This window comes from Carcharhinus amblyrhynchos, chromosome 14 (assembly GCF_965287045.1).
Source record: "Carcharhinus amblyrhynchos chromosome 14, sCarAmb.v2.hapA, whole genome shotgun sequence".
Lineage (NCBI taxonomy): Eukaryota > Metazoa > Chordata > Chondrichthyes > Carcharhiniformes > Carcharhinidae > Carcharhinus > Carcharhinus amblyrhynchos.
Genome location: NC_137337.1, coordinates 65,778,558 through 65,914,455, shown reverse-complemented (window position 1 = coordinate 65,914,455; position 135,898 = coordinate 65,778,558). Strand labels below are relative to the sequence as shown.

The 135,898-nt window shown below is 45.7% G+C and overlaps 1 protein-coding gene and 1 pseudogene across 1 annotated transcript; both read left to right on the top strand.

The window, feature by feature from the left end:
• The first annotated feature begins 45,970 nt into the window (after positions 1-45,970).
• On the top strand, positions 45,971-60,480 carry LOC145352188 (large ribosomal subunit protein eL19-like; annotated as a pseudogene).
• An 11,147-nt stretch (positions 60,481-71,627) lies between these two features.
• On the top strand, positions 71,628-133,217 carry LOC145352291 (inositol-trisphosphate 3-kinase B-like). Its single transcript, XM_080202041.1, has 7 exons — positions 71,628-72,169; positions 110,481-110,580; positions 113,894-114,107; positions 121,618-121,822; positions 128,084-128,185; positions 128,637-128,708; positions 132,503-133,217. The coding sequence occupies exons 1-7, from the start codon at positions 71,693-71,695 to the stop codon at positions 132,710-132,712; spliced, it is 1,380 nt and encodes a 459-aa protein (XP_080058167.1). The 5' UTR covers positions 71,628-71,692; the 3' UTR covers positions 132,713-133,217.
• Positions 133,218-135,898: the final 2,681 nt, after the last annotated feature.

Here is a 135,898-nt window from a genome sequence, read left to right as displayed (position 1 = left end):
TTCCATGCAACCAACTGTTCAATGGCTCACACCTCCATCACTTACCCACCAGTGCTCCCTGATAGTCAGGATTCCTGACGAATGTTCAGATACTCCTACTCAGCCTTACATATTAAGGTGCTGGCAATTATACCAGTTTATTGTCTTTTATTCTTTATTCTGAGTATTTGGCTGCCTGCATTCTCAAATTCCTTGACTCTAAAAATTAGCAAGTGTATCCTTCCACTGATCTCTCACTCATCTAGTAAGCTCTTTTCCACTATTAGGATGACTTATACCCAATGCTGTCTGGATACCTACTAATCTCATTACTGGGAAAATTGCTTCCATTGAATGCTGGCTATTGTTGTTGCTGGGCAGATTTCTACTTGTTGCTGGGTCATGTTAAATTTTTGTTACTGCTGCTACCAGGCAGATCCATAACAATGGTGGGCATAACCTCAGTGCCACTGCTAGCATCACAGCCCATAGAATTTCAGGACCAAAATATTTACCAATGTCAATTGGAACTTTACTGTTACCATGTTATAAAATGTGCTGGGGACACAAAAGGTGTTTCAATAGATTATGGGATAACTTAATGGAAATATTTCCTTTATAACATGCAACAGACTGAAAACTAAAACTTCAACCAACAAAACAACATTCCCAATGATAATCTATTGCATTTCATATTGCCATGTTTTCACAACCTAACCAGTAATGACAGTATATCAGACAGACTGTATGAATTAAGATCACACAGAACAGCTTCATCTATTGGAATTCAAAGCCTGGAGGTCAGTGCAACCTGCAGAGTTTTTCCATAGCATCATAAAGTCATGCAATCTACCCAGACATTGCTATGATTTCTGATTGTCTTTCTGAGGACTCACTAAAAAGAAATCAATATAAAAATCACAATTTCAGACAATTATATGGCCCACTGTCACTAACTAGCCCAGCACTTGGCATAATTTGCAATAATTTGAGGCAAAGGACATCACAATTAAATTTATGAGCACATGAAATCAAAATGCCAGTGCAATTACTAGAAATAATCTCAAATTTTTTCCCCTCTCTGCAATCCTAACTTTGTTGGAGGGTTGACTGCAATGTGGTTAGAAACAAGTGGGACAAAATTATGGAAGTGGGAGAAGTCCCAAGGAAATTTTGTGGTAAACGTTTTTTTTTAAATTAAAGTTTTGGCCACTTGGAAGATAAGAAGTGAGGTTTGTGATCAACCCTTGAGGAGAGCTTGGCAGCTAGTTCCACAAAGAATACAGAACAATCAGCAGAATACTCAAAAAGCAGGAGATTATTTATTAGTGTCACAAGTAGGCTTACATTAACGCTGCAATGAAGTTACTATGAAAATCCACCAGTTGCCGCTCTCCAGTGCCTGTTCGGGTACATTGAGGAAGAATTTAGCATGGCCAATGCACCTAACCAGTGCGTCTTTCGGACTGTGGGAAGAAATTGGAGCACTCAAAGGAAGCCCACTCAGACACAGGAAGAATGTGCAACTCCGCACAGATAGTGACCCAATCCGGAAATCAAACCCAGATCCCTGGCACTATGAGGCAGCAGTGCAAACCACTGTGTCACTATGCTGCTCCAGAGGGCTGGAATTGTCCAGTCTCCCATGCCCAGATACCGCATCCAGCGAGAATGGAGAATTAGACATTCAATCTAATCTCCATTCACAGCAGCGGGACTGGAGAAACCCAGCAGCGGGCGAGATCGAAGAATTCCATCCTAGACATCTGAAAGAGAAGTTTACATTGGACTAATATTTCTGTGCTGTGAGAACTTCTATTTATAGGAGCGAAATTAACCTTGTGTTGGGCTGAAGAAGATGAATAAATCAATGTCAGCAATAATAAATCAACTCCAGTATGATATTAACACTTGCGAAAAACTGAGAGAGCTGTTTGCCAGTGTAAATGACAGGTTTATCACTGGAAGACAATGTTTAGGAAAAACAATCTACTCAGAACAGTTTTATTTGCACTCGGCTGAATACATTAGGAATTGTAGCAGAATAAGTTGGTCTGTTCAGGTTTTAAAAGGCACCATTCATTGACATATTGAATTGAAGCATTTGAGATTGCAGTCAAAATAAATTGATAGTGAAAGAACAAACTGCCACTTTTGGAAAATAGACCATTACAAGGAAGCAAAGGAAGTATAAACTAAATTGAGCAAAAATCTGCTTGCAGAGTCTGAGACCCCAGAGATAATGGTGGGGGCAATTTGAGTAGTACTTGTTTCAGGGTGTGAAATAGTGCCAATGTGCGTCTGAGGCTGTTGAACAAAGTCAGGTTGACATTTGACCTTGGGACTCATTTGCACAAAACTGGCGAGCTATGCATGTCAACTGGGCATCCTGATAATGTACAGATTAGGTGGATTGGCCATGATAAATTGCCTGTTAGTGCCCCAAGATATGTCAGTTAGATGGATGAGCCATGGTAAATGTGTAGGGTTATGGAGTTGGGGCGCATATCTTAACACAGAGGGCCTGCTTAAGATACATTGTCAGAAAGTTGGTACAGACTTAATGAGCCAAATACTGTACCATAGGAATTCTAAGATTCTATAGGCAGAATTTTCAAGCTGCGCTCACCCCAAGACTACAAAATCCTGCATGAGGCCAATGGACCTGCGGATCGTCCATGTCCCACCACTATGATTCCCGTGCCGGGCAAAGAACAAAGAACAAAAACAGCCTGGGAAACAGGCCCTTTGGCCCAACAAGCCCGCGCCGCCATTTTAATATTACCAGTCCCCCCCTCCACTCATGACCCCTATCTATTTTTTTTATGGCAATCCACATTGAGGGAAACTAATTTAGGGACAATTTATCACTTCCAATCAGCCTAATAGCACATCTTTGGGGTGTGGGAGGAAACCGGAGCACCTGGAGGAAACCCACGCAAGCACGGGGAGAATGCGCAAACTCCCACAGACACTGGCCCAAATCCATGTGTCTGCACAGCAAACAGTGATAGTCACTGAGCTGTCGTGTTGCCTAGCATCTGGTTCAGTTTAAGCACACACTAATGACATGAAGCACTAGGCCAATCTTGAACATTCAAGAGCAGCCCCAAGTACGACCCATCGCGTGTATGCCCCTCACTGGGCAGGACAGGAAAATTCCATCCTATGACTCCAATAACTAGCTAACTCATGAGTCATATCTGTGTGGGAGGAGGGGATGGAGAGGTAATCTGGTGGGCTGGGGGGATGCTGATGGTGAGCATGCAGTATTTTCATGAAGGCAAGTATTATGCACTAATTTTGCAATTGACACAGCTCCCAGTAGAGATCCCAACATGATGCTGGCTTCCCCAATGATAATGCTGCACCTCCCAAACCAGTTGCAATGTAGTCCAATTTCTCTTCAAGTGTGTAAAATTGAGAATAAACACAATGAAAAGAAGCTGATCCGTTCAAATAAATTAGGATTTTGACAGCAGGAAGTAAATCAATAATTCTATGGATAGGATATTGCAGCCGTTCCCACTGGTGGGATCTTCCAGTCCATCCGCAAACAACCTCCTACATGGTGGGTTTCCCGGCAATGGGACAGGCGAGTCACACAAAATGCCGTAGACATCAGTATGACTGGAAGACCTTGCTGGCTGTCAATTGTGAGTTGCCCCTGCCACGAAAACGCACAGTGGGATGGTCTGGAAAATCCTGCCCTATGTTTAAAAATATAAAATAACAACTTAGATTCAATACAAATGTATTGGTCCACAGCCTTCATGGTCACAGAAAGTAAACAAAGGGAAAACTAGCATTTTTTCACTGGATAATTCTGCCCATTTCAAATAGCCTAGAAACACTTGCATTTCACTACAGGCTATAAAACACCTGATAACTCCATCATTCCTTGTCACAAAAAGATTACACACCTTTTTGCCTTTGGCCACTATCACTTGTATGTCTTTTTTTGAACATTACCATGGGAAATTTTAGATCCACCCCGAGAGGACAAATGCAGCATTGGTTTAACAGTGCACCCAAAAGATTAATAATAAATAATAAAATCCTGCATTGAGGAACCACTGGACCCCATGAAGTTTCATGGTAGCAAATATGAGTAAGGAAACCACCTGCTGATTATCACCTTTAGCCTTCGCTCAGTTGATGAATCAGTGCTCCTCCAATTTGAATACCACTGGGAAGAAACACTAAAGATAACACGGGCACAGAGTGTACTTTAGGTCAGGATCATCATTACCAAGAGTGGCTCAGAAGCAACACTACTGACTGAGTTGGCTGAGTCCCGAAGGATATATCTGCCAGATTGGGTCTACATCAAGTGGCGAAGAAACCAACAAGAAGAAAAGCCTACTTGATCTCACCTTCACCAATATACCTGTCACAGACGTTTTTCTTCATGACAGTATTTCTAGGAGTGACCACTGAAGTCCTTTTGGGAAAAAATTCTTGTTTTTACACTGAAGACACCATCACCCACCAGCTGTGTTATGTGGGGTTACTTTACACTAAGTGGAATTTTCTTTATTTTTTTCACAGAGTGTCACTGACTAGGCCAGCATTTATTGCCCAGCCTTAATTGCCCTTAATCAATTGATAGCGAGCCGCTTTCTTGAAACTTCACAACCATGTAGTGTAGTTACACACACAGTGCTGTTAGGAAGGGAATTCTAGGATATTGACCCAACGACAATGAATGACAATATAGACCCAAGTCAGAGTGGTGTGTGGTTTGGAGGGGAACTTACAGGTGACGGTTTCCCATGCAGCTGCTGTACTTGTCCTTCTGCATGGTAGATGTTGTAGGTTTGAAAGGTGCTGTAGAAGGAACCTTGGTGAATTACTTTAAGAGGTGATTGCTCATGGAATAGGGTGTAGAACAAGCAGGCTGCTTTGTTGTGAATGCTGTTCTGCTTCAGGTGTTGGAGCAGTGAAGAGTATTCCATCTCACCCCTGATTTATGCCTTGTAGATGGTGGACAAGCTTTGGAGAGTCAGTAGGTTGAGTTACTTGCCACTGAATTCCAGTCTTTGACCTGTTCTGAAAGCCATAGTATTTATATGGCTGGACCAGTTCAGATTCTGGTCAATGGTAACCCCAGGGTGTTGATAATGGGGGATTCAGCAATGACAATGCCATTGGATATGAAGGGCAGATGTTTAGATTCTCCCTTGTTGGAGATAGTTATTGTCTGGCACTTGTGTGGTGTGAATGTTACTTGCCACTTATAAGCTCAAAGCGCAATGTTGTCCAGGTCTTATTGCGTATGGACTGCTTTGGTGTCTGAGAATTGGCAAATGGTGCTGAATATAGATCAATCATCAGTGAACATCTCCATTTCTGACTTTATGGTGGAAGAAAGGACATTGATGAAGTAGCTAAAGATGGTTAGGCTTAGGACATTATTCTAAGGAACTCCTGCAGTGATGGCCAGGTTGGATTTGTCCAGTGTTTTGTATATATTTGAAATAAATCTAGCAGCTTAAAACTGAGCATCCATGAGGGACAGTGGGCCATTGGCAGAAGTACAGTTGTATTCAGTCACAATCTGCAACCCCAAGGCCCAGCATAAACTATCAACTCAGGAATCTGCATGGTTCAATGAGGAGTGTAGGAGAGCATGCCAAGAACAGTACTAGGTATATCTAAAAATGAGGTGCAAACTTAATGAAGAGACAACATAGGACAACGTGCATGCCAAACAGTGGAAGCAACATGTGACAGACTTGGCTAACTGGTGCCACAATCAATGTATCCGATCAAACCTCTGCAGTCCTATCACATCTACTCATGAATGAGAATGGAAAATTAAACAATTAATTGGATAAGGAGGCTCCACATATATCCCTATTGCCAAGGTATGGGAACCCAACACATCAATGTAAAAGGTAAAGCTGAAATATTTGTACACAACTACAGTTCAAACTATCGAGTGGATGATTCATCTCAGCTTCCTCCTGAGGCCTCCAGCATAGTAAGAAGTCTTGCAACACCAGGTTAAAATCCAACAGGTTTATTTGGTAGCACAAGCTTTTGGAGCATCGCTCCTTCTTCAGTGAGTGAGGAGTTGTGTTCACAAACAGGGCATATATAGATACAAACTCAATCTACAAGATAATGGTTGGAATGCGAGTCTTTACAGGTAATCAAGTTTTAAAGGTACAGACAATGTGAGTGGAGAGAGAGTTAAGCATAGGTTAAAGAAGTGTGTATTGTCTCCTGCCAGGATAGTTAGTGAGATTTTGCAAGCCCAGGCAAGTTGTGGGAATTACAGATAGTGTGACATGAACCCAAGGTCCCTGTTGAAGCTGTCCTCATGTGTGCTCATTGCTGAGCAGAAACTTGGCTATCAGTTTCTGCTCAGTGATTCTGCATTGTCATGTGCCTCCAGCATCACAGACACCAATCTCCAGCCAATTCGATTCACTCCGTGTGATATTAAGAAACAACTGAAGGCACTGGATCCTGCAAAAACAATTGTCCCTGACAACATTTTGACAATAGTGCTGAACACTTGTGCCCCAGAATTGACCTTGTCCTTAGCCAAGATGCTCAACACCAACATCTACCCAGCAATGTGGAAAATTGACCAACTATGTTCTGTCTACAAAAAAGCAGAATAAATCTAGTCTGGCCAACTACCATCCATCAGTCTCCTTCAATGATCAGCAAAATGATGGAAGCTGTCATCAATAGCACGATCAAGCAGTATTTACATATCAATAACCTGATCAATGATGCTCCGTTTGAGTTCTGCCAGAGTCACTCAGCTCCACCTTATTCCAGCTTTGGTCTAACCATGGACAAAAGAGTTGAATTCCATGGGTAAGGTGAAAGTGACTATCCATTTTATCAAGGCAAAATATGACTGAGTGTGGCATCACAGTAAAATTGAAGTAATAGGAATCAAAGGAGAAATTCTCAACTAGGTGGAGACATGCCTAGCTCAGAGGAAGATGGTTGTTGTTGTTGGAGGCCACCCATCCCAATCCCAGGATATCCCTATAGGATTTTCTCAGCCTAGTAGTGTAGTATCCTAGGCCCTTTAGCTACTTCATCAATGACATTTCTTACATAATAAGGTCAGAAGTGGGGACGTTCGCTGATAATTGTACTGTTCAGTATAATTTGCAACCTCTCAGATACTGAAGCTGTTTATGTCCATAAAGACAAACTATTATCACATTTTGTTTTTTTCATGGGATGTGGGCATCACTGGCAAGGCCAACATTTGTTGGCTATCATCTTGAGAAGGCGATGGTGAACTATCTTCCTGAACCACTGCAATTTATCCGATATAGGTACACCCAGGGTGCTCTTAGGAAGGGAGTTTCAGAATTCTGGCACAGTGATGGTGAAGGAACAGTGTTAATTCTAAATCAAGATTGTGCGTGACTTGGAAGGCAACTTGCAAGTGGTAATTTTCCCATGGATTTGCTGCTCCTGTCCTTTTAGGTAGTGACATTGTCAAAACATGTACATAGAACATAGGACAGTACAGCACAGTACAGGCCCTTCGGCCCTCGATGTTGTACCGAGCTTTGTCCAAAACCAAGATCAAGCTATCCCACTCCCTTTCATTCTGGTGTGCTCCATGTGTCAAAGAAGACTTGTTGATTGCTGCAGCACATCTTGGATATATTACATACTGCTGCAACTGTGCATCAATGGTGGAAAGCATTCAGACTTAGACTTACAACTGTCAAGTAACATTTTCAGGAAATGGTACCTCCAATAACAAAGAATTCTGAAAATCTCAAACTCGCCATTATCAACATCTTGGGTGGTATCATTGATCAGAAACTGAACTGAACTAGCCATATAAATACTCTGGCTGCAACAGCTGGTCAGAGGTTGGGAATTCAATGGCAAGTAATTCACCTCCTGATTCCCCAAAGCCTGGAGGCAAGTGGAGAGTATTGCATCACCTACAAGTCAGGAGTGTGATGGAATACTCTCCACTTCCCTCCAACAACACTCCAGAAACTTTACAACATCTAAATCAATATACCTTACTTTATCCACCTCCCCATTCACCAATTTAAAAATTTACGCCCTCCACCATTGATGCACAGTTGCAGCAGTATGTAGTATGTCCAAGATGTGCTGCAGCAATCAACAAGTCTTCTTTGACACATGGAGCACACCAGAATGATAGGGAGTGGGATAGTTTGTCTTTCAATGTTGAGGAACATCTAAGTTTGGCAAGTTTCAATTGAGAAATGGTAAAAAAGTTCTGTCACTGCTATATCTTCAGAAATTATTTATAATGGTTTTTCTTTACTTTCCTTCTGAACATTTTCAGGAAATGACCATCTCCAACAACAAGAATTTCTGAAAATCACTAAACCTACCATTATCAACATCTTGGGTGTTACTATTGATCAGAAACCGAACTGAACTAGCTATATGAATACTATGGCTGCAAAAGCTGGTCAGAGGTTGGGAACTCAATGGCAAGTAATTCACTTCCTGACTCTCCAAAGCCTGTCACCACCTAGAGCGTAGACAGGAGCAGAAGTTCACCTCGGGACAGTTCCTTTACAGTGAGACAGTGACATCATCTCTCCAGGATCTTTTTGAAGCAATTCTTTCTATTGGCACTGGCAAACATGATGTAACTCACTGGAGACTATGAATGAGATAAATCAATGGAGATGACTTTTTAGCTATAGATGTTATATCTGGAAAACTGTGTTACTGACAAAAGAATTATATCCCAAAGCTTGGAGGTCACTATTTGATGTCTGCTACTTTAGTGCTCAGAACAAACACTTGTTTTAAGGGAGGTAGGCATTGAAAGAGTGCTCATACATTAAGTCCAGTCATTGCTTTGAAGGGTTTCCTGTGATCTAAAAAAGGGAGAAATGTTTCATCTGAATGCTATTGAAGTTGACTTGGATCACTTCAACTGTCAAGATCTGTTTTAACATTCAATGATACTGACAACATTTTGCCGAACTGCATGAGTCATTGCATGTTACTTACAAAGACTTTTTGATACATAATTCAACAGAGGCTGGATATCTTCTATTGCTCTGCACATCCTCATGTGTAGCTAGTCTTGCCGGTATTCCTGGAATAATCAAAATAATATATAATTGATGAGTTTTGGCTGATGTGTTCAGGGGCATTCTGACTTCATAGAATGTACCAGTAATTTTATCATAGAAAGAATCATAGAAGCCTTACAGTGCAGAAGGAAGCCATTCGGCCCATCGAGTCTGCACCGACCACAATCCCACCTGTATCCCCATCTATTTACCCTGCTAATCTTCCTGACAATAAGGGGCAACTTGCATGCCAATCAACCTAACCTGCACATCTTTGGACTGTGGTAGGAATCCGGAGGAAACCCACACAGACTCAAGGAGAATGTACAAACTCCACACAGGCAGTTACCTGAGGCAGGAATAGAACCTGAATCCCAAGTGCTGTGAGACAGCAGAGCTAATCACTGTGCTGCCCAATTGATTTCATCTTTTCAGAATACTGACCCTCCTGTCAACATCCGTATTGCTCCTTCTACCCAAATGTTTAAAAGGACTTGGTTAAACTGCCCATTTCCATTGCATAATCTTAACTCCAGGGCAAGAATTAATCACTCTGTCTATGTACTCTGCACTCTTGTGGAAGAGCTCAGTAATATGCCCGTGGCTATCCAACATCCCCATTCCATTTGAGAAATACATGAGTGATATTTATGGAAATCACTAAAATATCCTCAATAAATTACTTGTTGGATCACATGAAGTTTCTGTTTGGAGAAGTATTCTGCATCAAAGATACTACAAATTCATCAACTAAAAGATATATGTAACCCACAGTCAAAAACAGTGAATAACATTCCACGTGCCAAATTATTCAGCACATGTCCCATCCTAATTCTTATCTGCTCCAGTGTCCCCAGTTCCCATAGGATTTTCTTAAAATCCTAAAGGACAGGAAAACTGCCGGCCAACATCAGTTAGTTTATGCTGAAATAGAATAAATATTTGAGCAACTTCTACCAAGCACAATAAGAAAATTTGTCCAACAAAATTATCTTCTACGTTAACACAAGCTGTGTTGCCTTCTTCAGCAATGTTCAAACTGAGATGAAGGAAAATGCATTCATATCCTGAACCTCCAGGTCATTTCTAATTACCCTCTGCCAAATAAGATTTGTGAAGGGATTAATGCTTTGCACAGATCATGCTGAAAGCAGCCATGGCAAATAAAAGTATTTGCTGGTATTCATATCTAACACAAGGAGAGTGCAAAACATTTATGAGGCAGTTAAGTTTCTTTATTGCAACAGTACATCTTTAAATCCTCATTTCCATGTCACCCTTCTCGTGTCTTACTCATTCCATTCTTTTCATTTCTCTCATATCACTCCAGCACCATCTCCCAGCCCATCTTCCTGTGCCATTCCTACTCCCCAATCCAATCCTCGCATGCCATTTAATCCCCACCCCCTTTCTATCAGAAGGATTTAGTGCCCTTCCCACATCAGCAGTGGGTTTGGAGATGGGTGCGGACCTGTGAATATGTGGGAGACAATGAGGTAGAGATCACACTGCCTTCCCACATCTGTCTGATTAAGAATGACAGGAAGGCTTGCAGAAGGCCTTCCCATTCGGATGCCAATCTTGTCCCACCTCTATAGAGCAGTAGCAGGCAGAGAGCTCACCATCCAGAGGCAGGCAGGGTGTTTACTATTCAATCTAGTCTGCTGCATTTGGTGCTGCCAATGCGGTCTCCTCTACATTGGGGAGACTACACGCCGACTGAGTGACCACTTTGTGGAACACCTTGACCTGACCCCAATCTTCCTGTTGCGTGCCATTTTCACTCATTTTCACCTTGTTCTCATGCCCACATGTCTGTCATTGGCCTGCTGTAATGCTCCAGTAAAGTCTGGCTCAAGCTAGAAGAACAGCTCTCACCTTCCAGTTGGGCACATTGCAGCTCTTGGGATGCAGCATTGAGTTCAGCAACTTAGGCTTTGGTCTTTCTCCCCCATCTTAAACCCCCTTTTTTAATATCCCATAAGTTTTCTTTTTATTCATTTGTGGGACATGGGTGTTGCTGGCTGGCCAGCATTTATTGCCCATCACTAGTTTCCCTTGGAGGGCTGTTGTGACTCAACCACATTGCTGTTGTTCTGGAGGCACATGTAGGCCAGACCAAATAAGGACAGCAGGTTTCCTCCCCATAGGACATTAATGAGCCATACGGATTTTTCCGACAATCAACAATGGTTTCATGGTCATCAGTAAATTCTTAATTGTGGACATATTTTATTGAATTCATCTCCACCATCTTCTGGCACAGGATTCGAACCCGGGTCCTTAGAACATTAGCTGAGTTTCTGGATTAATAGTCTAGTTATGATACCACTAGGATGACATGGTAGCACAGTGGTTAGCGCTGCTGCTTCATAGCTTCAGGGACCTGGGTTCACTTCCCAGCTTGGGTTACTGTCTGTGTGGGGTTTGCACATTCGCCTCGTGTCTGCATGGGTTTCATCCGTGTGCTCCGGTTTCCTTCCACAGTCCAAAGACAAGTGGGTTAGATTGATTGGCCATGCTAAAAAATTGCCCCTTAGTGTTCTGAGATGTGTAGGTTAGAGGGATTGAGGGTAAATATGTAGGGATATGGGGGTAGGGAATGGATGGGATTGTGGTCAATGCAGACTCGATGGGCCCAATGGCCTCTTTCTGCACTGTAGGGTTTCTATGATTTTAGGTCATCACCAGCCCCCACCCCACTCTTGTAATGGCATGTAATGCCTAAATGCAACAACCCCCACCCACTGTCATGCTATCTGTCTTTTGTTCTTAAAGTTGCGTCTTTCCCTTGCCACATCTAAAGCTCTAACACATTCTCCCTCCTTTCAGTTCTGATGAAAAGTCGAAGGGCTCAAAATGTTAACTCTGTTTCTCTCCTGACAGATGCTGACAGGCTTGTTGAGTTTTTCTGGCATCCTCTGTTCTTGTTTCAGATTCCAGAGTCCTTATTAATATATAATACCGCATTCTTTCAGCCAGTAGGCCCTTTTAATATGCAAATCATAAAAGGTAAAGTTGTCATCGTCCCAGATGACCCTAGGTTTCTCTCACCTTTGAAGGGGAGAGCTGACTGGTAGTGATTTAACCCAAATATCACCGCATCTCAAGCAAGGGGTAAGATTGAGATGGCGGGGCCTTCACGAATAACCTCTGCCAGTATGGGAAATAAACCCACGCTGTTGGCGTTGCTCTGCATCATGAACCAGTCATCCAGCCGACTGAACTAACCAACTCCCCACAAATGCAAATCATGAACTATAGAGACTCTTTGAATTGCTGAGTGTTGGCAGAGGTGAGGGATGAGCGCACGTTTTGTGTCAGCAAGATCAGTGACAGAATCCAACACCAGACTTTTGCAAAGACTGCAGCCTGCCAGCTAAGATGTAGCCTTTCATTGTATGGAGGGTTACATCATTTATCCGAGCTGTCTAATTTCTACCCTGCCCCTCAGCCCATTCTGTTCATACTCCAGGGTAATAATCACTCAGCTCTGTAAATACATGAATGTGGGCTCCCTTTGGATATATAACAATGACAAGTGTACAGAATTTAGACTGCTTTAGAATTGAATAGCATCAATCTGGATATGCTTGGGTGAATATGCTTAGAGCTGACGCCATTTATGTGAAAGAGTTAGAAGTGTCTGTCACAGAGCAATTTGAGGAAATTTGAATTGACTGTTGTATTTGTGTTCCAATGCTGTCTTTGAAGATATTGTCTTGATATAACATACATTTTTTAAGCTTTGCAGATGTGTACAGACTTCCCCACCCACCCATTGACCGGAATTTTACTGTCCTGCCCACCATGGGAATCGAAGTACGTGAGGAGCAGACAATGGAAAGATCTGTTGATTTCAGATGGGATTTTGGGACGAATGAGACCGTAAAATCCAAACCATAGTATCTGGAAACAAGGTTGCATTGGGGCAGCACTGTAGCACAGTGGTTAGCACTGCTGCTTCACAGCTGCAGGGATCTGGGTTCGATTCCCGGCTTGGGTCACTGTCTGTGTGGAGTTTGCACATTCTCCTTGTGTCTGCGTGGGTTTCCTCCGGATGCTCCGGTTTCCTCCCATAGTCCAAAGGTGTGCAGGTTAGGTTGATTGGTCATGCTAAAATTCCCCTTAGTGTCCTGAGATGCATAAGTTAGAAGGATTGGTGGGTAGGTGTGTGGGGACGTGGGGGGTGGGGCCTGGGTGGGATTGTGGTCGGTGCGGGCTTGATGGGCCAAAGGGCCTCTTTCTGAACTGTAAGGTTCTATGATTCTATGATTTCCATGGGAGTATCTTGTGAATGCTTGTGCTGCGAACAATGTTTTTAAACCCAGCCTACAAGGGAAACCAACTGAATAACAATTCACCTTGTTGCCCTTGAGAAGGTGGTGCTGAGCTACCTTTTTAAAGTTCTGCAGTACACAGTACTGTTAGAAAAGGAGTTCTCGGGCACAGAAGAAGCGGCAAATTGTTTCGAAGTCGGTGTGGTGCATGACTTAGAAGGGAACTTTCAAGTGGTTGTGTTCCCATGCATCTGCTGTCCATGTTCTTAAGACATAGACCATAGAACCCTACAATGCAGAAGGGGGTCATTCAACCCATCGAGCCTGAACCAACCACCTTTACTGACTACAGCTCAGCCTTCAACACTATTATTTCCATGAAACTCATCTCCAAATTCCATGACCTGGGTCTCGGCACATTCCTCTGCGACTGGATCCTGAACTTCCCAACTCACACACCACAATCAGTAAGGATAGGCAACAACACCTTCTCCATGATCATCCTCAACACCAGTGCCCCACAAGGCTGTGTTCAAAACCCCCTACTATACTCCTTATATACCTACGGCAGTGTGGCCAAATTCCCCTCCGATTTGATTTTCAAGTTTGCTGATGACACCACTATAGTGGGAGAGATCTCAAATAATGACAAGACAGCGTACAGGAATGAGATAGAGAATCTGGTGAACTGGTGCAGCAACAATAATCTCTCCCTCAATGTCAGCAAAACGAAGGAGATTGTCGTTGACTTCAGGAAACATAGAGAACATGCCCCTGTCTACATCAATGGAGACAAAGTAAAAAGGGTTGAGAGCTTCAAGTTTTTATGTGTCCAGATCACCAACGACCTGGCCTGGTCCCCCCTATGCTGACACTACAGTTAAGAAAGCTCACCAATGCCTCTGTTTTCTCAGAGAACTAAGGAAATTTGGCATCTCAGCTGTGAGTCTCATCAACTTTTACAGATGCACCACAGAAAGCATTAATTCTGGTTCCATCAAAGCTTGGTATGGTTCCTGCTCTGCCCAAGACCACAAGGATCTACAAAAGGTCATGAATGTAGTCCAATCCATCATGCAAACCAGCCTTCCATCCATTGACTCTGTCTACACTTCTCTTTGCCTCAGCAAAACAGCCAGCATAATTAAGGACCCCATGCGCTCTGGACATTCTGTCTTCCACCTTCTTCCTTCAGGAAAAAGATACAAGTCTAAGGTCACGTACCAACCGAGTCAAGAACAGCTTCTTCCCTGCTGCCATCAGATTTTTCAATGGACCTCCTTGCATTAAGTTGGTCTTTCTCTACACTCTGGGTATGACTATTGTGTACTCTCTCATTTTCTTCTCTATGAACAGTATGCTTTGTCTGTATAGCGCGCAAGAAACAATACTGTATGTTAATACATTTGACAATAATAAATCAAGTCAAACCCAGGCCCGATCCCCATAACATCACAATTGTACCATGTTAATCCCCTGACACTAAGGACTGACAATTTAGCATGGCCAATCAATCTAACTCACACTTCTTTTGAACTGTGAGAGGAAACCAGAGCACCCAGAGGAAACCCACATAGACACGGAGAGAATGTGCAAACCCCACACAGTGACCTGAGGCTGGAATAGAACCTGGGTCCCTGGCCCTGTGAGGCAGCAGTGCTAACCACTGCTCTACCATGCTGTCATTTTGAAGCCATGGGTTTGAAAGGTGTTGTTGAGAAAGCCTGGGTGAGTGCATCTTATAGTTGATGCACATTGCTGCCACTGTGTTGGTGGTGGAGGGAGTGATTGTTTAATTCGCTGGATGGAGTGCCAAACAAACAGGCAGCTTTGGCCTGGATGATGTCATGTTTCTGGAGTGTTGTTGGGGCTGTATTCATCCAGACAAGTGGATAATATTCTTACTTGTGCCTTGTAAACGGCTTTGGGAAATCAGGAGGAAACTGTTATTGATTCCCTCAATACTTGCCACAGATCGGGTCTGCCAGACATATCCTCCAGGATTTGGCTAGCTCAATCAGTAGTGGTGCTATTGAGCCCAGAGCTGTAAACTTCTTGTACTTAAATTTCTCTTATCAATAAATATCTTTTGCTGCTAACAGAGCCTGAGAGCTATTGATGACCCCATAACAGCCACAACATAACATCTTCAATATGGAAAATTGCTGATTATCAACTGAGGGAGGGCTGTAGGTGGTAATCAGCTGGAGCATTCCTTGTCCATATTTGATCTAATGCCGTCAAACCTCATGGGGTGTGGAGCTGATGTTAGCATGAGTTTGTCAGAATGGGATCATAACTGATCTCTCCGGCTGAGCACAACTTGTTAACAAATGCTGAATGTCTTGCAGTGAAAGGAAAAGCTCTTGGGAATGGTTTTCGCCTGACAGACTTCGGTAGAAAATGCACTGAACCATAAATAGTTAGGTTCCTGAACTCTTTGATTATATTTGCACCACAACAGACAGGGAAGACAACACAATGCGATAAATTATTCAGACAATGACTTTACTCTCTAGATGTTAAATAGCAGCTTGAATAAGGCTCTTTGCACTTTGTACCAAAGGTCAGGCATATTAACTTTTGGATATCACTGCATCTTGCTGGTTTCAGACAGCGGTTTACAGTGCACTTGGGTGACATGATTAAGGCATCACACACAATGCTGGCACACCCAAGGGATGCTGGCAGTTTGATTTTATTCCTGCTGCCACAAGGTCTCTGCTGTTATTCCTTGGCACAGTGGTATTAGACTCGCATGATGGGAGGCGAGCAGCAGATTGACTGGGAAGGGCCCCTATGTAGCAGTAAGCTAGGGTTGATGTATACCTTCTCCAGGAGCTTTCTTGTTGCAGTCTCCTTCCTCATTTCAGTGGGGCAGGATGTTGCTGAGGATTGGGAGCCAGAGGGGTTGGGTTGAGGCCTTTGTGCAGCCAATGTTACAAGTGAAGCCTTGCAGGGAATCTAGGCTGCAGCTATGGTGCACCCCAATCAAAGACTCACATCATTTGTTATGGTGAATGAGCAAGTAAATAGAGCTGAGTTCACAAAAAGATCAGCCATGATCTTTTTGAATGGTGAAGTAGTCTCAAGGGGCGAGATAGCTTACTCCTGCTCCTAGTTCTTATGTTCTAATGTTCTTATAGAAGACTGCCCCCTGACAGCGAAGGGCTCAGAAATCTCCATTTAGACACTGCGGGAAATGTTGGCTGGCTTGTGTTTACTATGTGAAAATGCTGGTGTGGACTGGGGTAAACACAGTAAGAAGTCACACAACACCAGACTGATAGCCAAGTTCCATACACATGAGGACAGCCTCAACCAGGATCTTGGGTTCATGTCACACTATCCGTAACCCCCATGACTTGTCTGGGTTTGCAAAATCTCACTAACTGTCCTGGCTGGAGACAATACACATCTCTTTAACCTGTGCTTAACCCTCTCTCCACTCATATCGCCTGTACCTTTCAGACTTGATTACCTGTAAAGATTTGCATTCCAACCATTACTTTGTAAATTGAGTTTGTGTCTTTATATGCCCTATTTGTGAACAGAACTCCCACTTACCTGACAAAGGAGCAGCGCTCCGAAAGCCAGTGGCTTTTGCTACCAAATAAACCTGTTGGACTTTAACCTGGTGTTATGGGACTTCTTATTGTGTTTACTACACATGTTAAAAAATAAACCCAAAGGATCTGTAAAACTGACAGGAAAATGGGGAAGACATTTTCTGACATTACTTAGCTATATTGGGCTAAATTGACCTCAATCAGTTTTGGGCTTGATCTCACCTGAGTTCATAAGGTTGTCGGTTCAACTCCAATTCCAGCAACTTGAGTGTGTAATTGAGGCCGACACTTCAGTGTGTTGTGACAACATGCTTCATATCAAATAATGACATTAAATTCACCAGCTGGGAACCTGAATAAAATTTCATTAACAGAGACTAAAGTGTGGCTTGACCTTGAGCTCAAAGATGTCTACACAATTTGCATCCTTCCACATTCCAATCCATTGAGATGGAGACCCCCCAGTGTCTACAAAAATCCAATAAAGGCAATGACCTCAGGGGAGCACGAGTGAACCACGTATTCTGTCCCTATGAGCAAAGCATCAAGATAATCACCAGGGAAGATCAACTGGGTGGAGATGAGCCATTAACTTGTTCATTTTTGTTGGGGTGCTGGACCCAACCCAAAGTTATATCATGAACTCAGATTCGACCCCAACAATTCTTTTATTTTTGGCATAAATGTAAGGAAAGGATGCCTCACCTCAACAGTAGCTCCACTGATAAACTAGGGATTTTTTTAAATCAAAGCAAGCTTTATTCATAACACTGTTAAGTATAATGAACAAAATAAAACAAATTAAGTCTTAACCATTAACAATCTTTAAACATGAAAAGAAACAACTCTTAACTTCTAATTTATCACAATTCCATTTCCAATTAAGTAATATTTCTCTTAAAGACTAAAACCCCACTTTAAATGTTGTTAGCAACCACAGATATGTTTGCTCGAATTTGGGTAACAGCTTTGGAGTTTTCAGAGAGAATGAGACAGTCTTCAATTTGTCTTATGTCAAGGGCTGGCTTGAGTTTTGTTACTGCCTCAAGCAAAGCGAATTTTAATGCCTGAAGCATTTTTGCCATTTTCTTAATTATTTCATAATGACAACAAGACAAGAAATATAGCAATAACCAATTTATTAGAGACAAATTTAAAAAATTAAATTCAAAAGACATTCAAATTATTAAATTATCCTAACAGAAACTTTAAGACCTTTACATTTTTTTCATGTTAATATGAGAGGAAAGTTATTACTCTATACAAATAAATAAAAACAAACCTAAATCAAACATAACACTAGACGTGCAAATCCTTACAATTTGTTTTCTTCAACTTTTGATATCAAATTTTTCTGCTGCCCTTTCTATATTTTATATTTCTGACAAGATCATTTTCTACTGACATTGCTAGAGAGATTAGGTTTGCTTGTGTCATGGAAGACTTTAAGTCTCTACCAGTTTCAGATTACTAAAGCTTCTTTCTCCCATGGCCACAGTTATTGGAAGCATCATCCTTACGGCAATCCACAGAACATCCTGCATCTTGTTAGTGTGATAAATCTAACTGCTTGTGCTAGGGACTCCACACCTTCAGCGAATATTGCATTTGCAATTTCTAATTCACTCAATAAGTCGCAACCATTAATATTTCTGCTTTCTTGGAACCGTATGTTATTCTCCAGTCTTTGGCATCCACCCATCAGTTCATTTTTACCTGCCAAATCTTTTTATCTTATTTTAAAATCATCCCTATTCTCCTGCATCAAATGAGGTTTTGTAACCATTTGAATCTTTTCTATAGAGATATTATGGCTGTGTCTACTATAACATTTGAACAGGCTTTCAGGATTTTCTGCATTCAAAAATTTGCCAACACTTTCATACGCAAATTGTCTTTTCTTGCACCATATTCTCGTACTTTCAAAAAGACGCTATGTTTAGTTCTGCAGTTAATATTTTTCCCAATTTTAATGCCCTTTCATAGCCATTTGCACAACAATCAGTTAAGTAATGAATGACACTACTCATTAATGAAACTGCAGTAGACAGTTCCATTCTACATAGTTTTTTTTATTGACAACATTTAGCAATCGTACCAGAAATTCATTACAACTAAAAATTTGAAATTTTCTACATGTGATATAAGAGTTCCAGCTTCCTGTCTCATGCAGGATCGGAAACTGGTGTTTTTGAAAGCTTATAAAGAGCATCTCAGATTCCAATAATTCTGTATCTGGAATGTTCAAAGCCGCAGATAGGTCCAGCTGTATTAATGTGGAGGTGGCTCGGGAATTACCAAAGTTAATTACCCTTTCCCATGAAACATATTGGTGTATCACAAAATAATTATGACATCAGAGCATATAAACCCTTTTATCCAGATTATGATATAATGTGACTCAGCATCAGGCTGACCCAGTATAGTCACTTGCAAGCACCAAAGCAAATTAGATTAGTTTTGATTGCTATCTCTATAGCCTGCAACCCGTGTGCAAAATCTGATTTTGAACTCAGTTGAGCGAATTGTTTTAAAATATCAAGTATCCAATCGTACAATAACAGGAATTGATCTATAAAACATCTAAGACGTTCAGCAAGTTTTCTTCAGCCTCAATAGCAAGAACAAGGAAGACAAAAGAGTTCAAGAAGATTTGTGCATGGTGAAGAGGGATTCCAAATGTGTCCAAATACAACAGACTCACACCATCGTCTCCATCTAAAAGTCTACTGACAATGAAGTTTGAGTTATAGGTGACAACAAAGAGGATATTTTGAACATGAACACGAAAAGATTTGTACAGTACCCTAACTCAGAGAAAATCATATATTCTCCTGAAATGATTCTTCAGGAATCCTCACACAAGAGAGCGTCTTCAATCCTGTCTCCCAATGACACATACAATATTATCCAGTCCATAGGCGAGGGAGCCTATGGAGAGGTGACTTGCTGTCAGAAGAAAAGCAATGGTCAGTTTGTTGCTATTAAGGCCCTAAAAGACGATAGCTGCAGCACTACAGAAGTAAGGATATTGAGGATCTTGCAAAATGTGGATGGGGACAAGTTTCACATTGTAAAGCTTCTTGAATGCTTCCACACAGATGCAAAATCCTACCTCGTTTTTGAACTAATGGAGCAGAACTTGCAAGACTTCCAGAATGCTAACAACTTTGCCCCTCTCCCTATCAAGCATATTCGGACAATCGCCATCCAGCTGCTGAGGGCTCTGGAGAAGCTTAAGGAGCTGTGCATTATCCACACAGATATCAAGCCAGATAATATCATGTTAGTTGAACACATGCGATTTCCGTTCAGGGTCAAAGTGATTGACTTTGGCTCGGCCAGTATATTGCCCGAAGTTCAACATATTCAAGGTAGATATTTTGATTATCCATTTCCTAATAACTTTGTTGTTGAATGTTTGGACTTGTCTCAGTTCGATTTGCTGAAGAAAGGGCTTCACTATCTCAAATTATTTTACTCACCTTATTTAATCCCCACTCCCTTGTAAAACTAAGATATGATACCCCTCTGATATCTTAGCAAAATAACCACTCTCCGTGGTTTGACTTGGAGGTGGTGCTTGTGGACTTTGGCCACTCCCAAACTGTTTTCAGTCACACATTTGTGATTTCAAGATAGGGGGTGAGATATTGGACTACATTCATACTGGGAAACTTAGACATTCTGCCCTTTAACTAGCCAGTGGACGGTGGTGATGGTTATAGTACCAGTATTATGACCTTATAGAACTCATAGGATCCTTACAGTACAGAAGGAGGCCATTCAGCCCATTGAGTCTGTACCGATCACAATCCCACTCAGGCCCTATTCCCGTAACCCTACGCATTTACCCTGCTAATCTCCCTGACACTAAGGTCAGGGGACTGGCATGGCCAATCAACCTGAACTGCACATCTTTAGACTGTGGAAGGAAACTGGAGTTCTCGGAGGAAACCCATGCAGACACGAAGAGAATGTGCAGACTCCGCACAGACAATGACTCAAGGCTGGAATTGAACCTGGGATGCTGATACAATGAGGTGGCAGCGTTAACCACTGTGCCACCATGCCACCCATAACCTAACCTAACCCAACCCAACACTGACTGAAGATCAAAAGAATGGCCTCTTCTGGTTGTATGACTTGCTGCTATACATTGCAGTACCTTCATCCAGGCAAATATTATGCACTGCCTCGCAAAGTAAGATAATTGTTTGATGATAATTAAAGGTGAAATGTGTTCATCAGAATCGGCATAGACTTGCAGTTTGTGCGCCCAATGTTCTTATCAGTGGGTAGGATCATAGCCTCATTCATTGTTTGTGGGAATGGGAGCATGGACTCAAAACACAGAGAGCTCAGGAAGGCATGATTCTCGCCGACAAGATTGCGTTTTCTGATTTTGAGCTGATCTCGCCAGCCGGATGATGTGGAACACACCGGAGAAGGGCGTGAACCTAACTTGGATGCATCAGTATTTAATCAGCGAGTTCTCATTTCAGATATTGAAGCCACACTGGATATTCCCCTGGCATGATGTCATGCCAGCATCATTTACAATAGCTCTATGTAAGCATGAACCTGGTGCCGCCACCTCTGAGGGAAAATCAGAGGTGAGCGCTCAGACAGCCATTAGTTTTCAGGCAGGCGGGGAGGACGGGGGGGTGTATTGGAGATGTGTGTGGGTCGCTCAGAGGTTCCTTCATATCACCCCTTACTCCAAGGAGAAGTGCTGACTGCCATCATCAGTGTGTGGGACTGGAGGTGTGTCACTCACAGGAAGGGGGCTCAGATAGGCTGAGCCCCTAAGGGTCCCTTGGATGGAAAGCCCTGGGCTGTGCACCAGATGATCCTCATCCCTTTGGCTGCTTGTTGGAACCAGTGAGCCTCCATGGGATTGAAGAGCAGCTGGAGTGAGGTCCAGAAGCCCCACTGTACTCTGGCACAGACCCTCGTGGATTCTCCCCAGCACCTGCACCATGCAGTTGAAGCCCTCAGACATGGAGGTCATGAGCTGAACAATGATGCAGATATCCCCTGCCATGGAGTGCATGTCCTGTGTCAACGTCTCCACTGCGGACACCAACCTCGCCGTGTTAGTCTTGGTGCGCTGAAATTACAGTACCATTTACTTGGACAGAAGGTGATGAGTCTCCTCTAATCAGTCTCGCAGTCCGAGGGTGGATGCTTTCATCGTCTCCTGATACTCACGATTCTGCCTTTGTAGCTGCAGCAGCTCTGAGCACAGGGGCATGTCATCGGGCAGAATCCTGGCCACTGGTGTCCCTCCAAGTGCCAATTCTCTGTGATATCCATTGGTGGCACGGTGGCACAATGATCAGCACTGCTACATCACAACACTAAGGACCCAGGATCGATTCCTGCCTCGGGTCACTGTCTGTGTGCAGCTTGCACATTCTCCCTGTGTCTGTGTGGGTTTCCTTCGGGTGCTCCAGTTTCCTCCCACAGTCCGAAAATGTGCAGGTTAGATGGATTGGCCATTCTAAATTGCCCCTTTGTGTCCAAAGATGTGTAGGTTAGATGGATTAGCTGTGATAAATGTGTAGGATTTAGGGATAGGACAGAGGAGGGTGCATGGGTAAGATACTCTGTCAGAGAGTTGGTGCAGACTTGATGGGCTGATTGGCCTCTTCTTCACTGTAGGGATTCTATGATTCCTGCCTCCATTTGCTTTGGACCTTCAGCTGTGAGGTGCTCACCACTGAGTGTCCCTAAAGCCTGTCTACTTAGTGAACCCACCGAGATGTTAATATCTGTACTGGTGCCGGGTGCGGGTAACAGCTGTGACGCATCTTCACAGTGGGATCCCAGAAGTCTCAGCGCTGTTCATCTCTAGTGGGTTCAGGGGGCACAAGGATGGTCTGGCCTGCTCAGCTGATTTGCCTGCAAGAGAAAGGAGATGGCATTACTGTATCATAAGGGATAACATTTAAGTTATGAAGAGAGGTTGGATAGGCTTGCGTTGTTTTCTCTGGAGCAGAAAAGACTAAGGGGCAACCTGACTGAGGTGTTTAAGATTATGAGAGGCATGGACAGGGTGGATAGGAAGCAGCTTTTCCCCTTAGTTGAAGAGTCAGTTACGAGAGGACACAAGTTAAAAGTAAGGGGTGGGAGGTTTCGGGAGAACTTGAAGAAAACTATTTCACCCAGAGGGTGGTGATGGTCTGAACTGCACTGCCTGGGAGGGTGGTGGGGATGAGATGCCTCACATCCTTTAAAAAGTACTTGGATGAGTACTTGGCAAGTCATTACATTCAAGGCTATGGATCAAGTGACGGCATGTGGGATGAGCTGGGCAGGTCAGGGCCTTTCATGTGTCGGTGCAGATTCGATGAGTCGAAGGGCCTCTTCTGCACTGCAGTATTCTATTAATCTGTGATTCTATAAAGGAGAGGACACTGGTTACTCAGTTGAGACTTGAAGAATGATTGCAAGTCTTGAGCATTTTTGTGTCTGTCTGCTACCCCCTCTTCACTATTAGCACGGGCATATTCTTCCTCTTCCTCGGCCAGCTCAAGTGCTCTCTCCTCAAATGGCATGAGGGTTCTGAGCTCTGGCACTACTGTGGTTAGGCGTGCTTGCTCACGTTTGTTGTGGTTGAGTTTCTTCTGCAATGACACAGATAGGAGGAGTGCAGGTGGCAGATGGTGATGAGGTGTGGCAGGCTTGGGTCTTGGTGGGAGCTGGAGCATGAGGAGCAGGGCACAAATGGGGGGGGGGGAGTGGCGGCTGGGGGAGGAGGAAGGACGGCCTCTCTGCAGGTGTTGACAAAGCCCGATATGACAGGGTGACAGTTGAAGTTGCTGCTGGCAGGTGTGTGCAAGAGGGTCCAGAACAAGATTGAATGGGTCTCACTTACCCTGGCTGAGCGCAGAAGATCATTCATCTTATTGTGATGCTTCTGCCCCGTCCTATTCTGCAGCGAGCTTGCACTCAGTAGAGCTGTCTCTGCATCCCAGGTGGTGATGGTGACATTGGTGGGAGGCTTTCCCCTGGAGTGGGGGGTAAGATGCATCCCGATTCTCCATCCAGCAGTGTGGCCAGGGCTGCCTCTGAGAAACTCAGGCAAGGCTTTTCCTGGCTGCTGTCTCCTGCAGTCGCTATGAAACAAGTGTGAGGAGCCGTTTATATGCAGCGATTAAGTTGAGCTGGGACGAGTGAATCAGAGTGAGGCCGCCATGGGTGTGGGGTGATCCCCATGGCCATAAAGAGTTTTGTTAACGAGCCTTAAGATTCGATTAGAAATTATATCAGAGATGTCAGCGCAATTCACTCCATTTTTCTCGCCAGAACCAACACTGCCAAATTCTGGTAAGATCGCCCTCTTCATGTCTGAGCAATCTAATTATTTTGGTATTTCTGCTCACTCTAACTGATTAAATGGTTCTATTTCCAAATGGCTTAGAAATTCTAATTTTCTCTGATTTAAACAGTTCTATTAAGGGCTGTTTCCCTTGTCACTGACTATCTCGGGGATTGTAATGTTCCTAATTCGCGGTTTGCTCTGTGCCGAAGTCATGTCAATATTGGCTCAGTGTTCGATTGTTTCTGATTGGCTCAGTGCTACCAATGATTCCTATTGGCTCATTGTCTCTCATGTCTCCCATCTGCTTGGATTGGATTGGTTCAGACTGACTCAGTGGATGTCTCAACTTCCTGATGCTCAGTGGTGTAGAGAAAGCCAATCCTCTGCCTATATACTGTGTGTTGGGAGGTCTTGCCTTCTGCAAGGAAGAAATCACTGCTCAGATACTCACAGATCAGTGGATTCACTAAGTAGACAAGCTTTTGGGTCACGCGCCTGTGGAGTTGCGGTTGGTCAAAGTGAAAGTTGCTCTTCCTTTTGTTCCCCAACAGAAGTTTAAGTTTATTTATTCGTGTCACAAGCAGGCTTACATTAACACTGCAATGAAGTTACTGTGAAAATCCCCTAGTTGCCACACTCCGGCGCCTGTTCGGGTACACTGAGGGAGAATTTCGCATGGCCAGTGCACCTGCATGTCTTTCAGACTGTGGGAGGAAGCCGGGGCAACTGGAGGAAACCCCACAGACACAGGGAGAATGTGCAGCCTCAGTGACCCAAGTTGGGAACAGGGTCCCTGGTGCTGTGAGGCAGCATGCAAACCATCGTGCCACACTAGCCCAAGGCCTCCATAGTTCATTGTCACATCTCAGAATATAAAGGCTGCCCAGCCTATTACTGCTCAACCCCATTAAGTCTCACAGTGCTATCACCCTGTCCAACTTGATGATTTGATTTGATTTATTATTGTCAAATGTATTAGTAAATAGTGAAAAGTATTGTTTCTTGCAAGCTATACAGACAAAGCATACTGTTCATAGAGAAGGAAATGAGAGAGTGCAGAATGTAGTGTTACAGGCATAGCTAGGGTGTAGAGAAAGATCAACTTAAAGCAAGGTAGGTCCATTCAAAAGTCTGATGGCAGCAAGGAAGAAGCTGTTCTTGAGTTGGTTGGTGCATGTCCTCAGACTTTTGTTCTTTTTCTCAATGGAAGAAGGTGGAAGAGAGAATATCCAGAGTGTGTGATGTCCTTAATTATGCTGGCTGCTTTTCTGAGGCAGTGGCAAACATAGACAGAGTCAGTGGATGGGAGGCTGGTTTGCGTGATGGACTGGGCTTCATTCATGACCCTTTGTAGTTTCTTGCAGCCTTGGACAGAGCAGGAGCTGTACTAAGCTGTGATTCAACCAGAAAGAATGCTTCCTATGGTGCATCTGAAAAAGTTGGTGAGAGTCATAGTGGACATGCCAAATTTCCTTAGTCTTCTGAGAGTTTGATTTGATTTGATTTATTATTGTCACATGTATTAACATTCAGCGAAAAGTATTGTTTCTTGCATGCCACACAGACAAAGCATACCATTCATAGAGAAGGAAACGAGACCCTGCAGAATGTAGTTTTACATTCATAGGTAGGGTGTAGAGAAAGATAAACTTAATGCAAGGTAGGTCCATTCAAACGTCTGATGGCCGCAAGGAAGAAGCTGTTCTTGAGTTGTTTGGTATGTGACCTCAGACTTTTGTATCTTTCTCCGATGGAAGAAGGTGGAAGAATGTCCAGGTTGCGTGAGGTCCTTAATTATGCTGGCTGCTTTGTCAAGGCAGTGGGAAGTGTAGACAGAGTCAATCGATGGGAGATTGGTTTGTGTGATGGATTGGGCTACATTCACAATCTTTTATAGTTTATTGCGGTTTTGGGCACAGCAGGAGCCATACCAAGCTGTGATACAAGAAAGAATGCTTTCTATGGCGCATCTGTAAAAGTTGAAGAGAGTCATAGCTGATATACCAAATTTCCTTAGTCTTGTGAGAAAGTAGAGGCATTGGTGGACTTTCTTAATTATAGTGTCGGCAATGGGGGGTGGAATCAGGACAGGTTGATGGTCTGGACACTTAAAAACTTGAAGCTCTCGAACCTTTCTGCTTCGTTCCTATTGATGTAGACAGAGGCAAATTCTCCTCTACGTTTCCTGAAGTCGATGACTACCCCCTTCATTTTGTTGACATTGAGGGAGAGATTATTGTCATCGCACCAGTTCACCAGATTCTCTATCTCTTTCCTGTACTCTGTCTCATCATTATTTTGAGATCTGTTGCACTATGGTGGTGTGTCAGCAAATTTGAAAATTGAATCGGGGGAGAATTTGGCCACACAGTCACAGGTGTATAAGGAGTACAGTAGGGGCCAGAGAACAGAGTCTTGTGGGGCACCGGTGTTGAGGATGATCGTGGAGGAGGTGTTACTGATCCTTACTGATTGTGGTCTATGAGTTTGGAAGTTCAGGATCCAGTCGCAGAGGGAGGAGCCGAGGTCCGGGCCACGGAGTTTGGAGATGAATTTTGTGGTAATAATGTTGTTGAATACTGAGCTGTAGTCAATAAATAGAAGTGTGATACAGGTGCCTCATTTTCCAGGCAGTCCAGGAGGCTAGAATTGACTCGTGCCATGACTAGCCTTTCAAAGCACTTCATAATGATGGATATAAGAGCCACAGGCCAATAGTCATTTAAGCATGGTGCTTGGTTTCTCTTAGGTACTGGGATATGGTCATCTTCTTAAAGCAGATAGGGACCTTAGATTGTTGTAAAGAGAGGTTGAAGATGTCTGCGAATACCCCCGTCAGCTGATCCGCGCAGGATCCGAGTGCTTATCTGGGGACCCCATCCAGGCCAGTCGCTTTCCATGGGTTCACCTTCAAGAAAGCTGTTCTGGCATCTGCAATGGTGAACCCAGATACAGGCTCATCCAGGACTTCCAGGATGGAGGGTATGTTCCCGCTGACCTCTCAAAATAGATGTAGAATGCATTGAGCTCATCAGGGAGGGTGTGTTGGAGCCAGTGATTTTACATGCCTTCATCTTGTTATGTCTTGCAAACCTTGCCATCGTCGGCAGGGGTCTGTGTGGTTGGCCTGGGGCTCTAGCTTGGTCTGATACTGTCTTTTGGCATTTTTGATGGATCTCCTTAGATCGAAAGTCTGAGAAAACAGATGCATTCAATTTCTTTTAAACATTTATTAATCGCAGACCTTCCTGTGCCACGGGGGTTTCCCAAGCCGACAGAACACAGTCAAGTTAAATGTGGAAGTCGGCAGCTTTGTGCCAGTTCCTGACATGCCAGAATTGTTTGCTCTTTCAATCTGGCACACGCACCAACCCAAGTCAACACTTGCGGTTAAAATTCCCCTTAGTCATTCCCATGTACGTAACTAGCTCTAACCGCCTCTGTGGTTCTGATGTTGCCCAGCAGCTCTGCGATTCCGCAATTTCTAATCCAAGACATAGGGCAGCATTTGGAAATTGTGTGTGGGGGGGCGGGGTGGCGTTTAATTGGGAAAGGAACTGACCAAGGGACCACCATCAGGAAGGGAGAGGGGGGGGTGTATACTCAAGAGGCACTCCAGATCTGTGACCTCCACCCTGCAACTCCCATCCTTTCCTCACTCACCTTCTCATCTTTGTCCTCGAGACTCCTGGGCCTTTGGTGGGTGCATTACCAGCAGCTACCATCAGATGGCACTGATGGGCGTGGCGAGCTGCCAGCTTCTGGTAGCAGCAACCAAGCCTCCCCCGGTACCACAGTAGAAAACCGTACCACTGCAGGGAAGTTCATTGTCAACTTGTCAGACTACACACTTCAACCGGACGAAATTGAAGTTCTCAGCCGAGGGCTCAATTTCTGCCCCACCACTAAAATGGACCCATCAGCCTACACCGAACATGTGTTCCTAACTAGACCATCCATTTGTATCCCTCTACTCCCAGTCTGTTCATGTGGCTATCTAGATAAGTCTTAAACGATCCCAGCATGTCCGCCTCAACCACCTTGCTTGACAGTGCATTCCAGGCCTCCACCACCCTCTGCGTAAAATACATCCCCCGCATATCTGTACTGAAGCTTGCCCCCTTTACCTTGAACTTGTGACCCCTTGCATTTGTCATTTTTGACCTAGGAAAAAGCTTCCAACTGTTCACCCTATCTATGACCTTCATAATCTTATAAACCTGTATTAGGTCTCCCCTCAACCTCCATCTTTCCAGGGAGAACAACCCTAGCTTACTCAATCTCACCTCATAGTTAATACCTTCCATACCAGGCAACATCCTGGTAAACCTTTTCTGCACTCTCCCCAAAGCCTCCACGTCCCTCGGTAGTGTGGTGACCCGAACTGGATGCAGTATTCCAAATGTGGCCTAACCAACGTTCTATATAACTGCAACATCACATGCCAACTCTTATACTCTATATCCCGTCCAATAAAGGCAAGCATGCTGTCTGCTTTCTTCACCACCTTTTCCACCTGTGCTGCCACCTTTAAGGATCTGTGAACCTGCACGCCCAGATCCCTCTGTGTGTCTACACTCCTGGTGGTTCTGCCATTTATTGTATAGCTCTCCCCTGCATTAGATCTACCAAAATGCATCACTTCACATTTATCTGGATTAAATTCCATCTGCCATTTCTCCCCCCAATTTAATCTCCACACAGATCGTGACCCAAGCCGGAGATTGAACCTGGGTTCTTGGAGCAGTGAGGCAGCAGTGCTAAGCATTGTGCCGCCATGCCAGGTATAATCCCATTGGCTAATTTAGTGTCATTGGCGACTAAATTATGGAAGAACAATGTAATAGTAATCTCACCCTCAGTTCACCAGAAAGTCTCCCAAATATAAGAGTATTTGGAGAAGTGGAAATTGGGCCTGAAATTAACCCAGTGGATGGGATCTTTCTATGCAGGGAACATGACAAACAAATCCTGCTGGAGTTGCTTCCAGATTCCTGGGGTGGGGGAGTAGGTCCTTCATTCTTAAACATTGAGGCCGAATTTAACCACCCCGCGGGAATTGGAGCGGACGAGGGGCGGAACATTGAAAGGTCCGTTGACGTTGGATGGCATTTTATGGTTTTGGGATGAACAAGGCTGTAAAATCCCAATCCCAGTGCATGATAGAGGCACCTGGCTTCAGAAAGGGGTCGGGCAAACTGGGAGCCAGCACCCTGCTCTTGGTGCCAAACCTGAACCTCATGAGCACCCCCCTCAACCCATTCCACCATTACTCACTCACCAGTGGCCTGTGATCCATTGGCAATGCTTGGTCTTGGAAAGGTGTCATACCAGCAGTGGCCATCACCTCCCTGGTGGCACTGCCATTCAATAGAACTTTCAGCTCCGATTGGCCAGCAACTGTTGGCAGACAGCACTTCCATCCCTGGAGTTTTTGATCTCGCTGCTAAGTGCCTGAGTAGCACTTAATTGGTCAGGCCTTCCTTGAAAGAACTGACATGGGGTTCTCGCTGGGTTTCTATCAGCCGGACAAATCCCCTCGTCACCTCCATTAATTACTGTTGGATATGGGAGAAAGCACAAGGAGTACCAAGAAGGCAAATTTCATTATCATCTCTGTTTCCCCATAGATTTTTGTTTCCATTCCAATTCTCTTCCCTCGTGGTGCACTAAGGCAAACTTTCATCTCTTTCTATGGCAAGTTACTCCTGGAAAAGTTTGCAAATCTGTCACCAGAGACTTATAGCTTGAGGGGCGTAACTCCAGTTGAAGCATAGCTGACCAGGAGTCTCTCCTGCTCATACAGTCAGCATTGGCACATTTGTAGGTTTATATTTAACCTGTTTGTCCTCATTATGAACGTACCTTCCTTAGTCATCAAGACCTGGGGCGGGACTTGATCCAGGACTTTCTGGCTCCAAGGCAGGCATGCCACCCACTGTACCACATGACCTCCTGATGTTCTGCTTGCTGTTTTCTAAACCTCATTTCTATGCACACAGTTGTGCCAAGAGATTGAATTTCACCTCAGCTACCTTGCTATTGACCTGACACACCAAATTTAGATGGTTAATCAGTTGAGAATCTTTCACTATGTTTGAGGAGTATTTTGCCTGTCCAGTGCCTGGGAACAGCGGGTGGGATGAGGGGAATAAAATCAGCACTGTAACAAAATTCAATAGGCTTGTCAATCATGATCCCCCTTTGACATTATCACAATGATTCCCCCTTACTTGCGCTTTTTCATGATTTCCTCCTTCAGGATATTTTATAGTGTTTTTATCACAGTAGCTGTCAAAGCATATATAATTTTAATTTCCATGTGACTTCCAACACTTGTACTTTGGGCAGTTTTATACTGTATACCAATGTCTGGTCGCGATCAGACCCTACCAGCCTCATGCCTTGGAAGACTCCCAAAGTAAGCAGGGAGAAGTAACCCTTTAATGCATCAATCTATATTTTTCTCTAATCCAAATCGTATTGTTCTGACTCACTACCAACAATGCAGTTACAACAAGTGATTAGAAAGGCAAATGGAGGGGTGGCACAATGACATAGTGGTTAGCATTGCTGCCCCACAGAGCCAAGAATCCAGGTTCAAGTCTCTCCTTGGGTGATTGTCTGTGTCATGTTTTCCCTGTGTCTGTGTGGATTTCCTCTAGGTTTCCTTCCACAGATTAGATGCCTTCACCATGCCAAATTGCCCCAAAGGTGTGTAGGTTAGGGGGATTGGTCATGCTAAATTGCCTCTTAGTGTCCCCAAGATGTGTAGTTTAGGGGGATTGGCCATGTTAAATTGCCCCTTAATCTCCCAAGTTGTGTAGGTCAGGGGGATTTAGCAAGGCAAATAGATGGGATTACAGGGATAGGACCCAGGTGGGATGCTCTATTGGAAAGTCAGTACAGACTTGATGGGCTGAAAGACCTCTTTCTGCATTGTAGGGAATCTATGATTCTATGATAAAATTAATATAAATTGCAAGGGGAATGTAATATAAAAGTGGGCAAGTTTTTATTGCAGCTGTACAATACCTTGGAGTGTTGTGCTGTTCTCATTTGAAAGGGGACATAAATGTGTTAGAAGCAGTTCAGAAAAGGTTCATTCCTGGGATGAAGAGCTTCTCTTCTGAAGAAAGGTTGACAAGGTTGGGCCTATACTCATTGGAGTTTCATAGACTAAGTGGTGATCTTATTGAAACATATAATGTCCTGAGGAAACTTGATCAAATGGATACCAGGAAGAAGTTCCCTCTTGTGGAAAAGCCCAGAACAAGGGGACATCATTTTAAAATAAGAGGTTTGTCTTTTAGGCTGGAGCTGAGGAGAATTTCTTTCTCTCAGAGGGAGGTTAGTCTCTGGTATTCTCTTCCCTATAAAACAATGGAGTCTGAGTCATTGAATCTATTCAAGGCTGAGATAGATAGATTTTTGATCAACAAGGGAAGGTGGTGAGAAAAGTATTTGACATGCTTGTGTTCATCAGCTGGGGCATTGAGTATAAAAATTGGCAAATTATGTTATTATGTTCTTATGTTCTTAAATTATATAAAAGTTTGGTTCAGCCAATTTGGAATATTGTATCCAATTCTGGCCGCCACTCTACCAGAAGGATGTGGTGGCTTTGGAGGGAGTACAGAAAAGGTTTACCTGGATATTACCTGGTATGGAGGGTATTAGCTATAGGAGAGATTGGATAAACTGGGAGTGTTCTTCCTGGAAAGATGGAGGCTGAAGGGCACCCTGATAAACGTTTATACAATGATAAGGGGTATAAATAAGGTGAACAGTTAGAAGCTTTTTCCCAGAGCAGAAATGACAATCGCAACAGGGCACAAGTTCAAGGTAAGGGAGAGAAGGTTCAGTAGAGATGTACGGGGGGAGTTTTTTACTCAGAGGGTGGTGGGGACTGGAATGCACTGCCAAGTGAGATGGTTGAGGCAGTTAGATACACGACATTTAAGACTCATGTGGATAGGCACATCAACAGGTGGAGAATAGAGGGATATAGGTGGTTGGTGCAGGTAGGACAATGTGATCAGCGCAGGCTTGGTAGGCCGAAGAGCCCATTCTTCTGCTGTTTTTTATTCTTTGAATCAAGTATGATGGGGGACAGACAGGAAAGCAGAGTTGAGATCTTATTGAATGGCATAGCAGGCTTGAAGGGCCAGGTGGCCTCCTCCTGCTCTAAAGTACTATATCCCTCTTCCTATAAAAATCACAGCTCTTGATTTGTTAAATTATTATATGGTTTCTTGTTGAGTTTCTCAAGAAAACAACTTCTATTTCAAAGTAATTTTCTATTAATAGAGAATTTTAATTGTTATTTTGAAGACCCATATATCCAGGCCAGATACTACAGATCTCCGGAGATCCTGCTGGGGTTGCCGTTCTGTGAAAAGCTGGATATGTGGTCCCTCGGCTGTGTACTGGCTGAGCTTCGCCTTGGTAGTCCTTTGTACCCTGGCAGAAATCAATACGATCAGATCAGAATCATCGTGGAAACGCAAGGGCAACCCCACGACCAGCTGCTCGATCAAGCAAGTAAAGCGCATCTGTTCTTCAAAAGGAACCCTTGTCCTCACTCGGGTCACCACTGGCAACTTAAATCATTCTCTGAGTGTCAAACGAAGCTATTTACTGAACCTTGGGAGCCGAGAAGACGCACATTGAAATCGCTTGACGAACTTGAAACGTTCAACATCATCCAAACACTGTTCCCAAATGGTGAGGATATTGCCGAGTTCCACGATCGCAATAGCATGGTGGATCTTGTCAAGAGAATGCTAAGCTTTGATCCAAAAAGCCGCATTTCACCAAGAACTGCTTTGAGGCATCCATTCATCACAATGGAGCCACTGGAGAAGATCTATAAACACACCAAGTATTTTGAGCTGTCTGTTCAAGGCCTTGCTGATGCTCTGAGTTATGGCAGTGCTGAAAGTAACAGAAATAGTTGTCACTGGTTTCGGGGGTCTCACTACGCAAATACTGTGCATCGTGACAATCTGCAGGACCACCCCAATCACTGCGCTGCCTTTGGCAATGACAAAAGGGACAAATTCACCATTGGAAAGTCAGGCAAAATGCACGGGCATATGATGCCCCATGAGGAAACTGTCAGTCCAGTTCACCATCCCTTCTCCCCATGTACACTGGATGCCAGATACCCCCCTTATCCTTATCAAGAAAATTGCCACCAGATATCCTGGCAGGTACACAGGTATGCTGGAAAATCAACATCAAGAGATCAGATCAACCTATATTCATCTCACCTCTCAAACTCAGACCAATCTTGTGGAAGCGCAAGCCCACTTGATCAGACGGCTGATAAGAACAGAAACATGAGTAAGCTCTCGACTGTCTTCCCATCAATTAAAGAAAATCGAGAGGACAAAATATCTGAAAAATATGCTTCAAGATCTTCTGTAATAGAGGTACGATATCTGTAAACTGTAGAAAGACCATTAATAGCATTTACTAATCAAATAAGGATTACTAATAATTACTAATCTCTGTACAAATCAGAAATGTTGGGTTAATTAATGATGGAAGTCAGAAACTATATTTTTAGTTTAAAAAAAGCAAAGTAGCAGATTAATAATCATTTAATAACATTTATTCTAATTTTCTCAGCCTGTAAAGTTAAGTTTATAAGTTTATTTGTTATGGTCACAAGTGGGTTTGCATTAACACTGCAATGAAGTTGCTATGAAAATCCCCTAGTCGCCACACTCTGGCGCCTGTTTGGGTACACTGAGGGAGAATTTAGCACGGCCAATCCACCTAACCAGCACGTCTTTCGGATTGTGGGAGGAAACTGGAGCACCCCGAGGAAGCCCACGCAGACACTGCAGATGATGTGTAGACTCGGCACAGACGGTGACCCAAGCCGGCTTCCTGGCGCTGTGAGACAGCAGTGCTAACCATTGTGCTACCCGTGCTGCCATCGGATAGTACAAATGTCTTCTTAATGATTATATAACTTCCTATTGTTATAACTGCTTTTCAATCATTGCAGCAGAAAGCTTAACGCTAAAAATGAATTAAAATCATTGGGACATTTCTTGTTACACTGGGGCCTTTGTTCTTCAAGGTAAATACAATGTTAGTATTCATTTCAAAAGGACCACAGTACAAAAACACAGCAGATGTACTACTGAGGCTTTATAAGGCTGTGGCCAGACCACATTTGGAATACTGAAAGCAATTTTGGACCCCGTTTCTAAAGAAACATTCACTGGCCCTGCAAAGGTCCAAAGGAGGTTCATGAGAATGATTCCGGGAATGACAACTTGACATATGAAGAGTGTCTGAGGACTCTGTGTCTGTACTCAATGGAGCTTAGAAGGATATATTTTGGCCTTGGAGGGAGTGCAGAGGAGGTTTACTAGGCTGATACCGGAGGGGGTTGAGCTATGAGGAGAGGCTGAATAAACTGGGCTTGTACTCGTTAGAGTTTAGAAGAATGAGGGGAGATCTCATTGAGACGTATAAGATGATGAATGGGATGGATAGGATAGAGGTGGAAAGACTCTTCCCGCTCAAAAAAGACAGTAGGACTAGGGGGCACAGCCTCAAGATAAAAAGGGGGCGGTTTAGAACGGAGTTGAGGAGGAACTTCTTCACTCAAAGGGTGGTGAATCTCTGGAATTCTCTGCCCGTTGAAGTGGTGGAGGCTGCCTCGCTAAATATTTTTAAGACGCGGGTTGATGGGTTTTTGATAGGAGAGGGGATTAAGGGTTATGGGGAAAGGGCGGGAAAGTGGAACTGAGCAGCGACAGATCAGCCATGATCTTATTGAATGGCGGGGCAGGCTCGAAGGGCTGGATGGCCTACTCCTGCTCCTATTTCTTATGTTCTTATATAGGGGGGTCTCATTGAAACTTACAGAATACTGAAAGACCTGGATAGAGTGGACATGGGGAAGATGTTTCCATTAGGAGAGACTAGAATCTGAGGGCACAGGCTCAGCATGAAGAGACGGAACTGAGATGAGGAGGAATTTTTTCAGCCTGAGGGTGGTGAATCTGTGGAATTTATTGCCATAGAGGGCTGTGGAGGCCAGGCTATGGAGTATATTTAAGACAGAAATAGAAAGGTTTTAGATTGACAAGGGGATCGAAGGTTATGGGGAAAAGACAGGAGAATGGGGGGCATTGGATCAAACCGTGAAGTAGACATGGTGGGCCCAATTCTGCTCCTATATCTTATGGTCTTATGGTCTTCCCCAACAGGAGAAACGGTATAAGAAAGTTCAAACAAAGGAAATTGCAGCAGCAGAGCTGAATAATCCCAGTGTGAATGCCAATCATTGCGCAATGGCAAAATCTTCCATGTATCTCAAGAGAAGTGCAGTGAAGGCCTTGATTCGGAAAAATAACGTGAGGGCGATGTTGAGATTCACAAGCCCAACTGATGAGGACAGCTCTAGTGCTGGGACAAAGCAGCACGTGCACACAGAGCAGAATACTACATCAGTACAGCCGTGTATGGCAAGCCTGAGAAATCCTGAAAAGACATCAGTCCTGGTGGTACCTGAGCAGGAACAGTTAAGAAGTGACTACACTGATGAAGTTGTAAAGCGTGGTAAGACTTCTTTCAGGAGTTCAAGCATATTCTTTAGAAAATATAGTGAAACCCCCATTCCTTCCAAACTACCTACTGTAAAAAGTCTGACAACACCAGGTTTAAGTCCAACCGATTTATTTGATAGTAAACTCACTAGCTTTCGAGGTTAAGCTCTTCTTCAGGTGAATGGAGAGTTCTGGTCTCAGGCAGAGCATATAAAGCACAGACAGTTTACAGATTACTGATTAGAATGCAAATCTTTACACCTAACCTGCTGTTCAAGTCCTTGTCGGCCACTTTAGGACTTGAACAGCAGGTTAGTTGTAAAGATTTGCATTCTAATCAGTAATCTGTAAACTGTCTGTGCTTTATATGCTCTGCCTGAGACCAGAACTCTCCATTCACCTGAAGAAGAGCTTAACCTCGAAAGCTTGTGAGTTTACTATCAAATAAATCGGTTGGACTTAAACCTGGTGTTGTCAGACTTTCTACTGTGTTTACCCCAGTCCAACGCCGGCATATCCACATCATTCCAAACTATCTGTCAGATTTTTCAGAAAATACAATGTCAGGCCCAATTTTAACTCACTCGAAATCCATTCACTTATGCAGTTAAAATCAGGCCCAACAGGCCAGCGAGAGTCTCCTCCTGCCTGACATAAATAAAACTCTCAATCAAAGATTGAAGCCAAAATTCTGGGGTTTTGGGGAAACTGAAAGGTCTGAATGTGGATAAATCACCTGGACCGGGTGGACTACATGCCTGGGTTCTAAAAGACATCACTGAAGAAATTGTGGAGGCATTGGTGGTGATCTTTCAGGAATCACTGAAGGCAGAGAGGGTCCCAGAGAATTATAGAAACCCTACAGTGCAGCAGGAAGCATTTTGGCCCATCGAGTATGCGCTGACAACAATCCTATCCCATGCCCTATTCCCACATTTACCCCACAAATCCCTCTAACCTGCACATCCCAGGACACTATGGGCAATTCAGCATGACCAATCAACCTAACCCGCACATCCTTGGACTATGGGACAAACCGGAGCACCCAGAGAAAACCCACGCAAACATGGGGAGAATGTCCCCACAGACAGGGATCCAAGCCAGGAATCGAACCCAGGTCCCTGGAGCTGTGAGGCAGCAGTGCTAACCACTGTGCCAACATGCCACCCCATGCCTCAGAGAACTGGAAAGTAGCTAATGTAACACTGCTGTTTAAGAAGGGAGGGAGGCAGCAGTGGGAAATTATAGGCCGGTTAGCCTGACTTCGGTCATTGGCAAAATTTTAGAGTCCATTATTATTTTAGAGTCCAAAGATGTTCGGGTTAGGTTGATTGGCCATGCTAAGAAATTGCCCCTTAGTGTCCCGGGATGCGTAGGTTAGAGGGATTAGTGGGTATAATATATGGGGGTAGGGCCTGGGTGGGATTGTGTTCAGTGCAGACTCGATGGGCCGAAGGGCCTCTTTCTGCACTGTAGGGTTCTATGGTCTATGATTATTAAAGATGAGATCGTGGAGTACTTAGAAGTGCATGATAAAATAGCACTGCGTCAGCACGGTTTCATCAAGGGGAGGTCATGTCTGACAAATCTGTTAAAGTTCTTTGAAGAGGTAACAAGGAAGTTAGATAAAGGAGAACCAGTGGACATAATTTATTTACATTTCTAGAAGGCGTTTGACAAGGTGCCACATAGGACACTGTTAAATAAGTTAAGAGCCCATGGTGTTAAGGATAAGATTCTGGCATAGAAACTCTACAGTGCAGAAAGAGGCCATTTTGCCAATCGAGTCTGCACCAACAACAATCCCAGCCAGGCCCCACCCCCGTATCCTGCTATTTACCCGCTAATCCCTCTAACCTGTGCATCCCGGGACACTAAGGGGCAATTTAGCATGGCCAATCCACCTAACCTGCACATCTTTGAACAGTGGGAAGAAACTGGAGCACCTGGAGGAAACCCACGCAGACACCGGGAGAATGTGCAAACTCCACACAGACAGTGACCCGAGTATAAGGGGGTTAGCAGGGTAAATATGTGGAGTTCTGGGAATGGAGCCTGGGTGGGATTGTGGTTCGGTGCAGACTCAATGGGCTGAATGGCCTCCTTCTGCGCTGTAGGGATTCTATTCAATGATGAAGAAAAATCCAGTCTTGGGCTAAGAATTTCAGCCCCACCTCCGCAAAATGTTGAGTGGGATTCTCCGGCCATTCACACCAGCGGGATTCTCCAGTCCCGCTGCAGTGAGTGGAGATTTGGCTGAGTACCAATTTCTCCATCCTTGCTGGCAGCAATGGCAGGATGCGAATGTCCAGGGAATTCCAGCCCTTGTATTTCCCCGTGGTGGAGGTGGGGGTGGCTCACCAGTGGCCGCTGTGGGATCTTCCAATCTCACCAAAGTTTGCAATGTTTTGTTGTGCCACTGGGGAACCCACCACAAGGGATACCTTTGGCGGGACTGTAAGATCTGCCAGCAGGAAAGGCTGGAAACCCCCCACTATAATGGAGGATTAATGTTTTAGCTTGGTAAGGGCGCTGAGAGAGTGTCAACAACATTGATCAATATTTCTTTTACTGATTTCTCTGATGATTAACTAGGAAATAGAAGGAGCAAAAGTAGATCAGAACATATATCCAGGAGTGAAAATACACTGTGAGTATTAATACAAAAGTCTATTGATCTTTAGAAAAACGTTAAGCATTTTCCCACTAATGATATCCTGAAGGTATGAGAGGGGATTACTCTGATGGTACATTTCAGGAATGCTTGATTATTCTAGCACAGAAAACAGAATAGAAATAAGGACTAGTTGTGTCGAATAGCTAGCGTGAAGTGTTGTCCCAGAATTATGTAACTGGCCCTGTGCTTGCAGTCAAAGAATGGGGCAAAAACGGCTCTTCCAGTGTCTTGTTTTCAGTTCCCTCGTGTTAACTTATGTTACACCCCAAGTCGGGGGCTTTCCAAGAATCCTGGCAGTGAGGCCTACACAGACATCCTCTGTGGGAGCTGAAGATGTTAGCACTACTGCCTCAGATGCCAGGGACCTGGGTTCAATTCCCAGCTTGGGTGACAGTGTGGAGTTTGCATGTTCTCCCCCATGTCTGTGTGGATTTCCTCCAGGTGCTCCAGTTTCCTCCTACAGTCCAAAGATATGCAGGTTAGGTGGATTGGTCATGCTAAATTGCCCCTTAGTGTCAGGAGAAATAGCTAGGGTAAATGCATGAGCTTATGGGGTGGGACTGTGGTCAGTGCAGTCTCCATGAGCTGAATGGCCTCCTACACTGTAAGGATTCTATGATTCTAATGATTCCAATTGTAAGTGTAGTTCTTTTCATTGAGGCAACTTTTGAGCGTTAAGAGCAGCAGCCAAAGTTTCGGATTCCGGTAGTCAGGGATGTAATTGCAATCTTCTCAACTGAATGCCCTTTCAGGGCACTGAGATGAGGGGGCAATGGCCCAGTGGCATTATTGCTAGACAATTAATCCAAAAACTCGGCTAATACTCGAAGGACCAGAGTTCCAATCCCGCCACAGCAGATGGCGGAATTTGAATTCAATGAAAAGAAATCTACAATTAAGAATCTATTGATGACGATGAAACCATTGTCGATTGTCGGAAAAACCCATCTGGTCCACTAATGTCCTTTAGGGAAGGAAATCTGCTGTCCTTACCTGGTCTGGCCGACCTGTATCTCCAGAGCCACAGCAATGTGCTTGACACTCAACTGTCCTATAAAATGGTCCAGCAAGCCACTCAAGAAGGCAGCTCACCACCACCATCTGAAGGGCAACTAGGGATGGGCAATAAATGCTGGCCAGGTAGCGATGCCCATGACTGAATTAAAATAAAAACACATGTGTTGTCAAGCAATGAAAATCATGGGCTTTTCTCCATGAGTAGGGTGCACGTTAAGTTTAACCAATTGATTGGATACATTTGCAAAGGTTCCTCGCATTTGCTGGATTAGGTCGACAAACTACAATTTGAAAAATAAAACTAAATGTAACATTAGAAGCTGAGACCAGTGCTATAGAAGTATATGTGTTCCTTTATAAACATATCCATAGTGTACAAGAGCAAAGAAATGATGCGAACATTTTATAAGCCAGCTGGGTCATTGTGTCCAGTTCTGGACAACTCACTTCAGGAAGAATGTCAAGGCTTTACACAGGGCGCAGAGAAGATTTATCAGAATGATATCAACTATGTGGGACCTGAGTTATGTCCAGCAAAATTGACCTTGTTCTCCTCAACCCAGAGAAAGTTAATGGTAGAATTAATAATGCAGATGATCAAATTCATGAAGGGTTTTGTTAGAGTTATTAAGGGGAAACTATTCCCAGTGGCAGGCAGATGGTAATCAGAGGACACAGATATGTACAATAATTGTCAGAAGATGAGGTGAAATGAAGATAATTGGTTACATAGAGGGTTATTTTGTTTGGGAAGACACAACCTTAAAAGGCTGGGGAATATGCATATTCAATAATAACTTTCAAAAGGAAATTGGATATCTAGTTCCAAAGGAGGAAGTTGCTCAGCTCTGGGAAAGAACTCTGGAATGGGACTCAATGGATTGCCTTTTCCAGGAACTGACACAGACACAATGGGATTATTAATCTCCTCTGTAATTTCATGATTTTATGATTCTATGATTTATGAATTTTACTAGCAAATATATCAAGGAGTTTTGTGAGGATCAAATCATGCTTTTAATCTATTTATTTTCAGTTGTAAAGCAAATAAGCAATTGGTTCTGGAAGATTGTGGAGAACAGGGAAGTGAAGAAATGTATTTGGAAAGCCTCGCTCCAAAACAAACCATCAAGAGGCACAACCTGGTAATATTGTTAACCCTACATCTACACAAAACCCTGTTTAGATCACACTGGGAATGCTGTGAGAATTTCTGGGCACTACCCCTTAGGAAGCCTCTGGAGAGACCGAGGCAAAGATTTACCAGAATGATACAGAGGATGGGATTTTCTGACCACATTTGCCCTGGGAACGGAAAATCCCACCTGAGGTCAACGGACCTTTCCGTGGTCCGCCCCTTGCCCACTGTGATTCTTGTGGCGGGCAGAACTGGAAAATTTGCCCCCTAGATTCCAACAGTTAGACTGCAGGGAGAAGTTCCAGAAAATATCGTTATATTCCCTGGAAGTAAATGTGAAAGGTGATTTGCTTGAAGGTGTCAAGATAATAATGGGAGCTCATAGGATAGAGAGAAACTATTCATGCTAGTTGGGGAGGTTAGGATTGGAAGACGTAATGAAGTGAGCAAACACTCATATATCCAAAGGGTGTCAAATAAAAGACAGTGGATGCTAGGTCATTTGCTAGATTTAAATGTAAGATTGATAGATTTTTGCTTACCAAATATTTTAAGGAGTGTGTGGTCAAGACAGGTATAAGAGTTAGGTCACAGATCAGTCATGATCACACTGATTGATGGAATGGGCTTGATGTGCTAAACATGGGCGGCACAGTGGCACAGTGGTTAGCACTGCTGCCTTACAGCTCCCGGGATCTTGGGTCCCTACCTATGTGGAGTCTGCACATTCTCCCCATATCTGTGTGGGTTATCTTTGCGTGCTCCGGTTTCCTCCCACACACCAAAGATGTGTGGGTTAGGTGTATTTGCCATGCTAAATTGTCCCTTAGTGTCCCGGGATGTGTAGGTTAGAGGGATTAGTGGGATAAATGTGTGAGATTATGGGGATAGGGTCTGGGTGGGATTGTTGTCAGTGCATGCTCGATGGGCCAAATGGCCTCCTTCTGCATTGTTGGGTTTCTATATTGCTTTGACCTGCTGCCGTTCTCAGATTATTGACAGGTTAATGAACATTTCTGCCTACCTAACTCATACATTTAATATTCAAAATTAATACTTCTGTAATAAAGCCAATCATCATAGGATCTCGACAGTGCAGAGGAGGTCATGTGATTCATCGTGCCTGCACTGACAACAATCCCACCCCAGCCCTATCCCTGCAACTCCACATATTTACCCTGTTATTCCTCTTGACACTAAGGGGCAATTTAGCATGGCCAATCAACCTAGCATGGACATCTTTAGGCTGTGGGAGGAAATCCACACAGACACGGCAAGAATGTGCAAAATTCACACAGCCAGTGACCCGAGGCCAGAATTGAACCGGGGTCCCTGGCGCTGTGAGGCAGCAGTGCTAACCACTGTGCCATTGTGCTACTGGAATTAACCTAACCACAAATTGTTAAATAAGTGTTCAACCAGGCTGCCTTACAATTCTTCCCTGTTTTATATTTAATTCAAATTATAATTTTGCTCCATTTCTAACTGTTTTTTGTTCTAACTTCCACAAGTTTTTTACTGTAAAATATCCAAATCTTTAACCTGCCGCCTCGCTCTCACTGTACTTTGGGTGCAGCAGCAATATTACGTAAGTGAATATGAACATACAAATCAGGAGCAGGGGGAGGCCCTTGGCCCCTGTCAATCATGGCTGATCTGAATGTAACTTCACCCCACCTGCCCGCCTACCCCCAATAACCTTTCAGCCCCTTGTTAATCAAGAAACTATCTAGTTTTGCCTTAAAAATATTCAAAGATTCTGCTTCCACTGCCTTTTGAGGACGAGAGTTCCAGAGATTCACAACTCTCTGAGAGAAAAATATTTCCCCTCATCTCCATCTCCGGGTGTTGAACGTAAGATCTAGGAGCAGGAGTAGGCCATCTGGCCCCTTGAGCCTCCTCCACCATTCAGTAAGATCATGGCTGATCTTTTCATGGACTCAGCTCCGCTTACCTGCCCGCTCATCGTAGGCATTAATTCCTTTACTGTTCAAAAATCTATCCTTGTTTTAAAAACATTCAATGAGATAGCCTCAATTACTTCACTGGCAGGAAATTCCATGGATTTACAATCCTTTGGGTGAAAAAGTTCTGCCTCAACTCAGTCCTAAACCTGCTCCCCCCTTACTTAGAGGCCATGCTCCCTAGTTTGTGTTTCACCTGCCATTGGAAACAATTTCCCTGCTTCTATCTTTTCTATTCCCTTCACAACTTTATATGTTTCTATAAGATCTCCGCTCATTCCTCTGAATTCCAATGAGTATAGCCCCAGTATACTCAGTCTCTCCTCATAATTGAATACAGGAGTTGGAATGTCTTGTTGAAGCTGTACAAGACATTGGTAAGGCCACACTTGGAATATTGTGTGCAATTCTGCTCACCCTATTATAGAAAGGATATTATTAAACCAGAAAGAGTGCAGAAAAGATTTACTAGGATGTTATCAGGACTTGATGGATTGAGTTAAAAGGAAAGGCTGGATAGACTGGGACTTTTTTCTCTGGAGCGTGGGAGGCTGAGGGGTGATCTTATAGAGGTCCATAAAATAATGATGGGCATAGATCAGCCAGATAGTCAATATATTTTCCCAAAGGTAGGGGAATCTAAAACTAGAGGGCATAGGTTTAACATGAGAGGGGAAAGATACAAAAGTGTCCAGAGGGGCAATTTTTTCACGCAGAAAGTGGTGAGTGTCTGGAACAAGCTGCCAGAGGTAGTAGTAGAGGCGGGTACAATTTTGTCTTTTAAAAAGCATTTAGATAGTTACATAGGTACGATGGGTATAGAGGGAAGTGGGGCCACATACAGGCTCTGGGGATTAGCTTAGGGATTTAAAAGAAAAGGGCAGCATGAACAAGTTGGGCCAAAGGGCCTGTTTCCATGCTGTAAACCTCTATGAGTCTATGAGCCAACCCTCTCAATTCCGGAATCAATTCAGTGAATCTCCTCTGTACCCTCTCCAGTACCAGTATATCCTTTCTCAATGAAGGAGACCAAAACTGTACACACATTCCTGGTCTCACCAGCACCTTATACAGCTGCAACATAACTTCATTATTTTTAAACTCCATCCCTCTAGCAATGAAGGACAAAACTCTATTTGCCTTCTTAATTACCTGCTGCACCTGCAAACCAACTTTTTGTGATTCATGCACAAGGACACCCAGGTCCCTCTGCACAGCAGCATGCCGCAATTTTTTACCATTTAAATAATAGTCCATTTTGTTGTTACTCCCACCCAAATGGATGACCTCTCATTTACCAACATTGTACTCCATCTGCCAAACCCTTGCCAACTCACTTACATACTATCTATATCCTTTGCAGACTTTCAGCATCCTCTGTACATTTTGCTCGGCCACTCATCTCAGTGGTTCTGACTATGAGGAGATGTTGAATAAACTGGGATTGTTTTCACTGGTAAGATGGAGGCTGAGGAGAGACCTGATAGAGGTCTACAAAATTATGCGAGGCATAGGAAGGGTGGATAGTCAGAGGCTGTTTCCCAGAGCGGAGTGTCAATTACAAGAGGGCACAGGTTCAAGGTGAGAGCGGGAAAGTTTAAGGGAGATGTGTGGGGGAAGTTTTCACACAGGGTATGGTGGGTGTCTGAAATTCGCTGCTGAAGGAGGTGGTGGAAACAGGCACATTAGCAACATTGATGAGGCATTTGGATGGGTACAAGAATAGGGAGGAAGTAGAGGGATATGGACTGAATAAGAATAGAAGGACTTTTTCTTTTAGGTAGAGCATCGTGATCAGCATGGGCTTGGAGGGCCGAAGGGTCTGTTCTTGTTTCTTTTTTTCTCTTTGTTCTTAAATGAGTAACCCCCTTTTCTGACAAGAGGAAACATCCTCTATACATCCACCGATGGACTGAAATCAGACAATGGCTGGAAAGTACATTTATGCAGATGTAACATGAGAACAAGATCAGGCTGATCTTTAATCATTAGCAGCGCATAAGCTCAGCAATTTGTTGTCAGCATCCCTCCTTTATTGACTTACCATGAGAGGTTCAGCATCCAGCATAGCAGCTCAAGCATCTTTCTGTGCCTGAAATGCAGGGTGAACCAGAATCATTGAAGATGAAATAATTAAAATAAAGGCCTATGTTTGTTAGATGATGACCTGTACAAAGTTAGCCAATCTCAGTATGAGAAAATTGAGCTTCAATCACCTCAATGGCAAGGCGAGGGGCTGTAAATATCAACCAGCTACTGCGAGCAACATGTGTGTGGGGATAGAAAGGGGCTCCATTCCTTCGTTGATGAATAGTCCACAAACATTCACTGCCCAAGCGCCTTTGTGAAGAGCAGTCACTTGGTTCTGACACTGCAGAGTTTCTGCCTCTGTTCAGTCCAATGTGAGTCATTTTCTTCACAGAAGAGGAATAACTCGAGGGAGAGCAGTGTTGAAAATAATGTCATTGAAATTCATTCTTTCTGTATCCAGGGCTCAGAAATGGGAATGAGTTCTTCACAAGTGCACGTCAATGAAGTTGAACATTTGGAGGAAGAGAAGAGTCTGGATAAGTAAATATGGATGATTTATAGGATTCTAAATATGATTCATGTGGACATCCCCTATGAATATTTTGGTTTCTCCGGTAAAGAGAAACTGTTTCACTGACAGGCACATCATTGTTAAGCAGAGGACAGAATTAAGTTAATTGGCAAAACAAGAAATTAGTTTTTTAAACCCAGTGATTTGTTATAATCAGAAATGTGGCCAGTATTTTGTTACCTCGCTCGGGTGAGCCTCGTGAAATCCAGCCCGAGGCCAATGGAGAATTCTGTTCTGTGAGCCTCGCCTGCCCCGATTCCAGAGTGTATGAGGCAGTAAAATTCTGGCCACACAGTGTGAATGGGTAGTGAAAGCTAATTCAATATTAACTTGCAAAAGGGAATTGGATCTACACTTGTAAAGAAAAGGTTTGTGGGTATGTAGGAAAAGAACAAAAGAATGGGACTTTTCAGATAGCTCACTCAAAGAGCTTGTCTAAAGGCATGATGAGCTGAATGCTTGCTTCTGAGCTCAATAGTTCTATTTATTCTGTGATTCCATCTCCCGGTTTGGGTCACTGTCTGTGCTGAGTCTGCACATTCTCCCTGTGTCTATGTGGGTTTCCTCCGGGTGCTCCGGTTCCTTTCATACTCCAAAAGACGAGCTGGTTAGGTGGATTGGCCACGCTAAATTCTCCCTCAGTATACCCAAACAGGCACTGGAGTGTGGCGACTAGGAGATTTTCACAGTAACTTCATTGCAGTGCCAACGTGAGCTTATTTGTGACACTAATAAATAAACTTTCAAAATCTTTATGGTCTAACGTGAAGCAGATGGCTTCATCATTCACATTTCGTATGTTCTCTTTTCTGAAGGAGCAGCTGCAGGATTTTCAAGCTAGCAAAGTTCCAGGGGAGAGGCAAGAAAATCAAGAAGAAAGTGAAAGTGAGTCTAATAGAATTACAGATAATTTTCTTTTAAACTGACTCATCATCTGATTGACAGCACAGCTATTGTGGTATGTGGGCTGAGAGCAGATTCTAAGGCTGAATAATAAGCAAGGTACTCAATGCTGTTTGAATCAGAATATAGTCTCTCACTGAACTGGAAGCAGAACAAATTTTAAACGACGCTTGGATTCCATAGTTGCATGTAGGAATTCAGTGAAGACAAATATACCAATGTGTAAAAAAGGAAAATCATTCACCACAGGAGTATTCTTGCTTTTTGAATAATGGTATACTCTACGTGTTCGGGGAGATGGTGGCGTATCGATGATGTCTCTGGGCTATTAATCCCGTCAAGTCCAGCTTAACGCTCTGGGGGCGTTGTGTTCAAATCCACCACGGCAGCTGGTGGAATTTAAATTTGATTAACAAAATCTGGAATATGAAGCTAGTTTCAGTAATGGGTGATCATGACAACTATCATCAATTTGTTATAAAAACCCATCTGGTCCACTACTCTCTTTAGCAAAGGAAATCTGCTGTCCTTAACCTGTCTGGCCTAAATGTGACTCCAGACCCCCAGCAACATGGTTGACTCTTAATTGTCCTCTGAAATGGACTAGTGAGTCACTCACATTAAGGGGCAATGGGCAACAAATGAAAGAACAACGAAGAAAAAGCAAGTACCCAACCCCACAGGGATATCTGTCCACATAAGAGACTTTTTTGATCACTAACTTTCCTTCAATGACATATTAGAGTTTCCATTATCTGCATCTCCCAGAAGAGGGAGCCATAGTCACAAGGATGCTACAAGCTATAACACCTGTCGATGGCTGGTCACACTGAATAGCCTGTAGTATTTGAAAACAGCCATTCTCTATCCTTGTGCCATGGTACTGAATAAGCCTACAGTAAATAGCCAATCTCGGTCACTGTATCACTACACTCAATAACCTACATTACTGTACCTGTCAATGACCAACCTCAGTCCTTGTGCCATTGTACTAAATAGTCTGCAACGTCTCTTGTTTAAAAAAGAATGCATTCTGCTGTTGAAAAAAGAATGTTATTCAAGAAATGTGTTGAGAATTTATGGGCAGCATGGTGGCACAGTGAATGGCACTGCTGCCTCACAGCACAGGAACTGCGTTCAATTTCAGCTTCGGATGACTGTGTGGAGTTTGCACATTTGCTTGGGTTTCCTGTGGGTGCTCCAGTTTCCTCCCACAGTCCAAAGATACATGGCTTAGGTTGATTGGCCATGATAAATTGCCCCTTAGAGTCAGGGAGATTGGCAGGGTAAATATGTAGGGTTATGGGAATAGGGTCTAGGTGGGATTGTTGTCGGTGCAGGCTCGATGGGCTGAGTGGCCTCCTTCTGCACAGTAGGGATTCTATGAATTTATAGCCATTGTTTTAAGTATATTTTTCTTCAAGGGAATTAGTAAAAATAGATTAATCTTGCATATTATCATCAGTAATATTGTACTGAATAGCTCCTGCAATCATGCAAACCAGCCTCCTATCCATTGACTCTGTCTACACTTCCTGCTGCTTGGCAAAGCAGCCAGCATCATTGAGGACCCCACGCATCCTGGACATTCTCTGTTCCACCTTCTTCTGTCAGGAAAAAGCTAACAAAAATCTGAGGCCACGTACCAGCCGACTCTTCTTCCCTGCTGCCATCAGACTTTTGAATGGACCTACCTTGCATTAAGTTAATCTTTCTCTACACCCTAGCAATGACTGTAACACTACATTCTGCACTGGCTCCTTTCCTTCTCTATGAACGGTATGCTTTGTTTGTATAGCGTGCAAGAAACAATACTGTATGTTAGTACATGTGACAACAATAAATCAAATCAAATCAGTGAAATACTTGTCTCAGCTATAATTTCGATTCTCTGTATCCGCTTGCGCCTTTGCCCTGAGTACTTTAACTGTAAACGGTCACCAATTTCTGTCTCATTCCTCCACAGGTAACCTGCTGGGGGTGAAGACCATGTAAGACATTTGCTGGACCCTGTATATAAAGATTTTCTTTGAAGTTATGTTGACCTAGCTGTTAACTAAGCTGCTGAATGCATCAACTGTACATTCAAAAGTACATCTGTTCCAAGGAATATTACATCTATTTGCAAGAAGCATCAATTATACAAAATATATTAGCACTTATATTAAGCAAATTAACAAAAAAAAATGAAAATCCCTCGTACTGCAAAAGTGACATTTTTAAAATGTCTAATGGGTTGAATTTTGTAGTAGTATTGATTGACTCCTTTTATAAAGTTAGAATTTATAGAAATAATCAAAATAAGCTAACTGAATATTGAAGATTGAATATTTTATTGTTCCACACGTCAAAGCTGATTTAAGGAAAATATCCTGGGTTTACTAGTTTTTATAGTTATTTATTATTTTGCTTGAAATTACTGTCAAATTGCACTAGTAACTAATGTGCGCAACATAAATCCTACTCTGCTGTTTTAATGGGAGTGTTCCCATTGAAAGTGTAATCTACCTGACAAAGGAATTATACTACTACAAAATCATAGGAAGTAACACACTGGGTTAGAAGATGAGGTTACATTGCGTAGTGAAAAGTAAAGGAAGCTTTACACTGCATCCAATGTTGCTATTCTTGGCTTGGAAACATTTGATAGGACAGTGCAGAGGGAGTATTAGTCTCCCAACTGCCTTGCGCCATTTCTAATGTAGGAGCAATTGATGAGACAAGTCAAGGAAAATATTTATTTCTACCTGTCTAGGGAGTTCTTGATCATAGAATAGAATCAGAGAATCCCTAAAGTGCAGAAATAACCATTCAGCCCATCGACTCTATACCAACTCTCTGACAGTCTCTTAGCCAGGCCCTCTCCCCCACCCTATCCCTGCAACCACACATATTTCAAATGGCTAATCTCCCTAACTCACACACCTTGGGACATTACAGTGTAATTTAGCATGGCCAATCCTCCAAACCTGCGCATCTTTAGACTGTGGGAGGAAACGCACGCAGACATGGGGAGAATGGGCGAACTCCACACAGACAGTGACCTAGGGCTGGATTGAACTGGGGTCCCTGGAGCTGTGAGGCAACAGTGCTAACCAGCGCATCACCGTGTCAATGTTAACAGTGAACACAATAAGCACAAAATTTTCCTATCTCCTACCTTTGGTATTCCTCCCTCTGGCAAACACAAACACTGAAAGGAAATACAATCATTGATCATGAGTGACCAAATAGCATTCCCCCTTGGTTCCATGGAACCAAAGAACCCCCTACAGGGCAGAAGGAGACCATTCGGCCCATCGAGTCTACACTGATACTCCAAAAGAGAATCTTACCTAGTTCCACCCCCGCCCCCCCCCGCGCCCCCCCCCCCCGCGCGCCCCCCCCCCCGCCCCCCCGCCCCCCCCCCCCCCCGCCCCCCGCCCCCCCCCCCCGCCCCCCCCCCGCCCCCCCCCCCCCCCCCCCCCCCCCGCCCCCCGCCCCCCCCCCCCCCCCCCGCCCCCCGCCCCCCGCCCCCCCCCCCAACACTGACTTCATCACTCCAGTACTGCTATACTCTTCACTAAAGAACTTGGGCAGATATATTGTCTCACAGAGGAAGCCTGAATATAAGGAGATTGAAAATGGATGTAGAATGTTGCAGGTTCCTTTAAATCACCAACATATGTTGGACTTCCAACATATTCCTAAGCTCAACAACTATATAGTACTTGTGTTTAGCCCCAGATCCTGGGGATAACTCCCTCGCTTCTGCCCTTTTATTTAGCCAGGTCATCGCATTCTCACTTGACTACTTGGTCTAGAATGGGTTAATATTCTAAACAGAATGACAAAATCCAGGTGGTGCTTTATTGGCAAAGATTGATCAATAATTATTTTCACCCTCCCTGATAATGCAATATCTTATTTATCTGTGTAACAACCTAAGATATTAGACTGCCAAGAAGACACAATAGTCCCAGCGGAGGTCTTTTGTATTCCCTACAGTCATTCTCCAAATAGTGTTAAAAATTAATCAAATAATGGTGGCACAGTGATTAGCACTGATGGCTCACAGAGCCAGGAACACAGGTTCAATTCCCGGCTTGGGTCATTGTCTGCGTGGAGTTTGCACAATCTCCCCGTGTTTGCGTGGGTTTCCTCCGGGTGTTCCAGTTTTCTGTCACAGTACAAAGATGTGTGGGTTAGGTAGATTGGCCATGAAAAATTGCCCCCTAGTATCAGAGGGACTAGCTAGAGTAACTGCATGGAGTTATGGGGATAGGACCTGGGTGGGATTGTGGTCAGTGTAGGTTTGACAGGCTGAATGGCCTCCTTTTGCACTGTGAGACTTTGTGATACAAAGTTTAAATCATTCATTACAATGTGTGTAGCATAGAACTGAGCTTGCTTCAAATGACAAATAGTGCCACAAGTGGGTTTCAATTCATATAGTTTCAGATCTATCACAATCCTGTTCCCACAGCATAATCTCAGATACTTACAACAGCAATTTAATTTTGCTGAATTTTGGCATTATTTTGGTCAGGAAACGCTGATACCAGCAATGGAAGACTTTTCCGTTTCTGGCATGTTATTCAACATAGTCTGCATTCAGTTTCCAGGCTCACATCTGTATGGGGCGATTCACAGACTGAAGTTATACTGCTGGCAAACAAGGCAGCACACTGGGGAATGAGGTAATATCCTGCAATGACATACTGATGTGCACCAGGTGTGTCACATTAATGACAGAAGGAGTGACATTATGGTCGCACAAAAGCCAACATCAGGGACTCACTGGTTGCATTAGAAGCTTCAGTACAGAATAAAACTACCTCTACATTGTCCCTGTTTGTGGACTTTTCCTAAATGAGATTGTCCATTTTATAATAGTGTAATAAATCCAAGGCGACTCAATGAGGCTTCAGAACACAAAGGCTTTAATTCTAAAGCAATTAAAAATGATATAAGGTGGTCACAGGTGGACAGGTGAGAGGGGAGATGTACAGAAGGGTCCAGGAGAGCAGTTTTTTCATACAGAGAGTGCTGAGTGTCTGGAACAAGCTGCCAGAGGGCGTAGCAGAGGTGGGTACCATTTTGTCTTTTAATAAGTATTTGGACAGTTACATGGATAAGATGTGTATAGAGGGATATGAGCCAAATTAAGGCAATTGGGATTAGATTAGGGGTTTTTAAAAAAAGGCAGCATGGACAAGTTGGGCCAAAGGGCCTGTTTCCAGGGCCTGTAAACCTCTATGACTCTATATACCAATAGGATCTGACAGAATAACTCTGTGACTGTTCACTACTCATGCCTGGCTCCCACTGCCGATTCTTCCCGATCTGGGATGTTGGCCCTTGCACTCCACCAGCTCAGCTTCTCACCACGACATTCCATAGACTCTGGCCAACCATGCAGCTCTCAGAGAACGCCCCCTTAAAAGGGCCATGCTACGATAACCAGTAAGTGCTCAGCTAGAGGAGTTTGTTCATACAGTCATGATAAACAATTCAAGCATGAATTCCATCGCCTGCTCTTTCTGTGACATGCCATCAGCAGGTGAAAGCTTTCTCGGAATGAAAGGGTTTTCTTTTGTTGGAGAGAAGAAATGTGGGGATTCGGGAAGAAGTAATCCACAGCTTGGTGAAGCAACACTCAAAATACAAGAATTTGCTTTGTAATGACAGCTAATGGTGGAAAGGTGTCAAACTGAATTCTCAGACTTATGTTTGTGTTGAGTTAGCTGGTCACAGCTGGGGGATAGATGTGAACGTTATATAATCGGTCCTCATGCCTTTAGTTAAAAACGATGAAAGCTTTCTAAAGTGATGCAATTCCTACTCCAAATTGCAATACAATGGGACCTGTTAGACAGCCTATGATCGCAGATGTCTAGTGAGAAAAGTCTTGGTCATGACCTGGAGTCACATTACTGACCAACTCTCACTGCCAAGGGACAACTAGGATGAAGAGCAATGTCAGTAAGGTATCAGTGTCACCAAAAATCAGTGAAGAAAATTGAATATCTTAAATTGTAGTAACAGTCATTGTCATGATGAGGCCCATGCTTCCGTCTCTGCTGTTTGAGATATCAGATAAATGCATCAAAATGTACAAGTACATTATTCTGAATTGATTAAGTGATGATGTATTAGGTCTTTTTCTAAATTTACCATGCACAGTTGTCAGCCAGTCACCATGTTATTAGGAACTGCCCCATCCTGGGACAAGGATCACTTTAAGTAAACATATTAAAACTAATACCAGCCATCCACTAAGGTCCTCTTTTGCTTTCATGAATGTTTCCTCATTCTCATAATTAAGTTATGGAAGTTGGGAATTGGAAAAAGAATCGATTGAAGTAACAAGCTGGAGTGGAAAGACCCCCCCCTCACCTCCCCCAACCACAAACCACCAAAATGGGAATTAAAAAGTTTCGGGAGGAATCACTCTATTGTCCTTTATTGATTTAATGACTGGATTGGTGAATTTTGAGTAAGCTCCATATCCTGAAATTGTGATACAGCGTTAACTTTGCTCAGTGGAGAGTCTCCTCCCTCTGAGTCAATGTTGAATTTTCACACCAAAACTTGAGGTTTTAATAAAGAACAAAGAACAAAGAACAACCCAGCACGGGAAACAGGCCCTTCGGCCCAACAAGCCCGCGCCGCCGCATCACCCTACACCTATTCTACCCTGCGTGTCTACGAATAGAAACCCTGACTTAGCCAGATTCAGGGGAGGATAGTGTCAATTTGGTAAAACCAATCAGCCTAAGAGCACATCTTTGGGGTGTGGGAGGAAACCGGAGCGCCTGGAGGAAACCCACGCATCCACAGGGAGAATGCACAAACTCCCACAGACACAGGCCCAAATCCATGTATCTGCACAGCCAGCAGTGCTAGTCACCGAGCTGTTGCGGCACCCGTCTACCGGTCCAGGATCAAGCACACACACCGACACGAAGTACTAGGCCACTCCCGGAACCTCCAAGAGTAGCCCACGCACGACCCACCGTGTGCATGCCCCTCGTTTGACAACGAGGTGGACCTCCACCTGCGGAATAAAAGACAAAAACATTAATCACAAGCCTGCCTTTCCGGTGTCTCCTGAGGTTCTAACCCTTATTTAATAACCCCTACCATAACCCTCCATCCTCGTTTCACTCATGTGCCTATCTAACTGAACCTTAAACGAGTCCAACGTTCCCGCCTCCACCACCCTACTCGGTAGCGCGTTCCATACCCCCACAACTCTCTGCGTAAAGAACCTTCCTCTCATATCCAAATTATACCTCTCCCCCCTCACTCTTAAATCATGTCCTCTTGTATTTGTAACCTATCTAGGGAGCAGTCTCTCACTATTGCCTCTGTCTATTCCCTTCAGTATCTTATATACCTCTATCATGTCCCCCCTCAATCTCCATCTTTCCAAGGAGAACAGTCCCAGTTTCTCCAACCTTTCCTCGTAACCCAGCCCCTCCATGCCAGGCAACATCCTGGTAAACCTCCTCTGCACCCTTTCCAGAGCCTCCACGTCCTTCCGGTAGTAAGGTGACCAGAACTGGACGCAGTACTCCAAATGCGGTCTAACCAACGTTCTATACAACTGAAGCATTAGACGGCAGCTTTTAAACTCTATACCCCTTCCTATAAAGGCTAGCATTCCATAAGCCTTCCTGACAACATTCTCCACTTGTGTCGCAACCTTCATGGATTTGTGAACCTGCACTCCCAGGTCCCTCTGTGTTTCTATACTCCTAATTTGTCTACCTTTAATCACATAGCTCCTCTCTACATTATTTCTTCCAAAATGCATCACCTCGCATTTGTCAGGATTAAATTCCATCTGCCACCTATCTGCCCAATGCACCAACCTATCTATATCCTGTTGTATCACCTCACAATCCACTTCGGTACCCGCCAACCCTGCCATCTTGGTGTCATCAGCAAACTTGCTGATCACACCACCTACGCTCTCTTCCAAGTCATTTATGTAGACTACAAAGAGGAGAGGTCCCAGTACTGAGCCCTGCGGCACACCACTGGTCACTGGCCTCCAGCCGGACAAAGTCCCCTCCACAACTACCCTCTGTCTCCTATTACCCAGCCAGTTCTCAATCCACCTAGCTACCTGACCTCGTATCCCATGCGCCTTAACCTTTTCTACCAGCCTACCATGAGGGACTTTGTCAAACGCCTTACTGAAATCCATATAGATGACATCAACGGCTCTCCCATCATCAACCGTTTTTGTCACCTCCTCAAAGATCTTAGCCAATACCTCAGTGCAGAACTGAGGAAATGTTTTATAAAGTACGGGCCACGTCCTGATGTTGAAGGAGGCCACTTGAAGATGGGCATTAATTCCCCAAATATCTTAGACAATATGCATTCCAACCACCACCACCCCCCCGTCACCTCTCCCACCACCCTCCTTTCACCCCACCTCTCCCACCACCTTCCCCCCAGCCACCTCTCCTACCACGCTCCCCCCAGCCCACCTCCCTTTCCCCCACCTCACCCATGACCTCACCCCCTCCCCACTCTTCCCCTCCCTCCTCTCCACCGCTCTCCCTCCTTTCCCCCTCCCCCATTTCCCGTCCCCCGCCTCCCCTCCCCTTCCCACTCCCCCCCTTCCCACTCCCCCCTCCACCCTTCCCCCCTCTCCCCTCTGTCACCACCCCTCACCTCTTCCCCCTCCCCCTATCCCCCCTCCCCCTCTCAAATAAGGCAACATCACCAATCAGGTTAAGTAGTCATTCTCCTCGAGTTTTGTGACGTCCTACAATTAGTCATGCATTTCAAATCAATTCATTACCTGTGAAATGCTTCCTGGTTGGCTTAATCAGACAATAATTCTATCAGCGGCGGTAGGTTTTTGAGTTTTGACAAATGTGGGGTAGGCCTTGACTTTGTACAATAATGCGAACCGAGTGATAGAGCCTGGTTTCCATCATCCACATTGAAGATAAATATTGGGCTGGATTCTCTGATCTTGCTCGCAGCCTGGATTCCCTGGTCCTGCTGCAGTGATCGCTAAATTCTCCCTTCTCACTGGCAATGGCAGCAGGGTGGGGAGGTATGGGGATTCCGCCATCAGGAGGGATATAAAAAATGGACTGCTGAATCTCTGTCACTCATTTAACATCGTTGTGCCATCGAGATCCACCCTCGGATTGTGTAGTCGTAGCCATCCAACAAAAGGCTCTGGAGCAACCAATTTGCCTGAAGACTATCACCAGCAGCTCCATGATGATAACAGTGAATTCAGGAGGGTAAGTATCTCGATTTCGAGATGCAATAAGGTTAAAGATACTTGAGTACAAACTATAACAGGCATATGCATACAAATTGAATAAGGTAAGCTTATCCATTCAATACTTTTGGAAAGGATGGAATGGGCACTGCTAAACCTACACAAGAGTTTGGTTTCCATTGAGTTAGAAACTGATATAAATTTAGACCCAAACATGTCTTAGCATTCCCTATGAGGTGCCATGCTGGGTGTTTGATACTAAGGTTAAGTAAAGTTTAGCTATTTTTGGTGCCTTATGTCATCCATGTTGAAATGGTAAGCTTTCCAGTCTGTCTTGAGGCCAAGATAAATAAGCCTAAATGCCTACGAGATTAGTTTACTTGTAGTCATAATTGCAATGTTATTTTTATGGACATGTGACTTTTTGGCTTGCTGCAACTAATGTATCTGGATGTAATGCATTAAAAATTTTTTGTCACAAAATGTAGCCATTCCTCTTTGAGTGATTGCGCAGATAACATAATTGTTGTCCTTGCAAGAGCATGTCATCTGTTTACATATGAAATCCAGGCTGTTTTTTCTATCAGATATGTGTATGAGGTGCGTGCAAAGCTGAACCACCTCCCTGCCCTTGAATTAAAAATGACTCTCTTCATATCATGACTATTTAAAGGCTCTTTCTGAACTTGATATGGAAGGGGTAAGTGTTATAGTTGGCATCAGATAAAGCTGGGCTGATTAGAGAAGCTGTGGAGGAAGTAGTCAATGCCTGTTGCATGATTAGTTTCATTTATTATTACGTGACGGAATGGAAATTGGAATTTATTTATAGCTTCCTTTTTTCCTTAATCTATACAAAAGCAATTTGGACTTTAATGATGAGGGGAGCATGAAAGGCAAATTTAACATGAATCAGGCATTCAGATCCCATGTCACAACCTCACCTAATCTGAAAGTGAGGAATTCTAGAGCTAGAATCTGGCATACATGGTCACATAAAACCTGCACTCTTTTGAAGTTGAGCATTGCACCACTGCTAGCTTTCAGGTTGGCACATGTATCATAGAATCAGAGAGTCTCCACAGTGGAGAAGAGGCCATTCAGCCCATCGAGTCTGTACTGATTCTCTGACAGGGCTTCTAATCCAGGCCCTCTCCCCCACCCTATCCCCTAACACCACACATTTCCTATGGCTGATCTATCTAATTTATAGAATCATGGAATGCCAGAGTGCAGAAGGAGGCTAACTAATGCATCTTGGGATACTAAGAGGCAACTTAGCATGACCAATCCACCTAGCCTGCATATTTTTGGAGTGTGGGAGGAAACCAGAGCACCCAGAGGAAAGTCACGCAGAACAGGGAGAATGTGCAAACTCCACACAGTCACCCAAGGCTGGAATTGAACCCAGGTCCTTGGTGCTGTGAGGCAGCCGTGCTAACCACTGTGTCACTGCACCACCATTTAGCTCATCTCTTGAAAAGGACAAAGGCATGGGGCTCAGTGCCATCCTGATATTTGCTGGTGTGATTCCAGACTCCCGAATGTGGATCAGGCAGCTCATCGAACAAATGTTGCTGTCACAATGCAAAGAACGATCAGTGAGGTTCAAAATGGGCCCTGCACCAGTGTTGTGTCAATGGCCTAGGCTGTCAACATTCACAAAATGTGATTTTGCAAAACCTCTGCCATTGCAAAGGATCTGGAGATACCGTGAGGGATTTCTGGGGGTCTTTAATGTTGAATTGCTGGAGTTGCTGCAGATATCACTGCACTCTCACAATGATGAAAGCCCACCACGGTCATAAAAGTTACAACAGGTCCGGGGGGCCTCAGTGACTGTGCCCCTGGGTCTGCAACATCACAGGGAGTTGGAGAAGACGTAGCAATGAGAGTGAGCTCTGTGTGATGCATCCTGCTTACTTGGAGCTGGACTCCCCCATGATCTTTAACAGCGATAGGGGGCTCTATGCTTAACCACCCAGCAACTTGCTTCACATCTCCATCAATGTTCTTCTCTATACTATCCTGAAGTCCTCATCCAAATCCCTTGTGGCAGGGCTAGGCTAGACCTCACTCTCCAGTGACCTGACAAATCTTTTACCCCTGCAGCTCACTGACTCAACAGTTACTCATCCCAGCTCCATACTAGCCTGCAGTCTACATGCAGTGCCAATATCTGAGCTGGTGTTTGTGAGTTTCAGATCAATTGACAGAGCCTCTTCAGTAGCTTTTGCTTTCTCTTTTCATCCTTGGGCTATTGCGGTTGGACAGATAACAGTTCTTGGCTGTCAGAAAGCAGGAATTCAGAAGGGGAGCCAAAATAGAAAATGCTGGAAAATCTCAGTAGGTCAGGCCGCATCTGCAAGGAGAGAAAAGAGCTGACGTTTCGAGTTCAGATAACCCTTTGTCAAAGCTAAAAGGTTTTGAAAATGGATGATATTTATATTGTTAGGATGAGGGAATGAAAGATGAGTCATAGACACAAAACCAAGGAGAAAGGCTGCTAGTGGCAGTCCATAGAGAGAATAGAAGGTGTGAATGGCAAATGGCAGAGAAGCTGAAATTAGAGGGTAAACTGTGACAGATGAAGATGTGGGGGATGGGGGGAGATGGGTGAGAGAGAGGTAAAATGGAAAAAATGGGGAAAATGAAGCAAAAGGGGAGAAAAGGCAAGAAAAAGAGATAAAATAGAAGAAAACAGTGGGGGAAAGAAAAATAAAGAAAGACAATAAAGAAATAAAAGGTAGTGAACAGTTAAAAATTAAATAAAATGAAAACAAAGGGGTCGAGATGGGGATAGAGCCAATCATCTGAAGTTGTTGAATTCAATAGTGAGACTGGAAGGCTTTAAAGTGCCGAGCCGGAAGATGAGGTGCTGTTTCTCCAGTTTGCTTTGAGCTTCACTGGAACGTTGCAGCAGACCAAGGACAGACATGTGGGCGTGGGAGCAGGATCATGTGTTAAAATGGCAAGGAACTAGAAGGTCAGGGTGCTGATTACACACAGACTGGAGGTGCTGAGCAAAGCAATCACCCAGTCTACACTTGGTCTGTCTGATATAGAGAGACCACATTGGTAGCAGCGAATGCAGTGCACCAAATTGAAAGAGATGCAAGTGAAACGCTGCTTAACCTGGAATGAGTGTTTTGGACCTTGGATGGTAAGCATGGAAGAGGTAAAGAGACAGGTGTTACACCTTCTGCAACTGCAGAAGGGGAGGTTAGTGTGAGGGAAGGGGGTTCGAGTAGGAAGCAAGTGATCCCATAGTTACACCATCAAAGGCTTGCTGATCATGTTAGATAGAAGGATGTGGAGCTGCCGAGGGTTGTAATAGTAATAATTAAACTTAAACTTAAACTGTAGCAGCCAGCTCCATGATGCTAAGAGCTACGTTCTCTATAAGGCTCAGGAAGTGGAGACATCTTTGCTTTGCTCTGTTCTCTTCCCATTCTGTGTTAGTCCCACAAGAAAGATGGAACAAGTGTCAGTTATTGCGTTGGTTTGAGTGATGTGCCTGCTATAGCTAAACAGCAGGGGATATATGAAGGCAGCAAGAGCTGGGTGTGAGATTGAAATACTAGTAATATTTGTAGGGGTGTGAAGGTGAAGTAGAATATTTGGATTCAGGCGTGAGCCCTGAGTGCCAGCGAGCACTGATGGGTGAATGATAAATGTGTGGCGTTCTGAGCAGTGAAAGAGGCTGGTGGTGTGGTGGGTGGGAGATTTCATCTCATGCTACATTCACTGATCTTGATCACTGATATGACCACTGGGCTCTTGTAACAAGGTACTAAGATCTAAATAGACCTTCTTAGCCACTTGCTCAAACTCGCTTGAGAGTCTCCTCGCCCCCAGTGGAATCAAAACATCTCGCAACCTACCCATCTCCATCACAGTGCCACCACCATTCCCCTGGAATTCTCTCTCATGTAACTGGTGTTTCATTTTCCATGTTTTAAATTGTGGTTACATTATTCAGAGCAACTTTATACTTTTTTCGATGTACCTAAAAATAAGTGACAAAGAATCCTTAAAAACTGGAAAAGGGTAGTGCGTTGTCTGTTCCAAGGAAAGACCACTGAATTGAAAAACTTATTACAATCCAACAAGACCTATGTAAAAGTAGATAGGACTAATGCTGTAGTACATGAGGTTGACACAGGAAATGCTGTTCCGATAAAACATCATCCATATCAGTTTCATCCTCTCAAAGCAGTGCAGGTTCAAAGGGAAGTGGAAGCGATGATACAGGACGATATCACAGATCTGAGTCTAAGTGAATGAAGTTTGTCGATCGTGCTGGTTCCCAAACCTGATGGTACCCGATCGCTCTTAGATGTTGTCGCCGATGTTCTGCTCACAATACTGGAAAGAAGCACGAATGATTCGATCAGTGGAGGCAGATAATGATTCCCATTTACAAATAACAGCCGATGGTATCTGTATTTCAAGTTTGGGAATCCCCAAGCCTCCATTCCTCATCTGTTAGATTAGCAAAAGGTCCACGCAGTAACTAAATCTTTCTCGTTTCCAATTCCAAAGTTGAAGGGTTGTGGGGAAAAAGGAGCACATGATACTTACATCACAAAGATGTACTTACTTCGTGGGTACTAGCAAGTTCCTTTCTGTCAAAAGGCAGCCACGAATAAGCTCAGGCTTCAGGAGAGGCTGCCCTCCAGCGTTTTACACTATCGTAAGTGGAAGGTGCGACTGGAGCCGAATGAAACAAATGAGATTGCCAGTGTCAATTTCCGATAACAGATCAGAAAATTAATGAAAGATGGTCTAATTATCCACAATCCTGTGACTGTACGCATGCACGCAGGAAGAACACCCTTACATGCAGGAAGGGCCAGCACATGAGCATCGATGAGCAAAAGGATATAGCTAATGCTTGCACGCAGGAGAAACAGAAGAATGAGAATTCTGAGGCCTCTGTTTGGAAGATACAGGGAGTCTAAGGAGATCGATCGCCACATGTATCACAATCTGTACCTGAAGGTGACGGGTAATGTCTTTAAGAATAAGCGTGTGGGGAAGCAGCACCTTCACAAATTGAAGGCAGACAGATCTCATAAGAAGCTACTGGCTGACCAGACTGATACTCACAGGGCAAGGAGGCTCATTAATGCGTAAAGAAAGGAGGGACAGACAGCCTCTAGTAACGGAAGCCTGGCGATTATTAGTACAGTGTTGCCCCCGTAGGCGAAGCCAGCAGCACAGCAGGTTCTCGGCCCCCATAACACAATCATGATAGTACGGTAAGCGCCACGTTTCTGTGAAACATTGCCTATTTCCAATGGAACAAGTGCAGACGAGACCACCCTTACCTCACTGTAAAATGGGGGAAGCCAATTTTAATCCCCTGTCTTTATCGAGCACTCATTTATTTCTCCTACTGAGAATCATAGTCATAGAGTCATAGAGATTTACAGCATACAAACAAGCCCTTCGGCCCAACTTGCCCATGCCAACCTTTTTATTTAATCATTAAGCTATTCCCAATTGCCTGCATTTGGCCCATATCCCTCTATGTCCATCCTACACATGTAACTGTCTAAATGCTTTTTAACAGACAAAATTGTACCCACCCCCACTACTACCTCTGGCAATAAACATGTCATCATGTTTGTTGTTTGTCCCATCAAATAATCCAAAATTGATCCCCTCAGTGGCATTTCCATTTCAAGGGCCTCTGAAGCATTGTGTAATTAGTCAAATACTGATCTTCAAATTTTCCATTGATATAGCTTCAAAAGCTTTTTGTTTTGTGGTGGGGGAACTCAGCTCAGGTTTCCACATGAAGAAATATTTCCTGGCATTGCCTCTGAACGGCGTCTCTCTGTGGGACGTGTGTGATTGCACTACAGAGAGTGTAGTGGAGATTCACCAGGATGTAGCCTGGTCTGGAGTGTTTCAGCTATGAAGAGGGGCTGGTTAGGCTGGGGTTGTTTTCTTAAGAGCAGAGAAGGCTGAGGGGAGACCTGATCAAGGTGTACAAAATTATGAGGTGCGTAGATAGGTTAGATAGGTTACCGGGCGGCACGGCACCACAGTGGTTAGCACTGCTGCTTCACAGCTCCAGGGACCTGAGTTCAATTCCTGGCTTGGATCATTGTGTGGAGTTTGCACATTCTCCTCGTGTCTGCGTGGGTTTCCTCCAGGTGTTCCAGTTTCCTCCCACAATCCAAAGATGTGCGGGTTAGATTGATTGGCCATGCTAAAAATTGTCCCTTAGTGTCCTGAGATGCATGGATTAGTGGGTAAATATATGGGAGTAGAGCCTGCGTGGGATTGTGGTTGGTGCAGGCTCGATGGACCCTTCTGCACTGTAGGGATTCTATGAGAGAGGAAGAAACTTTCCCCCTGAGTGGAGGCATCAATAATCAGTCGGCATAGGTTTAAGGTAAGGAGGCAGGAAATTTAGAGGGGATCTGAGGAAAAGCTTTTTCAGCCAGAGAGTGCTGGGATTCTGGAACTTGCTGCCTGAAAGGGTGGTAGGAGTGGGAACTCTCACAAAATTTAAGAAGCATTTAGATGAGCACTTGGACATGGGTCCAGTGTTGGTCAATTGGGTTGGAATAGATAGGTACTTGATGGCCACTAGGGATGGGGGTGGTGATGGGGTGGTGGGGTGGCGGGGGGGATTAGTGGGGTGGGGTTGGTCTGGGCAGTCTGACAAACTTGAGTGCTGATATGCGGCTATGAGAATTTCTGAGTATTTGACGTGTTGTAATTAAACTAATTTGATTGAATCCTTGCCCATGTTCTGCAGTGCTGCTCGGAATTATTTGTGTTCACTTTAGTAACGGTGATAAATCCTGGGGAATACATTGTCCAGCTTCTTCTAAATAATCGCTGAACACATTGATCACAGAAATGGCTGATAATTAAGATCGCTTGTAGGGAGAAGCTGGTGCCAATTCTCCATTACCTGTTGCCATTTTTAGCTGGCCAATCGCCTTTCTCAAGAATGGGCAATTGGACATGCATGAGCTGATTGGTCTGCGGAGGCTAAATGAGAGCCTTTCAATGGCATGGCCGACCCTGATGGCCAGCCCTAACCCCTCCCGACCATCCCCTCCCTGATGTCCAGAGCCGCTCCCCCCTCTCACCTCGTTGGCCAGCCCCCGTGTGCAATTGGTCGCTTGGAGGTCCACGATCCAATCGGGCTGCGGAGGTTGAACGAGAGCCTTTCAATGGCATGGCTGTGAACATTCGATTTTCTAAATTATTAACCAGACTGGTCAATGCTGATAATCTTACCCATGCTTCCAAATGAGTCCATTCCAATCTTTCCCTGTGTGACTGCAATTTAGCCTCATTGACTTTCAGGCCAGGACATTCCTTCAGTCCACACAGAAAGCTAATGCTATTAAAGATCAGCATTAATCTGTAATGTGCTTCTGCTAACGTTCTGAGAGTCACCTGTAATGTGTCATATTTGAGAGAAATATGAAACATTACTGAAACACAAACAGAAAAGAGAAACTGTTTTGAGGAAATTCTCTTGCACAGATGCTCTTGGGTTTTCCTCTCAGACGCAGATTCTCATAACATATACTAAGTGGCCAACATATAGGAAATTGGGAGTATTCCCCATCTGTTTTTTGGGTGTACTTTCCAGAACAAATCTCCGACACTCTGCGCACTAGGGAGTGTTTCGGTGTGATTCCCTCTGGTAAGTAGGGGGCAGGGCCTATTCCTGCCTGAGAGGCTGGCAGCATAACACTGAGTAGGCCACTGTACAAGCGCTGATTTGTCAGTGTGGAGATCAGCGCATGCATAGTGGCCCCGTCATTGCCTCCCAATCACTGGCCTCTGATCGTTGGCCAGCCCCGTAACACCCTCCTGGATCTCCTGCCTTTCAGACCTTCCCACCCCCCATTGCTGGCCTACCAGCCCTCCCCAGGCTAGCCCCAATGTCTTCCCACAGCCAGCCCCGCTCTTCTCCCCCTACCCCGCCAGTCCATCCACCCCACCCTCCAGCCAGCCCCAAACCGTCCGACCCTGATGGCCAGCCCTAACTTCCCCTGACAACCCCCTCCCCGATGACCAGACCCCACTCAACTCGTTGGCCAGCCCCAACCGTCCTCCTCTCCCACCGATTCTGATTGCAGAGTGGCAGTGGATCCGCCCCCACTGATCGCCCCCAGTAGACCACACACCCAATTTGCCCCACCCCTCTGGCCCCTGCCCTTGGTGTTCCCTGTGCCAGAGCATACAGTGCCAAGGTGCCCAGTAGGTAGTGCCAGTTTGCCCCTTGGGCACTGCCTGGGTGCCAGGCTGGCACTCCAAGGGTGGTACTGCTCAAGGGGCACCCCAGTGCTTCCAACCTCCTGGGGAGGGGCCTCACTGGCCTCTGCCCCCACCAGCAGGGTCAGGACGCCTGCCCCATACGTGATGGAGAAGCTAGCGGGCCTGGGGCATACCGTCCTGGGCACACTAATCATACTGAAATTCAAATGTCAACATGATGATCAGCCCTGTGTTGATTTCTGGTGTAAGGCCCTTTGCTGGTGTCTCCCAGCCTGCTCGAGCAACGCGGTGGACCAGGAGAATCCCAGCCTTGGTTTCAGACTCATAGGGTTATACAGCACAGAAAAGGCCCTTCTGCCTATCGAGTTTGCACCTACAGCATCTACCACTAAGTTCGTGCTATCCCATTTTCCAGCACTCGTTCCATGCCCTTAAAATGTTACAATGTTTCAAGCACTCATCCAAATATGTTTTAAAGGTTGTACGGCGTCCAGCCTCCACTACCTCTCCAGGCAGTGCATTCCAGATTCCCACCATCCACCCAGTGAATTTAGTTTCTCGCAAATCCCCTTTGAGTCCCCTCCCCTCACTCTAAAGCTAAGATTGGCCTCTGATGAAAGGTCATCAAGACTCAAAACATAAGCTTTATTCTCTGATGCTGTCAGACTTGCTGAGGTTTTTCAGCATTTTCTGTTTTTGTGTCAATTCACAATGACTAGGTGTTGCTCCAGCTGATATGACACCCAGTGTAACACTTGTTCAATCACCAGCAAACGTAATGAGATGCTGCTTCAGGTCAGAGTCATCAAAAGCATGGTCCGCGAGACATTCAAGAAGATACTCAACTACTGCATCAGCTTTTTCATCTGGACATCCAGTCTGAGTGAAGACGGGATCATCCTTCTTCCCACTTTCGCACTTCAAGTAAATGAGCAGTTTCGTTACTTAGGCTTAAAGATTCAGCAATAAGAATCAAAACTTCATCTACGCTTAATTTGATGTTCTGGCAAATTTTATTTTCTCATCCACTTAGCTATGTGGTCAATAATTTCTGTATTACTGTCACAGGAATGCAGCCCAATCCTTGTACCACTTACACTTTGAAATTCCTGAAAGCCAAAATGTGTGGTTTTTGATCCAGCTAGTACTCAAAGTGATAAACTGCACAAGTTACCTCAGGATGTGACGTGTTGAGGTTGTCACCAATTTTTCCAAGCAAGTCTTCCTCTGCTTTTTCAGTGACTTGTTGCACAGGAATGTGAGCTTTTCACAGTTTATGTTATACAATTTTTATAATGGGACATTTTAAACATGAACTCCTGCTGCCTCCATTGTATGTTTTCAAAAGTTTGCTTATTAGTGTTGCAAGTAGACTGACATTAACAATGCAATGAAGTTACTGTGAAAAATCTCCTAGTCGCCATACTCCAGTTCGGGTACACTGAGGGAGAATTTAGCATAGCCGATTCACCTAACCAGCATGTCTTTCAGACTATGGGAGGAACCCAGAGCACCCAGAGGAAACCCACACAGACATGGGGAGAATGTGCAGACTCCACACACTGACTCAAGCCGGGGATTGAACCTGGGTCCGTGACACTGGGAGGCAGCAGTGCTAACCATTGTGCCACCATGTCACTTGGTATGAATGTCATTCATTCAAAAATCTCAATCCCCTGGATGCAAAAAGTGACAAACTACTGATATTTGCACACGCTTCACACCCAAGACTTTTATCCTTATATAATCTAACCCAGGATATGTCTCTTTTTTCCTCAGAGATGAGTTCTTGGCCCACAATTACTCAGTATTTACGATAATGACCTGGAGGAAGAAAGAATTTCCAAATTTGTCAATGATACGAAGATGGGTGGAAGGACACATTGAGATGAGGATATTGTGATTGTGCAACAGGATATAGATAGATTGGGTGACTGGGCTAGAATCTGGCAAATGGAGTTTAACATGGGGAAGTGTGAGCTCATGCATTTTGATGAGAGAAATCAAAAAGCAGATTATTATCGAGTTGGAAAGAGACTCAAGGTGAGTGAAGTACAGGGGGATCTAGCTGTTCAAGTGCACAAATCACAAAAAGCTAGCAGGCAGGTCCAACAAGTAGTTAAGAAAGCAAATGGCATTTTGGCCTTTATTGCAAAGAGATTAGAGTTTAAAAATAGAGAGATTTTGTTGCAACTGTACAGGGGTTGGTGAGGCCTCACCTGGAATACTGCTCGTATTGGTCCCCTTATCTAAAAAAGGGTAGAGTAACATTGGAGGCAACCCAAAGGAGATTCACCAGGCTAATTCCTGAGATCAGAGGATTGTCCTAGCAAGAGATTCCTTGGAGTTTCGAAGACTGAGGGGTGCCTTATTCAAACATATAAAATCCTGAGGGTAGATGGTGATATGTTTTCACAAGAGGGAGAGTCTTGAATAAGGGGACATAGCTACAAGATAAAGAGCTGGTGTGTAGAACTGAGGTTTGTAGAAATTTCTTCTCACAGAAAGTGGTGAATCTCTGGAATTCTCTGCCCCTAAGGGTGGAGGTTAAATCATTGGAAGTAGTTAAAGTGGAGCTAGATAAATATCTGATCGACCAAGGAACAGAGGGTACGGGGAAATAGCATAGAAGAGACCTGCAAAGATCAGTCATGATCATATTGAATGGCAGGGCAGGCTTGAAGAGCCTGGTGGCCTACTCCTATTCCTTCTTGTGTTGTATTCTTGAATTCCTCTTCCACATTTCCGCCATCTTCATATTGTACAGGGATACAGAGCTGCCGTTGCATTAAGCTTCATTTCAGCTGGACTATGTGTGGCCAGTTTTGGCTCTGATTGTAACTCTTCTATCGATCATCACTCAGTGTCAAAGCACTTAAATGTTCCGTCCTTTCTACAAGGAGGAGATAACTTTTCTTTGTTTGGTGATCATTATGTTATGATCAGAGATTTTGAATGTTTCGTTTCCCCTCTCCCAGTTACACGTATAGCAGGGACATGGGCTTGGAGATTTTAGAAATGGTCTTCTGGGCAGCTGTTAGCAATTCCGACTGAAACCTTTCTCCATTCAGACTGGCATTGGGCCACTGCTGAGTAAGACATTGGATTACAGGCTGTTTTATTTTGTTAGCTGTTAATCTGCCACTTTGACGTGTCAACAGCAAGGCATTAGGAGGGAAAACAAAAGAATGCAGAGACACTAAACAGATAACAACTGGCCTTGCAATGCTGGAAAGTAGGTTTGACAAGTTGTTCAGTCTCACTTTCTGAAATTTACTGCGTATCTGCATGCACACTCCTTCCAGGCACGCTAATAGAACATAAAACAGTACAGCACAGTACAGGCCCTTCGGCCCTCAATGTTGTGCCGAGCTATGTCCAAACCCAAGATCAAGCTATCCCACTCCCTATCATTCTGGTGTGCTCCATGTGCCTATCCAATAACCGCTTGGAAGTTCCTAATGTGTCCGACTCCACTATCACAGCAGGCAGTCCATTCCACACCCCAACCACTCTCTGAGTGAAGAATCTACCTCGGATATCCTTCCTATATGTCCTACCATGAACCTTATAGTTATGCCCCCTAGTAACAGCTACATCCACCCGAGGAAATAGTTTCTGCATGTCCACTCTATCTACCCCTAAACTCTTAGACTTCCCACCATCAGACACAACACAACTGCTCCAATGACTCAAGATAAGGATTCACCAATCTTCAGTTGCCTTCTCAGAACTTCACAGGTTCTTCCAAGACTACTTTGCTTCAGGCCTGCTTCCTTTAACTTCGACTTTACTCGAAGTTCTCGGCCATTTTCCTCTCCACGCCTCCTTGCTGTGTAGGCCACCTCTTGCTGCTGCTAAGCTCGCCTGACCTGTAGTTTTGTGCCATTTGGCTAGAGTTTGGTCCCTTTAAGGCATTTTCCTCTGACCATTCTCCAGCTGAAGGGCTGTTAGAAGTGAGCGAGCAATGGAGATGCTCCAGGGTATTGGAGGGGATAATTGGGTTGTGGGTGTAGCCAGGATGTGGATGTGACTGGGTTAGAGGATAGTTGGTGATTAGCAGGAGGGTCAGAAGAGGTGGGGGGTAGTATGGTTGGGGCCATGTTGGGGGGGTCGCAGTCGAGAGGGAAGGTCAGAAGTCAGTAGTAGTTACCCAAGAGCTGGAGCTAGTTTTATTCCTTCTAACGTTTCCCGCTTGATTATTCTAACAAGTGAGTTGAAACCTTCCGAAGTATCTGATTCTAATGCAGAGTTGGAGACTTTTTTGGAGAGTTCCAGACGCAGAGGAATTGCCAACGACAGTCCAAACTTCCCGAACAATTCCTACATAGTCAGTGAGTCAGCACCTCCGAGGAGACCTCAAGCGTAATTTACAAATATACATATTAGGAGCAGGAGTAGACCATTCAGCCCCTTGAGATTGGTCCACCATTCAATATGGTCATGGCTGATCTAGTCATGGTCTCAATTCCACACTCCGCCAACCCCTGCTAACAACTAACTCTGTTGTTATTCAAGAATCTACCTACCTTTACCTTAAATATACTAATTGACCTTGTCTCCACCACTCTCAGGGAAGAGAGTTCCAAAGATTCACCACCCTCTGGGAGAACCTAAAATCTTCAGCTACAGTAATGCTACCAACTGGGCCTTGGTCAACATAGCAGCCTAGACTGTAGGCTCAATACTGGGCTAAAATCCAGCATGGCATGCTCATCAAATGGAGTGACCACTGGCTCAGTGGGAATATTCCCAGATTTGGGCTAATCTCTGGGCAACTCCAGCCGGTTGAGACACCGGTTTGGAATAATGGGTTGATGTCCTGATAACAAAAAGGAGAAAATGGCAACTGCTAAAAGATGCAGATATAAACAATGATCCAATCAAAGGAGCCATGGACTCTGCAGTCAAGGTTCAGTTGGTAATAATTATTACCCCTGAGTAATGAAAATTGGCCCAGAATATCCGGTCTGGATCAGAATCCTTATTTCGGACACAGATCAGGCAAAACGTGGTCTACTTACCTTCCTACACTTTGTCAAGCCTGTCTTCCAAACTCACCCAGTGTGGCAATCCTCACAGGGACCAATCAAGAGAATCATCGCAGAAGTCCCTCCCTTGTTTTATGGCACTAGCTGCCATATTCCAATAAGTAGAAAGTTTAAATATCTCAAAGCCACGTTGTGAAGCTACGGGGAGAAGATAACTGTGTATGGTGAGTGGGTGAGGCGTGGGAGAGGCAGTAGGAAGGCAGGTGAGTGGGTGAGGGGGTAGAGTGTCAGATGTGTGGGCGAGCAGATAGGGTATCAGATGAGTGGGTGAGGGTTCATCGTGGCAGGTGCGTGCGTGGGCGAGGAGCTAGGCTGGCAAATGTGTGGGTGAGGGGATAGGGTAGTAGATGGTTGGGGGTGTGGGAGTAGGATGGAAGGGAGCAGAGTGAGAGGGATAAGGTATCATCCCCTCGAGCCTGCTCTGCTCTTCAATAAAACCATGGCAGATCTGATTGTGGTTTCAACTCCACATTTGCTTTCCCCAGTAACATTCGACTCTCTTGTTAATCAAGAATCTATCTACCTCTGCCTTAAAATTATTCAGAGAGCCTGTCTCCACCGCTCTCTGGGAAGAGTTCCAAAGATTCGTGCCCATCTGAAAGAAAGGAAAATCTTCTCATCTCTGTCTTAAATGAAAGAGCACACTTTGCTAAACTGTGTCCCCATTTATAATCTCTCCCACAAGGAGAAACACCCTTTCAGAATCTCCCCTGTCAGGTCCTCACAGGATCTTCTATATTTCAATAAGACAAGCTCTCAGTAGATACAGGCCCAGCCTGTCTGACCTTTCCTCATGGGGGGAATCTACATGATAGGCAATCAGAAATTCTGAGCCAATAGGTTCGAATCCCACTGCAGAGACTTGATCAAATAATCTAGCCTGACCTTCCAGTGCAGTGCAGCATTCCTCACAGGGAGCAGCAATGCTGTACTGACTGGATATATTAAAGCAAGTCTTGACCATCTGTCAGCTGTTTGTAAAAGATCCCACACCATTATTTGGGTAATAGTCATTCCTCAGCTAACACTGCAAACAGAGATTATTTGGTCTTAAATCATTACTCCCAAAGTTTTCACTTGGGGCAGTTCTGTTGGTTATTAAAATGGAAAAATATTTTGTTTTAGTCACGCTAATTTCAGGAGAAAAGTACGATTTATCCATAACCTTGTATTGTCCGAACATTGGCTGGAATTCTCCGACCTCGCCCGTGGCTGGGATTCTCCGGTCCTGCTGCAGTGAATAGAGTTTTGGCTGAGCGCTAAATTCTCACTTCTTGCTGGCAGGGCGTATGAGACTGTAGGATTTTGGCCATTGTGTTTCTTTGTAGCTTGTGACAGCGTTTATTTTAGTGACACAAAATATGCTCCACTGAGGAGAAAGTTCTAGAACTTCAGGTGCATGGCAACATATCCAAGTTTCTCTCAAAGTCACTCATCATCCTAACTTAGAAATATATCCCAGTAATTTCAGTGATGCTAGACCTCCCCTGGAGCTGCTTCTTTAACATAATTGTGAGGAATGTATTTACACCACATGGAATGCAGCAGAAACTTCTCAGATATAATGAGGGCAATAAATCGTCCTAAAAGCAATTTAAAAAATAACTGCAGAAGCAAATGAATTTATAGACTGTCTGTACAATGGTCGGTCATGAGGATGACACAGGTTTGTTGGGAGTGTGAGGAGATCTCTCAAAGGGTGAGCAAGGTTGGAGAATTCCAGCCAATATTTTCTTTTTCACGGAAACAGCACGTAAGAGCTGCTCACTTACCGCTAACAAACATATCAGCCAGAACTTCCCGGCCATTCCTGCCAGTGGAATCTTCCAGGTCCACTGAAAACCACCAAAATCTGGGGTGCATAGAATGGGAAACCCCATTGAAAGCAGCGGGACTGGAAGGTCCCACGTTCTGCCAATGATGGACAACCTCTGCCTCCCAAAACACACCACTGGGGGTGTGTGGAAAATCCCGCCTCTATTGCTGTTAATCCCTGGTCATTGAATCACAACAGTGCAGAAGGAGGCCATTTGGCCCGACAAGCATATACTGACTTTCTGACAAAGCCTCTGAACCAGGTCCTCTTCCCTGTCCAATCACCATAATCCCACACACATTTCCTATGGCCAATCCATCTAACCCACATATCCTGGGACACAAAGAGGCAATTTTGCAAGGCCAATCTATCTAACCTGCACATCTTTGGAGTGTGGGAGGAAACTGGAGCACCCAGAGGAAACCCTTGCAGACATGGGGAGAATGTACGAGTTCCATACAGACAGCCACCCGAGGCTGGCGGTGAACCCAGGTTCCTGGTGCTGTGAGGCAGCAGTGCTAACCACTGTGCCATCCAGTGGTCGCCTGTTATTGGAACCCCAATGGGATGGATCTTCCAGTGCGTTTGCCCCAAAACTGGAAAATTCCACTTGAGGTCAATAAGTCTTTGCCTGTTCCGCTCCCCCCCAACACCCCCTCCCCCCGCCGCCACCCATTACGATTCCCGTGCCGTGGCAAGTGGACCGGAAAAATTCCAGCCAATATTCCTACAAGGATCTACAAGAAAAGATATGCAGGTTAGGCGCAATGGCCATGCTAAATTCTCCCTCAGTGTACCCAAACAGGCACTGGAGTGTGGCGACCAGGGATTTTCACAGTAACTTCATTGCAGTGTTAATGTAAGCCTACTTGTGACACTAGTAAATGAACTTTACTTTTACTTTATCTGATATATATGGATGGATCCGAATGCAGATGTAAGCAAATGTTCCACTCAATGGCTCTTGAATAAAATTGGCACATTTCTAAAGGGTATTGCAAAACAAGAAGTCATAAAGAGTATTGCCAAATTTTTCTAAGGTAAGTGACATTTGGTTTCGAAGTGGAGGTATTTAATATGGGAAGAGTGAGTGACTGAGTCAGCCTGTGGACTAGCGCTGTTGACTGTGAGTTGCGAGATGTTTGCTGACATTAAACTTCCGCATTTGACAGCACAGAGACAGAGAGAGAGGGAGTGAAGAGGGTTACAGAGCAACAGCTCCATGCAGAGTTGCTCGGGGCTCCTTCTAGCCTCGCCGGTCACCCATGAGAAGCATCAGCGCACCATGCTCCACCGCAAGTCCTACACAACGAGCGAGGTGTCCCGCATGAAGAGGAACTGCAGCAGCCCCCAGGCTCAGCAGGACAGGTTCAGCATGCTGGAACTCAGCTCCGCCGCTAACACTTCCGCCAGTGCTGCGGGCGAGCCGCTGGGGGAGAGCTCTGTGTGCAGACTGGAGCTGGAGCCTGCCCTCCACCTCCTCCCCAATGTGCCCCAGCTCACCATCACCTCGGACGAGGGGACCACCCAGGACAGCCTGGAGCTGGAGCTGGACTCCAATATGAAAGTGTGCCGCAAGCTCTCCAACTCATCCCTCTCCTCAACCGGCTCCTCTCTCTTTGAGGAATCTGAGGATGATCTCCTTACTGACAGTGAGATTCACGTCAAAAGCAGTGTGGAGCAAGAGGACATGATCGTGGTGAGTACAAGTCTGCCCCCAGCTTGCACTGGAGAGGTTAAAGTTTATTAATTAATGTCACAAGTAGGCTTACTTTAACATTGCAATGAAGTTACTGTGAAAATCCCCTAGGTGCTATACTCCGGCACCTGTTCGGGGGTTACACTGAGGGAGAATTTATGTACCTAACCAGCACATCTTTCCTGGAGGAAACCCATGCAGACACAGGGAGAATGTGCAGACTCCACACACACTGTGACCCAAGACAGGAATTGAACCTGCGTCCTCAGCACTGTGAGGCAACAGAGCTAACCACTGTACCACCATGCTTCCCTAGGAAAGTGATTTCGGGGATGGGAAGCATGATATGATCGGAAAATCTGGGATTGTTCTCCTGGATGAAAGGACCATCCAATTATTCCCACTGGGCTGTTGAGGGATTTTATAGCGACATTCAAAATCATGAAGGTTTTGGAAAAATGTTGGGAGCAGGTAGAATGGTAACCAGGGAATAGAGATTAATTAACAAATGTAACACCAGGATGGCAATTCTCCAATCACCAGGGGCAACGACACACAGGACCCACATAAGTGTTTGCACTCTGCTAGCATCCCCCAATGCCAGATTTCAGCACAGTCCCGTGCTGGGAATTAGCTGGGAGGCGGGACTTGCATTTAAATTATATTCAAATATCATTTAAATGCTATTAGTGGGCCCAGGACTGAATTCTCTGAACCTGCTAGCCTCTCCCACTCCGCCAGACTGGTTCACTCCGGCGAGGTTTAGAATAGCTCCTCACTTTCGTGGGCTGGCGGCCAACCTCACTGGAGGAAACGGGGTCAATTGAGGCCCCTCTGCTGTGGGGAGGATGGTGCCCCTGGGCAAGGGCACCCTGATGTGGAGATGCCAGCGTTGGACTGGGGTAAACACAGTAAGAAGTCTGACAACACCAGGTTTAAGTCCAACCAACTTATTTGGCAGTAAACTCACAAGCTTTCGGGGTTTGTCCCTTCATCAGGTGACTGGAGAGTTCTGGTGTCAGACAGAGCATTTAACAGCACAGACAGTTTACAGATTACTGATTAGAATGCGAGTCTTTATAACTAACCTGCTATTCAAGTCTTAAAGATGCCGACAATGTGAGTGGAAGGAGCATTAAGCACAGGTTAAAGAGATGTGTATTGTCTCCAGACAGGACAGTAAGTGAGGTTTTGCAAACCTGGCAGTGCCCCAAAGGGCACCCTGGCAGTGCCCAAGGGGCAAAGTACCCATGGCCAAAGGGCACTTTTGCACTGCACGTCGGGGATGGGTCAGCGCCAAGGGAGTGGGGCCAGTTGGGGTTGGGGACTAGGGTTGGTGCCTGATGGGGGTGGGGGGCTAGGGGCGATCGTTGGGGTTGGGGGGTGCACTGTGGGAATCGTGGACTGGCAAGCGATCGAGCTGGCCAGCAGACAGGGGGGGAGGAGGTTGACAGTTCCGGGGCCACTGCGCATGCGCAGAGGCCCACAGGTTTCAGCCACTCCAACAGGAATAGACCCTGTTCCTGAAATCTAATGAGATTCACACTGGTGATCTCTACGTTGCAGAGTGTGGGAGATTCTAGTGTGAGTTCCTGCTGAAAAAAACAGCATGAAATTACTCCAGTTTTCCCACGAATTTAACACTTAGAACTTCTTGGCGAGAATTCCGTCCCACAGATGAGGTGAGAAATTTCTTTTACGTTGTAAGTTTTGAAGATCTGGAACTTTCAAAAGGAATTTGCATCAATACTTAATTTGCAAAGTGACGTGGAATGTGCGGAGAGGGCGAGTGAATAGGAGAGCCTGACCCTGACACAATGGGTGGGATTTTATGGTCCTACTCGTACCAAAACCGTAAAATCCCACGCAAGGTTAATGGATCTTTCCAGGGTCCGTCCCTCATCCCTTCCGATTCCTGTGGTGGGCGAGACAGTAATATTCCAGCCGACAGGTTAATTGGCTCCTTCTCTGCTCCATAGTAAGCCCTCACTTGAAGTCACCCCCACTTAGAGTTGTTTCGTTTTTAACGTTGTTTAATCTTTAGGATTCATCTTTTGTTCTGCGTTGCCATTCGCGGTATTATGCCGCCTGCATTCTGGGCCGGCCACCACCATGTTTTGGTGCCTGACTTGTCGGGGCAGTCACCAGAGGCTCAGGCTGCAGGAAGGGAGCGAGGCCCAAGACCCAGAAGCACAGGGCAGGAGTGGGAAACGCTGGCTGCCAACCGGGTGGTGAGCTGTGAGTAACCTGGGGAAGGGGGGGATTGCACCCCAACCTCCTCCTCCAGGCTCCACTGGTGACTCCAACTCAGATCAATTTCATTTCCCACTTCCACCCACCCATCACAGCTCCCACCAGGACAGAGGCTCCACTGCTGCAGTTTGTCAGGGGGAGGTCCAGGCTCTTGAGGGAAAGAGAGTGGGAAAGGAGAGACAGACACGCAAGTGACAAGGGAGGGTGAGACACAAAGTGAGAGACACTGAGTGAGGAAGACAGAGTGGGAGAGTAAGAGGGATGGAGCGAGACGTGAAAGTGAGAAAGGAGAGTGAGAGAGAGAGAGAGAGTGGGAAAGGAGAATGAAAGAGGCACAGAGTGGGAAAGGAAAGCAAGCAAAAAGTTGAGCTAAGTTTCAGCGTTGCTGTGGGTGAGAGACAGAAGCTGTGCTGCTCGGGGCTTGTTTGGATGAATCCGGCCGGGATTCTCCGATGGCGAAAAAGAAAGAAAATTACAGTGCAGGAACAGGCCCTTCGACCCTCCAAGCCTGTGCCAACTGTGCTGCCCGACTGAACTAAAACCCCCTACCCTTCCGGGGACCATATCCCTCTATTCCCATCATATTTGTCCAGACACCCCTTAAAAGTCACTATCATATTTGTTCCACTATCTTCCCCAGCACTGAGTTCCAGGCACCCACCACCCTCTGTGAAAAAACATGCTTCATACATCTCCTTTAAACCTTGCCCCTTGCACCTTAAACCTATACCCCCTAGTAATTGACTCTTCCATCCTGGGGAAAAGCTTCTGACTATCCACTCTGCCCTTGCCTTTCATAATCTTGTAGACTTCTATCAGTCGCCTCTCAGCCTCCATCATTCCAGTGGGAGCAAACCAAGTTTCCCCAACCTCCCCTCATGGCTAATGTCCTCCAAACCAGGCAACATTTTGGTAAATCTTTTCTGCACCCTCTCCAAAGCCTCCACATCCTCCTGGAAGTGTGGCGACCAGAATTGAATACTACATTCCAAGTGCAGCCTAACTCAGGTTCTATAATGCTGCAACATGACTTGGCAATTTTTTAAACTCAGTGCCCTGGCCAATGAAGGCAAGCATGCCGTATGCCTTCTTGACCACCTCCTCCACCTGCATTGCCACTTTCAGTTGTTCACCCCAGCACTGCTGCCAGCAGGAATGGAGAATTTGACGCTCAGCCAAATCTCCCTTCATTGGAGTGGGACTGGAGATTCCCAGCTGCAGGCGAGGCCGGAGAATTCTGGCCTTTGTGTTTTGGGTGATTTAATGTTATCTAATTTGAATATATGCAGTCGTTCTGTTATATTCAATGATGTAGTTTATTTTGCAAGTTATTTTAGCTGCACCTGTGCCGGTACAGTATTTCAACTTGTACTTTGTTTGTTCTTGGAGGAAAAGTGTTTGAAGGAACCTAACTACAGTTTTAATATTGATTCCTGTGGGAACCAATGATTTGCATAAAGCTGTTTCACTTAAAGTTATGATTTTCCATAATAAAAGCACAACTTAGTGCGGGTTTATAGTATTGGAAATCTGAAAACAAAATCAAACATCTACAGATGTTCAGGAAGACTCTGTGCTCGTTCACAGCTTCTGGTCTTAAGAACACAAGGTTTAACTAACTCATGTTTCTCTGCAGAAGTTGTCTGACCCAATGAGTATTTGCAGACATTTCTGTTTTACTTTAGTGAACAGAACAGCAAATGGTGACCTTTTGATTTACTACCGTCACATGTTTTAGTGTACAGTGAAAAGTATTGTTTCTTGCACAATATACAGACAAAGCATTCATAGAAAAGGAAAGGAGAGAGCACAGAATGTACTGTTACAGTCATAGCTAGGATGCCGAGAAAGATCAATTTGATGCAAATTAGGTCCATTCAAAAGGGAAGAAGCTGTTTTTGAGTCATTTGGTACACCACCTCAGACTTTTGTATCTTTTTCCTGATGGAGGAAGGCGGAACAGAGTATGTATGAGGTCCTTGATTATATTGGCTGCTTTTCTGAGGCAGCAGCAAATGTAGACAGTGTCAATGGATGGGAGGCTGGTTGGGTGGTGGACTGGGCTACATTCATGACCCTTTGTAGTTTATTGTGGTCTTGGACAGAGCAAGACCCATACCAAGCTGTGATACAACCAGAAAGAATGCTTTCTATGGTGCATCTATAAAAGTTGGTGATAGTCATAGTGGACATGCCAAATTTCCTTAGTTTCCTGAGAAAGAACTATTTGGTGGGCTTTCTTAACTATAGCGGTGGCATGGGAGGACCAGATAAGGTTGTTGGTGATCTGGACACCTAAAAACTTGATGCTGTCAACTCTTTCTACTTCGTCCGCATTGACAAGGACATGTCCTCCACTACGCTTCCTGAAGTCGATGACTCTCTCCTTCATTTTATTGATATTGAGGGAGAGATTATTGTCATTTCACCAGTTAACCAGATCCCTTATCTCATTTCTGCATCCCGTATTATCATTGTTTGTGATCCGAGCCACTACAGTGGTGTCGTCAGCAAACTTGAAAATCAAGTTGGAGGGGAATTTGGCCAGAGGTGTATAAGGAGGACCTTGTGTTTATGATCCACACAAACACTGTGAGAAGCACTTTTGCCATATCAGGTGCAATATGAATTAAATGAAGGAAATTTCTTCGCAAAATCTGGATTAGGAATGAGTAACAATTATGGACTGTGGTTTCAGAGAGGAATTAGATCTGCTTTGTTCATTGAAGGTGGAGCGACAACTGTTTTATTACATTGCCCACACAGACAAGCATAGGCATACACACGCTGACACATACTCAGACAGATTGACTCATACATAGATATACAAACATACCATGCAGACAACCAACATGCAATCACTGACACAGGTACACTCACATACACACATAACACAGACATACAAATGCAGACACATATACATAGATCCATGTTCACCCAGATACAAGTGCAGACAATTATAAACCCCTACAGTATAGAAAGAGGCCATTTGGCCTATCAAGCCTGCCCCGACAATAATCCCACCTAGGCCTTATCTCCATAACCTCACACATTTACCTTGCTAATCCCCTGACACAAAGGGGAAATTTTTTTTAACCATGGCCAGCCCACCTAACTTTCACACCTTTGGGAGGAAACCGTAGCACCTGGAGGAAACCCCATACAGATACGGGGAGAACGAAAACACACAGACAGTGACCTGAGGCCAGAATTGAACCCAGGTCCCTGGTGCTGTGAGGCAGGAGTGCTAAACACTGTGCCACCATGCACAAGTCGCACATAAAAACCCACAGTCACACACATGTAAATACCTACACATATGAGCACAGACATGTACACACCGACACACAAGCACAGATAAAGTCAAAATTAGAGGAGTGCAGATGTCTTGGAGGGATTCTAGGGCCAGAAGCGAATACATTGACTGGGAAAGGAGAAGCTCTGGAGGGACTTGAAGACACAGTTGAGAATTGACAAATTTAGTCATTGCCGAGCAGGTAGCCAGTGTAGATCAGTAATCTCTGGGGTGACAGGTGAATGAGACTCAATGTAAGTTAAGGTTCAGGAATGGAATTTCAGGTGAAGAATAAATTGAAGTCTTGAAGAGATCTTTGGAAGACTTGATAAAGTATAGAGAAGGCATGGTAGGATTGGTGATCCTGCGAGCAATTTCTTCGTCGCACACTGGTCACATTAGCCTAATTCATTTTTTAACTGTCAATGCTTTCAAGATGTTTCGAGCATCCTGCACATTTTATAAGTTCTTTAGGACCTATTTTGTGGAATCCTGTCCCCTCATTTTTGAACCCCAGCCTCACACTGGCTGCCAGAGACTGTTTCTGAGTCTGTCGTCCTTAGTCCATTGTCAAGTTAGGGATGGCATGCATGTTCCTGAGGCTGCAGGCTCAGTCAGAAGGCCTGAAGTCTGGAAAGGACGGTACTGCTCACTGCCAGAGATGGGCACTGCTGCTGCAGGAAGGAGAGACCCTGAGGCTGCCTCCTTCTCCAGGTGCCTCCTGACAAAGCTAAAAATGAGCTCTGTCCATGGCTGCCGGGCCAGCCCTCCACAGGAAGGCCAGGTGCCCGCAGCCGTGGCCTGCCGATCAATGCTGTCCCAGTCATGGCGGGGTGCTGAGTGTAAGAGGCCTCGCGGCTCCCGTTGGCAAGCTACCATCTGATACCTGCCTCAATGTGGGGGAGGGGCTTGTCAGTCACTGGGAAGATCCCAGCGGTTGGCCCATCAGCTCACAAATGGGCAGTAAATTCCTCAGTCTGGTTGCCCTCTGCCAGTAATAATAACTAGGAGCAGGAGTAGTCCATCTGACTCCTTGAGCCTGCTCCACCATTCAATAAGATCATTGCTGATCTTTTTGTGGACTCAGCTCCACTTAACTGCCCGCTCACCATAACCCTTAATTCCTTTACTGTTCAAAAATGTATCTATCCTTGCCTTAAAAACATTCAACTGCTTCACTGGGCAAGGAATTCCACAGATTCACAACCTTTTGGGTGAAGAAGTTCCTCCTCAACTCAGTCCTAATTCTGCTTCCCCTTATTTTGAGGCCATGCCCACTATTCTTAGTTTCTTATATGTTTCTATAAGATCTCCCCTCACTTTCCTTGCCCAGACGTGGGAACATGCTGTCCCCTGACCCAACACTAACATACGCGAATTTCCTCCTGGTGGGTTTCCTCCGAGTGCTCCGATTTCCTCCCACACTCCAAAGATGTGCGGGTTAGATGGATTGGTCATGCTACGTTGCCCCTTAGGGTCAGAGGGTCTAGATAGATAAATATGTGGAATAGGGCCTGGGTGGGATTGTTGTTGGTGTAAGCTTGAGGGGCCAAAGGGTGTCCTTCTGCACTGTATATTCTATGATTCTGAGTACTGACTGTGTGGAGTCTGCACATTCTCCCTGTGTCTGTGTGAGTTTCCTCGGGGTTCTCCAGTTTCCTCCCACACTCCAAAGATGTGCAGGTTAGGTTGATTGACCATGCTAAATTGACCGTTAGTGTCAAGGGGATTATCAGGTAAATATGCAAATTATGGGGATGGGGCCTGGGTGGGATTGTTGTCGGTGCAGTCTCGATGCGCCAAGTGGCCTCCTTCCGCATAGTAGGAATTCTATGAAGTCTGTGTTGAAGTTTATGCTCCACATTAGCCTCCTCTCGACCTATTTCATCTCAGCAAATTGGGAAATCTTCCATCCCTTCCCCATGTACTTATCTAGTTTCCCCTTCAATGTCACTTATGGTCAAAGGTTCCGTACTCCAAGCATTCTGTCGGTAAAGCGAGTACTGTGCTGTACATTTTATCTTTGGACAGCTGACAGTGTTTGTCAGGAACTGGGAGATGATTGGGAGTGTGGCAGTAATTGTAAAGGTTTCCCTGGTGAATAACTCATGGGCTCATATTTCAGACTCACACCTGCCCACGGGGAAGAACTCCTGTGGAGTTTGCTGCTAGCTGGCCTCATTCAGACACAAAAACCTTTGGACTATTACATACACGGGCGAATATAAGGAGAATGGTTTGGGCTGTGACTTTAGCACCTTTAATGCGGAGAAAGATCTTTTGAAATGTGAGTTCTTTCTTTCTACGTCTGGCTGAAACTACCCCACCCGAGTATTGTTGAATCTTGCTGTGCTTCACCTGCCTCCCGGAGCAGAATTTCCACCGCTCTGATGTTGATGGCGAAAATGTTAACACAGTCAACGGTTAAGACAATTATTAATTTCTTCAGTCTGTCGATTCTTTACTCCGGAGCCTAGAAGGCAAACGGAACACCCAGATTAAACATTTACCTTTAGGCTGGCGACAAAAGACTCACGATCCCGTATCAGATTGTCTACCTTAGTCCTGAACAATTAATAATGCTGTCACCATAGTCATCACACCCAAAGTAAGTATTGCTCGGCAGCCACAGACTGGGATGTAACCAGCTGGGCCATAAATCACAGATTGCTCTCAGCAAGGGTGATTCGCTTGCAGTGTCTTTTTCCACCCCCGCTGTTGCCTTTTTGTTTTGTTATGGGGGGAGGTGGAATTAGTTTAAATTTACCCAGGCTGTTTCCATCGCCTCCCGATCTGAAGGAGCGAACATTCTCTTTGTCAGCTGTCCACCTTGGATTCTTACCGGGATGGAACATACCTGTGAAATTGTCACAGCCGGTTCCCTTAAAACAGCATGACGTTTAGGCTTCAATTTATTTCAGGAGCACCTTCCTTCCTCCTGAACCACTCTACAATCTGAAACACATTCTCCCCAGGATGCTCCTCTCCCCCCCACAATCCACCCTTCCGTCCTGGCGTTAAGTTGGCAATGCTGTTTGGCAGGAATAGATTCTGGTGCCCAGAGGAGAAAGCCTTTTACCCACCACTCCTGCCCTTCTAACCAGCTCATGGTGACACAGTGATTAGCGCTGCTGCCTCACAGCGCCAGGGACCTGGGTTCGATTCCCGGCTTGGGTCACTGTCTGTGCAGTGTTTGCATGATCCCCCCGTGTCTGCATGGGTTTCCTCCAGGTGCTCTGGTTTCCTCTCACAGTCTGAAAGATGTGCTGGTTAGGTGCATTGGCCATGCTAAATTCTCCCACAGTGTACCCAAACAGGCGTCGGAGTGTGGTGACTAGGGGATTTTCACAGTAACTTCATTGCAGTGTTAATGTAAGCCTATTTGTGACACTAATAAATAAACTTTAAATAAATAGAACTCCCCGCCCTTCTACCCACTGCGCCCACCCTTCTACCCACTGCGCCCACCCTTCCACCCACTGTGCCCACCCTTCTACCCACTGCGCCCACCCTTCCACCCACTGCACCCGCCCTTCTATCCACTGCGCCCACCCTTCCACTCACTGCACCCACCCTTCTACCCACTGCGCCCACCCTTCCACCCACTGCGCCCACCCTTCCACCCACTGCCCCTGCCCTTCCACCCACTGCCCCTGCCCTTCTACCCACTCTCCTTGCCCTACTTGCATCAATATAAATATGATGAATGATATTTCTCTCGTTCTAACTTGGTGAATATTGTTTGCTCGCCATGTGGGACACCCTCCTTGAAATGTTAATCATAGTTGATATCTGTTCCTCCACCACTCCCAGAAATACATTCTTTGTGAATGAGCGTGCAGTTCGAACAGTTCAAGGTTTCCCAAATATTTGCTTGTCTTTCACCACCTGTACGTTTCCTGTAGCACCATTTCTTAACTCCCAAAGTCCTTTTGGCCCTTTCTTCCTGTAGTAGTTTCATGAGCATTTGCCAGTTTTGTGTATCCAACAACCCTCATTGATTATTTCTGAGGAAGAAACTAAAATAGTAGACAAGGGAACACCTGTGGATGTAATTTATATAGATCTCAGAAGACATTCAATAAGGCTCCACATAAGAGAATGTTTAGTCAAATTAAAGCTCATGGAATTATTGATCTGTTGAAAGATTGGTCAGGCAGTAGAAAATTAAAATGGGGTACGTAGTCACATTGGAAGAAAGTAATGAGTGGTGTCTCAACAAGAATCTGTACAGGGGCATCAAATTCACTATTTGTTAATAACTTAGAGAAAGCAATGTATCCAAGTATACGTAAGTTTGCCGATGACAAAAAGATTGTGACGCTAATAAATAAATAATAAAATTGGTATCATGGTAAGCAACGTAGATGGAATCCTGGAACTACAGAGCAACATTGATGGATAAAGTGAGTAGCTGATGAATTTCAGCACAGCGATGTGCGAGATCCAATAAATCAAAGAATCCCCACAGTGCAGAAAAAGAACATTCAGCCCATTGAACCTGCACCGACCACAATCCCACCCAGCCCTATTCCCGTAAGCCCACATATTTACCCCGCTAATTCCCCTGACACTAAGGGACAATTTAGCATGGCCACTCAACCTAACCTGCACACCTTTGGATTGAGGGAGGAAACCAGAGGAAACCCACACAGGCATGGGGAGAATGTGCAACAGACAATGACCCAAGGTTGGAATTGAACCTGGGTCCCTGGCGCTGTGAGGTAGCAGTGCTAACCATTGTGCCACCATGTCACCCTAAGGATATATCTGAGCATTGTATAAGTGACGGAAAACGAGGAGGTCCAGTGAGATTTATAGGTTTTTGTATGCAGATCACTGAGATATAGTAACCAAGTACGGAAGATAATCAAAAAGACTAATGAAAGGTTAGCCTTTATAAATAACAGTCTAGAATACAAGGGGATGAAATTTAGCTAAAGCTATACCAAGCCATGGTTAGACCACATCTAAAGTACTGGTTACAGATCTGGGTACTGCATCTTAGAAAGAATATATTGATTCTGGAAGGGATGTGTTGCAGATTCATCAGGGTATAACCAGGGTCACTGTGAGGGCAATCAGGGTCTGATCAGAAAGACAGCATCTCTGGCAGTGCAGCACTCCACCAGCACCGCAGTGGAATGTCAGCCTGGATTATGTGCTCAAGTCTTTGGAGTGAAGAACCTTCTAATTAGAGGCTGCTCAGATATTGCTTTAGCATTGCTAATGTGGGGAGATAAAATGGCTTGGGAAAGGGCTGATGAGCAATGAGTGGAAGGTCAGAGGTTTGCCAGCTCCCTCATTTGGCACCCAGTCCTCCCAGGTTACTACTGATGCTTTGTGATCTATCTCCCTGGCCTTCTGGATGTGTCAGGCTAGCTCTGACACCACCACCACCACCAACCCCCCCAAGACACCTCGATCTTCGCCCAGACCCTGCCCACTGGCAGCCACAATTAACCCCCCCGCCCCCCCACCAACCCACCCAAATGGCCAGCCCTGATCGCTGGCCTCACTCCCTCTGTCACTGATCCCAGTGCAGAGTGCAGCGGGACTCCTACCCCTACCGATCACACCCCATTGACCCTGCCCCTATAGGCCCTGCCTCTTTGGCTCTGTTGGATGTCTGTGCCAAGGTGCCCCCTGGGCATTGTCATTTTGCCCCTTGGGCAGTGCCAGGGGCTAGGCTGGCACAGCCAGGCTGGCAATACCCAAGGGCACCGCCCCTCCCCCCTTTACCTCTGACCTCCTGGGGGTCTCCATGGCCTCCCTCCAGTGGGGTCAGGCTCCCAGCCAGTGGGAGCTGTTGTAAACCCTCTGGAGTGAACTACTCCTTGCAGTGCGGGAGATTTCAGCCCCAGGCCCGCTAATGATATTAAAATGAACATTTGCATAATTTATTCAGCTCCACACCAATTTTCGACATGGAGCAGATGACACCGGATATCCGGTGGGCAGAGATGTGTGGAGGCCATGGCACCCAGTGGGAAGCCCACTATATGGCTTCTGCTTAAGTCTTCTGGCTCGCTTCCTTGCCCCAACAGCACAGAAGGCCAGGAAAATCAACCCCCATGACTTTAAGGTGGAACAATTTTAAATGAATCATGGTTTCCCATAGGAATCAATGTTAAACTCAGACTTAGGTTCCACTGGACACCAATACACAAGTTGGAATACTGTACTGTGTATATGCAGCACTGTGCATTCTAACTGGGACACCTTTCAAAGTAAAAAAAAAATCACTGAATATAAAGTTTATTTATTAATGTCACAAGTAGGCTTACATTAACACTGCAATGAAGTTACTGTGAAAATCCCCCAGTCACCACACTCTGGCGCCTGTTCGGGTACACTGAGAGAGAATTTAACATGGCCAATGCACCTAACCAGCACATCTTTCAGACTGTGGCAGGAAACCAGAGCACTCGGAGAAAACCCACACAGACATGGGGAGAACATGCAGACTCCGCACAGACAGCGACCCAAGCTGGGAATCGAACTGGGTCCCTGCCGCTGTGAGGCAGCAGTCCCAACCACTGTGCCAACATGTTGCCCACAATATAACAGAAATGTTGCACAAATTCAAATAAGCTAACACTGAATCACTTAAAACATTCAATCACGCAAACAAGCCCTGCGTGACACAGCTCTGTCTCACCCACAACACCCCTGAAAGTCTGCTCAACTTTCTACTTACTTTCCAATTCTGTCTGCCTCTCTCTCTCTCTTCCTTGCTTTCTTTCCCCACTGTGTCCTTCTTCCATCCTCTCTCCTTTCCCACCATGTGTCTCTGTCTCTCTCTTTATCCTTCCCCACTGACCTTTTCTCATCCTGCATCTCTCACCACCTCTTTCTCACTCTCCTTTTTCATTGTCTCTCTCCCTCCTTTCCTGCTTTCTATCTCTCTCTCTCGAGAAGTGGAAAGCATAAGGTCTGGTGTCAAGGAGCAGTAAGCCTGAAACACTACGTTAGTGTTCCCCTCACCCTCCTCTAACCAAAATAAAAAGGCCACTGTGAGAAGGTAAAAGTGAAGGTAAGAGTTTTATAAATTTTCTCAAATGATTTAATTGGTGCTCAAAATGCCAGTCAATGGGGTTAAGTTCTGCACTGTGAGATGTGGGAGATCCATGATGCTTCCAGTGTCTCGGACAATTATGTCTTCAGGAAGTGCACCCAATTGCAGCTCCTTACAGACCGCATGGATAGGTTGGAGCAGCAGTTGGATACTTAGGAACATGAAGGTGGCGGAAAGCATCATAGATAGAAGCTTTAGAGACATGGTCACACCCAAGTTAGACTGTTAGAAGGGTCAGGCAGTCAGTGCAGGAATCCCTCTGGTAGTCCCTCTCTATAAGAACTATGCCGTTTTGGATACTACTGGGGGAGATAGCCTATCAGGGGATATTAGCAGCAGCAGCCAAAGTCTGCAGGGGGCTGAGGCTTTGTCCTGGCCTTTGGTTGAAGCTGGGGGTGGGGTGTGGTGTTGCCCTGCTCTCTGTGGGTTACTCACTTCACCACCTGATCGGCCTGTGTTTCTTTCTCTGGATTTCGGGCCTCACTGTCTCCCCGCAGCCTCAGCCTCTGGTGATGGTGGTGGGTAGCCCAGAAGGAGAGGAGCAGGAGTGCCGGTAATGTAAAGGAGAAAATGGTGATGTGAATCAGATAAACAGGCCCCTGAAAGAATAAACAACGTTAAAATAAGATCACTTTAAGCTGGGTGACTTAAAGTGAGAAGTTACTCTTCTGCACTGTGGGTAAAGCTTATTTATCATTGTCACCAGTAGGCTTATATTAACACTGCAATGAAGTTATTGTTGCCACACTCTAGCACCTGTTTGGGTACACTGAGGGAGAATTTAGCATAGCCAATGCACCAAACCAGCGTGTCTTTCAGATTGTGGGAGGAAACCCACACAGACACAGGGAGAACGTCCAGATTCTGCACAGACAGTGACCCAAGCCAAGAATTGAACCAGGGTCTCTGGCGCTGTGAGGCAGCAGTGCTGACCACTGTGCCGTCGTGCTGCCTTTTGTCACCAGTTCATTGGAGGCACTGAATTGAGATTACTACACACTTCACATGTGCTTACCCTCCTTCGCCCTGTCGAATTATATTTGAACGTATTGCTGAATAAGCAAGTCCACAGTTAATTAGTAACCTTACATGTGGGCATTGTATCTGTAACTAGACAAAGACATTCTTAGCAGTATGTCAGTGCAGGCTGTGTGAATCAGATAATGAGCAATGACAGTCCTTGCAACCTGATTAAGTTAACCACAGATACCAGACATTCTATCAGCCGCTGCCATCTTAGATCAACAATGCACAGATTAGGGCCAGTCAGCCTCTTTACCATTATAGTTCCTCTCCAGGCTTCCTGACGAAGGAACATTCTAAAATAAGGCCCAGAATTCCCAAGATCTGGCAAAGCCTCCAAATGTCCTTGGATAAGGCCATGTAAACAGCTGTCATGGAATGAATTTAAACTGCTTGCCGTTTGAGGATGCTACGTTGCATCATTGTGCAAGGACTGTGTGTGACGCACTTTCCCAGTGCCCACTCAGTGGACATTCATTTATCTCTGAACTTGAAAACCTGTTTCTCCATAATTACATGGAATTCCATAAAATAAACCAGCCATTCAGCCCAAATTGTCTACGGCAATGTTTATCCAGGCACAAACCACACCATGTTTCTCTTCATTGGTTCTTCCTATGTGACCATCAGTGGCAAAGCCAGCGTTGTTTAGAATCATAGAATCATATGGTGCAGAAGAGGCCTTTTGGCCCATCGAGTCTGCACCTACACGCGAGAAACATCTGACCTCCAATCTAATTCCATTTGCCAGCACTTGGCTAAGCCTTGAATGTTATGATGTGCCAGGTGCACATCCAGGTACTTTTTAAAGGATGTGAGGCATCGCGCCTCCACCACCCTCCCAGGCAGCACTTTTCAGACCCTCACCCCCCTCTGGGTAAAAAGGTTTTTTCTCACATCCCCCCTGAACCTCCTGTCCCTCACTTTGAACCTATGTCCCCATGTGACTGACTCTTCAATTAAGGGAAACAGCTGCCCCCTATCCACTCTGTCCAAGCCCCTCATAATCTTCTACATCTCAATCAGGTCGCCCCTCAGTCTTCTCTAACCAACCTTAATTGCCTGAGAAGATGGTGATAAGCTATCTTCTTGACCCCTGTAGCCTTTATGATATACACATTCCCACAATGTTGTTGGAAAGAGAGTTCCTGGATATTGATCCAGTGACTGTGAAGGAACAGCAGCGATACAATTCCAAGTCAGGATGGTGCGCGACTCGCAGGGAAACTTACAGGTTGTGGTGTTCCATGCGTCTACTGCCCTTGTCCTCAGTAATAGAGGATAGAAACACAGAAACTAGAAGCTGGAGTAGGCCATTCCACCCTTCGAGCCTGCTCCGCCATTCATTTTGATCATGATTGATCATTGAATTCAATATCCTGGTTCCCCCCTTCCTCTCCACCCCTTGATCCCTTTAATCCCAAGAGCTAGATCTAACTTCTTCTTGAAATCAGACATCTTGGCATCAACTACATGCTGTGGTAGTGAATTCCACGCATTCACCACTCTCTGGGTGAAGAAGAAATTCCTCCTCATGTCAGTTGTAAAAGGTTTATCCCTTGTCCTCAAACTATGACCCCCGAGCTCTGGACTCCTCCACCATCGGGAACATTCTTTCTGAATCTACCCTGTCTATCCCTTCTGGAATTTCATAAGTTTCCATGAGATCCCTTTTCACCCTTCGAAACTCCAGTGAATGTAATCCGAACTGAATTAGTCTCTCCTGTTGAAGAAACCTTGGCGAGTTGCTGATGTGCATCTTATAGATAGTACGCACTGTTGCCAGTGTGGTTGAATGGTGGAAGGAGTGAATGTTTATAGTGCCAATCTAGCTTTAATCTAGATGGTGTCAAGGTACTTGGATGTTCTTGGAGATATATGCGTTCACGTAACTGGGCAGTATTTCATCATGCTCCTTATTTGTGCCTTGTCATTGATGGACAGGCTTAGGGGAGTCTGGAGATGATCTACTCTCTGCAAAATTTCATCTGCTCTTGTTGCAACAGTATTTATATATGATTGGCCCAGTTCAGTTTCTGGTCAATGGTAATCATGATGTGGAGATGCCAACGATGGACTGGGATGGGCACAGTAAGAAGTCTCACAACACCAGGTTAAAGTCCAACAGGTTTGTTTGGTATCATGAGCTTTTGAAGCACTGCTCCTTCATTAGGTGAGTTCAATTTTAGCATGACCGATCCACCTAACCTGCACATCTTTGGACTATGAGAAGAAACGGGAGCACCCGGAGGAAATCCACGCAGACATGGGGAGGACGTGCAAACTCCGTGCAGACAGTGACCCAGGCTGGGAATTGAACCTGAGTCCCTGGCACTGTAAGGCAACAATGCTAACCACCGTGCCACTGTACAGCCCCAACAGTCCTCCGGCATCCCGGATATAGACTGCACACTGAGAACTCTCTGTATAGTGTTGTTGGATCTTGTAAATAAAGGAATTCTGGTGAAAGGACTTCACCCCCCAGGACTTATTACAAAACTTACCCCTGTTTTCCCTCCCTGTTTTGGGGGTATGAACTTGCAATTTCTTTTCTTCTTGAGCCACTCATCTTTTTTTTGTTTTGTATTTCTGGGTTAAATGTTTCTGGCTGTTTCTATGGTGCTCTCTGGCCCTCTGGGTGGGTTTGGTGTAATTGTTTACCATATCCTCTATTCCACACCAAGCCCCGAACACTGGGCCTGCTTTTATTTTTCCAGGTGCTGGCACCACCTTGCTGCTCCCAGGCGGCGGCTTGTCACTTTTCGCCCAGTTCCCCAATCATAGCCTCAGCCGAATCGAACAGACGCCCAAGATTGATCATTCATACTTGAAAATTCCAGAAAATAATCAAAGAGTGGCTGTGGGCCAGGAGTGTGATGCAACTCACCAACTCGTAAGATGGACTGCCATCGGGGGCAGAAATTTGACTTGTTTCTGTTCTGCATGAAAGAGAATATATATCCCCTTTCACAATCTCAGGAAGTCCCAACGCATCTGTAAATTCCGTGCAGCCACTGTCGCAATGTGGAAATGGGGTGGCAGTCAATTTACACAGCAAGATCCCACAAACAGCTAAGTGATAATGACCAGAAAGTGAATATGAGAATATAAGAACTAGGAGCAGGGGTAGGCCACTTGGCCCCTCGAGCCTGCTCTGTCATTCAGTAAGATTGTGGCTGATCTTTTCATGGACTCAGCGCCACTTACCCGCCCGCTCACCAGAGTCCTTCATTCCTATACTGTTCAAAAATGTATTTATCCTCGCCTTATTCAATGAGGTCACCTCAACTGCTTCACTGGGCAGGAAGTTCCACAGACTCACAACCCTCTGTGTGAAGAAGCTCCTCCTCAACTCAGACCTAAATAAACTCCCCTATATTTTGAGGCCTTGCCCCCTAGTTCTAGTTTTACCTGCCAGTGGAAACAACTTTCCTGCTTCTGTCTTATCTATTCCCTTCATAATCTTATATGTTTCAATAAGATCTCCCCTCATTCTTCTGAATTCCAATGAGTATAGCCCCAGTCTTAGTGGAGCTGAGGTCAATGATCAGTCAGAATTACATTGAATGGCAAGACAGGCTCCGGGGGTCATGTGGACTACTCTTGTTCCTGTTTCTTTATGTTCAGGCCATCTGTTTTGTTTGGCTGAGGGGTAAATATTTGTCAGGTCACCAGGAGTAACTCCTCCCCTCCCTTCTTCAGAGCTGTACCATGGGCAGCACAGTGGCACACTGGTTAACACTGCTGCCTCATAGCACCAGGCACCCGGGTTCAATTCCAGCCTCGGGTCCCTGTCTGTGCAGAGTTTGCACATTCTCCCCATGTCTGCATGGGTTTCCTTCGGGTGCTCTGGTTTCCTCCAAAAGACCAAAGATATGTGGGTTAGGTGGATTGGCCATGCTAAATTGACTTTAGTGTCAGGGGATTAGCAGGGTAAATATGTGGGGTTACGGGGAAGAGGGCCTGGATGGGATTGTTGTCGGTGCAGACTTGATGGGCCAAATGACCTCCTTCTTGCACTGTAGCAATTCTATGATTCTATTTCAGATTTCCAGCATCCGCAGTATTTTGCTTTTAGATAAAGACAGGTTGATGTTTGGGTGCACAACTCAGGCCTGAGGTTTTGTTGTTGCACTCATGTCAGTTTAGCTCAGTTGGCTGGTTGGCTGGTGAGTGATGCAGAGTGATGCCAATATTGTGGGTTCAATTCCCTCATCGGCTGAGGTTATTCATGAAGGCCCTGCTCTCTCAGCTTGCCCCTCTCCTCAGGTCTGCTGATCCTTGGGATAAATCGTCACCAGTCAGCTCTCCCCCTTAAAGGGGGAGCGTAGAGTCATCTGGGACCATGGCAACTTCGTTGTTTTATTACTCCTAAATGGTTTTCAAATGTGGTAGAATCATAGAATCCCTACAATGCAGAAAGAGGCCATTCTATTGAGCCTGACTGACCACAATCCCACCCAGCCCCTAAACCTGTAGCCCCATGTATTTACCCTGCTAATACCCTTGACATTAAGGGGCAATGGCCAATCCACCGAACCCGCACATCTTTGGACTGTGGGAGGAAACTGGAGCACCCGGAGGAAACCCACGCAGACACAGGGAGAACATGCAGACTCCACACAGACAGTGACCCGAGCTGGGAATCGAACCCATGTCCCTGGCGCTGTGAGGCAGCAGTGCTAGCCACTATGCCACCGTGCTTGCCCACGCTTGCATCAGGTGCTTCATCTGGTATACCCTCCTCTGACCCTTCTGGGCTGGCTATCCCTGAGTCTTCGTCTGCTGCAGATGCACCACATTGTGCAGGAAAGAAGAAAGAAACTTACATTCACATTCCTTTCATGACTTCTCCACATTCGTAATCCAACAAATGTGATCTTACTGCGAAAATTGCTCCAAATGGACTTTGGTGTTGATGGGAAATTTCTATACTGCGAGCTCGTCGGAAAGATGTGCTGGTTAGTTGCATGCTAAATTCTCCCTCAGTGTACAGGCACCAGAGTGTGGCGGTTAAGGGAATTTCACAGTAACTTCATTGCGGTGTTAAGGTAAGCTTATGTATGACATAAAAAAAGAAGAATCAAGTGCAGGAATAGTAAAGAATTGACTTAAGCATCATCTTGAGGCCATCCTCAGTTGCTAAGTTGCATCAATGCTGTTACACAGGACTTGTGTACAAAAGAATATTCAGTTGGTTGCATCTCTTCCAGTCAGATATGCTCATTGAAGAAGACACTCAGCGTTGTAAGACAGGGAAGAGAAAAGCCATTAGACTCACCGTTAGTAGTAAAGGTCTGTGATTTGAGGAAAGGTTTGAGAAATTTTGAATTTTTATGCTGTGAAGGAAGCTCTTGAGAAGTGGTCTTGTAGAAATGTAGGAAAGAGGAAGCGGTGCAGAGAAAAACAAGTTTACTTTAAAACACAAGAGGAAAGCAAACAGAGGAGGGGCAAATTTAAGGTTGATGACAACAAATCCTTCTCACTGAATAATCATGGACTTCCAGATAAAAAAGTTTATTTTATTCATTAATGGGAAATGGGTGTCGCTGGCTGGCTGGCATTCGTTGCGCATCCCTAGTTGCCTGAGGGCAGTTGATAGTCAACCACATTGCTATGAACTCGGAGTCACATGTAGGCCAGATCGAGATATATGGGCAGTATTTCATCATGCTCCTTATTTGTGCCTTGTAGTAGATGGACAGGCTTAGGCGAGTCTGGAGATGATCTACTCTCTGCAAAATTTCATCTGCTCTTGTTGCAACAGTATTTATATATGATTGGCTCAGTTCAATTTCTGGTCAATAGTAACCATGATGTGGAGATGCCAGCGTTGCACTGGGATGGGCACAGTAAGAAGTCTCACAACACCAGGTTAAAGTCCAACAGGTTTATTTAGTATCAAGAGCTTTTGGAGCACTGCTCCTTCATTAGGTGAGTTCAATTTTAGCATGACCGATCCACCTAACCTGCACATCTTTGGACTATGAGAGGAAACGGGAGCACCCGGAGGAAATCCATGCAGACATGGGGAGGACGTGCAAACTCCATGCAGACAGTGACCCAGGCTGGGAATTGAACCTGAGTCCCTGGCACTGTAAGGCAACAGTGCTAACCACCGTGCCACCGTACAGCCCCAACAGTCCTTCGCCATCCCGGATATTGATCGGGTAAAGATGGCAGATTTCCTTCCCTAAAGGACATCAGTAAATCAGATGAGTTTTCCTGACAATTGACAACAGTTTCATGATCTCCAGTAGATTCTTAATTCCAGATATTTTGAATTGAATTTGAATTCCACCACCTGCTGTGGCGGGATTCGTGCCCAGGTCCCCAAAACATTAACTGAGTTTCCAGATTAATAGTCGATCGATAATACCACTAGGCCATTGCCTGGAATCATTTAAGAAATTATTGAGTCCAGTAATAGGAGTGACTTTAGGTCTTTCTCAATGATTGGAGTTACCACAAACTCTTTACAGTGGCCATTTGGCCCAACAAGTCTGCACTGACTCTCTGGCAGAACATCTTACCCAGGCCCACCCCCCATAACGTGCACAGCTTTGGACTTGTGTCCCATTCTCCTCACCTTCTTTGAGCCATTGTAGATGCCCGCCACGCACTTATTGCAGGGTTGCCTTCACTCCTGATAGTGGGTGCTGCTATCAGCAGCGAGACAGGAGCCAAGAGAACCCGGGGGGGGGGGGGATTCTCCCATCTTTTTGCTCCCACTCCACTGCCAACGAAAACGGAGAATTTGACACTCAGCCAGAACCCCATTCGCTGCAGCGGTACCTGGAGAATCCCAGCCGCGGGTGAGGGTGGAGGTTTCCAGCGCAGGTACAGAAATTGCCGAATGCTAATAAAACAATATAAAAAGTCGTCGAAGAGGCGAACACAGTGCTGGCCTTCATCCCTGTGGCTTTGGGGTACAGAGGGTGAGGTGGGATGCTTTAGTTGTACAGAGCTTTGGGAAGGCCCTACGTGGAGTGTGGAGGCTTTCGAAAGCAGTTTTACCAAAATGTCAGATATGAACAGGAATTGGCCATTTGGGTCTATTGTGCCATTGACTGAGATCATAGCTGATCTGTATCTTAACTCCAACCACCAGCCCTGACTTCATATCTTTTAACATCCTAACAGACATCTATTGATCTTTGATTTAACAATATTAATTCAGCTGGCATCTACTGCTTTTCATGTCAGGGAGTTCCACACTTTTGTGAGAAGAAGCATTTCCTAACTTCACAGAATTATAGAATCCCTAAGGTGGAGAAGGAGGCCATTTGGCCCATCGAGTCTGCACCCACTCTCAACATAGTATCTTACCAGATCCATCCCATTCTAGTAACCCCACTTATTTACCCCGTTTAACCTTCACATCTTGGGATAACACAGGGCAATTTAGCATGGCCAGTCTACCTGACCTGCACATCTTTGGACGATGGGAGGAAATCGGAGCATCCTGAGGAAACCCACACTATAATTTTGCCCCCTTATCCTGGAGCCAGCCCCAGCAGTAGAACATGTTCTCCAGGTCCTCAAGCAATTCAAAATTTTTGATCTGAATTATTGTTGTCACATGTATTAGGATTCGGTGAAAAGTATTGTTTCTTGCTCGTTATACAGACAAAGCATACAATTCATAGAGTACTTTGGGGAGGAGTAAAGGAGAGGGTGCAGAATATAGTGTTACACTTGTAGCTAGGATGTAGAGAAGGATCATCTTAATGTATGGTTAGTCCAATCAGAAGTCTGATGGCAGCAGGGAAGAAGCTGTTCTTGAGTCGGTTGGTACGTGACCTCAGACTATTGTATCTTTTTCCCGACAGAAGAGGGTGGAAGAGAGAATGTCTGGGGTGCGTGGGATCCTTGATTATGTTGGCTGCTTTTCTGAGGCAGCGAGAAGTCAATGGATGGGAGGCTGGTTTGGACTACTTTCATCAAAATCAAATACCAGGGCTTAAAGGGTTAAACAGTTGCTTGCGAAAGCTTTGGCTTAATTCTTTTGTGTACTGAAGGGAAATCACTTCTGTGGAACTTTATCAAACTCTCTCCGGAATTCCAAATAGAAAACAATGTCTGTCAACATTCCTCGTCTCATTTTGCTCTGCCCACCATCCACCCTCAATAAAATCCCACAAGACCAGTCAGACATGACACCCTTCCCAAATCCACACTGACTCACTTTGATCTGCTCAAACTTGCTCAGTCATTCTGTTACGAATGGTAGCTTCCAGGAGCTTCTCAGCGACTGACGATAAACCGCCCCAGTGACTTCCTCATAAGTGATGTTAAACTGGGCTGTGCAGCCAGACCTGGAGGAGAAGTTCAGTGACTTGTCTGTGAGGATGCTGGAGTTCACCGGAACATGTAACCACCATCCAGTGTCTCCTGTCTCTGCTGGAATGAATAACTAACTGACTATACATTGAGCAACAGGAATACACTATCAATAAACGGTCTCCTTTTATCGATCAACCCTACCTATCTGCCTCCTCCTGATTTAAACATAGAAACTAGAAGCAGGAGTGGGCCATTCTGCCCTTCGAGCCTGTTCCATCATTCATTTTGATCATGGCTAGTCATCGAGTTTCAATATCCTGATCCCCCTCTTCCTCCCATATCCCTTGATCCCTTTATCCTCAAGAGTTACATCTAATTTCTTCTTGAAATCAAACAACTTATTGGCCTCAGCTACTTTCTGTGGTAATGGATTCCACACATTTATCAACCTCTGGGTGAAGAAGAAATTTCTCCTCATATCTGTTCTAAAAGATTTAGCCCTTATCGTCACACTATGACCCCTAGTTCTGGACTCCCCCACTAATGGGAACATTCTTTCTGAATTTCCCCTGTCTAATCCTGTTGGAATTTTATAAGTTCCTATGAGATCCCCTCTCACTCTTCTAAACTCCAGTGAATATAATCCTGACCTATTTGTCTCAATCACTCCTTTTGTCAGAATTCAACCTTTGCCTGCCAACCCAGTAAAGGACAAATGTCAAAGCAAGTTACTGCGAATGCTGGAAAATCTGAATCAAAAACAAAAAATGCTGGAAAATCTCAGCAGGCCTGACAGCATCCATGCAGAAAGTATAGAACCCACATGTTGTAATGTTGGCTCTATTCTGTCTCCACAGATGCTGTCAGACCTGCTGAAATTTTCCAGCTCTCGCTGTTTTTTATAACCTATTAAAGCAGCCTGCTTAATCAATATTCTCGTTTAGTCCAAAGGTCTTTTACCCTGAGTTAAAAGAAAATTCTGCTTGACATCTTTCCAGTTGAATGATTTTGAAGTAATTAAAAAGCTCAGGGATTGATGGGCCCAAGAAGGAGAGAGACTCACTGAGGGAGCAGTGGTAGAAAGAATCAGAGGGGGAGGAAGGGCAAGATTTCCCCTGTGAACTGCTGAAGTCGGTTGTCGGATTTGGGTGTGGGTCAGAAGCCCCCACAGTGTGGGGGGCGGTCACTCGGGGAGCGTCCAGAGGGCCAGCCTGCTGTCCAGTTGATGTGGCAGGTGGACTCTCCCAGGCAGACGGCCAAACAGAGGCCTTCCAGCTTGAAAGCAGCAGCAGGATTGGCACAGCAGGGAAGTGAGGAAGGGGGCACTCCAAACTGCTGGCGCCCAACTCCAATGTCTTAAAACCTCAAATGAAAAATGGCCTTTGCATCTACTGTGGGAGGGAGGGAGGCACTCCATTCCACTCCACAGGGGTTTGTGGCTGGTCCTGCCCCTCCCCAAACAGACAGGAGGCTCACTAAGCCCCACTCCCCGCCACTACCAACGAGGCAGACTCCAGGTCACTGAACTGTCACTTGCCGCCTCCAGGAACTGAGAGTTGACTGGGGAATATTGCAGTCAGTCTTCTTCAGTTGACCCTAAGCAGGGATGAGGTTGACTTCCTACCCACCATGTGAGGGCAGGTGGACCCTTGTCGTCCCTGCATCTTGTCTCAGGGACAATGGCCCTGGCGCAGGATGCAGCTGAGGGAACTGGTACACAGGACAGCAGCACTATTATATCCACCTGGCCCTGTTCCCCAGTTGCTTCGAGGATTAAAATTCCTCCCCAGAGAGAAAACCTCCACCCTTCCCCACTGCAGCTGTGCCGGGTACCCTGGGGGTGGGGCGGGCGAGCCATACATAATGCTGGAGACTTTGGCAGGTATGGAAAATCCCACTAGCAGCCAATGGCAAGCCACCTCTGTGGATGGGGTGGGCGGGGGCGCAGTCCTGGTTTTTGACTGGGGGATTTTCTGGGGTTACATCTGTCTCTGTAGGAGGATGAGTCACACCCATCTACAGGCAGTAGAGGAAAGCAACTGACTGCACCCTCTTGTTAGTGATTTAATATTTCAAGTTAATTTGGTAACCCACCTTGGTAACACTGAATGCTACCAAGTGATGTGGCATCATCCATTGCCCCTTTTAATGTTTCCCCCTGGGTTGCTGTAGAAGATTAATCTTTAGCTGGAAACCCCAGGGACTGTCCAGTGTCACATTTTTCTAATGGAAGCGTACAGCACCGTATTTACAGTGGGACAGTCAGCAGCGCACCCTCCACATTCACCAGATACTCCCTCGCTGGTTTACTCTATCATCATCTGCACTTTCACTGTGGTATTGGGGTTTTCTGGCTGCACACTGACAGAGCGGTGCAGTAACTGTACAAATCACGGTGCAATGCAGAACCATGGTAACCCTCGTGCAGCCACACAGAGCAAGGTTATGGCATTCAGCATACATACACACATACGTACACACACTTGCACACACACTCGCAAACACGCACGCACATGCACACGCACACATTCACACACACACACTCACTCACTCACACACACACTTACACACACACACTTGCACACAATCTCACACACACTCACTCACTCACACTTACACACTCAAACACTCACACACACACTCACACTCACTCACACATGCACACTCACTCACTTACTCACTCACACACTCATACACTCACTCACACTCACACACTCACACTCACTCACATTCATACTTGCACACGCACACACACATGCGCTCAAACCCAATCTCACAAACTTGCTCACGTACACACAGACTCAGATATGTTCACATCATTCAGAAGGGTTGGTACAATAATGTATATAACGCTGTATACATCATTTAGGAGGTTCTGGATTATCATGTGTATAGCACTGAGGGGTATTCCTTATATTGCAACAGTGGGAATTTCCCTTTACTTACATGCTTTAAAGTGTGAACTGCCTGTCAACCCCATTTCCACTTCCCTAACTATCAAACAAAAGGTTGGTTGCTACCCTCTATCATTACCTGTCTCCACTGTTCCTCTGCCTGGTACTAGGCTTCCTAGGCAGTACACAAATACTCTTTGCAATTACTGAGTGGATTGTGCACTTACCATTTCTGACAGAGATAGAGTGACAGAAGAACTGCGTGAGAATTGGAGAAAGAAAGTAAGAAAGAAAGAAAAAAATTTGCATTGCTATAGCACCTTTCATGACCTCAGAATGTTCAAAAGCACTTGATGTGTAGGGGCAGGAGATGGCCATTTGGCCCTTCAAGCTTGGTCTGCTGATCTATGGTAGCACAGTGATTAGCACTGATGCTCACAGTGCCAGGGACCCGGGTTCGATTCCCACCTCAGGTCACTGTCTGTGTGGAGTTTGCACATTCTCCCCGTGTCTGCATGGCTTTCCTCTGGGTGCTCTGGTTTCCTCCCACAGTCTAATGATTTGCGGGTTAGGCCATGCTAAATTGCTCCTTAGTGTTGGGGTTGGCAGGGTAAGTGTGTGGGTTATGGGGATAGGGCCTGGGTGGGATTGTGTTTGAATGGCCTCCTCCTGCACTGTAGGGATTCTGTGACTCTATCTGATTTTGGCGTCTGCCACTTTCCTGCTGTTTTCCATTCGCTGTGAATTCCCCTGTACTTCAAGAATCTCTTACCCAGCCTTGAATATATTCAATGACTCAGCCTTCACTGCTTCTGTGGTTGTGATGGATTCATGACCCTCTGAAAAAAGAAATTCTTCCTTATCTTAAATGGGAGACCCCTTGTTCTGAAACTATGACTGGTGGATCTCTATCGCCCCACCTGCCACGGAATTGGAGCGGGCGAGTGTCCAACAACGGAAATCTCCATTGATCTTGGGCGGGGGTTTCTGGACTCGCCCGAGCAAGGCCGTAAAATCCCATCCAAAGCTTCCTAGATCCCCATGAGGGGGGATCATCTCTTCATCCACCATGTCTCAGAACCTTGTGTGTTTCAATAAGATCACCTCTCATTTTTCTAAACTCCAGTGAGTGTTGACCCAACTTGTTCAACCCTCCCTCATAAAGAGTACTATTGAAGTGCAGTCACTGTTGTAATGCAGGAAATGTAGTAGCCAGTTTGCGCACAGCAGGATCCCACAAACAGCCATGTGTTAACGAGCAAATGGTGTGCTTTTAGTGGTGCTGGTTAAGGGAGAACTATAAACCAGGATACTGGAGTGAACTCCTGTGCTCAGGCTTCAATAGTGCCACGGATTGTCTCACCTGAAAAGGCAAATGGACCATTTGGTAAATGCCTGGCTCCGTATGGTTATTTTAAAGGGGAGGCATTACCTAAACTAGAAGCCGGTGTAGGCCAGCAAGCATTGCGATACATCACGGTGTGGAACTTGGCGCAATGAACTTTAGAAGGTTGGCGTTTGGGGGTCTGGCTATGACACCGCTTGGGCCTGTCAGGTTTGGAGGAAACAAAATGGTGGCTAAGGGTTTAGGTCGGCACGGCGGCTCAGTGGTTAGCACTGCTGCCTCACAGCGCTCGGGTCCCAGGTTCGATTCCCGGCTTGGGTCACTGTCTGTTTGCACATTCTCCCCGTGTCTGCGTGTGTTTCCTCCCACATTCCAAAGATGTGCAGGTTAGATGGATTGACTATGCTAAAATTGCCCTTTAGTGTCAGCTAGAGTAAATGTGTGGGATTATGGGGGACAGGACCTGGGTGGGATTGTGGTCGGTGCAGACCCAATGGGCCGAATGGCCTTCTTCTGCACTGTAGGATTCTATGATTTCAGCAGGATGTTATATGCTGAGGCAGGAGTGAAAGTGGTCAATGCTTTGGAGCTGGAAATAAGCATTTGGTGAGGAAGGGGCTGCGAAGATCAGCTGAGGGCTCATTGATCATCAGCTCAGCCTACGTGTTTTCCTGTCTCAGTTCACCATTTGTATTAAATGAGTTAATGTTTGCGCAAATATATTGCACACAGAAATGTATGTGCCAGCACATGAAAGCATTGTCGATAAAGATATCATAATGGAGTGATGCTTATTTTCAGTATATTTCCTTTTCCTACTGTACTCAGGATTTCTGAACTGCTTCTGCTGTGGCATCAGTGGGTAGCTTGCCCGCTTCCACATCAGAAAGTTATGGGTTCAAATTCCACACGAGGCTGACACTCCCGTTGCAGTACAGAGAGCGTGCAGCACTGTCAGAGACACTGTCCTTCAGATGAGATGTTAAACCGAGGGCCTGTCTGCCATCTCCAGTGAGTGTGAAAAGATGCCACGCTCCAACAATGTCCTTGACGGCTGTGTTCAGTGTAATTCAGGGGGCTGGCCTAGTGGTATTATCGCTAGACAATTAATCCAGAAACTCTGCTAGTGTCCTGGGGACCCAGGTTCGAATCTCGCCATGGCAGGTGATGGAATTTGAATTCAATAAGAAAATATCTGGAATTAAGAATCTACTGATAACCATGAAACCATTGTTGATTATCAGAAAAAAACATCTGGTTCACCAAGGTCTGTCAGGGAAGGAAATCTGTTGTTCTTACCTAGTCTGACCTACATGTGACCCCAGAGCCACAGCAATGTGGTCGACTCTCAACTGCCCTCGGAGATGGGCAATAAATGCTGGCCAGCCACCGACACGCATGTCCCACAAACGAACAAACAAAATTCTTCAGGCTACACTACTGACCCTCCCCCTTACTTTCTGTATTATATATTAATAATTTAAACCTAAATGTAGAAGGCCTGATTCACAGGTTTGCAAATGATGCTGAAATTAGCTGTGTGAGGAAGGAAGTTGCAAACTGCAGGAAGGTATCAATGGGCAGAAAAGTGGTAAATGGAACTGAAATGTGAGGTAATGTATTTGGGGAGGTATATAGAGAGTAACGTCATTAATGGTGAGTTTGTGGGGTCTATATCGAGGACCTTAATATCCACAGATCCCTGAATGTAACAGTGCAGGTGGATAAGTGGGTAAGAATAGTCTTAGCCAAACTGTACAACATAAGAGCATGAAGATTTTGCCAGAACTGTATAAAACACTTGTAAGGACACAGCTTGAGTACTGCGTACAGCCCTGGTCCTAAGCAATGCAGGAAGGATGCTAGAAAGAGTACCCAGGAGACTTATGAAGATATTGTCAGGACTGGAAAATTTTAGCTTTGAGGGAAGATTGAATTGGCTGAGGTTATTTTCTTTGGAGCACAGGAGACTGAGGAGAGCTTTAATTGAGAGGCTTAGATAGACTGGATGGTAGGACCTAGTTTCCTTAGTAAAGAGGACAATAACTGACCGGGGAAGGGGGGAGGATAGATTTAAAGTAATTGGCAGAAGAATGAGAGAGGAGTTGATGAGAATTGTTTACCCCTCGAGCGTGGTGGGTGTTTGGAACTTGCTACTTGAAAAGATAACACAAGCAGAAACCATCACCTCATTTATAAAGTGTTTGGATATGCATTCAAAGTGCTGTAACTTACAGTGGTACATGTCAAGAGCTAGAAAATGAGATTAGGCTGGATAGTTCATCTGTACCTAGTGAAGACTCAATGGGCCAAATGGCCTCATTCACTGCTAACTTTCTATGGTGTTATTCTTTGTGAGAGTGAGAGAGTTCACTGTGGTGTCCTGACCAATAGTTATCCCCCAACCACTATCACCGAATCAGATTGGTCATTATCATCTTGCAATCTGTGGAATTCCCTGTGTGTAAATTGACTCAGTAATAAGTCTCGCAACACCAGGTTAAAGCCCAACAGGTTTATTTGATAGCAAAAGCCACAATCTTTCAGAGAGCTGCTCCTTCGTCAGGTAAGTGGGAGTTCTGTTCACAAACAGGCCATATAAAGACACAAACTCAATTTACAAAATAATGGTTGGAATGCGAGTCTTTACAGGTAATCAAGTCTTAAAGGCTCCAAGTGGAAAGGATCTCCAAGAAGATCTCACATATCGACACAGACATCAAGTTTCTACAAAGGTGCAAGAAAGCAGACAAGCTACATAAGGACTACAGATCACAAACCCATTCAGGTCAACCTATAACACAGGCTATGCTGAGAGACTTTGCTGTCGCACCTCTCTCACACTCCTCAACCACCTCATACACCAGCTCTACAGCAAATGCCGCACCCTGGAAACCAAGATAGAATACGTATTCTCAACTTGCGCACAGGACGCAGACCAGCTGCGAAACTCTGCCAAGCAGACGAAACAAAGGAATTACACCATCTACGTGCACACCAAGAACAGGAATCTTGAGAAACTTGGCATCACCACCAGCAGCAACCAAGCCTCCGCAGTACTACAGTAGAAAACAGCATCACTGCAAGGAAGTCCATTGTCAACTTGTCAGACTACACACTTCAACCAGATTAATTCGAAGTTCTCAGCCGAGAATTTCTGCCCCACTACCAAAATAGACCCCATCAGTCTCGCTGCAGACACAGAGGAATTCATCAGGTGAATGAGGCTGCGGGAGTTCGTCCATAAACTCCAAGAGGCCAACAGTGAACACAATGAGACAGCCAATGAACCAGAACAGCCGCCAGAGAGATTCACAGTGCAGCAACCAAAGAGGAAAGAGTCCAATTGGACTCCTCCGGAAGGCCGCTGCCCTCGACTGGACATGTACGGCCAAACCATCAGGAGGTGCGTCAACACCAGATTCATCAGCCGCACTCACAAGACAGCCCCAAACATCACCCAAATACAACGCAATGCCATCCACACTCTCAAGACCAACCACAACATTGTCATCAAACCAGCAGAGAAAGGAGGGGCCATCGTCATACTGAACAGAACAGATTATGGTAAAAAAGTGTACCGACAACTGAACAACAAGGAACACTACAGTTACCCACAGATCCAACCAGAGAACACACCTGTCAACTCAACACTCTGATCAAGACCTTTGATCCAGACCTTCAAATCCGTGCTCTCATCCCTTGTACTCCCCACGTTGGAGATCTGTACTGCCTTCCGAAGATACAAAGGCAAACGTACTCGACCGCCCCATCGTATCGGGCAATGGAACCCTGTGCGAGAACCTCTCCGGCTACGTTGAGGACATTCTGAAACCCGTTGGACGCAGAACCCCCAGCTTTTGTCACAACACTACGGACTTCCTACGGAAACTCAGCGCACATGGAGCAGTTGAACCAGGAGCACTCTATGTCACAATGGATGTCTCGGCACTCTACACCAGCATCCCCCATGACGATGGCATTGCTGCAACTGTCTCAATACTCAATGCCGACAACTGCCAGTTTCCAGATGGAATTTTACAACTCATCCGTTTCATCTTGGACCACAATGCCTTCACCTTCAACAACTAGTTCTTCATCCAGAAGAACAGAACAGCCATGGGGACCAAATTAGCACCTCAATATGCCAAAATCTTCATGCACAGGTTCAAACAAGACTGTTTCACTGCACAGGACCTTCAGCCGATGCTATACACTAGATACATTGATGACATTTTCTTCCTTTGGACTCATGGTGAACAATCGCTGAAACAACTATATGATGACATCAACAAGTTCCAACCCACCATCAGACTCACCATGGACGACACTCCAGAATCGGTTGCATTCTTGGACACGTGCATCTCCATCAAGGACGACCGCCTCAGCACCTCACTGTACCGCAAGCCCATGGATAACCTCACGATGCTCCATTTCTCCAGCTTCCACCCTAAACACGTTAAAGAAGCCACCCCCTACAGACAAGCCCTCCGTATACACAGGATCTGCTCAGATGAGGAGGATCGCAACAGACACCTCCAGATGCTGAAAGATGCCCTCATAAGAACAGGATATGGCGTTCGACTCATCGATTGACAGTTCTGATGCGCCACAGAGAAAAACCGCACCGACCTCCTCAGAAGACAAACACGGGACACAGTGGACAGAGTACCCTTCGTCGTCCAGTACTTCCCCGGAGCGGAGAAGCTACAACATCTTCTCCAGAGCCTTCAACGTGTCATTGAAGATGAACATGTCACCAGGGCCATCCCCACACCCCCACTTCTTGCCTTTAAACAACTGCACAACCTCAAACAGACCATCGTGCGCAGCAGACTACCCAGCCTTCAGGAGAACAGTGACCACAACACCACACAACCCTGCCACAGCAACCTCTGCAAGACATGCCGGATCATTGACACAGATGCTATCGTCCCACGTGAGAACACCATCCACCAGGTACATGGTACATACTCTTGCAACTCGGCCAACGTTGTCTACCTGATACGTTGCAAGAAAGGATGTCCCAAGACATGGTACACTGGGGAGACCATGCAGACACTATAAAAACAGATGAATGAATACCACTCGACAATCACCAGGCAAGAGTGTTCTCTTCCTGTTGGGGAACACTTCAGCCGTCATTGGATTCGGCCTCTGATTTTTGGATAAGCGTTCTCCAAAGCGGCCTTCACGACATACGATAATGCAGAATTGCTGAGCAGACACTGATAGCCAAGTTCCGTACACATGAGGACGGCCTCAACCGGGATCTTGGGTTCATATCACACTATCTGTAACTCCCATGACTTGCCTGGGCTTGCAAAATCTCATTAATTGTCCTGTCTGGAGACAATTCACATCTCTTTAATCTATGCTTAATGCTCTCTCCACTCACATTGTCTGTACCTTTAAGACTTGAATACCTGTAAAGACTCGCATTCCAACCATTATTTTGTAAATTGAGTTTGTGCCTTTATATGTCCTGTTTGTGAACAGAACTCCCACTTACCTGGCGAAGGGGTAGCACTCCAAAAGCTAGTGGCTTTTGCTACCAAATAAACCTGTTGGACTTTAACCTGGTGTTGTGAGGCTTCTTAATGTGTTTACCCCAGTCCAATGCCGGCATCTCCACATCAAGTCTTAAAGGTACAGACAATGTGAGTGGAGAGAGGGTTAAGCACAGGTTAAAGAGATGTGTATTGTCTCCAGCCAGGACAGTTAGTGTGATTTTGCGAGCCCAGGCAAGTCATGGGGGTTACAGATGGCGTGACATGAACCATTGTAAATTGGCTGCCATGTTTTGTACTTTGTCACCGTGACTACATTTCCAAGTAGCTCCAAAGCACTTTGAGACATTCTGAGATGATGAAAAATAAGTGAAGTTGTAAATTCCCCTCCTTGGCTGGGTGGGTAGATTCGCCATCCCTTCCCTATGTGACTGAGAGGCAGTGAGAAGCAGCAGTGATAGGCTTGGAGATGCACGCTGCTCTTTTTGGCCTGCATTTGTTTTGGATGCTAACTCCTTCAGTTCTACAGCATGGGTATTAATGGGAAAGAAAGGTGACTCATGTTGCAGCATTAGGTTTATAACAATGGTGTTTAGCAATGTAGGGCAAGATCTATCCAAACTTTTCTGGATAGAACTCAACTAGCGTTGTGGTGAGTTAACCAGTTATTTCAGTACCTGGAGTTTTGCACCTTGGTCCAGTAGGATCAAGTCATCTTTGATTTGGGGTGGAATTATCCCAATCAGATTCAGACTGAAAACCAGGCGTATCTCTCTAGATACTCAGTTCTGGCTGAAAACCAGCGTGTATCTCTCTAGATACTCAGTTCAGACTGAAACAGTAGGCACAGCAAAGGCAGATGGCAATCTTGATGGAGCTTGCTGCAGCCTTGCGCAAAAGAGGAGACAGTAGTTGAGCGAGCCAGGAGCCTCACCGTGCAACATAAGAGGCACAGGAACACTGACATAACATCCAAAAATGCTATTTGCAAATCATGACTGTGCCTCTTCGTGCCCCTAAAGGTGATTTAAAATCCTGGTCTTGTACCGTACTACATCTCAATTTATGCGCCCATACAATCGATTTGATGGGTAAAATAACCTTCTTCCGTGGCAGAATAACTCTGTGAATCTTGGTCAATTTGAAGCCATTTATTTTCAGTTGATCCACACCTTTGGGAATTTTCAGAATAGCCACACAAGTTAAATGTAGGATTAATTACAGGAATGCTGTTGAGTGCTAGACAATCCAATCATACACATTGCACAGTGAGTCTCACTTAGAGGATCATAGAGTCCCTGGTTAGGATTGTTTTCTGTGCATGGAGTTTGTGTTTATTGAGCATAGTAAAGATTGTTTAGTGTGTAACCGTATGGAGTTTGTGTTTATTGAGCTTATTAAGGATTGTTTACTGTTTAACCGTATGGAGTTTGTGTTTATTGAGCATAGTAAAGATTGTTTCCTGTTTAACCATATGGAGTTTGTGTTTATTGAGTTTGTTAAGGATTGTTTACTGTTTAACCGTATGGAGTTTGTGTTTATTGAGCTTATTAAGGATTGTTTACTGTTTAACCGTATAGAGTTTGTGTTTATTGAGCTTATTAAGGATTGTTTACTGTTTAACCATATGGAGTTTGTGTTTATTGAGCTTATTAAGGATTGTTTACTGTTTAACTGTATGGAGTTTGTGTTTATTGAGTTTATTAAGGATTGTTTACTGTTTAACCGTATGGAGTTTGTGTTTATTGAGCTTATTAAGGATTGTTTACTGTTTAACCATATGGAGTTTGTGTTTAGTCAGCATGGTAAGAGCTGTTTCCTGTTCTTGCTGTAGATTTACTTGGATGTTGGTTGCTCATTATGCATCTTTAGAGCCGCTGTGATGCTGACATATTGCGCGATTGCAAGCCTTGCTGCTGTTTTGCCAGCGTGGTGTGGCCACATTGCCACTCTGGTTTAGTAGAGGGTAGTCAAACAGAGAGCCACAACATGAGAACTGTTAATGGCACATGTGTAGCAAATAAAGTGGCTGTTTCACAACTAAAACGCACACATGACCTTTTCTGTTTAGTTCTGAAACACTCGTACATTGAGTTCCTGTTTTGAATGGAGTGACATTTGTGCAGCTCAGCATCTGAGCTACCACAGCATTTGCATTTAAAATGTCTGGAGGAAGTTGTAGCAGAAAAACAAACTGATAGCTCGAGCATCAGGTGGCACGAGAGACACTGGCAGAGAGTCAGCATGTACTGTGCCTACTGCTTATCAGGCTTACTTTGCAAAACTACTGGCGCAACTGCATTTAAATATGCAGCATTCTGTTTTAATGAAGGTTTCATCCTGAACTTCCAGCCTAAAGGCAGTGGACTGTGGTATTAATCCTAAGGACCCCCACCCCCTCCCCCCCAACATTTTCAAATCAATTTTATAAATTGCAGTCCCTCAAAGTTCGTACTAACATTAAACACATTCATTTTTGAAATATCTCTCTGATTGTTACACAGGCATCATCCTCCCACAGTCCAAAGATGTGGATTGGCCATGTTAAATTGCCCGTTAGTGTCAGGGGGACTGGCTCGGGTAAATGCATGGGGTTATGGGGATAGGATCTGGGTGGGATTGTGATGGTTGGTGGGCTTCCTTCTGCACTGTAGGATTTTATGATTCTATGATTTATTTCCAATCAACACCCCACAACATTTTTTTCAGGAATGTGTCATTTGTAGCAACAGAAAGCACAGCAAATATTCAGCAGGTCTGGAAGTATCTGCGGAGAGAGTTTATTATTTACTTATTAGTGCCACAAGTAGGCTTACATCAACACTGCAATGAAGTTACTGTGAAAATTTTCTAGTCGCCACATTCCGGCGCCTGTTCAGGTACACTGAGGGAGAATTTAGCATGGCCAGTGCATTTAACCAGCATGTCATTCGGACTGTTGGAGAAAACTAGAACACCCGGAGGAAACCCATGCAGACATGGGGAGAATGTGCAAACTCCACACAGACAATGCCTCAAGCTGGGAATCGAACCCAAGTCCCTGGCGTTGTGAGGCAGCAGTGCTAACCACCATGAGAAATTGAGTTAATGTTTCAAGTCAAACATAAGATCATTTCTTTAGAAGAACCCATGGAATCCCTACAGTGCAGAAGTAGGCCATTCAGCCCATTGAGTCTGCATTGATTCTCTAATAGAGCACCCAGACTCTCCGCTCTGCCCAATCCACGTAACCCTGCGCATTTGCTGTGGCCAATCCACCTAACCTACATATCTTTGGACACTTAGGCACAATTTAGCAAGGCCAATCCACCTAAGCTGCACATCTTGGGACACTAAGGAGCAACTTAGCAAGGCTAATCCACCTAACCTGTCCATCTTTGGACTGTGGGAAGAAACTGGAGCACCCGGAAGAAACCCACACAGACACGGGGAGAACGTGCAAACTCCACATAGAGAGTCACCCAAGGCTAGAATTGATCTGGTGCTGTGAGGCAGCAGTGCTAACCACTGTGCCGCCTATTTGGCTCAGAATATTAACTCTGTTTCTCTTTCTATGGTTGCTGCCAGAGCTGCTCAGTATTTCTAGAATTTTCTGCTTATATTTCAGATTTTAAGCATCAGCAGTATTTTGCTTTTATATCCCTAGTGTAATTGCATTTGTCCATTGGTGAAGATAATGGCATTAGTGTTGGGGCAGAGACTTCATAAGCTTGCTCCCCAGACCTTGAAAAGATTGGATCTAAGTGTTTAATATGATGCAGAGATTCAGTAAGTTAGAAAGAGAAAAAGAATATCCTCTTAATGTGCAGTGACCAGAACTGGGCAGTGCTCTAAATGGGGTCTAACCAGAACATTTTATAACTGCAACATAGCTTCCATTCATTTGTATATCACCAACCAATCGCACCAAGGCACAGTGGTTAGCACTGCTGCCTCAAGATGCTAAGGATATGGGTTCAATTTCCAGCTTGGGTGACTCTGTATGGAGTTTGCACATTCTCCCTGTGTCTGCGTGGATTTCTTCCAGATGCTCTGGTTTCTTCCCAGATGTGCAGGTTAGAAGGATTGACCACTCTAAATTGCCCCTTAGTGTCCAAAGATGTATAGGTCAGGTGGATAAACCAGGGTAAATGTGCAGGGTCAGAGGAGGGCAGAGGACCTGGGTAAGATTTCTTTTGGAGAGTTGGCGCAGACCCAATGGGTTGAATGGCCTCCTTCTGCACTAAAGGAACTCTGGTTCTAATCAATACATTCCAACACTTTCTAAAGACACCTTTGGTGTTTAATTCCTGTGGCAAATAATGGGATGGAAATCTTAGTGGCGAGTTTATTGCGCTGGGAGAATCCCAGCCTAAAGCTGCCCACTAAATAAACTAAACTGTCTGATTTAAAACATGCTAAAACATTTTTAATGAAGTCAGCGTGCTGAGGCTGGCGTTCTGATCTGTCGAATGGAAGAATCTTTATCCATCATCCTTCAGAACTAAAAGCCCATGTGTTAGGTATTGACTACGAATGGATCCTACTCTCACGAACACACAGCTTGCTTCCAAGGCCTACTTCTTGTGTGAAGGGAAGAGGTGAAGTGCTTTACATGTTAGCAGTATAGAAAGATAAGAGAAAAAAGGAGCAAGGGTAGGACACATGCCCTTTCGAGACACTGCACTATTCAATAAGATCATGATCTACATAGGATTACAGAGGATATACAGCACAGATACAGGCCATTCAGCCCAAACAATTCCTGACAGTGCTTATGCTCCACTTGAACTTCCTCCTATCTTTCCTCATCTCAATCTGTCAACGAATCCTAATATTCCCTTCTCCCTTCTCAAACTTCCCCTTAAATACATCTCTACTCATGGGCAGACTGGATAAGGAGCAGCTGTTCCCCTCTGTTGAAGGGTCAGTCACAAGGGAACATTGGCTCAAGGTGAGGGGCGGGAGATTTAGAGGGGATGTGAGGGAAAGCTTTTTTATAGCCAGAGGGTGGTGACGGTCTGGAACGCGCTGCCTGGGAGGGCGGTGGAGGTGGGTGGCCTCGCATCCTTTAAAAAGTACCTAGATGAGTACTTAGCACATCATAACATTCAAGCTTTGGGCCAACTGTGGGTAAATGGGTTTGGGCGAGAGGTCAGATGTGTCTCGAATGTCAGTGCAGACTCGATGGGCTGAAAAGCCTCTTCTGCACTGTATGATTCTATGATTGTATGATACTGTTCGCTTCAGCCACTCCCTTCAAGTTCTACATTCTCACCACTCCTCAGGTGAATGAATTCACTATCTGAGGTCTTGGTGACTATCTTATATTAATAGTCTCTAGTTATGCTCTTGTCAATAAGAGGAAACATTCTTTCCATATCCACTCTGTCAGAACCTTTCATTATTTCAAATGACTTCATTAGATTACCCCCTTCTGCCTTTTTTTTCCAAGAGATTTAACCTGTCAATCCTTTCCTGATATCTGTATCCACACACTTCCAGGATACCTTGTAAATCTTCGCTGCACCCTCTCTAGTGGCTCCACTTCATTTTTATGATGACCAGAATTGCAATATGGTGACCAGAACTCACATTTATCGGGTTTTGGCCTCTCCTGCCTGTTTCCCATGTCCTCTGGCTAGTTCAAGAATCTCCTAGTATCTCATATTCAATGACCTAGTCTCCCCTTCTCACTCAGGGAGAGAATTCAAAACGCAAGCCACCCTCTGAGAGAAGATATTCCTCCATATCTCCATCTGAAATGAGAGACCCCTTGTTTGAAACTGTGCCCCTAATTCTAGATCCTTCCATAATGGGAAACATCCTCTCAGCGTCCATTCTGTCCAGTCCTCCAGAAACGAATGGCCAGAATTCTCTGGCCATTCATGGCAGCAGGATTTTCCAGTCCTGCCGGCAGTGCCCGTGGGTTTCCCGCCGGCATGGGGTGACATCAGTGGGAATTCCCATTGACAGTGGCGGGACCAGAGAATCCTAATGTTAGCAAACAAGGTGCTACCGTCCATCGGTGGGAAGCATGCGGCAGGGAGGCCGGAGAATCTCACTCAAGGTGTTTCAATAAGATCACCTTCTTATTCTTCTCAACTCTTGTGAAGGGATCCGTGTCTGTATGGGTTTCCTCCGGGTGCTCCAGTTTCCTCCCACAGTCCAAAGTGTGCGGTTAGGTGCATTGGCCTTGCTAAATTGCCCCTTAGTATCCTAGGATGCATAGGTTAGAGGGATTAGCAGGGTAAACATGTGGGGTTGCGAGAATAGGGTCTGAGTGAGATTGTTGCAGTATTGGCCAAATGGCCTCCTTCTGCGCTGTAGGGATTCTATAATACTTCCATTTTAGGCCCAACCTTCTAAACCTTTCCTCATAAGACAACCCCCTTCATCCCAGGAGTAAAATCTGGTGAACCTTCTGTTGACATTTAAATTTTCTGTGCTGATGGATGGGAGGGCATCATGAGCTGTGGATTGAATGTTCTCCATTGTCTATGTCTTGCTTCCCTCTGCCATTTTAGTTCCTCATCCAACATACAATTCACCAGAGTGCTCTTGCTGTGTGAGTGATGCTTTTGTCTAATGATGCTGAGAGCTCCAACAGAGAAAATGCCTCAATTTCTCTCCTCTTGTCTTTTGCAGCATAAGCCCTGGAGGAAAGCTAAAACAATAGTGCACTGCTCACCTTTCGTGGTCTCCTACAAGAAACAATATTCATGGATTCAACTGGCTGGCCATTCAGGTAACTGATCTCTTTTATTTTTATAGTTTTTTTTTACTTTCACGGGATCTGTACATCACAAGGCCGATATTTATTATCCGTCCCTAATTGCCCTTCAACCAAATGGCTTGCTAGGCCATTTCAGAGTCAACCATGCAAATTGCCTCACACCCTTTAAAAAGTGATGGATGAATACTTGGCACATTCATGGCTATGGTAAATAGGATCAGGTCAGATATTTCTCATGTGTCGGTACAGACTCGATGGTCTGAAGGGCCTCTGCTAAACTGTATAATTGTATGATTGTACGAGATTATTCACTTCAGCTACTCTGTAAGAGTTCCGCATTCTCACCATTCTTTGGGTGAAGACATAGCTTCTGAATTCACCATCTGTTTTCATAGAATCCTTATGATGCAGAAGGAGGCTATTCAGCCCATCGAGACTGTACCAAGCACAATCCCACCCTGGTCCTATCCCTATAACCCTACGCATCTATCCTAGTTAGTACCCCTGACACTAAGGGGCAATTTAGCATGGCCAATCCACCTAACCCGCACATCTTTGGACTGAGGGAGGAAACCACAGCACCCAGAGGAACCCCACGCAGACACGGGGAGAACGTGCAGACGCTGCATAGACAGTGACCGAAGCCGGGAATCGAACCCATGTCCCTGGTGCTGTGAGGCAGCAGTGCTAAACATTGTGCCACCGTGCCACCAAGTCTCGTAAAGGTGAAATAGTTTCATGTTGACACCCAGAGCAAAGAGCCCAGAAAGAAAAGGTATTACAGCCCAGTATTCTCATTTCCCCATTTTACTGTTTTTCCCTTCTGAGAAATGAAACAATAATACATTTGGCCCAGAAACTTCAGTAAAATTACAAGTGGCTAGCAAAAACATTTCAACTAAGTTTTCAGACTTTAAGCTTGAACTAGAGATTGTGGGTGGAAATTTCCCATCCTGCCCCACACAGGAATTGTAGCGGAAAAGACACGGATTGCGCGAAGGTCCGTTGGCAGGATTTTCCAGACTTGGGGCAAGTGTGGCCGCAAAATCCCGCCCTGTGCATTTGTTGGTTTTCCATATTGTACAGCTACGGGCAGATGTGGACCTCAGTGTGAGCATTGGACACTCTATGGTCAGGGCTGTCACTTCCTGTTTACAGTTTTCTCTGGTATCAATGTGCAGTTATCTCGGTATGTGTGCAGAACAAACTGTCCCCACATCTACACGTCACCAACAGAGGTCAGTTTCTTTAAGCACCCGCCTCTTAAAATAAAACTTAACTCAACACCACCGTCCACCACACCCGCCCCCCCCACCCCGCCTCCATTTTGAGCTTGTTGTTCAATGTTGTAAGACAGTGACCACTAGGCTTAAATCACCCACCTAGTTACCAGTCACTCACTCCCATTGATGTAGGCTAGAGTGCTGGCCAAGTTTGTATAGGACTGCCTGTTCCTTGCAATCTTGTCACTATTTCACCCCCTCAACCTCCCAGCCATGGAAAGGGTAACTCAACAGGATTGCGAGTATAGAGCTGGAGAATGCCTACCGTGCAGAAGGAGGCCACTCAGCCCATTCAGTCCACCCTGACTCTCTGACAGATCATCTTACCCAGGCCCTATCCTGGTAACCCAGCACTAATCCCCCTAATTTAGACATCTTTGAGACACTAAGGGGCAATTTAATATGGTCAATCCACCTGGCCTGCACATCTTTGGACTGTGGGAGGAAACCGGAGCACCTGGAGGAAACCCACACAGACATGGGAGAACGTGCAGACTCCATGCAGACAAGGTGCTAATCACTGTGCCACCATGACCCCCACCACCGTCGGAAAGGAAGTAGGAAAGCAAAGGCTGCTTCCAATTCTCCAGTACTGCCCAGAGCCTCTCCCCCATCCCAATCATGCCCAGAATCTTAACCCCTGTACTGGTGGACAGATCAATCCTCATATGACTCATATATCAATCAATCCTCATATATCCTCAGTGGCCTTCTGAAATTGGAATTCTCTTTATTCATTTGGGAATGTGCTGGGCCAGCATTCCGAGCCCATCCCTGACAGCATTCAATAGTCAACCACATTGCTGAGATTCTGGAGTCACGTGTAGGCCAGACCAGGTAAGGATGGCAGATTTCCTTCCCTAAAGTGAACCAGGTGGGTTTTTACCACAGTTGACGATGGTTTCATGGCACCATTAGAGTTTCAGTTCCAGATTTTTATTGAATTCAAATTTCACCGTCTGCAGTGGTGGGATTTGAACCTGGATCGCCAGACCATTACCTTGACTCTCTGAATTACCAGTCCAGCGACAATACCACTGTGCCACTGCCTCCCATTGGTGGTTAGTGGCTGCTCTCGGCCACTGGGCAGTCTGTTAATCTGATCTGTGCAAATATTCATCTGAATGAGGCCCTGTGTTAACGTCAGCCACATCGCTGTATTTGTTACCCGCTATCAGGGCTTTGCCTCACTTTTCTTGCCCTCACAAATCCTTTGAACTTATTAAACATCTCCATTAGACCATCCCCTCATCTTCTATATTCAAGAGAATAGAAGATTTTCCAGTTCCTGCCACAGTGGGTTTTCCAACAGCAGAGGCAGCTCACCAATGACCAATGGGCTTTCCATTCCCGCCAATGTCAGTGGTCAGTGGCTGGCTGGCCATGCCATCATAGTACCCACCTCGGGGGCGAGGGGTGGTCCGGTAGAACGAAAAATCCCGCAGTAGTGGAAAATCCTGGCCTCAGAATGTAACATTCTTTTGCTCCAGTATCATCCTGATGAAATACAGAGCAAACTACTTCATGCAACGCGGATAATTTTTTAAAAAGTATTCATACATGGGACATGGGCGTCGCCAGCTGGCCAAGATTTATTGCCCATCCCTAGTTGCCCTTGAGAAGGTGGTGGTGAGCTGCCCTCTTGAATCTCTGCAGTCCACGTGCTGTGGGTTGACCCACAATGCCATGATGAAGAGGGTTTGATTTGCTCACTGATTAACTGGGACAGAGATAGGTGGGGGCACGGGGAAATGTTGGGTGGGGTTCTCCAGCCGTGTTTGCCCCAAAAATGGAGAATCCCGCTTGAGATCAGTGGACCTTCGCATTGCTCCCCCACCCCCCATCCCGCCCGCTACGATTCCCGTGGTGGGCGGGACGGGAAAATTTCACCCCCATCCTTGGGCAAACAAGAAAGCTCTGACAATGATCTCTGAAAGGATCACAAGGAAGTATGGAGTTTACTTGCACTTTTCCGTGATACCCCTTACACGGATGTCCACATGTGCCAGCTGACACGGTGTCTTGTTCTGTTTGTTGTTTAGGTAGCTTCAAGGCAGGGGATGGTGGGAGAATCCTGAAGAAGTACTGTGAGAACGAGAAGATGTGCTTTGAGCAATTAAAAATGGATTCGCTGGCTCCCTTCGTGCCCCAGTACCATGGCCTTACCAGTGAAGACGGAGAGCAGTATATTCAGCTGGATGATTTGTTAGCTGAGTTTGACAGTCCGTGTGTCATGGACTGTAAAATGGGAACAAGGTAGGTACTAATCTCTGTGTAATCTCACACTGGAGCTGACCAGCGTACCATGAGGGGAAAGAAACAGAAGGCTCGCATTTGTGTAATGCATGAGTGAATGGTGGCACAGTGGTTAGCACTGCTGCCTCACAGTGCCAGGGACCCGGGTTCGATTCCCTGCTCGGGTCACTGTCTGTGTGGAGTCTGCACGTTCTCCTCGTATCTGCACACATTTCCTCCGGGTGCTTCGGTTTCGTCCCGCAGTCCAAAGATGTGCAGTTTAGCTGGAATAGCCATGAAAAATTGCCCCTTAGTGTCAGGGGGATTAGTGGGGTAAATATGTGGGCTTACATATGGGGATGGGATGCTTTCTCGGAGAGCCAGTGCAGACTCACTGGGCTGAATGGCCTCCTCTGCACCGTAGGGATTCTGATTCTACAATCATGGGAAGCCTTACCATGTTATAGGTGCTAGATAAATGGAGCTTATTGTATAACTGGGAACAGTCCAGTGAATGACTAGACTAGTGCAGACTAATCCAAACTGGGAGCAATACTGTAACTAATAGCATTGGGCTCTATATAGTGACCAGCTAGCCTGCCAATGGTATATGGGCAAATTGGAACACCATTGCCAAAGTAACTTACTGCTCTTCAAATGATACAGAGCACGCCATTCAACCAGCAAGCCTTCCATTTACACCCAAGTCACCGGAGTTTGCAGTGCATTTAGAAGCTGACTGGAGCATTTACGAGATGCCTCCATAGATTGGAATATGGGGTTACAGGGATAGGGCCTGGGTGGGATGCTCTCTCAGAGAGTGAGTGCAGGTTCGATGGGCCGAGTGGTCTCCTTCTGCACTGTGGAATTCTACTGTTCATAGATTGACTGAAGCAGCAATCACAAATGGTTTAGTTTCTTGGCAACCACAGCCACCCTCCCCCTCACCCCCTCCAAAAAACACAGGACCACAGACAAGCTGCACTGCTGTTTTTGTACTGCTGCTTGCAATCTCCAATTGGCTGCTTTGTAGAATGCTAGCTCACCAAAAACAGATAAGAGGAGTGTAGTTGACAGCGATATAGATTTTTATCAGCACCGGATCTGTGTTTCCCCCCTAGGACTCCACTGCTTGGAAACCACAAGAATCTTATTGAGCTTGTTTGCGTCTGTTGATCCAGCATTGCTTCCTTGTTGTAGTTGTTGAGAGTTCATGTTTTTATAGCGTAAATAGACTGCAAGGCAGCGTGTTAGGATGGTCCGATCTCCAAGGTTTTCGTGTGGTCTGCGTCTAAAACACCTTCATAAACATAGTGGGATGAACGGAAACGCAAGTGTTGATTCGTCATTAAGTCGAAACGAGCCCTGGTTAGCACTGCACCTTCAGCAGAATATGTGAGAGAGGCAGCTTGCCTGGATCCCTGCCTCAGCTTTCAGCCCTGACTGAGTTGCTCAGGGCTTCTCACCTTGGACCCAATGGGAGCCTGGGCCCACCCCTGAACCCGTAATCCAAGCTAACACTCCAAGGAGGCACGGCAGGGGGTGCTGCACCATTGAAGGTGCTTTCTTCTGACTGAGATGTTAAACCCAGGCCCCACCCGCCATCACAGGTGGCTATAAACAATACTCATGACCTCTACTTCAAACAAAAGCTGGGGCCCTCCCTCCAGTGTTCAGGCAATGTTTAGTCAGTGACATACACCTGAACTGTTGAATTGTAAGAAGCAGTCAATATGTTTAATTTTTTTCTTATTAGTGTCACAAATAGGCTTACGTTAACACTACAATGAAGTTACAGTGAAATTCCCCTAGTCGCCACACTCTGGCGCCTTTTCGGGTACGCTGAGGGAGAATTTAGCGCGGCCAATGCAACTAACCAGCATGTCTTTCGGACTGTGGGAGGAAACCGGAGCACCCGGAGGAAACCCATGCGGACACAGGAAGAGCGTACAGACTCTGCATAGACAGTCACCCAAGCTGGGAATCAAGCCCGGGTCCTTGGCACGGTGAGGCAGCAAGTGTTAACCACTGTGTCACCGTGCTGCCCAATAACAATCTAGACTGGGACCAGTACCGTGACTAATTGGACTGGCCATCTATATGGTGATGATGTGGAGATGCCGGCGTTGGACTGGGGTAAACACAGTAAGAAGCCTCACAACACCAGGTTAAAGTCCAACATGTTTATTTGGTAGTAAACGCCACTAGCTTTCGGAGTTTGCCCCTTCGTCAGGTGAGTCACCTGACAAAGGAGCAGCGTTCCGAAAGCTAGTGGCGTTTACTACCAAATAAGCCTGTTGAAGTTTAGCCTGGTGTTGTGAGGCTACTCACTGCACCTATACAGTGGCCAGCTGGATTGCCAATGGAACATAACTGCCACATTATCTTGCTGCGTAACACCAACAGTTACTCTGTTTTTTTTTGTGTTGTTGGTGAAGAGATAATTATTGGCCACTGTGACAGAAAACCTCCCCCACAGTTTTTCAATTTGTGATTTTACATCTAGCTGCAAGGGGCCTGAATTTAATATTTGACCTGACTGGCAGAATCTCTTTAAAAGTAAAAGGTCGCCAATTTAAGACCGAGATGAGAATTCTTTCTCTCTGAGCATTGTGGGTGGCACGGTGGCACAGTGGTTAGCACCGCTGCCTCACAGCGCCAGGGCCCAGGTTCGATTCCCGGCTCGGGTCACCATCTGTGCGAAGCCTGCTCATTCTCCCCGTGTCTGCGTGGGTTTTCTCCGGGTGCTCCGATTTTCTCCCACAGTCTGAAAGACGCGTTGGTTAGGGTGCATTGGCCATGCTAAATTCTCCCTCAGTGTGCCTGAGCAGGTGCCGGAGTGTGGCGACTAGGGGATTTTCACAGCAACTTCATTACAATGTTAATGTAAGCCTACTTGTGACTAATAAGTTAACTTTAGTGAATCTTTTGAACTTTTCTGCTCGAAAGGCTGTGGAAGCTGGGGGCTGGGGATTCCTCCCCCCCCAACCCCACACACAAAACACACACACCCTCCCTCCCTCCCCCCACCCCCGGCAGTGGTGGGATGGTAAAACACTCAAAACTCATAAACACGGGTGAGACTGAAAGATTCTGCCGCCAGCCAACAGTATGCTGCCTCCACTGACAGGAAACACACCGGGGAGGTGTGAAAACTAACCCCCCCCCCCCACTTCCCCCGGCATGGCCATGGTTTTATTGAATGGCAGAACAGGTTCGGGGGCTGAGTGGCCCACTCCCGCCCCTAACTCGTGCGTCTCCCCCGGTATGTTCTGCAGGCCCCCCTATTTCCAGCTCTGGATTGTCTGAGCACTCTCTATTGAGGTGACACTCAGAAGCTAACCAGTGTTAAAGCTGCTGGAAACCACCAGTGAGGAAGGACGTAATTAGATATCACACTTCTTATGCGTCAGCTGTGTTCATTTGGACTCTCGTCTCTGAGTCTGAAGGCTGTCGGGGTCGAGTCCCACTCAAGAAACTTGACCATCAGAATTCAGGCTGAGGGAATGCCGCGCTGCCAGAGGTTGCAGTATTTCGGAGATGGTTATACTGATGGTTATACTGCCCCTTACGCGAAGATAAGAGATATCACGACCCAGCTCGGAAGAGGAGCAGAGGCGTCTCTGGAGCCCTTGTCAACACTCACCAATATCGCACAAGCACCATGCTGTTATCACTTCGCTGTTCATGGGATCGATTGACTCCTGCGTTTCCTGCATCGCAACAGTGATCGCTCTTTAGAAGTATTTCATTGGCTGTAACGTGGTGATCACTGCTGCCTCACAGCGCCAGGGACTCGGGTTTGAATCCCGGCTTGGGTGACTGTCTGGAGTTTGTACGTTCTCCCCATGTCTGCGTGGGTTTCCTCCAAGTGCTCCGGTTTCCTCCCACTGTTGGAAAGACGTGCTGATTCGGTGGATTGGCCATGCTAAATTCTCCCTCGATGTACCTGAACAGGCACCAGCAACTAGCGGATTTTCACAGTAACTTCGCTGCCGTGTTAATGTCAGCCTTCTTGTGACACTAAAGTGCTTTTGGGACACTCAGAGGCACTATATAAATGTAACCTTTTTCTCCCCCTTTCATGATCTCAGGATAGCCCAAGAGTGTTTAACAGCCAATCAAATGCTTTGTGTAGACACTGATGTAATGGGCTGAATGACAACCCACATTTTGAATTCAAGTTCCCACTAGCAAAGAGTAAGGCGATAATGAGTAGATTGAATGATATTAGGTTGATCAGAGAATGAATATAGGGTACAGTGAGGGTAGTCAGAGAATACACTGATCAGCGTGGGCTATATCAGTGTATACTGCACTGAGGAGTGTGGGCTTTTCCGTGTATACTTCACTGAGGAGTGTGGGCTTTATCAGTGTACACTGCACTGAGGAGTGTGGACTATGTCAGTGTATACTGCACTGAGGAGTGTGGGCTTTTCCGTGTATACTTCACTGAGGAGTATGGGCTATATAAGTGTATACTGCACTGGGGAGTATGGGCTATATCAGTGTATACTGCACTGAGGAGTGTGGACTATGTCAGTGTATACTGCACTGAGGAGTGTGGGCTATATCCGAGTATATTGCTCTGAGAAGTATGGGCTATATCAGTGTATACTGCACTGAGGAGCATGGGTTATACCAGTGTATACTGCACTGATTGAGGAGTGATATAACCCAGTGATACAACACTGATGTAACCCAGTGTATACTGTACTAAGGAGTGTGGGGTATATCAGTGTATACTGCTCCGAGGAGTGTGGGCTACATCAGTGTATACTTCAAGAACAAAGAACAAAGAACAAAGAACAACACAGCACGGGAAACAGGCCCTTCGGCCCAACGAGCCCACGCCGCCGTCCTACTATCTCAGTGACCTATTCATGATTTTAGTCTACGTCTAACGTGCGAGGATCAGGGAGGTCCAATTTAGGGACAATTTTAGTACCCAATCAATCAGCCTAAAAGCACATCTTTGGGGGATGTGGGAGGAAACCGGAGCACCCGGAGGAAACCCACGCAACCACGGGGAGAACGTGCAAACTCCCACAGACACAGGCCCAAATCCATGTGTCCGCACAGCAACAGAGATAGTCTCTGAGCTGTCATGTTGCCCTCGAGATGGTCCAGTTTAAGCACACTAACGACATGAAGCAATAGGCAACTCCCGAAGCAACATCCAAGAGCAGCCCACTACAACCTGCCGCCTGCATGCCCCTTGCTGGACTTAAATGCCTGTGGAGACATTCACTGAGGAGTGTGGGCTATATCAGTGTATACTGCTCCGAGGAGTGTGGGCTATATCAGTGTATACTGCACTGAGGAGTGTGGGCTATATCAGTGTATACTGCACTGAGGAGTGTGGGCTATATCAGTGTATACTACACTGAGGAGTGTGGGCTATATCAGTGTATACTGCACTGAGGAGTGTGGGCTACATCAGTGTATACTGCACTGATTGAGAAGTGATAAAACCCAGTGATATAACACTGATATAACCCAGTGTATACTGTACTAAGTAGTGTGGGGTGTATCAGTGTATACTTCACTGAGGAGTGTGGGCTATATCAGTGTATACTGCACTGAGGAGTGTGGGCTTTATCAGTGTATACTTCACTGAGGAGTGTGGGCTATATCAGTGTATACTGCTCCGAGGAGTGTGGGCTACATCAGTGTATACTTCACTGAGGAGTGTGGGCTATATCAGTGTATACTGCACTGAGGAGTGTGGGCTTTATCAGTGTATACTGCACTGAGGAGCATGGGTTATATCAGTGTATACTGCACTGAGGAGTGTGGGTTATATCAGTGTATACTGCACTGAGGAGTGTGGGCTATATCAATGTATACTGCACTGAGGAGTGTGGGCTATATCAGTGTATACTGCACTGAGGAGTGTGGGCTATATCAGTGTATACTGCACTGAGGAGTGTGGGCTACATCAGTGTATACTGCACTGATTGAGAAGTGATAAAACCCAGTGATATAACACTGATATAACCCAGTGTATACTGTACTAAGTAGTGTGGGGTATATCAGTGTATACTGCTCCGAGGAGTGTGGGCTACATCAGTGTATACTTCACTGAGGAGTGTGGGCTATATCAGTGTATACTGCACTGAGGAGTGTGGGCTTTATCAGTGTATACTGCACTGAGGAGCATGGGTTATATCAGTGTATACTGCACTGAGGAGTGTGGGTTATATCAGTGTATACTGCACTGAGGAGTGTGGGCTATATCAATGTATACTGCACTGAGGAGTGTGGGCTATATCAGTGTATACTGCACTGAGGAGTGTGGGCTTTATCAGTGTATACTACACTGAGGAGTGTGGGCTATATCAGTGTATACTACACTGAGGAGTGTGGGCTATATCAGCGTACACTGCACTGAGGAGTGTGGGCTATATCAGTGTATACCGCACTGAGGACTGTGGGGTATATCAGTGTATACTGCACTGAGGAGTGTGGGCTTTATCAGCGTATACTACACTGAGGACTGTGGGGTATATCAGTGTATACTGCACTGAGGACTGTGGGGTATATCAGTGTATACTACACTGAGGAGTGTGGGCTATATCAGTGTATACTGCACTGAGGAGTGTGGGCTATATCAGTGTATACTGCACTGAGGACTGTGGGGTATATCAGTGTATACTGCACTGAGGAGTGTGAGCTATATCAGTGTATACTGCACTGAGGAGTGTGGGCTATATCAGTGTATACTGCACTGAGGAGTGTGGGCTATATCAGTGTATACTGCACTGAGGACTGTGGGGTATATCAGTGTATACTGCACTGAGGAGTGTGAGCTATATCAGTGTATACTGCACTGAGGACTGTGGGGTATATCAGTGTATACTGCACTGAGGACTGTGGGGTATATCAGTGTACACTACACTGAGGAGTGTGGGCTTTATCAGTGTATACTGCACTGAGGAGTGTGGGCTATATCAGTGTATACTACACTGAGGACTGTGGGGTATATCAGTGTATACCGCACTGAGGACTGTGGGGTATATCAGTGTATACCGCACTGAGGACTGTGGGGTATATCAGTGTATACCGCACTGAGGACTGTGGGGTATATCAGTGTATACTGCACTGAGGAGTGTGGGCTGTATCAGTGAATGTTACAGTGAGGAATGTGCAGTGAAACAGCGAGGGGTGTGACCAATACCGCACAGGCAGCACAGTGGTTAGCACTGCTGCCTCACAGCGCCGGGGACCCAGGTTCGATTCTGGCTTTGGGTCACTGTTAGTGTGGAGTTTGCACATTCTTCCCGTGTCTGCGTGGGTTTCTTCCGGGTGCTCCAATTTCCTCCCACAGTCCAAAGATGTGAGGGATAGGTTGATAGGCCATGCTAAATTAGTGTCCTGGACTGCATAAATTAGAGGGATTAGCGGGGTAAATGTGTGGGGTGATGGGGATAGAGTCTGGGTGGAATTGCTGTTGGTGCAGACTCGATGGGCTGAATGGCCTCCCTCTGTACTGTAGGGTTTCTATGATTTCTCTCTGCTCCCTCAATAGGACGTATCTGGAGGAAGAGCTGATGAAAGCCAGAGAGAAGCCAAAGTTACGGAAGGACATGTACAAGAAAATGGTGGAGATTGACCCTCAAGCTCCCACCACACAGGAGCACACATACCAAGCTGTCCTGAAACCACGTTACATGCAGTGGAGGGAAACCCTGAGCTCTACAGCAACACTCGGCTTTCGTATTGAAGGGGTTAAGGTATGTTAGCCTGGTCTAGTCCTGGGAGAGATTTTGATGTGCGTTGACGCATGGTTCTGAGTTGAGTAGAGATGGGGGAGGAGGGGGTGGATGGGGTGAATGGAAAGATAGCTCTCTCTGGTTTCTCTCCCATTGCCCTCATCTCGTCCATGAGAATCTCATTCTGCTCCTGAAACCATATTCCCACCAAACTGTTGACCACTCACCCTTTCTTCCTTGCTCCCATAGAATCACTAAAAGCAGAATGAGGCCATTCGGCCCATCGAGTCTGCACTAACCCTCTGACAGATCATCTCACCCAGGCCCTATCCCTCTACCCTATACATCTTGACGGAATTTAGCATGGCCAATCCATCTAACCTATACATCTTTGGCACATGTTAGCTGGAAGTGTAAGCTCTTTCCTCTCCTTAACTACTGACTCTCCTCCCTCTCAAATCTCTAACTATCATCCTGACTGAAAGCAAACCCTGTTTATCCCTCTGTTTTAACACATAACCTCTCTATCTCCAACCTTGGTTTCTTCTCCGTAGTCATCAAATATGCTACATAGGAATATAGGAATTAGGAGCAGAAGAGGGCAAATTCAGCCCTACAAGCCTGCTCCACCATCCTGGCTGTTCTCTCCCTGGTCTCAGGTTCACCTCCCTACCTGTTCCCTATACCCCTATATCCCTTTTTAAATTAGAAATCTGTCTATCTCCTTCCTGAAGCCAGTTAATGATTCTGACTCCACCACACTACTGGGCAGCGAGTTCCACAAATTCACCACCCTCCGGGAGCAGTAGCTCCTCCTCATCTCAGTTTTAAATCTACCACCTCGCAACCTATCTCTTGTTCGAGATTACCCCACAACAGGAAATATTTGGTCTACATTTATTTTCTCAATCCCTTTTAAAATGGTCTATACCTCGATCAGATCCCCTCTCAACCTTCTAAACTCCATGGCACAGCACAGTAGTAAAAAGTCTGACAACACCAGGTTTTAGTCCAACCTATTTATTTGATAATATACTCACAAGCTTTCGGGGTTAGCCCCTTCGTCAGGTGAATGGAGAGTTCTGGCCTCAGACAGAGCATATAAAGCACAGACAGTTTAGAGATTACTGATTAGAATGCGAATCCTTACACCTAACCTGCTGTTCAAGACCTGAAGTGGCTGATAATGTGAGTGGAAGGACCACTGATCACAGTTTAAAGAGATGTGTATTGTCTCCAGACAGTACAGTAAGTGAGGTTTTGCAAACCCAGGCAAGTCACGGGGGCTACAGATAGTGCGACATGAACCCAAGATCCCTGTTGAGACCGTCCTCATGTGTGCGGAACTTGGCTATCAGTCTCTGTTCAGCGACTCTGCGCTGTCGTGTGTTGTGAAGGCCGCCTTGGAGAATGCTTACCCGAAGGTCAGAGGCTGAATGCCCGTGACCACTGAAGTGTTCGCCAACAGGAAGGGAACAGTCTTGCCTGGTGACTGTCGAGCGATGTTCATTCATCCGTTGTCGTAGCATCTGCATGGTCTCCCCAATGTACCATGCTTCGGGACATCCTTTCTTGCAACGTATCAGGTAGACAATGTTGGCCGAGTTGCAAGAGTATTTACCATGTACCTGGTGGATGGTATTCTCACGTGTGATGATGGTATCCATGTCGATGATCCGGCATGTCTTGCAGAGGTTGCTGTGACAGGGTTGTGTGGTATTGTGGTCACTGTTCTCCTGAAGGCTGGGTAGTTTGCTGCGAACAATGGTCTGTTTGAGGTTGTGTGGTTGTCTGAAAGCAAGAAGTGGGGGTGTGGGGATAGCCCTGGCGAGATGTTCGTCTTCATCAATGATATGTTGAAGACTCCGGAGAAGATGTCGTAGCTTCTCCGCTCTGCGCCCTGTGGCATCTGCGCCACAGCGAAAAACCACACCGATCTCCTCAGAAGGCAAACACGGGACACAGTGGACAGAGTACCCTTCGTCGTCCAGTACTTCCCCGGAGCGGAGAAGCTCTTTAACCTGTGATCAGTGGTCCTTCCACTCACATTATCAGCCACTTCAGGTCTTGAACAGCAGGTTAGGTGTAAGGATTCGTATTCTAATCAGTAATCTCTAAACTGTCTGTGCTTTATATGCTCTGTCTGAGGCCAGAACTCTCCATTCACCTGACAAAGGGGCTAACCCCGAAAGCTTGTGAGTATATTATCAAATAAATAGGTTGGGCTAAAACCTGGTGTTGTCAGACTTTTTACTGTGTTTATGCCAGTCCAACGCCAGCATACCCACATCATGACAGCACAGTAGCACAGTGAATAGCACTGCTGCTTCACAGCTCTAGGGACCTGGGTTCGATTCCTGGCTTGGGTCACTGTCTGTGTGGAGTTTGCACATTCTCCCCATGTCTGCGTGGGTTTCTTCCGGTGCTCCGGTTTCCTCTCACAGTCCAAAGATGTGAGGGTTAGGTTGATTGGCCATGCTAAAAATTGCCTTTAGTGTCCTGAGATGCATAGGTTAGAGGGATTAGTGGGTAAATATGTGAGTTAGGGCTTGGGTGGGATTGTGGTCAGTGCAACTTGATGGGCCAAATGGCCTCTCCCTGTACTGTAGGGTTTCTATGTTTCTAGCTGTCACTTCCCAAATACCTGACCATTCTGCATCTGAAACTATCCAGCCAATTATCTGCTGAAATTTCTCTTACTAAATTCACAGAAAATATTCTGCATGAGTTGAACGAAATAAACTATCTCTCATTGACCTCTTTTCGGTCTTTGAGACCAGTGACCCTCCCGCCACTTGCCTCTGACACCTTGGGCAGGATTTTCTGGCCTCGCTCATCACAAAATCGTAAGATCCTGCCCAAGGTTTCCTGCTCAATGGTTTCCATGTTCTGCCCCTTGCCCGCTCCAATTGCTGTGGTGGGTGGGACACGACCTTACCTGGTTGTGTTCCTATCCATCCCCTGCAAGGACTTCTCCTCTGCCTCCTGTGCCATTACCTCTGGCGTGTCCCTCAAGGATCTATCCGTGGCCTCCTCCTCTTTCTCACCTGCCCCTGGGAAACACCCAGAAACACACTGTTTCCATTTCTACAACACCCAGCCCATCACTGCCTCTCAACCTCCTGCACTGTCGCTGAGGTACCAGGTTAAAAACTTCCTTGTGAGACTTCTTACTGTGTTTACCCCAGTCCAACGCCAGCATCTCCACATCCTGCCTCTGAGATGGCAGGTTGCTTGTGAAATATGAAGTATTGGATGAACCCTAATTTGATCCGGTTAAATATTGGAAAGACTGAAGGCATTATCCCCGAGCCTCGTCACAAACTCTTCATCTCCAGCCACTGAAGCTGAAGTGATTGTTGCGTCTTTAGCATCCTGTTTGATCCCACTCTTTCCTGTAAAATACTGTGTGCTGTCAGCTTTTCACTATTTGATGCCTTTAGATTCTTTGGTGTGGTCACTCGTGTGTGGTATTTAACACGGAACAAAGCCTATACGGTACGTCCATGTTGTCACACAGACATGCACATGTGCAGCTGAGTGGGAACAGTGTTTGGTTCTCCAGCTGAGCTTCCGCCATCAAAACCTCTCCATCACAAAGATTACCCCTGTTAAATCATCCAACCACAGCTCTCCCTCCCCTCATCCACTACCAAAATCCTCATCCATACTTCTGTTATCTTCAGACTCAACTATTCTAATGGTGTCTTTAGCTGTCCTCGTTCTAACCCAGGGGAGACTGGTTCTAACCCAGGGGAGACTGGTTCTAGCCCAGGCGAGACTTGTTCTAACCCAGGCGAGACTCGTTTTAACCCAGGGGAGAACTCGCTCTAACCCAGGCGAAACTGGTTCTAACCCAGGGGAGAACTCATTCTAACCCAGGCGAGACTCGTTCTAACCTAGAGGAGACTCGTTCTAACCCAGAGGAGACTCGTTCTAACCCAGGCGAGACTCGTTCTAGCCCAGACAAGACTCATTCTAACCCAGGGGAGACTCGTTCTAGCCCAGGCGAGACTCGTTCTAACCCAGGCGAGACTCGTTCTAACCCAGAGGAGACTGGTTCTAACCCAGATGAGACTCGTTCTAACCCAGGCGAGACTGGTTCTAACCCAGAGGAGACTCGTTCTAACCCGGGGAGACTCGTTCTAGCCCAGGCGAGACTCGTTCTAGCCCAGGCGAGACTCGTTCTAACCCAGGCGAGACTCGTTCTAACCCAGAGGAGACTGGTTCTAACCCAGATGAGATTCGTTCTAACCCAGGCGAGACTCGTTCTAACCCAGGCGAGACTGGTTCTAACCCAGGCGAGACTCGTTCTAACCCAGAGGAGACTGGTTCTAACCCAGATGAGATTCGTTCTAACCCAGGCGAGACTGGTTCTAACCCAGACGAGACTCGTTCTAACCCAGGCGAGACTGGTTCTAACCCAGCCGAGACTGGTTCTAACCCAGCCGAGACTGGTTCTAACCCAGCCGAGACTGGTTCTAACCCAGGCGAGACTGGTTCTAGCCCAGACGAGACTCGTTCTAACCCAGGCGAGACTGGTTCTAACCCAGCCGAGACTGGTTCTAACCCAGCCGAGACTGGTTCTAACCCAGCCGAGACTGGTTCTAACCCAGGCGAGACTGGTTCTAGCCCAGACGAGACTCGTTCTAACCCAGAGGAGACTCGTTCTAACCCAGACGAGACTCGTTCTAACCCAGACGAGACTGGTTCTAACCCAGGCGAGACTGGTTCTAACCCAGACGAGACTCGTTCTAACCCAGAGGAGACTCGTTCTAACCCAGGCGAGACTCGTTCTAACCCAGGCGAGACTGGTTCTAACCCAGGCGAGACTCATTCATCTATCAGTCCTGTGCTCACTGATGGACACTGGTTCCAGGTCCTATATCATTGCCTCCAATTTTCAAATTCTCATTCTTTTGTTCAAATCCCTCCTTGTCCTTGCCTGTCCCTCAAACTGACAACCCTCTGTAGATCTCTGCCCTCCCCCAATTTAGCCTCTACTTAGTCCATCCCTTCAGCTGCCTGCACAGTGAGCTCTGGAATTCCTTCGGCCTCCACGAGTTTGCCGACATTGTGGGTCAGCAAAAGTGTAACTTGTCGATAACCAGGGCTGCCTGAGCCACCGCAAAAGGTGCAGGAATCCTGAGCAAAATGTTGGAGCATTCTGCCACCTGGTGGTGAGAGGGAGAGTGGCAACACATTGCAGGAATTTTGGAAAACATTATCAGCTCATGATTACGATTGTTTTACATAAATGTGTGTAGATACATATTTATTTTATAACATGATATTTACATATATATGAACACATTATAAATACATATATACACACGTACAAACATACAGTCTCACATATACATGTAATAATAGACATTTACACATACTGCTTACAGCCTCAACAACAGAACTTTGCACATTTCAGGGACAGCTCCCGGTACTCGTTCATCAGATTTAGCAGATGTTAGATTCAGAGTAACACCACCACTTCTCTGTGCCAAGGGTGGTAATGCCCAACATTCTGCATCAACCATCAAGTGACATTGTTTAATGTTTATTTCTTAGTCACAAGTAGACTGACATTAACACTGAAACGAAGTTACTGTGACACTCCCCTAGTCGCCGCACTCCAGCACCTGTCGGGTACACTGAAGGAGAATTTAGCTCAGCCAATGCGCCCTAACAGGCACATCTTTCGGACTGTGGGAGGAAACCGCAGCACCGGGAGGAAAATGCCGGAACTGTAAAGCAAATGTTTAAAAGTAGCTAGAATGGGATGCATCATCCTTAGCTGAAGCTATCTGGGTGACTCTGTGTCTGAGGAGGCCCTCAAACTTAGAAATTAGAAGCAGGAGTAGGCCATTCGGCCCTTCGAGCAGGGAATGGAATGGGCTTAAGATTTGGCAAGACTGTCAAACTTCTATCACCTCATGGTCAACATGGTAGCACAATGGTGAGCACTGCTGCCTCACAGCACCAGGGACCCGAGTTTGATTCCTGGTTCAGGTCACTCTCTGTGTGGAGTCTGCACCTTCTCCCCGTGTCTGCGGGGATTTCCACCGGGTGCTCCGGTTTCCTCCCACAGTCCAAAGATGTGCGGGTTAGGTGGATTGGCCATGCTAAATTGACCCTTAGTGTCAAGGGGATTAACAAGGTAAAGATGTGGGGTTACAGGGATAGGGCCTGGTGGGATTGTTGTCGATGGGATTGTTGTTGATGGGCCGAATGGCCTCCTTCTGCACCGTAGGGATAGTATGATCATGTTTTCCCTCTCGGTTACAGAAAGCAGACGGGACAGGCAGCACAAACTTCAAAAGGACCAAGACAAAGGAACAGATTCTGCAGGTCTTTGTTGACTTTGTCGATGGAAACAAGAACATTGTGGTGAGTTATCATCAATAATTGGGCTTGAATGCCAAATACAGGAGTAAAGGCATCAGTAGAAAGGCTTAAATGACCATCCCACACTGAGAAAGAGAAATGGCACAAACACGTGCATATGTTGCTCATCATTTTTCTCATGGAGTTTGCAACTAGTCGCTCCTTCTCCCTGAGCCAGGCAGTGAGAGCTGCCATGGTGTCCGAACATTGGGAATCAGCCTCTCAATCCTCAGTTTCCCGGAGATGGGTAGAAGGTGTTGTGAGCGTCCAGCGAATCAGGAGCAGGAACCCTGATTGATTCCCAATCTCGTTTCCATGGAAACGAGGGCCAAGTGCAAGCACCCTATCGGCCTGGGACTGAGGTCTAGCTGCGGTCTGCCCAGTCCCGCGGTTGTGTCTTCAACCAATGTTGACTTACCGACCACTTAACCCCATGGTCTGTTTGAACCCACAGGCTGCCTACTTGACGAGACTGAAGAAGATCCAGAAAGCTCTGGAATCATCGGAGTTCTTCAAAAAGCATGAGGTGTGTAGCAAAAATCTTCGAGGAGAGCGGTTCTGTCAGTGGTGGACAACCTTGGCCTGGGGGCTACATGTGGCTCAACTGGGTGTGGCCCATGAGACATTTTGCTGGCCATTACCCAGACGCAGAGTTGCCACATTCTGCTGGTTTCCATCTGCCTAGTTTTTTTTCCCATTGGTGTGACTGAAGCAATACACTGAATGTATTCAAGAGCTGGCTAAACATAGTACTATAGATAGGTTGAGGGAGCTCGGTCTTTTCTCCTTGGAGGGACGAAAGATGAGAGAGGACCTGATAGAGGTGTATAAGAAGATGAGAGGTATTGATCAGGTGGATTCTCAGAGGCTTTTCCCCAAGGCTGAAATGGTTGCCACAAGAGGACACAGGTTTAAGGTGCTGGGGAGTAGGTACAGAGGAGATGTCAGGGGTAAGTTTCTCACTCAGAGGTTGGAGGGTGAGTGGAATCGGCTGCCATCGGTGATGGTGGAGGCAAATTTGTTAGGGTCTTCTAAGAGACTTCTGGATGCGTACATGGGACTAAATAGGATTGGCGGTTATAGGTAAGCCTAGTAGGTAGGGATATGATCGTCACAACTTGTAGGCCAAAGGGCCTGTTTGTGCTGTAGTTTTTCTATGATTCTATGATTCTACTTGGGGCAAATGGGATCAAAGGTTAGGGAGAGAGAATATTTCTTTTGTTTGTGCCATCTGAAGTTCTGTTAATATATAAACGATTCAGTGTTTTCTATACCTGGTTCTGAAATATTCGGCGTGTGTTAAATGTGTTTAATCTTATTCGTGGGGTTAGTGGACAAGCCGGATTTCAAACTTGTGGCCCACTGAGGTGGGAGAGGGCCACTCGTGGCCCACTCACCAGCCTAAGTTGCCCATCATTGGGTTATAGGGGTGATCGCCTTGGAGCAGACACTAATAAAGAACAAAGAAAATTACAGCACAGGAACAGGCCCTTCGGCCCTCCAAGCCTGCACTGACCATGCAGCCTGACTGAACTAAAACCCTTTACCCTTCTGGGGACCATATCCTTCTATTCCCAACCTATTCATGTATTTGTCCAGATGCCCCTTAAAAGTAGCTAAAGTCACTAAAATGGCTGTCAGGAACCACTGGTTGGCCTGTAATTCTGGTGGACTTTATGGCCATTTAAACTGGAAGTTGTGGGCCTGTGTTTAATCCCAACCTGTGCGTCCTGCTCTGTGAGAGATAAAATCAGGGTAGAGGTATCAGCCTTTCTAATTGACCTATCGTAGTAGGCTGAGATTTGTCGCAGTGACCCAGCCAAACAAGAGGAAGCTCACCTAGACGGCACAGTGGTTAGCACTGCTGCCTCACAGCGTCAGGGACCCAGGTTCAATTCCAGCCTTGGGTCACTGTCTGTATGGAGTTTGCACATTCTCCCCGTGTCAGCATGAGTTTCCTCCGGGTGCTTCGGTTTCCTCCCACAGTCCAAAGATGTGCGGGTTAGGTGGATTGGCCATGCTAAATTGCCCCTAGTGTCAGGGAGATTAGCAGGGTAAATATGTGGGTTACTGGAATAGAACGTGGGTGGGATTGTGGTCAGTGCAGACTCGATGGGCTGAATGGCCTCCTTGTGCACTGTAAGGATTCTGTGATTCTAGGTATCAAATGTGGCTCAGCAGCAACACACTTGCCTCTGAATCAATCAGTTGTGGCTCCTGTTCCCCTCCAGGGACCTGGGCCTGTAATATAAGGTGTTTGAGTTGTTGCCTTTGCAGTGAGACTATTGATTGAAATCCTGGCCGGGAAGAAGTTCATAGCTCGGTTGTGAAGAAGGACCAGGGAATCCCCCCGATGCCCCAGACAATGTTTACCCCTTAACCGACCTATCCCTCCTAAAAAACTGGTCGTTACCTTATTGCTCTTTGTGGGATCTTGCTGTGCACACATTGGCTTCCTAACCCCCTTTTCTAAATCACAACTGCGACTGTGCCTCAAAAGCCTTTCACTGGGGCCATTTCTGAGGTTGTGAAAGGTGCTGTCAAAGATTGTGAAATGTAAGCTGCCTCTCCCTGATTGGTAAGGATGTACAGGGGTGAGGGTTCGTTCCTGAGTGAGGTACAGCAAGACAGAGAACGGGGGGGGGGGGGGGGGGGGGGAGGCCAGGCATTGGGAGGGAGTTACTGAGAATCTCTGCTGCCATGGCACCAATAAATATTGAGCCGCGTGTGGCCCCCAGGTCAAAGTTGTCCACAATTCCCTGTCCCCAGAGTGAGATTCTCACATTCCATAAATCACAAAATCATCAACTGTGGGGAGTCATGAAATAACCTCATGGTACAGGGCAAGGCTGCTCTGTCCTCACAGAATCCCCACAGTGCAGAAGGAGGCCTTCGGCCCATCGAGTCTACGTCGACTACAATCCCACCCAGGCCCTATTCCTGTAACCCTCATTTACCCTGCTAATCCCCCTGACACTAAGGGGCAATTTACCATGGCCAACCAACCTAACTCTTTGGACTGAGAGCACCCAGAGGAAACCCACGGACACCTGGAGAACACGGTGCAGACTCCGCACAGACAGTGACCCGAGGCTGGAATTAAACCCAGCTCCCTGGCACTGTGAGGCAGCAGTGCTAACCACCATGCCACCTCCTGATTAAGTTGAGTCTGGAATGCTTACGGACAATCTTCCCCCTCCCTCAGTGCCCAGCCCTTCAAGCCCCTGGACCTGAGGCCAAGTGGGTAATTACTGCCCGCTTAAGGGTTTCGTTCTCTACTGCTGGTATTCACCCACAATGACCCTTCCCGCTGGTGAATAGGACTGGAGAACCCCACCCCTTCTCACTTCAACCCTAGCTCCAGGAGTTAGCCAGTCAGTCACTGGAACCTTCTCTGCCAGTCAGTCAGATCGTGGCTGCCCTGTAGCTCGACTCCATTTTGCGGTTTTTGCTTCATTTTTTGTACCAAGAAGAAACATCGCTCAGCCTTAAAATCTCCAATAATCTCTCCACCCCCCTGCCCCGAGCATCCGCAGCCTTATAGGGGAGCAAGGTCTGGTCTTCCACAACTCTTTGTGCAACAAACTGCTTCTAGATTGTTCTTCTCAAAAACCTAGCGCTGATTTGAAAATTGCCTCCTCTTTGGTGTTAACAAATTGTCCCTAAATTAGGCGTCCCTCAATCTGGTTATAATTCCTTTATTGTGGAGCCCAATAGGTGTAGACAAAGGTCATGGGTAGAAGAGGGCACTCACAATGTTAAAATGGCGGCGTGGGCTCATTGGGCCGAAGGGCCTGTTTCCTGTGCTGTGTTGTTCTTTGTTCTTTGGCTTTATTTCCCCCACGTGTAGAAATATCTATCCTGTATCTGCTCTATCAGATCCTGTTAATGTTTTAAACACCTCAGTCAGATCACCTATAAGCTAAGGAGGGCATACAAGCAAAGTTTATGAACCTTGTCCTTACAATTTAGCCCTCGAAGTCCCCACATCGTCCTGGCGAAAATAAATTTGATACAGAAATGCACGGGGTTACGTCGGGGGGTGGGGAGGGGGTGGGTTGGGGGGACAGAGTGGGCTGATGGATGGGCCTGGGTAAGATTCTCTGTTGGAGAGTCCATGCAGACCTGATGGGCCAAATGGCCTCTTTCTGCACTATAGGGGTTCTAGGGTTCTCAGATTCTAAATGCCACGGTTATTTTCTCACCCAGAAAAGGGAAAACAAAAGTAAAATGTGGGAAATAAGAATACCTGTCCAAATTGCTTTTCCCTGTTGAGCAACTTTGCAAACACTATTTGACTTCTGGCCTTCCTTGATGCAGGTCATCGGGAGTTCCTTGCTCTTCATTCACGACAAGAACGAGGTGGCGAAAGTGTGGCTCATCGACTTTGGTAAGACCACAAGACTACCGAGCGGAAAGACTCTCAACCACCGGCTACCATGGCAGGAAGGCAACAGAGAAGACGGCTACCTCTGGGGGCTTGACAACATGATCGACATTACATCCACCATCTTGGAAGGTCTCTCATGATCCTGGAGCAAGCTCCTTTGTTGCCACGGGAATGGGGGGGGTTGGGGTTTGCATTGGGCGCCGGGAAGGTTATCTGGCACCGCACCCCCCCCCTTGCTTCTCAACCTGCGGCACTGCTGTTCAAAGTAGTGAGAAGAATGGACAAGGGGGAAATCTCAATCGCAAAACGTGGTTTCTCCATGGACGAGAAGGCTTTTGCTTGGGTGACTCTTGAATTTTAATTGGACCCACACGGTGAATGGGATATACAAAGGAAGATGAATGGTGGAGGTGGCGTTTTTTTTCTCAAAGGCGAAATATGGTTGCTTTTGCTGCAGGGCAGTTCGGAATGATTATTCTAGGATTGATTTTGAAAAACATTTTAAGAACAACTACAATTAGACGTTAGTAATGGCTGACATGAATACAAAAGAAGAACCTTTACGTGGTGCTCTCCTGACAGATGAGATGCTTGCCTCGCCAAGTTGTGTGACTGCATCTCGGGTTCAAAAGCCAAAGGATGGCACTAAGTGGGGCCTTCCTCCCCCACACCACCACCCACCCCCCCAACCCACCCCACTCCACATCTCCCCCCACCCTCCTGCCTTAAACTCTGAATGATTTCTGCTGCAGGACAAAGTACGAAACTTTGACTTTAACGCGACTTAAAACAACTCTCATCCCTCCTAAAGAAACCTTTAGTCTAAATGCAGCTCTTCTCAAAATGTCCGGGTGTCTCAAAGTGCTTTACAGCAGCTAACCGTTTTTGAACCAATACAGAAAATGCTGGAAAATCTCAGTGGGCCTGACAGCATCTGTGGAGAGAGGATAGAGCCAAATATTAGCTGGAATTTTACTGCCACGCCCCGCCCTGGAATCGGGAGGGGCACGTCCTGCAGAAGAGAATTCTCTGTTGGCCTGGAGTGGGATTTTACGAGCCTCGCCGGAGCGTAATGGTAAAATACCGACCATAGGCTCTATTCTCTCTCTGCAGACACTGTCAGACCTGCTGAGATTTTCCAGCATTTTCTGTTTTTGTTTGAGATTTCAGCACCCGCAGTATTTTGCTTTTATCTAACTGTTTTTGAAGCTTGGTCACCGTTGTAATGTGAGAAAACACAGCGACTGATTTGTGTTTTGCATTACGCTATACCCTGTTTCCACCCTCCCCCCCATTCTAATGCATTACTCTGCACTGCAAGCTCCTCCAGCTGGGAAAGAGTTAATGCCCTGATTGTGGTGATGTTGTTGGTTGAAGGATAAATATTGGCCCAAGGAGAGGGAGAAACACCCCCGTCTTTGTTCAGATTTGTGCAACGAGATCTTTTACATTGGCCCAAGAGGATGAATCAGGTCTCTGTTTAATCTGGTTGTATATAAAAGAGGTACCTCTGACAGTGCAGCACTGCTGCTGGGGTGTTAGCCAAGATTTTCTGCTCACGTCTCTCTCGACTGGGATTTAAACCCACACTTTTTGACTGGTGCTGCTCTTGACTTTCCAAGAATTCCTTATACAAAATGGGGACTTGTATGATTGGGGCTAATACATGATCATGAAATGAAGTTTGGTTAATGGACAGGGAGCAGAGAGTAGGAATAAATGGGATACTTTTGGGTTGGTGGGCTGTAATTTGGAGGGCACTGCAAGGATCAGTAGTACTTGGTCACAGCGATTTACAATCTATATTAATGACTCAGATGAGGGGACTGAGTACTGTATCCAAAGTTGCTGACAACACAAAGTTAGGTGGGAACTTAAGTGATGAGGGCATCTCAAAGAGTTGGCAGAGAGATATATAATGGACAGGTCGGGTAAGTGACAAGTGGAATACAATGTGGTGAATATGAGGTCCATCCATTTGAAAGGGAAAAACAAAATATCTTCTAAATGGTGGGAGACTGGGAGGGTTTTGTGTGTCCTTGGACTTGAATCACGAAAAGTTGACACAGTGGCATAGCAATCAATTGGGAAAGCAAAGGGTACGTTAGCTTTTGTTACAAAGAGTTTGGAGTATAAGGGTGACACAGCGGTTAGCTCTGCCGCCTCCCACTTCAACCTTGGGTCACTGTCTGTGCAGAGTCTGCACGTTCTCCCCGTGTCTGCATGGGTTTCCTCCAGGTGCTCCAGTTTCCTCCCACAATCCGAAGATGTGCAGGTTTGGTGGATTGGCCATGCTCAATTTTCTTTTAGTGTTAGGGAGATTAGCAGGGTAAATACGTGGGATTATGGGGATAGGACATACAACTAAAGCACAACCTCCCTACTTTTGTATTCAAGTCCCCTCACGTTAAGTCTCCTCTCCCACTCTCCCCATGCTGCAGCCCAATGTGGGCTGACGTCTCCTGGATTCGGAGCTGGGTTGGCAAACCACCGCTCGTCACCTCGGTATTGTTCTCTTCGCTAACCTTAAATCCAGAAGTTATAAAAACAAAGAATGTTGGGAAAATCTCAGCTGGTCAGCCAGCATCTGTGGAGAGAGAAACAGACTTAATGTTTCGGGTGGGTGACCATTCATCAGGTCAAAGGTCATTGACCTGAAACATTGGGCTGAACTTTTCACTGCGTCGGAATGATTCAGGAATCTTTTTAAAAATGGCAGGCAGGGCACAATCTGGGAGATTCCGACACTCCTAATCTGGAAAGCATGCCATGGCAGAATATCCCGCCCAGTGTCACTCTCTCTCTCTCTGGAATGACAGTGGTTTTTTTTACTCAGTGAGTGTTCCATCTTTTGACAAAACTGTGGCAATCTATGGGATTCGGGGATACTAGTTCATAGAACGGTGCAGCACAAGTGGAGGCTGATCGGCCCTCATGCTTGTGTCAGTTCTTTGAGGGAACAATAGGTCCCACTTTCCTCTTATCAAGTATACAATTCCCTTTTACCACCCTTTCAGGCAGTACAGTCCAGATCCTAACGGAGTTATTTCTCCTCATCTCCCCTCTGAGCCTTTAGTCAATTGCCTTGTCTGGGCCCTCAAGTTACTGACCCTCTCGTCAGTGGAAGCACTTTCTCCAGATCTAATCTTTCAAAATCTCCTCAAAATGGCTGCCTTGATGCTCCAAGAATCATGGGGTGGCACAGTGGTTAGCACTGCTGTCTCACAGCACCAGAGACCAGGGTTCAATTCCAGTCTCGGGTGACTATCTGTGTGGAGTTTGCATGTTCTCCCCGTGTCTTTATGGGTTTCCTCTGGGTGCTCCGA

Coding starts and splice junctions, on each gene's coding strand:
- LOC145352291 (XM_080202041.1), top strand. CDS start 71,693: ATGCAGAGTTGCTCGGGGCTCCTTCTAGCCTCGCCGGTCACCCATGAG. Junction 72,170..110,480: donor AGCAAGAGGACATGATCGTG/GTGAGTACAAGT, acceptor TGTCTTTTGCAG/CATAAGCCCTGGAGGAAAGC. Junction 128,186..128,636: donor ATGGAAACAAGAACATTGTG/GTGAGTTATCAT, acceptor TTGAACCCACAG/GCTGCCTACTTGACGAGACT.